Raw genomic sequence first — 129,896 nt, forward strand, 5'->3', positions numbered from 1 at the left:
TTGCTGCATATTAAGTTTTCTCCTTTCATCAATTAACTTCAGTATATCTTTTGTTAGCCAAGGGTTTTTACTACGCCTTGTATTTTTACCTATTTGATGCTCTAGTGTCTTCACTATATCATCGTTTAAAGCTACCCATTCCTTTCCCCTGGTTTAGTCAACCGTTGCCTAACGCTCCCTCTGAAACTCTCTACCTTTGGTTCTTTCAGTTTATCCAGGTCCCATCTCCTTAATTTCCTAGATTTTTCCAACTGCTTTAGTTTTAATCTACAGTTCATAACCAATACATTGTTGCCAAAGGCCACAACTGACTCCTGTGAATGTCTTACAATTTAAAATCTGGTTCCTAAATCTCTGTCCAGCCATTATACGGGGTGGTCCATTGATCGTGACCGGGCCAAATATCTCACGAAATAAGCGTCAAACGAAAAAACTACAAGGAACGAAATGTGTCTAGCTTGAAGGGGGAAACCAGATGGCGCTATGTTGGCCCGCTAGATGGCGCTACCATAGGTCAAACGGATATCAACTGCATTTTTTAAAATAGGAACCTCCATTTTTATTATATATTCGTGTAGTACGTAAAGAAATATGAATGTTTTAGTTGAACCACTTTTTTCGCTTTGTGACAGATGGCGCTGTAATAGTCACAAACATATGGCTCACACTTTTAGACGAACAGTTGGTAACAGGTAGGTTTTTTAAATTAAAATACAGAACGTAGGTATGTTTGAACATTTTATTTCAGTTGTTCCAATGCGATACATGTACCTTTGTGAATTCATCGTTTCTGAGAACGCATGCTGTTACAGCATGATTACCTGTTAATACCACATTAATGCAATAAATGCTCAAAATGATGTCCGTCAACCTCAATGCTTTTGGCCGTACGTGTAACGACATTCCTCTCATCATCAAGAAGTTCGCCTTCCGTAATGTTCGCACATGCTTTGACAATGCGCTGACTCATGTTGTCAGGCGTTGCCGGTGGATCACGATAGCAAATACCCTTCAACTTTCACCACAGAAAGAAATCCGGGGACGTCAGATCCGGTGAACGTGCGGGCCATGGTATGGTGCTTTGACGACCAGTCCACCTCTCATGAAATATACTATTCAATACCGCTCCAACCGCGCGCGAGCTATGTGCCGGACATCCATCATGCTGGAAGTACATCGAGATTCCGTCATGCAGTGAAACATCAAGTAGTACCATCGGTAGAACATTACGTAGGAAATCAGCATACATTGCACCATTTAGATTTCCATCGATAAAATGGGGGCCAATTATCCTTCCTCCCATAATGCCGCCATACATTAACCCGCCAAGGTCGCTGATGTTCCACTTGTCACAACCATCGCGGATTTTCCGTTGCCCAATAGTGCATATTATGCCGGTTTACGTTACCACTGTTGGTGCATGACGCTTCGTCGCTAGATAGAACGCGTGCAAAGAATCTGTCATCGTCCCGTAATTTCTCTTGTGTCCAATGGCAGAACTGTACACGACGTTCAAAGTCGTCGCCATGCAATTCCTGGTTCCTAGAAATATGGTAGTGGTGCAATCGATGTTGATGTAGCATTCTCAACACCGACGTTTTTGAGATTCGCGATTCTCGTGCAATTTGTCTGCTACTGATGTGCGGATTAGCCGCGACAGCAGCTAAAACATGTACTTGGGTATCGTCATTTGTTGCAGGTCGTGGTTGACGTTTCACATGTGGCTGAACACTTCCTGTTTCCTTAAATAACGTAACTATCCGGCGAACGGTCCGAACACTTGGATGATGTCGTCCGGGATACGGAGCAGCATACATAGCACACGCCCGTTGGGCATTTTGATCACAATAGCCATACATCAACACGATATCGACCTTTTCCGCAATTGGTAAACGGCCCATTTTAACATGGGTAATGTATCACGAAGCAAATGTCGTCCGCACTGGAGGAATGTTACGTGATACCAGGTACTTATACGTTTGTGACTATTACAGCGCCATCTATCACAAAGCAACAAAAGTGGTCCAACAAAAACATTTATATTTCTTTACGTACTACACGAATATGTAATAAAAAAATGGGGGTTCCTATCCAAAAAAAAAACGCACTTGATATCCGTTTGACCTATGGCAGCGCCAACTAGCGGGCCAACCATAGCGCCATCTGGTTTCCCCCTTCAAGCTAGACGAGTCTCGTTCTTTGTAGTTTTTTCGGTTGATGCTTATTTCGCGAGATATGTGGCCCGGTCACTATCAATGGACCACCATGTATAATCAATCTGAACCCTACTGCCGGCCGAAGTGGCCGTGCGGTTAAAGGCGCTGCAGTCTGGAACCGCCAGACCGCTACGGTCGCAGGTTCGAATCCTGCCTCGGGCATGGATGTTTGTGATGTCCTTAGGTTAGTTAGGTTTAACTATTTCTAAGTTCTAGGGGACTAATGACCTCAGCAGTTGAGTCCCATAGTGCTCAGAGCCATTTGAACCATTTGAACCCTACTGGTGTCTCCAGGTCTCTTCCACGTATACAAACCTCTTTCATAATTCTTAAACCAATTGTTAGCGAAGCTTAAATTATGCCCTCCTGGCCGGCCATCCTGCTGTTACCGCTTCTATACTGACAACACGATATTTTTGTATTGGCGCATCCGCTTCTCGTGATGTCTGAGCAGCATCAGGTTGTCTGCAGATGACGCTGTCGTTTGTCGCCTAGTAAAGTCATCAGACGATCAAAACAAATTGCAAAACGATTTAGATAAGATATGTGTATGGTGTGGAAATTGGCATGTGACCCTAAATAATGAAAAGTGGCCGGCCGGGGTGGCCGAGCGGTTCTAGGCGCTACAGTCTGGAACCGCGCGACCGCTACGGTCGCAGGTTCGAATCCTGCCTCGGGCATGGATGTGTGTGATGTCCTTAGGTTAGTTAGGTTTAAGTAGTTCTAAGTTCTAGGGGACTGATGACCTTAGAAGTTAAGTCCCATAGCGCTCAGAGCCATTTGAACCAATGAAAAATGTGTGATCATCCACATGAATGCTAAAAGGAACCCGTTAAACTTCGCTTACGCGATAAATCAGTCAAGCCTAAAGGCCGTAAATTCAACTAAGTACCTAGGAATTATAATTACAAATAACTTAAATTGGAAAGAATGCATAGAAAATGTTGTGGGGTAGGCAAACCAAAGACTGCGTTTTTGGCAGAACACTTGTAATAGATCTACTGAAGAGACGGCTGTCCGTTCTCTTTTGGAGTACTGTTGCGCGGTCTGGGATCCTTACCATGTAGTATCAACGGAGTACCTCGAGAAAGTTCAAAGAAGAGCACCATGTTTCGTATTATCGCGAACTAGGGGAGGGAGGGTCACTGACATGATACAGGATTTGGAGTGGACATTATTAAAAGAAAGGCGTTTTTAGTTGTGGCGGAATCTTGTTAGGAAATTTCAATCACCTGCTTTTTCCTCGGAATGCGAAAATATTTTGTTAACGCTGGCCTACGTAGGGAAAAACTATCATCATAATAAAATAAGGGACTTCAGAGCTCGCACAGAAATATATAGATGTTCGATTTTTCCGCGCGCTGTTCGAGATTGGAATAATAGAGAATTATTTTGATGGCGGTTCGATGAACCCTCTGCGATAACTTAAGTGTAATTTGCAGAGTATCCATGTAGGTAGTGTACATGTTGAACAGCAGAAGAAGAAGACTGCGTTCTTGCCTTATCCCCTTTCTAATCGAAGCACCTACACTTTGCTCTTCCACGCTTATTGTTCCTTTTGGTCTTGTCGATATTCTATATTACTTGTCTTTATCAGTAGGTATACAATTATAATAAGCTGCCAAGCAATTGTGAAGATGATTATGACTGAAGTTTAAAGGGAGAGAGTATCTGGGTGGAGCAGTATCTCAACTGACATTGGTAGGAAAGAAAACTGGATATGACATTAATGAAAAATACAAAACGGTATGGTATTTTCAAGAAGCGATTTACAAATACTTGTAAACATACATCGGAAAGGTTGGTAGATTATTTGTATCTTTTTCTTTGACTTGGGACGCAGTTTATTACATCGTTAACAGTTCCAAATGAAATCACGACCTCCAGCACAAAACATAGTATTTATCTGAGTTTAGTAAGCAACGATAAACATAATCAAAACACGTGATCACAGAATACCTGAACAGTTACGAGGCACTCACTCGGATACTCCGACTCCCGGTGTCCGGAAAATTATGATCAGAAGGAGCATTTACCTGCTGCCGATTCGCTTTCTTTTACGTAATGAATCAACAATAAAGAAGAAAAGGAAAAGAAGAATCGTACTAGTAATGGCATACGAATTGTGAACCTGTGCTCAATCCTGGAAACAGTGAAGAAGTGACAGTTCAGTCCTTTCCTGTTTTTGTCCGTGAGCACCTGCTACTTTGAGGGCGCACGCAAACTGGTGAGCATCATACACCATTTTTAATAACCGATGTCCCTTTGATCATAGATGACTGATGCAGACACTACATAAAACAGCTTAGAGAGTTTTATAGAAGATGCTGTTAGCTTATACTGTTGTATCACGTCTTTTAGAAATATTTCATACGGCGTCAGTAATGTGACACCACGTAACTCACGGTTATATTTACTTAACACCCTTGAAAAAAATCAGTTTCCAGCCTGAGTGAATGTAACTTTTTGGGCTTCATACAGTCATTACAGAGGGAAAACGTCATATTTCTGAAAGTGTTTCAGATATTTTATAGCAGCGATACGCGAGGACTGCTGTTGCCAGTATCGCCTCGAGAGTGTGTAGCTCCTTAAGAAAGCAAACAGTAACAGGTGGCAGAAATGTAGTGAATGCGTAAATGCTAATGGCAAACTTATTCTGCAGATAATATTTGCTGAGGAATCGACAGGTTTTGCACAATGGAACCAACAACAATTCAAATGTTTGTATGAGGGCGGCTGAAGAACCTAATACTTTTGTTGAAAGAAATACTGAGTGTCCTATCTCAGTTAATAAGTAAGGTAGGCCTTACTGACAGCCAACATGCAGATCCAGTTACAGTGGATGTCTTTAGTGCATTTAGTAGGATACATACCGTAATCGTTATTAACACTCATAAATAAGTCAGATAAATGTAAAGTACTTGTTGACAGTGGTGGTAAGTTGACTACAAGTAGGATAAATAGAGCCATTAACTCATTTTATTCAATCCGAGCAGACTCACCTTGAGGCAAACATTTGATTCAATATTTCAAATTGCCGTTATTGGATACAAAATTGCGTAAGGCACTTATATCCGATGGTTTTGAAAATTCGTTCCTAAGCAGCACAAATTATGAAGTGTTTAAACAGCTTCTGGAAACGGCTGCTGACTAATAGTTTCTAAAAAGAAGTACTTGTGGTAAAGACGTGAATGATATCACTTCAAAACATGTGACTTTTCGGTAAATATGTTTCACAGTTTCTCTAAAACGGGGAACAAACACTGTGTAAACTATAGTAGACGGGAGTTACTCACATTTTCAAAATACATGTAGATTTTTAAGTAATGGTGTGACTCCTTCTAACGTTTACCTTACTGGGTGTAGTTTTTTCTGTACCGTGTAACACAAAAGCTGCATTTTTGACATTGGATCAAGCTCTAAATCTGTATATTTCACAAAACCATGAAAATGAAGCACGAAGGTAAGTTGTGTTTAAAGTAACACCGTTGAAGAGTAATTATAGCTCTATTCTCCCTTCTTAGTTGCTCTACATCGCAATGTAATCTGTGTGAAATGCTCAATACACGACAGGTCATACGTTAGCATCGCAATTTCACACTGGAAGAAACGACTAGAATTACCACCGCTGTCGCGCCCGTGACTACACATAGCACTCAGGTTGGGACGTCACTACATCTACATCTACATCCATACTCCGCAAGCCACCTGACGGTGTGTGGTGGATGGTACTTTGAGTACTTCTATCGGTTCTCCCTTCTATTCCAGTCTTGTATTGTTGCAGGCCCGCTCTCACAGAGGCCTCGGGTAAACTCGCCAAATCCCTTACTGCTATTCGAGAGGAATATACAGTGTTCCAATACCGGCTGTCACTCTGTCCTTCTCTCTCGTCAACATAAATAACTGAAATATGACACTGTGTTCTTCACGTACTCACCTCACCCATCGAAACGATGCAGGAATGTATCGGAAACGAAGCCCATTTGAATCAGTTTTTCGAGGCAGTACACCAATAGAAAAGTAAAGGCAACAAGCAAAAGACAGTTTGTCAGAATAAAACCAGTAAAGGCAGTAACAAGGCGAATGCGTCGCCCGGGAAATTTACTCCAGCTGCACGTACTCACCACTAGGCTGCTGGAGTCGACCAGGTCTCCGGTAGAATGGTGACGACTAGGCCTCTGATGAGGCCGACCAGCAACTTCGCAGTCAGAATTACTTGTCGTTTACGTACGTATCTCCGAATCAATCTGATACGAAGGCGTCAAGGTCAGTTTTTGTATTCTTATCAAACACTCTTCTACGGTTATCACGAATACCTCTCACATCAAGCACTCTCCATATGAAAAGATATTCAAATTATTATCTAGCTCTAACGCTGCGCTATTTTGTGCAAGTGTGTTAACAATGGTTACAGATTTCGCTGAAGCCTAACAAATTGCACCATGATATTGAAAAGTCAGCGGATTTCAGCGTTGTGGAAACAGTCCTTATGACGAAACTTCCTGGCAGATTAAAACTGTGTGCCCGACCGAGACTCGAACTCGGGACCTTTGCCTTTCGCGGGCAAGTGCTCTACCATCTGAGCTACCGAAGCACGACTCACGCCCGGTCTCACAGCTTTACTTCTGCCAGTATCTCGTCTCCTACCTTCCAAACTTTACAGAAGCTCTCCTGCGAACCTGCATATCAGCGCACACTCCGCTGCAGAGTGAAAATCTCATTCTAGTCCCTATGACAATTAGGTACACATTATGTAGGCTGTTGAATTTATTGACATCAGTTTATGTGAAAAAAGGGGCTGCAGGCTTGGGATTCTAAATTATCCGTAGTGACGAATTAGTTTCCTACTCCACATTACTGATGTAAGCTAATCCCGCAGGTACACAATGTAGACCATAGCAGTACTGTTTGTTTGCCTCTTCACCTCCATACTCTGCAATGAATTCCAAGTGAGATTGCGTTGATGGTTACGACACAGTGCGGGATTAGCCGAGCGGTCTGCAGGCGCTGTAGTCATGGACTGTGCGGCTGATCCCGGCGGAGGTTCGAATCCTCCCTCGGGCATGGATGTGCGTGTTTGTCCTTAGGATAATTTAGGTTAAGTAGTGTGTAAGCTTAGGGACTGATGACCTTAGTAGTTAAGCCCCATAAGATTTCACACACATTTGAACATTTTTTGGTTACGACACAGGACTCGCATTCGCGGGATTGGGTTTCACGTAACGTTCCGGTAAAGAGATTTAGAGTTTCGTTGGTTTCCCTAAATCGCTTAAGACGAGTGCCGGGATGCTTCCTTTGAGAAGGACAAGACCTATTTCTTTCCACATCCTTGTAATAACGGACCTCGAGCTCCGCCCTTAAAGAGCTCATCGTCGAAGGGGCATTAAATGTTAATGTTCCTTTCTTTGATGTTTCCTTACTTCTTTACAATGGTTTGGACAGGCAATTAACCCAGGCTCTTGTCTTTGTGGGCAATGCACCTACCGACAGAGCCTCTCTCCGAATGCTAGTTTAAAAAATCGTGGAATACCCACTACTCCCTTTCGAGTTTCAACATTTTGTTGATGCAGGAGCAGCAATCTTTTTAATATTTCATGAAGCCCTTAATAACGAATCCGTCACAGATGCAGTTCGTATGTTTGTGCGACTAGTTTCGAACTAACTGGTTCAGTCTCAAACCTGGCATACCAAAGCTGCACTGAAAGTGCCTGATCTTAAAAACGAACATCAAAATGGCAATGCGTGCTTTGTAAAGAAAGTGTTCGCAGATGACTGTCGCAATCAACATGCGCCTCCGTAGCAAGTCAGAATCTATGTTCCCGTATTTGGTGTTTCCTTACGTAAGTTTGATTCGGACTCGCAAAGTAGGCACATGTTGATTGTCACAGTCAGCTGCGAACACTTTACAAACCATGTATTGCCATTTTGACGTCTGTTATTAAGATAAGGCGCTTTCAGTACAGCCTCAGCAGGCCAGGCTTCAGAATGAACCAGTTAGTTCGAAACTAGTCTGTGGTATCGATAGCTACGATGCCACGGCGTAGGTGCAAGTTCATAGGTTGGCACTACGACACCGACACCGACGACAGCACCCTCTAGCAGGCGCTGTCCAGATCTACGAGTTCCACTCCAGATTCTACCCATTTGATCAAGAGCAGACGGCCGGGACACTTCGCTTCAACTTCAGAGGGTGTTGGCTTGCTATTGAGACTTTGCACTATTTGCGACGGGTCTAAGGCTTTGCTCATCATTGCAAAGTTATGTAACCATTTATTAACTTGTTTTTGCCTACAGTAAACATCTATAATTCACACTGCAGTACCGAGAGATTTTCACGTTTTCCTGCTCCTACTCTCTTTCTTCATTCGGCCAACCTTTCAGTTTTCAGAAGCAGACCCACGCGCCGCCTTCCATACGGGATACAAAATAGTCACCAAACATATGTACTGCAACTGTGACAGATTTCCAACATCCCCCAGGCTGTGGCTAAGCCATGTCTCCGCAATATCCTTTCTTCCAGGAGTTTGGTTCTGCGTGGTTCGCAGAAGAGCTTCTGTGAAGTTTGGATGTTAGGAGACGAGGTATTGGTAGAATTGAAGCTGTGAGGGCGGGTGGTGAGTCGTGCTTGTGTAGCTCAGATGGTAGAGCACTTGCCCGCGAAAGGCAAAGGTCCCGAGTTCGAGTCTCGGCCCGGCACACAGTTTTAATCTCCCAGGAAGTTGCCTATGACAGATTTGTTAATAAAAGCCTCATGAAACGTACTACTCCAAAAATAGGAAGCAGCCTCTGTTACAAGTGTGTTGTTAGTACTGATGCGTTTCACGCGGTTAGCGCATCTTTTGATTATCTTGAACAGCGGAGGCCGGATTAGTCACATTAAAAAGCCGTTGATATGATGCTGTTAAAGTGGAAGCCGCAGTCATCAAATACGGAAGCAGGAAAGCCAAACTGTGGCAATATGAGGTGCGAAAGTAGGTTAGCAGTCATAGCCATGTATCACAGTGGTAAAAAAAATACTGCTGTAGACAACGTATACGCTGAATCCACTGGTCGGACCGTGGACTGATGCGAGAACGAGTACAAAGATCGTCGGCTTGAACTAGTATGGAGGATGAAAACGGCGGGGTCCTTTTGAAAGCAGCATTCCAGGTGTCTGCCTTAGTACACTGACGGAAGTAGGAAAATCTTACACCATGAAGGACCAATCCGATATCTATCAAACATTGTGAAGATGTTTATAATACAGCGGGTTCTAAATGGTTGGCCTCTCGTTCCATTCGAATCTAAACACCCCACCTATAGGGTGACAATTATTGAACTACATGAAAAAAACGTAAACTAGTTACAAACTGCGGCTTGTATATACTTAAGTTTTCAGCTCATCGATGGTTTTGGGGTTATTGGTTCATATGTCTCTGAGCACTATAGGACTTAACTTCTGAGGTCACCAGTCCCCTAGAACTTAGAAATACTTAAACCTAACTAACCTAAGGACATCACACACAGCCATGCCCGAGGCAGGATTCGAACCTGCGACCGTAGCGGTCTCGCGATTCCAGACTGCAGCGCCTAGAACCGCTCGGCCACCCCAGCCGGCTTTGGGGTTATTGCTGTACACCTTGTCTTTAATATAGCCACACAAAAAGGAGTCGTATGTGTTCAGATCCGGAGAATAAGGCGGCCGATCGCGGTACAGGCCTCTGGGTACCCCAGAGCAAGAATGAGGTCCCCAAAGTGTTCCTTCAGGGCATGAAACACTCTCGTGCTCCGATGGCGTCGAGCTTCGTCCGGCATGAACCACATCTTGTCGAAATCAGTGTCACTTTGGATAACGGGTACGAAAAACCTTCGCGTACCATTCGCTTTCACCGTGCCGTCAAGGAATATCGCCCCGATTATTCCGTGACTGGACTTTGTCAACTACACAGTCACCCGTTGAGGGTGAAGCGGCTTCTCGATCGAGCAGTGCGGATTCTCAGTCCCGCAAATGCGCCGATTTTGCTTATTGACGAGCCCATTTAAATGAAAGCTGGCTTCGTCGCTAAACCAGATTCAACGTCCTAACGCAAACCGTTCAGAAGTTATGGCGGCTTTATTTCTTATAAATCAATAAATGTTGCCCTGTAAATAGAGTATGAAATGAAACAAACTGTCTGAAATGTTAAACTTTTCTCATTTGAAGAAGCATCATCAGTTACGAGTGACGGCTACATCTCTCTAGCTTTGCTTCTTTTGCCAAAACACAGTATAATTTGCACAAACTCACCTTGCAACAGCTATAACAGCAGAATCCTGAAAGAGACGTCTTATTACTCAAGCAATTGGCCACAAGACAGGACAGTAACTTACAGAAAACTCACTGTGTCCGTTGACAGTACCCCAACAGAAGAATTTCAAATTGTTCCTATAGAAAAATTCTCTTTTCACTAGCTGTCGAAGACTCTTAAGAAATTGCCCAGTAATGGTTTGAAAAATAAAATAAAATGTATAGCTACTGCTATATCATTGTAGATAACAAAGTTCTGTATGTTAAACAAATGCGTATGATCATTTGCCAAAACCTCGTTTCGGTATCCCAAACGGTTTACGAGGTATGAGGGGTATTATGAATATTTCATTCTCGCGCAGATGCAACCGGAAGCGAACGCCCTTCATAAAATCCATTATCTCGAGATTGAAGGCTGATGTCGATTTCTTCCTAAGTTTAAAGAAAGTTTCAGTGTTAGCAATATTTCATACACTAGACACCAGACACCACCTTTGTTTACCAAATATGACAATTTACATGTGATGTGTTTTGACGGAGAAAGGAGCCTGTGACCACTGGAGACCGTGCCACAAGTTACGCCAAAATCGTACACATTACATACATGCGTCATACGAAGAGTCGTAAATCCGTATGATGATGAAGATTTAAACCGTCGAAACGCGTTGTGGATATACATAGTCGCCGCAAATCCTAACCTAAAATGTTCGCACTTAAAAAAGTAGAAAAAAAGAGACTGTTACAGTATAGTACATAAGGCAACTGAAAGGAAGACACTATGAGACGAACAGAAATTACGCTGACGTCACCGTGATTTATCATGGTTCCGTGGACATTACAAGAGGAGGGACATGGCTCTTACTACGATATGTGATTACCAATGACAACAATGCTTGCTCTGCAACGTGTTCCCACGCTGGTCACAAGTTTGGTGAGGTGTTCTTGTACCAGGGCGTTCCATCCCTCCACGAACGCGAATGACATGTGGACGAATTGCAGTACGTCTCCCCAAGGCATGCACATGCGGTCGATGGAATCTATGTCGCCGCAAAGGACAACTCAGTCCATTCGCCGAATATCCTCTCGTTCTCGGAGCTCCTCCAAGTGCGCTATTCAGTGTAATCGCACATTGGCATCCATAAAAGTGAAGTCAGGGCCGAATGCACTCTTGAAAACACGCATGAAGGGAAGAAGTACAGTGCCACAGTAATGTTGACCGGCGAGTGTGCCGTATTCAAATATTTGTAGGTCAGTACGCCTAAGCAATATTACGCCTCTCCACGTCATAGCAGCTGGACCACCAAAACGATCATGCTCGACAATGTTCCTGGGTGCATTACGTGTTCCCACTTCTCGCCATTTCAGGGTACGTCCAGAGTTATTACCGAGCCTGAGTCTGCTCTCATCCGAGAGGAGCACGTGACCCTGCTCCTGGTAGATTTAGTCCCTATGCTCTTGATACCATCGCAAACAGAGCCGCAGACGTGCAGGTATCAACGGAACACAACGGAATGGTCGCCGAGCAAAGAGACCACCCCCCTGCAGTCACCGTGCCCTGCAATCCTGGTTTCAATTGCAACCAGTGTTTGTCGTGGGTCTCTTCTTGGCTGTTGGACAATGTAGAAGCCATCTGCTGCTTTAGTTGACCGTGGTCGACTGAGTCCTCTCCTTCGGGCAGCAGTACTCGTGGTTTGGAACGCTCCCCAAGAGCCTGAAACAGTGCTGGGAGCAGTACCAAACTCCAGGGCTACACTCGTAACACTTCGTCCTTCTTCCAGTTTCCCTATGATTCTTTCCCGTGTGAAGTCGTCCAGATGTTTTCTCCGGATCGTGTTGTAAAGAATAACAGCACCGCATTGCACCATTACCGCTCGTTGACTGACACACTACCTTTTCTCGTTCTTTTAGGTGTTGTTGTGTCAGACCCATTTGATGCTACAGTCACGCTGACACTACACCCTGTGGCTTCCAGTCTCCTGTGAACGACTATGGGAGCTCTGGCAACATGGTACCGAACTTTCATTCATTTCTACCACGTTTTTTAATGTATTATGTTACTTTATCTACACTCATGCTTATAAATTAAGGATAATTGCAGAATGTGGTGCCACACAACGTGGCACTTCCTAAACTGGTGCTAATAGCATAGTCACATGGGGAACACACACGACATAGATCTGTATGTCCACGGTATTGGTGATAAGTTGAGAAAACCGTCCAGAAACACATGTGCTACAAAACGCTACTGTTTCCTGCACATGTACCCCGACATCAATATGGGATATGATCGCCATGCACAGTACACAGGCCGCACAACGCATTGGCATACTCTGGATCAGGTGGTGGAGCAGCTCCTGGGGTATAGCCTCCCATTCTTGCACCAGTGCCTGTCGGGACTCCTGAAGTGTCGTAGGGGTTTGAAGACGTGCAGCGATGCGTCGACCGAGAGCATCCCAGACGTGCTCGATAGGGTTTAGGTCTGGAGAACAGGCAGGCCACTCCATTCGCCTGATATCTTCTGTTTCAAGATACTCCTCCACGATGGCAGCTCGGTGGGGTCGTGCGTTATCATAGATCAGGAGGAAGGTGGGACCCACTGCACCCCTGAAAAGGCGGACATATTGGAGCAAAACGACGTCCCCATACACCTGACCTGTTACAGTTCCACTGTCAAAGACATGCAGGAGTGTACGTGCACCAATCATAAACCCAACCCACACCATCAAACCACTACCTCCATTCAGGACATTAAGGGGTTGGTATCTGGTTTCTGGTTCACGCCAGATGAAAACCCGGCGAGAATCGCTGTTCAGACTATACCGAGACTCGTCTGTGAACATAACCTGGGACCACTGTTCCAATGACCATGTACTCTGTTCTTGACACCAGGCTTTACGGGCTCTTCTGTGACGAGGGGTCAGTGGAATGCACCTTGCAGGTCTCTGGGCGAATAAACCATGTCTGTTCAGTCCTCTGTAGACTGTGTGTCTGGAGACAGCTGTTCCAGTGGCTGCGGTAACGTCCCGAGCAAGGCTACCTGCAGTACTCAGTGGCCGTCTACGGGCACTGATGGTGAGATATCGGTATTCTTGTGGTGTTGTACACTGTGGACATCCCGTACTGTAGCGCCTGGACACGTTTCCTGTCTCCTGGAATCGTTGCCATAATCTTGAGATCACACTTTGTGGCAGACGGAGGGCCCGTGCTGCGACCTGCTGTGTTTGATCAGCCTCCAGTCGCCCTAGTATTCTACCCCTCATAACGTCACTAATATGTGTTCTTTGAGCCATTTTCAACACAGTCACGATTAGCACGTCTGGAAACGCCTGCACACTTACTCGCTGCACCGTACTCTGACATGCCTCAACACACCTCTGCGAATGTGGACTGCTGCCAGCGCCACCGTGCGACGATCGCAGGTCAAATGCACCGCGTGGTCATACCCCGAGGTGATTTAAACCCGCAAACCGACCACCAGAGCGTTGTTTCACCATGTGTCAGCGTTATGTATGAGCATGAGTGTATTTCGACCTTCAGAACTGAAGAGCAGTGTACTTCTGAGAGCAAACGAGCGATACGTCGCTTGACGCAAATGCCGGGATGGTTTCTTTGAAACTTGCTATATTCTGATCTTTACATTTTTTTCTCTCAATTAATACTATATTCCGGGATATTATGCCGTGGTCAAATGGATTTCACAGTAAAACCCATCGTTTCGTCCCCATGCGGAGAGGGAATTTTCGAGAGGGATCGTAGCTTCTTGCAGCGTCCGATTCACACCCTTGCTCGTGCTGTCTGCAGCTAAATTCCGTTTAGCGTGATACCGCTCAATGGCGTGACGTCACCGTTCTTTAAACACCCGTGTGCAGTTGCCCGTTTCAGTTGCTGTCACCCGCAGCTGCTATTGCCCAGTGCTGGAAGATTGGTACACATCTTCTTCTGCGCCGGGATCCAAATGTTATTCAATTCAACGCCCGCCTCTTTCCTAACGAAGGAGCCAGGATGTGAATTGGACACTCAAAGAAGCTACGATCTTTCTTGGAAATGTCTTTACCTGACAGGGACGAGACGTTGAATTTTAATGCTAAATTCATCCGACCATGGCATTATAGCCGGGAATATTTTAATAATTATTGCATTTCCTGCCGTGGAAGTTTATATTTTACATTTTTTTGCTCTTACGAGCTATGTTTATCAGAACCTTAAGAACGTCAATGAATTTTAAGTCTACAAATGGATTCTTGTCTGCCAGAAAAACGTGTCGGATTTGGTATCCTTTGCATTACCTTGAAAGTACACACGGAACAAGTTTTTTAATTCTACCACCGTACCATGCTAAGACCAATAAAACTGTAAACGTTATCTGCTATATCGAAATATGTAACTGTTTCTTGATTAGTCTCTTAGCCCCTGCAGCGCCTTTAAGGACTAAGTTTAAATTGTGATTTGATTCCTCTTTGTCTACACCACTCATGACGGTTGCCCCTCATTGCTTTGGACGAAACTCTGACTCACATCCAGTCCTATTCATTCTACAGATTCAATTAGATTAGCGCCTGCTGCTTCGAAAGCATAGACTGTGTGGTCTACACAGATTTTTTCCGTTTTCCTTTAATCGAATTTATATGTTGTTATGCCCATTGATCTTGTGTAAATCCGCTTACTATAAAAGAATTAGTGATTATTTACACGGCTGCCAGGCTCTGTGTAATTAAAGTGTGCCGGCACGGAAGCTCGGCGCGTTCGGTCAGAGGATTAGCCGTCCTCTGCGATAAAAAAACTGAGTTAATGTATTAACAAAGAACTTCAACAAGTGTTATAGGACTTCCGCCCCGAACAAAGACAACGATCAGTTACGAACAAAATTAGATAAGCACAGTCACCATGGTGTAGTGGTTGTGATACTAGACTGTTGTATAGAGGGTCGTAAAAAAAAGTAGCTGAGTGGTCAGCACGACAGAATGTCAATCCTAAGGGCCCGGGTTCGATTCCCGATTGGGTCGGAGATTTTCTCCGCTTAGGGACTGGGTGTTGTGTTGTCCTAATCATCATTTCATCCCCATCGACGCGCAAGTCGTCGAAGTGGTGTCAAATCGAAAGACTTGCACCAGGCGAACGGTCTACCCGACGGGAGGCCCTAGTCACACGACACTTATTTATTTAGTGGTTCTATAGTTATTAGTTTCAGTCTTGCGATCGATACTGAACTCTCTCATCTCAAACGGGACATTCCTTTACATGGAATCCCATTTAAATGTAGTACCTATTTTGTCATCAGTCAAGTGTAGCTTACAGAATAATTACAATAAAAACAATTTTTATTGACATATATTAGGCCTGCTGAAAAATTAATCTATTAAAGATCTGTTTCTTTTTCTATGCAATTGTGACAAAGCTGATTTGTCTTGGTGACTGTTAAATAGCTTTCATCTACACTCCTGGAAATTGAAATAACAACACCGTGAATTCATTGTCCCAGGAAGGGGAAACTTTATTGACACATTCCTGGGGTCAGATACATCACATGATCACACTGACAGAACCACAAGCACATAGACACAGGCAACAGAGCATGCACAATGTCGGCACTAGTACAGTGTATATCCACCTTTCGCAGCAATGCAGGCTGCTATTCTCCCATGGAGACGATCGTAGAGATGCTGGATGTAGTCCTGTGGAACGGCTTGCCATGCCATTTCCACCTGGCGCCTCAGTTGGACCAGCGTTCGTGCTGGACGTGCAGACCGCGTGAGACGACGCTTCATCCAGTCCCAAACATGCTCAATGGGGGACAGATCCGGAGATCTTGCTGGCCAGGGTAGTTGACTTACACCTTCTAGAGCACGTTGGGTGGCACGGGATACATGCGGACGTGCATTGTCCTGTTGGAACAGCAAGTTCCCTTGCCGGTCTAGGAATGGTAGAACGATGGGTTCGATGACGGTTTGGATGTACCGTGCACTATTCAGTGTCCCCTCGACGATCACCAGTGGTGTACGGCCAGTGTAGGAGATCGCTCCCCACACCATGATGCCGGGTGTTGGCCCTGTGTGCCTCGGTCGTATGCAGTCCTGATTGTGGCGCTCACCTGCACGGCGCCAAACACGCATACGACCATCATTGGCACCAAGGCAGAAGCGACTCTCATCGCTGAAGACGACACGTCTCCATTCGTCCCTCCATTCACGCCTGTCGCGACACCACTGGTGGCGGGCTGCACGATGTTGGGGCGTGAGCGGAAGACGGCCTGACGGTGTGCGGGACCGTAGCCCAGCTTCATGGAGACGGTTGCGAATGGTCCTCGCCGATACCCCAGGAGCAATAGTGTCCCTAATTTGCTGGGAAGTGACGGTGCGGTCCCCTACGGCACTGCGTAGGATCCTACGGTCTTGGCGTGCATCCGTGCGTCGCTGCGGTCCGGTCCCAGGTCGACGGGCACGTGCACCTTCCGCCGACCACTGGCGACAACATCGATGTACTGTGGAGACCTCACGCCCCACGTGTTGAGCAATTCGGCGGTACGTCCACCCGGCCTCCCGCATGCCCATTATACGCCCTCGCTCAAAGTCCGTCAACTGCACATACGGTTCACGTCCACGCTGTCGCGGCATGCTACCAGTGTTAAAGACTGCGATGGAGCTCCGTATGCCACGGCAAACTGGCTGACACTGACGGCGGCGGTGCACAAATGCTGCGCAGCTACCGCCATTCGACGGCCAACACCGCGGTTCCTGGTGTGTCCTCTGTGCCGTGCGTGTGATCATTGCTTGTACAGCCCTCTCGCAGTGTCCGGAGCAAGTATGGTGGGTCTGACACACCGGTGTCAATGTGTTCTTTTTTCCATTTCCAGGAGTGTATTTAGTATACTAATTGCAACACTTTCTGAACTGTTCACGCTAGTTAAGGCCATAGAAGCACGGTCTTTTCCGAATGTACTTCTGACCAAAAAGAGAGTATGCTTTCATAATGAAATTATATCATAAAACTTTTCATCCCTCATTTCACCCCCGTGCCTATTGAGTTCCCAAAATCAATGGAACACGGAATTTTTATCTCTATTTTCATAAATGCAGCTTTAAAATGCTTCAGCAGTTCTTTAAGAACGATTTATTTTTAAAAAACATCTACCCACTATTTCATCCCCATAGGTTTTGAATTTTTTTTAATTTCTGACCGACAAACCAAATGCCAAATTCCGTACTTCAAAACTGCCTGAATAGCGACGTATTTTAAAAAAATCGTTCACCCCCTGTTTGACTCTCTCATGGGCGGTATTTCGAAAAATCTCTTCATAAGCGATGCCTACAGCATAAAATGAACACCCTCGCCAAATTTCGAGTTTCTGTCCTCAGCGGTTTGGGCTGGGCGACGATGAGTCTTTGAATCAGTCACGACGTTTCCTGTTACATATAAAAATGAACTCTTGTTCGTGCCCTAAAACAGAGTGACCATTGATCTGCGTAAAGAAAGTATTCGAATGTCTTTACGTCCAGAACAGTGTTACATTATTTTAACGTATCGAAAGACTTCTCTTGACTTACCGATTTTACTACGTTTTCCACTTATCCTTCTAATTTTAATTTTTTGTTGTGTTTTTCCTATCTTGTTTTTAATTTTGAAGGCACTTTATCCTCGCAGGCATTGTCTTCGTCATCCTTGTTATTGCTACTGGATAGTTTTCAGCATTGCTCCCTGATAATTTCCCTCGTAGTCTCTTGGAGCAAACAAAAACATCGCGGCGTGACGCAGCTCTCAACAATGCAGGGCTCTCTGCGCGAGGCCAGCGCCGTTGCCCGGCAATTGTTTGAGACGAGACGGCTGAGAGCGTTATGAATGAATCCGCCCCGGCCAGCAAAATCTTAAGGAAGCCGTGAAATGCAGTAAGAGCACGGAGCAGCGATATCAGCCAGAAGTAGTCACCAATAGACATCTGAGTTTCTGCTATCCGTGGCACCCAAATCACAGGAGTCAAACCGTTTGCACCTTTCTACGAACGCTTCTCACAGGTATGTATAATCATTAAATATGGAGATCTTCGACACTACAGGTGTATTGAGGGTAATTTTATTTTGCCAACCAGTCATCCAGATCGTTTATCAATGTTTGTCTGGCGCAGTTTGTGTTGGTGGAGAATAAATTTTATCTCTTGCAACTTCAGTAAAATCGGAATACTCCAAATTATACGAGGGTTGGAACTTTAATAGTGACAACAATTTATTTACAGCTCGTACAAAATAGATACGTGTTTCAAAGTCTTACTGACCTTCACAGTAGTCACCAGCAACGTCCATAACCCTTTGCCAGCGATGTGGAAGTCGTAGGATACTCTTACCAGTTCCAGTTGTGACGACAGTTCGAGCGGTGCGGTGTATTGTCCGACGAATTTGCAGCAGTTCTCTGGCGCATGAGACGATACGTGGACGTTGGCGTCATTTGGACCACAGCTGCAACACGGCGAACGGAAACCCGAGGCCGCTGTTGGATCACCTGCTGCACTAGCTGCGCGTTGCCCTCTGTGGTTGCCGTACGCGGTCGCCCTACCTTTCCAGCACGTTCATCCGTCACGTTCCCAGTCCGTTGAAATTTTTCAAACAGATCCTTTATTGTATCGCTTTTCGGTCCTTTGGTTACGTTAAACCTCCGTTGAAAACTTCGTCTTGTTGCAACAACACTGTGTTCTAGGCGGTGGAATTCCAACACCAGAAAAATCCTCTGTTCTAAGGAATAAACCATGTTGTCTACAGCACACTTGCACGTTGTGAACAGCACACGCTTACAACAGAAAGACGACGTACAGAATGGCGCACCCACAAACTGCGTTGTCTTCTATATCTTTCACATCACTTGCAGCGCCATCTGTTGTTGAAAATTGTAACTACTGTAATTTCGAAAGTTTGTCCGCCTGAAAATGTACTGTTGTCCCAAGCATATTGCAACAAACGGTGTATTTCTATCGCTGCTCGTTTAGTTTTTATTGCCATTTCAAATATACCGGTCATTTTTGAAACACCCTGTATTTTCCTCCTGAATCATAGGTGTCTTATACATGAAATGAAATGCGATTTGAAATTGTTATTTCTGTTTACTTATGATTAAATAAGATGCGTTAGCTTCCGTCTTTGTACAGCGTCCAAAATTCAAGTGCGTCTTACACTCGAAATTAATGTAAAAATGTCCAGTGTTTTATTTAAAATTCCCACCAGTCTTAAAAATGGCCTTAAATTCGATACCGTGGGAAGCGTGTCATTGTCTGGCAACCTTGGATTCAACTGGCAGCATCAGTGCACCGATGCGACGAACATGAGTTGTGGGGATTCACAAGCTTGCTAACACTGTCTCCCTCCCACCCCCTCACCGCAAACGCAGAAACCTTTCTAGCCTGTGATCATTGCAGTCTACGGTGCAAGAAAACTTAAACCGAAAGTGATTTGTATTATTGGTAACAGGACGATATTTTTTACTTTAGCTGGTTTCGTAATGGGAACCAAATCCAAAATAGCTCAGAAAATGTCACAAGAGTATGAAGAAAAGATATTATCTTCCCATCGCTTTATTATTCAACGAAGCCAAATAGCGAATATCGACGAAATTCGTCTGACATTTTATGTGCCGAGTAACAGAACTGTTGCCATGTTCAAAAAAAAAAAATGTTCAAATGTGTGTGAAACCTTACGGGACTTAACTGCAAAGGTCATCAGTCCCTAAGCTTACACACTACTTAACCAAAATTATCCTAAGAACAAACACACACACACCCATGCCCGAGGGAGGATTCGAACCTCCGCCGGGATCAGCCGCACAGACCATGACTGCAGCGCCCTAGACCGCTAGGCTAATCCCGCGCGGTTGTTGCCATGAAAGGTGTTAAAGCTGTAACTATAAAAACAAGTGGACATGAAAAAATGCACTGCACTGTAGTCCTTTTATGTTGTGCTGACTCTACTAAACTTAATGCAATTTTCAAGCGCAAAACAGAGTCAGAACATTCTGAAATACCTCTAGGTGCTGTTGGTCACGTGTATGACATGGGTTGGATGTACGAGGTTAGTATGAAATGATGGATTAACGGAAAGTGGGTGAGAAGGAAAGGTCCTTTATTGAAGAAGAGTTCTCTTCTTTTGCTAGATCAGTTTAGTAGTCATCTGAAAAATTCTGTGCAAGACAAATTGAGACAGGGAAATACAGAGCTTGCTGTTATTCCGGGAGGACTTACTTCACAATTGCCAGCTCGATAAATAAACCATTTAAAGTGAACGTGAGAGAGGAATGGAACGAACGGATGATGGATGAAAGCCAACATGAATTCACACAGAAGGGAGCCTTAAAAGAACCAACAATCAAACAATAGTGTCAGTGGATAAAACAGTTATGGTCTAGAGTGAGAGGAGACATTATTGTTAAATCTTTCAAGAAGTGCGGCACAAGTAACGCTCTCGATGGCAGTGAAGACCATCATATACAGGATGATTCACGAAGATTTGCAAATATTTTAATATGTTATTCTACAAGTCAAAATAAAGAAAAAGTTCATATAAACGTAGGTCTGCATATGTTTAGTTACCGAGTTACGCCTAATTAAAGATCTTGCCTGAAATTTAGCAACTTCGCTAATACGAAGCCATAGCAAAACTGTACGAGGTTAAAGTAAAGCACGATTTCCATTTATATTGTTGTTATTGATCTGGAGAATCTAATAAAACATGTTCCAGATGTGAATCTGCAGTAGTTTTCCATAACATTATGAATGCAATAGACGAAATTAAGAATGACACTGTTAAACTGAAACGAGCAATAAAATCTGTTCATACACGTGCAGCTAAATGCACTGAACTCGGAGGAGAGATTTTTGAACATTTATTGTGAATGTATTCTGAAATTGTATGTATACTGCGCAACTTCCTTGACACTGAGCTTCTTTTTTGGAGTTTAAAATGAATTCACCTGTGCTATGATATTAATAAAAGCAGCTTATTTGACACATTCATACTGTTTCAGGCCGGCCGTTGTGGACGAGAAGTTCTAGGCGCTTCAGTCTGGAACCGCGCGACCGCTACGGTCACAGGTTCGAATCCTGCCTCTGGCATGGATGTGTGTGATATCGTTAGGTTAGTTAGGTTTGAGTAGTTCTAAGTTCTAGGGGACTGATGACCTCAGATGTTAAGTCCCATAGTGCTGAGAGCCATTTGAACCATTACAGTTTCAGTCAACGTTATTAACATCATTTTTCCAAAATTAAATTCTCTACAACTTCTTTTGAAAACTTAGTGCAATTGTATGGAATTTAAAAAACAGATTGGGCTGAGTAGTTAGTAAACTAAAAATTTAGGAAATTACTGCTTTGCTTCTCTGCATGTTCTGTAAAACTTCTGCACATACACGTCTGGGACATATTTTGTTAGATTCATCAGATCAATAACAACAAAATAAATGGAAATCTTGCTTTACTTTAACCTCGTACAGTTTTGTGATGGCTTCATATTGAAGTTGCTAAATTTCAGGCAAAATCTTCAATTAGCCGTAACTCGGTAACTAATCATTTGCGGACCTATAGTTATGTGAACTTTTTCTTTAGTTTTACTTGTAGACTAGCGTATTAAAATATTTGCATATCTTCGTGAATCACCCTGTATACGATGAGAACGACAATGACGACGAAGAGGAAGATGATGATGAAGAAAAAGAAATTTCAGAAGGCGATTCTCAGGGATTTTACACGACAGTTCGGTTTTATAAACGAAGAATTTTTCTGGCTTTGCAATCTAATAATAAAAACGGTAAAAATGTTATTTAAAAAAAAGTTTAAGAATTAAGGTACGTCTTATAGTCCGTAGATTCTCATAGTCCGTAAGATACCATTTCTTTGCTTTCTCGCCTTCCTAGTACTGAACCGATAGAGGTCTCTGCATTTCTAGCTGCTGGTACATTTACTCTTCTCGCTGCCAACTTTGGCGATCAAATGATAATATGCGCAGTAGGCCTGACACTATAGTCGTCGTTGTTTTATGCCTTCTTTTATTTCGCTGACAATTAATTTGTAGCGGTGAGTGTCGTTCGTACGTGACATCTTACGCCTTTGTGTACCCCCTGCTGATACAACAAGTATTATTCGTTCAGTCCGGGAAGACTCTCGGAGCAGTGGCTGACGAAATCGATTGTTTCCATAGAAGTCTAGAGACTGTATGACTGCTCACTAATAATCACTTGAAGAGTGGAAATGGAAAACGTTCTAAGTGCCAAAACTGAAACTCATCAGAAGAATGAAAAAACAATATATCTCTGTACATAACTGATTCGTATCCAACAATTTGAGAAGGTATTCTGATACCACAGAATTATGCTGCTCACTCCATCACCGCAAAACGTAATGAGGCAAATTATAAAATAAATACTTTGTTAAGAACGTTATAAATGTCATTTCAGGAAACTGACTTGTACTAAGTGTCAATAAGAATGTTTTCAAAAGCTGATTCTTGCAGAGGAGAAATCGGCAACCAGCCACTTTCAATAATGCTGTTTATTTGCATAAATAGCGCCGTTACCAGTTAAGAAACGACATGTTTGTCTTCATACTGCTGTTCACGTTTATGTAACATTTGTCATTGTTTGCATTAGGTGTTAAATGTTCCTTGTCCATCAACAAATGTGAATTTTGTTATGGAGACTAATATTTAAACATGGGAAAAGGTAAGTGAAGGAAAAGTGGTAGGAGAACGTGGAATGGGGGAAAAGAACAAAACGCCGCGCCATTACCTGGTACAATTATGCACAGAGCACAATTAGCCCCCGCTAACAGTGTTTTAAGAATCACGAAAGAAGGTTGCGTACGTGGAAAACTCCTGCAAACACCAAAAGGTTACAGATAGTTTATATGATGGTAATACTAAGATTCAGAAACCGGGTTTTTAAACTTCAAAAAACATTTCCTGAAATGGATGTAGTCTCCGACCAATATTTATTGGTCGTGAAATGTAGACTAAAGCTTGAGAATTTTCAAACAGGTGCGAAGTTATGGAGATTTTACTTGAATGATTTTAAATAACGACGGACTGTTGAGAGTTTAAAAGAGGGTGTTAGGCAACATGGCCGAGCGGTTCTGGGCGCTTCAGTCTGGAACCGCGCGACCGCTACGGTCGCAGGTTCGAATCCTGCCTCGGGCATGGATGTGTGTGATGTCGTTAGGTTAGTTAGGTTTGAGTAGTTCTAAGTTCCAGGGGACTGATGACCTCAGATGTTAAGTCCCATAGTGCTTAGAGCCATTTGAACCATTTTTATTAGCCAACAACTTTGAAATAAGGAATAGGAATGAAATCGGTGAGGAGCTTTGAGAAATGAGCTACTGAAGGGATCGGGACGAACATTAGACAAATAGACGAAGGCTAGTAGAAATCCTTGTGTAACACACGAGATGTAAAAGTTTATTTAGTAAAAGAGAAAACACACAAATGCAGCAAACGAGGCAGGGAAAAGGCAATATATACGATTAAAAAATAAGATTCATAGAAAGTGTAAAATGGCGAAGCAGGAATGACTGAATGAGAACTGCAAGACTGCAGATGGTTGCATGACTATGGGAATTTATTAGTGTTACGAATGTCGCCAACGTCTTGTGATTCTAAAACGAGTTGTTATATTCTATAGAGTCTATATTTCTCTCAATGTGACACGCTATATAACGTTAAACATCTACAGCTTAATTCTAGTCTTAGTAATAAATAAATGCGGAAATTAAAGAATCCTAGAAAAGTGAACTAGAAAAAAAGCTGTGGTGTATATACATCGGCTGCAGAAAAATTAAACGAACCTCAGAAGCCGGGTGGCTGTGCGGTTCTAGGCGCTTCAGTCTGGAACCCCGTGACCGCTACGGTCGCAGGGTCGAATCCTGCCTCGGGCATGGATGTGTGTGATGTCCTTAGCTTAGTTAGGTTGAAGTAGTTCTAAGTTCTAGCGGACTGATGACTACAGATGTTAAGTCCCATAGTGGTCAGAATCATTTGAACCATTTTTTGAACCTCAGGAGAAAAAGTAAGTAGCTTTATGAAATCAAGTGCTCAGATGGGACCACACTACGAAGCAACGAAGGCAAGGCTGAAGGATGAAGATATATAGAAGGGGTTTGGTTTTATGAAGGTGAGAAATTTGAAGACAGTGTTATGGAAAGGGGATGAACTGAGGTCGCAATAACAATTTGAGAAAGCAGTGAAAGGCCGAGGCAAAACAAGAAACCTCTAGTAGACGATATTCCTTGAGAATTATTAATATACCCGGGAGAAACAAGAATGATAAAACTGTTCCATCCAGTATGCGTGGTGTACGAGATACTCCCGAACCACGCTGCTGCTGCGGTCGCAGGTTCGAATCCTGCCTCGGGCATGTCCTTAGGTTAGTTAGATTCAAGTAGTTCTAAGTCTATGGGACTGGTGACCTAAGACGTTAAGTGCCATAGTGCTTAGAGCCATTTGAACAATTTTTGAACCCAGTTCTCCCAGGGATTTTTCCGTGGTGTCAGGACTAGAACTAGGTGAAGACAGCCTCGTGATGTCAATCGAGAAGCTACTTGACCGAGTAACATCGGCTCCAGGTCACGAAAACAGACAACGGCGAGCTATTACGTGTTGTGACGTCATTGGCAGAGGATAACACGGCAGTCGGTAGGCACCAATGCATCCGCCAGGGCGTGTGAGCGGAGATTACGAGTTTAAAGATTTCATGAAGTGTGTAGTAAGCATAATACGCGAGAATGCATGGTCTGACAGATGTGAGTACCTCCCAGCCATGCTTGTAAAACATTAAAACGAATTATGTACAAAAGAATGGAGCGATTTATTGAAGCCGAACTGAGGGAAGATAAATTTGACTACCTGAGAAATGTATGAACACACAAGGCAGGGGTGTCGCCTTGGATACAATATCGCCTGTAACAATGTGTGACTCGTGGGTGATATAACGCGATTCGTGTGGCTATACTCTTCTTGCTTCCGTATGGGCTGTGATTGGTGTCTGCACTGTATACTTGTACGACAGGAAACAGAACTTCAAAAGAAATAGGAAATGCGTGAAATGATTGGAAATATATACCATGCTTTAAACAGAAAATATGCATTAACGAAACAGTAATTTTTTTTAAATACCTCAGTCTTCTTTTATACAAACCTTTTCCCAATTTAGTTTATCCCAGGTAACAATATCATTGCTCTGTACAATGTCATATCTCAAAATGATGAGAAGTCAGGACAAGCTGTTCACTGTGTTATTTTAGAAGTATAATGTTTACTTTCACCAACATTCGTAATCTAAGTCTTTTACTTTTAGAAGTAGTATATCTGAATTTGTTTGTGAAAGATAATAGACTCCGTTTAATTTGAGTTTGAACTGTATCAGAAGAATAATGTGACAACAGTAAATGGAAGAATGCGTTTTTTTTTTTTTTTTACTGTGCAGTCTACTAGTCACCTGAATAAAACAAACTGATCTTTTTGTATTTTAAAAAAAAATTATGGACATTGGTATATTTTGGACACTTTCAATCAGCATCTTCCTTCCGAAGACATCATTTGCGAAGAAATTATCAAATGCAGCTGAAACTTTTCAGAAACAAAGGTATTAAAATTAAATTTATTTTATTTAGGTACAGATACTTTCCATATTACTACGTTAGCTCGAATCATATACTAACGTTAACAAGCAGCGAGCACACTTATTGTGTAAACTTTACACCGTTGGTACCAAGGACAGATGGTTCGATACCGGTTCTGATCCACTTTAAAAAAATAAGTGTTTGTCTCTCATCTTTCATTCTTTCTCCGTGTTCCACCCTTCGAGACTAGCATCAAAAACTGATTTTAATTCTTGATTGCACATCTCACGTTTATCTAAAGGATTGTTTCTTTCAAAATGGTAAGACATCCTTCACAGTGGTTGTTAAAATCGTAAACAATGGCGACTGATTGGTAGCGCATTAGGTGATAAATTGGTTCCTTCCCCTTATTTTTTGTCTTCTTGTTTTATATTGTGTTGCCACTTCCGTTGTTTCTTGATCTGCGCCGTATGAAAACATGTCATACGACACTGTACTCATATTAACAGGGTTTTATTATTGCTTTCAGAAAACAACCTTTCTCTCGCAACAAGAGCATCTTCTGTAAACATTTCAACGCAGCGAACGTATTTTTGACTTTTTGTTTTACAATCGAACGATTATAGAATGACAGCACTAGTAAAAAACACAACACAGCTGTCTTCTCGACTTTCTGCTCTGGTATAAGAACAATAAACGGCGTTTAGTCTGTAAGAGAGGTGCAATCAGAGGACGAAAGTCTACACATCACGATAAGACATACCGCTGATCTGTTGTCTGAAGGCCAAGGCTGCCAATGCTTGACACATTCACGCACTGTTGGTATTTATCTAATCGCAACTTATCATGGATTCACTGGACATTGCACAGCCTGTCTTAGTCTAGTAGGCTACGGGGCTACATGTGGCTCCCCACCTAGACCTCTACCTCTTGATATCAGAGTCAAAGAAGACATTTACCTATTTCTTTTTATTTTCAGTCACAACCATGTACACACAACTGAAGGAGTCGCGCACTGATTCTTGCTGTTCAGACAAATGATGGCTTTTAGAGATTTATTGACGATACACGTGTTACACGGATATAGAATATGTTGTCTTCTCGTAAACGTTTCTGTTAGGACAGTTAATCTTCACTCTTCACACAGATCTCTTCTTCGCTCGAAGGTGAATCCCAGTTGCGGGCATGAGCACTATGGTTAGTGGATCGAATTCAATTGGAATTTTAGTCTCATCGCATTTCTGGAATTCAATCTTTGACATCAGATGAGCGAGGCCGATTTTAGACTGCAGGAGGCCCAGTCTCATGCCTGTGAACAGAAAATCGAACATATTGTGTTTCATTATTTTAACGTTTATTCGTAGTATGGCAATAACATTGTTTTACATTAAGACTGCTATAGTACGTATAATACGATGGTGAAGACGTTCGTGTTAGCAGCGCAAAACTTTCCCATGCAAGCATGCTTTCAGAGGACACATATTCATAAGAAACCTCGACCGCAGATAAAAAAAGTGTAAAGGAATCACTACACAAGGAAACTAAATTACATAATTTTGTGTGATCTGAGGCTGAGAAACACAATAACAGAATTTCGTTTACAAGACGACCATTGTGTTCCGTAAGGCGGCATACGTAGTTCATGTGGAGCTATGATGTTTGCCGGTGGTTCCCTCCAAGCAAGTGCAGGAATTTTCGAGCATTTACAGCTATTTCACCACTTTCATTGCCACGATCACTCGGTTCATTATCTTATTCATCACTACTATTCTCACAATAATCGCTGCCCTTACTCTAATTGGGCCGGCCGCTGTGACCGAGCGGTTCTAGGCGCTTCAGTCCGGAATCGCTCTGCTGCTACGGTCGCAGGTTCGAATCCTGCCTCGGGCATGGATGTGTGTGATGTCCTTAGGTTAGTTAGGTTTACGTAGCTATAAGTCTAGGAGACTGATGACCTCAAGTGTTAAGTCACATAGTGCTTAGAGCCATTTGAACCAACTGTAATTGAAAACATAATAAATATCATCACATATTTTCAGTGGGGGTTTGCTCGTAAACTCCATACGATAGTGCTCCTGGCATTGAATGAACTGCGGCTCCACACTCAGTAACGTGGGAGGGGGATGATGTTTTGGTTCGTGGGGCTCTCAATTGTGCAGTCATCAGCGCCCGTACAAAGTCCCAGTTGTTACACAATCCAATTTGTTTCACAGTCCAGTCTATCCACTGTTAAAAATGATGTTGATGATAATGAAATGATGAGGACAACACAAACACCCAGTCCCCGGGCAGAGAATATCCCGAACCCGGCCAGGAATCGAACCTGGGACCCCGTGATCCAGAGGCAGCAACCTTTTTTTTTTTTGTTTGGTCGTTGCGGAAGTCACATGACATCCGTTAAAGTTCGTTTGTTGATCCTTCCACTCAGTCTTTTATTACAGAGGCCAACCAGCTCTCTGACCGAACACGCTGAGCTACCGAGCTGCGGACGTAACGTGGGGGAACAACCGCCTGCTAAATTGCGATAGTGGCATTAGCTACTGTCAGCGGGAGTTTCGAGACTACTAAAGAACTCACGTCAATGGTAACAACCTATGACGCAAAACAGAGAGAAATGTATTGTCGTGTGTCCCTTGGATCTGTTTCTCGTGCAACAAGCAAAGTACACTCGCAGATCTAAATGTACCATCTACAGGCTGTTACAAAAAGGTACGGCCAAACTTTCAGGAAACATTCCTCACACACAAATAAAGAAAAGACGTTATGTGGACATGTGTCCGGAAACGCTTAATTTCCATGTTAGAGCTCATTTTAGTTTCGTCAGTATGTGAAAATTTACAATTTGATCATCAGAATCGATTCTGATGATCAAATTGTAAATTTTCACAATCAACATGTGTGGGGTGACGAGAATCCGCACGAAATTGTGCAATCACGTCATAAACACAGATTTTCTGTGAACGTTTGGGCAGGCATTGTTAGTGATGTCTTGACTGGGCCCTATGTTCTTCCACCTACTCTCAATTGAGCACGTTATCATGATTTCATACGGGATACTCTACCTGTGCTGCTAGAACATGTGCCTTTACAAGTACGACACAACATGCGGTTCATGCACGATGGAGCTCCTGCACATTTCAGTCGAAGTGTTCGTACGCTTCTCAACAACAGATTCGGTGACCGATGCATTGGTAGAGGCGGACCAATTCCATGGGCTCCACGCTCTCCTGACCTCAACCCTCTTGACTTTCATTTATGGGGGCATTTGAAAGCTCTTGTCTACGCAACTCCGGTACCAAATGTAGAGACTCTTCGTGCTCGTATTGTGTGCTGTGATACAATACGCTATTCTCCAGGGCTGCATCAGCGCATCAGGGATTCCATGCGACGGAGGGTGGATGCATGTATCCTCGCTAACGGAGAACATTTTGAACATTTCCTGTAACAGAGTGTTTGAAGTCATGCTGGTACGTTCTGTTGCTGTGTGTTTCCATTCCATGATTAATGTGATTTGAAGAGAAGTAATAAAATGAGCTCTATCATGGAAAGTAAGCGTTCCCGGACACATGTCCACATAACATCTTTTCTTTATTTGTGTGTGAGGAATGTTTCCTGAAAGTTTGGTCGTACCTTTTTGTAACACCCTGTATAGATCATTTCACTTATCATCTTTCATTCGTTATAATGACATGTCGTGAGTATCTGCACTAGTTTGTAACACTGTATAAAAATATTTATAGCTGAAAACCGTTGTACCAGAATTTCTTGGGCGTTTTATACAGAAATTAGTGCTTGGTGCCTGTTAACGTATATTGAACTGATAGACCATTTAATCTTCTTTTTGATATGCGCTGATGTAAGAGATAAAATCTACAACCCTGTAACTAAACATATTTGTTGGTTACAACATTCTACATGTACCATTACCATGAGCTCGAAATTATAATCTCTTTAATAGCAACTATAAAATATAGCAATTCTAGCGCTGACAAACGTATGTGAAATGGACAAAGTATAAAATTTACATAAGGGTAATGCATAAATAGACAGGCTAGGGAGCTACGTACCTGTTTTTCGTCAGTCAAGGACCAAAGACGAACTTTCACGAACTGTTGTATTCAAACAATCCTCATTCACTTAAATTAAAAGTTTAAAATAGTGGGATACGAGCCACGTTTGCATCACGCAACACGGCCAGGTTAATTACACAACGTGTCTCGGAGAGCTGAAACACGACTCAAATATTATGGCAGGCACAAATGTTGTTTCACAAGTAAGACAAACGAGGCGAGAAGACTCTTTACTTCCAAATACTGATGGTAGCAGCAGAAATGCTACTCTCGAGAAACAATGAAAAAGTTGCTGCTGGGGATTCCTCTGAAAAGGTTATGGTTAGGAGCGACAAGATTTGGGGACAACACGAGGCAGTGCGAGTTCAGTACGGTACAAGAACAACAAACCAGAAATCAACAAGCTTCAGTGTTACCGGTAACCAACATCATGTGCAGAAGTTGACATCTCACAAGCCACTCTGTGCACTGTAGACGTCGTGAAGCTGTAGGCACGTATACTGTAAAGATCCGAGTTTCATGGCATCTGTTGCATCTTCATGTATCACTATACATTCAGTGATACCTATGCGAACGATGTTCGACAAAAAATGGTCAGACCAGCCACATAAAGCGGAGGGAATTCTGCTCAGATGTTCCTCCTTTGTTCTTCTGTTAGGCGGTGAGAAACCTCTCGACTGGTGCTGCCAGGTGTTTGATTGTGATCCGTCGATCACTTGGAATGAGAGTGTCCACACGTTCCAACATTGGAGGAGTCACAGCTGTGTGCGGTCGGCTGGCACGTTAGAGATAGGACAGGTCTGCGTGACCTTATTGCGACGATGACAGACGCCTCGCTGAAAGATTCACCGTGAATATTATTCACTCCCAGGCCTCCACAGATATTCTGAAAGCACCTACGGATGTCTGCTATGCTCTGATTTTCCGCCAAAAGAAACTCCACGACGGCACTTTGAAGGCCACATATAGCACTGTCACCTATCGAAACTTCATGAAACTACAGGGAATGAAGCGGGAATATTCTCCATGTCCCACAACAGATCCCGCAATTTTTCAACCGAAATTGCCCGAAAAAAATATGTTGCATCACTTATTGAGCGCTCCTCGTAGGTAAACATACGACATGCCCATTGTAGTCTATGTACCATGTACAATCTTGACGACCTCGCTGAATGATGTATCTTTCACACACACATTGAGCTAATATTGTATAATTTGAAATGGAGATTTTTAATACTACGTACACACAGATCTATCTCCCCTCCCCCTCCCCACAAACACACACACAAATTCTGTAAGTCCCTCCAGATCCTTGAGCGCCATGCACTCCACCTCGCCTTCCATATGTGCCACCCATCCCCCACGCAGATCCTCTACAATCTGATTCCTTTCCTCCATCTCCTCCTATTTCTCGAAGATATCTGCGTACTCTACATCTCCTGCCATCTTGATCCCCCTCATCCCCTGGTTGCTCCTCTTCACTCCTACCCCCGCCCTCTGCCTCGCCTTCACCATTGTGTCCCCCCTACCCTCCATCTCTACACCCTTCATCTCCTTTCCCAAGGTGGCTTCCATCGACTCCCTCTCCTGGATGATGTCCTCTCTCCCTCCATTTATCCCTCCTATCAGCTCTGATCCTCACCTCTGCATCCCTTCCTCTGTTCTTTTCCCAGGCTCCCTCTGCCCCCCCCCCCCCCTTCCATACTGTTTTTTCCCCACCTAACCTCTCTCTGCCTCCCTTCTCTCCCCCGAGTCCTTTTGCATTCCCCTCCTCTTCCTTTCCCCACTCCCTCTCGTGTCTGCCCTGCCCCCTCCCCCCCTCTTATGAGTCCTCTCCCTCCGTCAATTGCCCCCCCCCCCCTCACCACATTTTTCCTCTCCACCCCCTTTTTTCCCCTCATCTGTCCAGGTCCCCCACCCATCTGCCCTTGGCTGTGGTGTGTCGTCTTTGTGCCGACTTTTTAGTGCAATGTTTCCAGTGAGTGTTAAGTGTTGTGCGTCTTTTCCAAAGTATTGCTAACGGAAATCATACTGTCACTGGGTGTGATTTTTATATCTCTTGCGAACAGAAACCAGATGGTTGCTGTGTTTTTTTAATTGTCTGTCTACTATTTTACCTGTCTGCTTCCTGTGTATTTTATTAGCATCGCCAACCCTTTGTTTTATGTTTTCACTTTCCACAATTTTCCGCCGTTTTACAATTTAAGTCACCATTTCATCGCCTGCTTTTATTGTTCTTCTTCTTATGTTTTAAAAATTCTGTAGGTTGAAGAGCGGTGTACTAAGCTGCTGCCAGCCCACCCCCTTAGGAGGGAATCGAAAATCAATGGGGAAAAAAACAGACCTATATCTGTAATCGTTTGTTCATTCTTCGTTATTATTTTGTGAATTATCCCACTTGCTGTTAATGTATGTGTTGTGTCAAGCTGTAAATTTGTAAATATTGTCTAAATTGTAATTATAATATTATCTGAAAATATTATTCTGTACATACTGTAATGTGATGGCCCAGTTGGAAATATATTTTATCTATGTAAATTGTTGTCAAGATTGGGGAAATATCATTGCTGAAACAAAAGAATAGGGGTTGCCGTGTTGGAAGGAAGACGTGTGAGTGTTGGAGACGAGCTTCGTGGAAATTTTAATTTGATTGTGAGAAAATTTGGTAACGAATTTGAGCTTGGACTGTGATTAGTTTCGAAGGTAGTTTCTCAGGGATCTTTTGGTTGTACTTGGCTAACTAAGTGAAGACGGAGTGGAGGCTGTGGAATGCTAATGTCCTAGCAGGCATAAGGGTTACTGCTGTATTGAATCTGAAGATTATTGAAAGATTACGCTATTATTTGCTCTGTGTGTGTGTGTGTGGGGGGGGGGGGGGGGGGGTTAACAAGTATGAATTACTGATAAACGTGTATAAATTAGATGACGAATTGTATCTAAATATTGTTTATTCTTCAGGGCCCTATTAAGATAAGATATTTTAAACAACACACGTTTGTGTGCACGGCAAAGTGAAGTTTAAACTGAAGGAAGCTGACCGACTGTATAAGCCATACACACATTTTACGTGTTCCGTCTGTGTATGTGTGTGTGTGTGTGTGTGTGCCTGTCTACATGTGTTTGTGTGTGTATGTGTGTGTACGTGTTTCTATATGCAATAAAAAAGCTGTGCGTATTCAGAAAAAATAAACTTGGAATGGGCGTATACTGTTGATTGCATTAATAGTGTTCTGCTCTAAGTGGCCTTGAAACTTGAGTCATAGCATCGGCCCGTGATTGCTGAGCCTTCCAGCACGTCGCAAACTGTCGAACAGTGGGCACTCAGTGCAGAACTTCATCACGCTGAATTTTAATTTCCTATTTACTGATATAGAACTTTGACGGTACGCTGTTACCAAGATCGTCCGCTTTGTCTAGGAGTAGTGAAAGTTGCAGATTGTGTTACAGTACAGCTTGGCTACGTCCTGCGAAGGCATGTTTTCCTTGACATCTCTCTCGTCTTTTTGATGAAACTCAGTGGTGACAGTGCTGTTATTGGGAACGTTCTGAGTAACTACTGAAGCTGAATCAGACTCAAAGCCAGTAAAAGGATGAAAAGATTTTTACTTTTGAGAAAGAACATGGTAGAAGTGCAGTACCGTCTGGGCGGTTATTTTGTCTACTTATTCATCTGAATGAAATCTTTACTTATATGTTATTTTACAACTGTGACATGTTATTCGAATATCTGATTATGTGGTCATGATTTATAGAGAGCGTAAGCATTTGTGAGTACAGGCTCCGCTTACGTCTGACAAGTGGGAAGTGAAACTAGATTTTTTGTAGAACGTGTGTTTAGTGCAGGACGACGTTGCTTCTAACAATCATATACTGTTCTGCACGATTTATTTTATACAACAACAGGCTAATATGAGAAGGCCTTACTTCAATTGTCATAACAAACTACATAGGTTCGTTCGGAGACGAGACAAAATATCACTGCTTTAGAACATCTTGGCTTCGAGCAGATATTCTAGTTCCTGAAGCCGAAGGTGTGCAGCCAAGAATACTAACTTATTCTGTGTCTTTGGACCTCTTGTTTCCAGATACGATACGTTCGTCAGTCACATTATTTTACTATCGAATGTGTCCGCCCCGATAGCTGAGTGGTCAGCGTGACGGATTGCTGTCCTACATGCCCGGGTTCGATTCCCGGCTGGGTCGGTGATTTTCTCCGCTCAGGGACTTGGTGTTGTCTTCATCATCATTGCATCCCCATCCGGCGCGCGGGTCGCCCAATGTGGCGTCGAATGTAAAAAGACCTGCACCGAGGCGGCCGGACCCGCCCCCCAAAGGGCCTCCCGGCCATTGACGCCAAACGCTTATTTCCACTATCGAATGTGCAACCCAAAAAATTGCACAGAATTTCTGATAGATTTTAAAGCTTCACAATTGCAGCTAAATCAGCTAATTTTACTCTGGGAAAAATCTTAAACTAAACTTCTGCGGTTTTTCCGGCGATTTTGACAAAACATGCAAAGGAGATGGAGGGCATTAAGACTTACCTACGCAATTGCGTGGCCCCTCACCGAACGGCAGGTACACGTAGGGGTGCCTCTTGGCCTTCTCCTCCTCTGAGAAGCGCTCGGGGTCAAACCGCTCCGGGTCAGGGAAGTACCTGGGGTCGTGGTGCAGCGCGTAGTTGGGAACGATGACCGCCATGTCGTTGTCAATCACCACCTTGCTACCCGGGATCTGGTACGGGCGGGTGGTCTTCCTTGGTAGGAACGCCACCGGCGGATACTTCCTCAAGGTTTCTGTAACAAAAAGAACCAATGACGTTGAGAAACTAGCTGGCTGGTTCATTCTGAATATACGAGTAGAGGGAAGCAGTAAATGTACTTCTGCAGAGTGCCACAGTCTTGAAGGAATACACTCCGCCATGATTGTTAAAAATTTCGTGTTCCACAATTGGCCAATTTTTGTTGAAATATCTTTCTCAAGTGCCAACTGCAGTCAGATTTCCTAAAAATCTGACGTGTTTTAGGAAATCCAGCCTCCTTATTACAAACACTAAATCTATATACCAATAATAAAACAGTAAAGTCTGTCTGTTTGAACACGCTGATCTCCAAAACTACTAGACGAATTTTCATAGGGTTTTCAAAGGCAACATCATTGTAGCCTGGGGCAACGTATAGGCTTCATTTCATCAAAATCAGAATACGAAAAAAGACTCTTGATCTAAAGTTTTATCTCAAACCGTCGTGTTTGTCTGTTACTCTAATTGAAAACGCCAATCTCCAAAACTGAACACGCTAATCAAGATAACTAATTTTCGTGGAGCGTACCTTGGGGACATGTAGAGCGTTTCTTTATCAAAATAGGATCACAATAACAAAGGAGGACGTGATCTAAAGTTTTAGAAGTCTACTCGCCTTAGTACTTCGGATGTTTGCCTTACTTGTCAGTGACAAGTATTTTCGAAAGTTTATGTCAGTGACAGAATGAAGCACCGCAGTTTCATCTTACCAAAGACAAACTAATGCTGAATTTACTTGGCTAGGATATAATGATTTACTGATTTCGCTTTCTGTATTAAAAACTTAACGAAACTGCTTTGCTCTTTTTGATATGCTCCATTCATATTTGACTTCTTGCCTAGTAAAAACGAATTTATTGACAAAGTGATCCTATAATAGTTCCGTTTTTACCAGTTGAGGCACGGAAACTTAAAAAGCGACGCTGTGCGAAGGTCGTTCTTTAACTTCCGGAGCGAAGCACGGGTCTATAATCAGCACAGCGTGTAGCTAAGAAACCTAATATAATTAACATTTTGAAGGATCTTAAAATCTATGATCCCTGCGGAAGGGCCCTGAAAATATTTTAAGTGAAAAAACTGATTCTTTTTCATTTATTGTGATTCCATTCCATACGGACGATGGGGTGGACTGTCAGCATTGCAGTTAACCCTCTCTGAACACAAAGGATAGGTAACATAAACGCAAGACGAAAAACAACGAATTAATAGGTGGGTTATTTATAAAAGATGAACTAATGAGGGTTTCACATAAAACAAGCTTGATTTACTTCGTCTTTTAAAATCAAAACAGGAAAACTAAAAGGTAAAATTAAAACAATATAAAGTGCGTTTAAAACATGCTGTAGAAGTAAGGCACCCCAGCTGATGTGTAGTATCGATAGAGAAGGAAAAGACGGAACGGATTTGTCAGGGGCGTCTTTGGGTATAATACCAAGGAGGGAAGGGGGGGGCGAATGAAGGGGGGGGGGAGATGGGGAGGACGCGGAAGGAAGGTAGATTAGAATTTAAAGTCCCGTCGACAGCACGGTCATTAGGGACAGGAGGGAGAGAAAATGTCGCTAGGGGGAAAGGGGCAGCGGAAACCTGATGACGTGGGAATGGGTGGATGCAATTGTAGTTGGCAGGGTGGCTAAGGGAATATCAATATTGGAGAGGGGAACAGCATAATTTTCTTTGGAAGAGGATATGGAGAGTGGGGAGATACAGGGTTGGTGGAATGTGGATAGGCTCAGCAAGGTACTAGGAATGGAAACTGTAGGGGAGACAATAGGATTATTGGAAGCCAGTTTGCGGCGCTGCAGATTGTTATGTGGTGCTCATTGTGAGTGAGGAGAGTTGGGAAATACATGAGATGGTAAAGTATACAAGATGGGGAAGGTAAATGGATCTAAAAAGCGAGGTAGAGTGCTCGGCGCTCAAGGACTTGAACGGACTGGAGTGGATATCCATGCGACGGTTGCGTAGGAGGGTATGGGTCGGATCAATGCCTGGCACGTGTGGAGGTTAGTGGAGGGATGTAATCCCCAAGTTCGGCTAGTTAGTAGGTTTACTATTTTTAGTCTATTGGAGGCTTTTTGTCAGTGGGATTTCCATGTCAGTTGCCGTTCGAGGATTAGTTCAAGATACTTTAGTGCAATAGTTAATTGAATAAGACTGTTATAAATCATAAGACAGAAGTCTTGGAGGTGGCATCTACGGGTGGTTCATCCATTAATTATGGCTTGGGTAAGAAACTGATGTTTCCCATAGGAGGTATTACTCATATTTTAAGCGGGCAGGATTAAAAGCTTACTTTCTAAGGTAATGTATCAGGCGACATGCAAGTAATTTCAAGTTCTATTTTTAAATCAGGCTGTGTTCACGTAACATTACGTTTTGATCATAATGGTTTTCATTTAATCGTCTACACATTTTTTGCCGCCTACGTATCTCACCTTAGAAAGCTAATTAAATTCACGCCGTAGCGATTTATCTGTCTGCCCTTTGTGCTTAGAACGTGTAACCTCGATGGACATTATCTCTGCAAGGACCAAAGTCTCTCCTATACGTGTATAAGAATGTGTATGTCGGTGTTTGTTGGAGTTTACCCTGCGCAGTCAGTGTCTATGCTAGTTTTCTGTTTTAGCTGTTCCTGTAATCTGAGCAAGTTTAATTCTGAAACTTACGTCAAACTTCTTTTCTGCTTAAATTGTTCTCCGTGTGGAATGTGTGTCCGTAGTTTCACAAGGTGATGTATACAGGGGCATGAGTTCTTATGTACACGACGAAAGTGTCAGAAATAATATTATCATATGATGACTGAGAGTGTTTACTCTTTTCTGTCTTTCGCCCTTTTATATTTGTGTGTTCTTCCACGTTCACAAATTGTAAGTAAAAAGATATTTTGTGTCTGATTGTAGTTTCCACTTTGTAACGGTATTTCCATTAAAATTGGTCAGTCGCAAAAAATAACATTTTTGACAGTCAAGGCGAAATATACTCCTTCAAGAGACAAAAAAGACAGGAAATAACGAAGGTTTTAATGCGATTATCAAATATACTTTAAAAATGCTGTAATATTGCTCAAAAATATTCACTGGTTTTTTGTGAATTTATTTATTGTTTCTTGTCATGACGCGTTTCCACGCTACGCCATCATCTGGTGACCTGATAAATAAGAAAATTTTCTTTCTACATACAGTAGATGTTACAACAGTCTTATAATGGTCATTACAATAAACAACAGTAAACAGTAATGGTACCCCTTCACTTGTTTATCGTCGGGCATTTGCTGCTCTATGTGCACAAATGACGGACGCCACATTTATTTACACCGACGGCTCGAAAACATCGTTAGGTGTAGGGGGTGCCTATATTGTTGGCGACACCCCAAATCACTTTCGGCTTCCCGACCAGTGTTCGGTTTATACTGCGGAGCTTTACGCTGTTCTCCAGGCTGTCCACTACATCCGCCGCCATCAGCGGATACAGTACGTTATCTGCTCAGATTCTCTCAGCTGTCTCCTCAGTCTCCAAGCTCTTTATCCTGTGTACCCTCTGGTCCACCTGATTCAGGACTGTCTGCGCTTGCTCCACCAGGGGGGCGTCTCGGTGGCGTTCCTCTGGCTCCCGGGACACGTTGGTATCTGTGGAAATGAGGCGGCCGATATTGAAGCCAAGGCTGCAGTCTCTCTTCCTCGGCCAGCTATTCAATCGATTCCCTTCGCCGATCTACGGAGCATTCTATGTCGACGTGTTGTTCATTTATGGCACACGCATTGGTCGACACTTACCCATAATAAATTGCGGGACATGAAAGCTCTTCCTTGTGCTTGGACCTCTTCCTCCCGAACGCGTCGTCGGGAGGAGGTAATTTTAACTAGACTCCGGATAGGGCACTGTCTTTTTAGCCATCAACATCTTTTAAGCGGCGATCCTCCCCCACTCTGTCCCCACTGCTCTCAGCTGTGGACGGTAAGACACCTTTTAATTGAGTGCCCCTATTTTAATCCGTTACGCTCCCGTCTACAGCTATCGCCTGATATATCGTCGATTTTAGCAGATGACACGCGCTCAGCCGACCGCGTTCTCAAGTTTATTAGTGCCAGTGAAATGACGTCAGTCATCTGAAGCTTTTTTTGGGGACAACCAACCCCTTTCTGTAGTGGATATTTAAGCCTTCCTTCTGCTTTTAGTTTCTCCAATTTTATGACTTTCGTTCCCATTGCTGCTGGTTTTCAATTTCGGTTTTTTACTGTTTCCTAAGTCACGGACCGGGCGCTAATGACCATAGCAGTTTTGCGCCCTAAAACCAAAACCAAAAACCAAAAGTAATAAAATACGAACCTCCGGTACATACCATAGAGTACATATGTACATCACGACTCTGACGTACCAGTCGTGTATCGTCAATTGATGATTAAGCTTCATCGTTTAAAAGCTAAATGCCAACAAGAAACTTAACAGACATAAGGCTAGAACTATAGTGTCAAACCGAACCCTCTGTCCTGCAGAAGAAACATGACGCACTCTAGAGGTTCGTTGGAGTACCAATATACGTACCGAGTGCACAACTTTGCGTGGCTTACGTGAAAGGTACTGGCCAAGTAAACGACTTAACATTCACCTAAAACCCTTGACATCACGCAGTGGTCCACAATCCGGATCACTGACAATTTTTACAAGGAATTAACCGAACAACATTACAGAATAAAATTGTCTGTATTCATTACAAATAATCGTAAGAGAGTCCGCCCCTGGTAGCTGAGTGGTGGTTAGCTACCTCAAATGGCTCTGAGCACTATGGGACTTAACATGTGAGGTCAGCAGTCCCCTAGAACTTAGAACTACTTAAACCTAACTAACCTAAGGACATCACACACATCCATGCCCGAGGCAGGATTCGAACCTGCGACCGTAGCGGTCGCGCGGTTCCAGACTGAAGCGCCTAGAACCGCTCGGCCACACTGGCCGGCGGTTAGCTACCCCCTGTAGTAAAAAAAAGAAAAAAAAAACTTGTGTGAACTGATCAGCGAACAACCTGAACGGGTGTCATGAGATGTCCGATGTCCGCCCCGAACATATACAACGAACAAAATAGAACATTATGAGATAAGCCGGCACAGTAACTCAGCACTGAGTAAAGGAATCAACGATCAGCCTGAATGGATGTCTTGTGACGTCCGCCCAGACCGAACGCAACGAACAATACCGAACAAAATGAAAGAAAAAAAAAGTGGTCAGCGCGACGGAATGTCATACCTAACGGCCCGGGTTCGATTCCCAGCTGGGTCGGAGATTTTCTCCGCTCAGAGACTGAGTGTTGTGTTGTCCTTAATATCATGATTTCGTCCCCATCGACACGCAAGTCGCCGAAGTGGCGTCAACTCGAAGGACTTGCACCAGACAAACGGTCTACACGACGGGAGGCCCTAGCCACACGGTATTTCCATTTCCATCGTAAAAGAAAAAGTTGCGGAAATCGATTACAAAATCGCACACACCTTAGGCGATAACTTGTTTGTCTAATTTACAGATATGTATTTTAAGAGGACGCCACGTCTTCTTCTGCAGCGCAGACGATTCGGTTTGACACTACAGTTCTAGCCTTATGCCTGTTACGATACGATTTGCATGTCGGAAGGAATATTGCATCGTAATTCGGAATAACGTAGGCACTGCAATATCATATTTATCCACCGACACCGGGGAGACGACTTTCAAGTAATGTCTCCCCTGTATGGGAATGTAAACGAATACATTTCTGACAATTAACAATCTAGCAGAATAGACCTTTAAAGTATATTGGACAGGTGTGAAAACACCAAACATCACTGTACTGTTATGTTTTCCGTTTGGAACGCAGTGTACAAAGATATGATCCCGTCTTCAGCAGGAAAACATCTGCAGTTTATTTAGCTAACAAGGGGAGGCCGCCAATTGTGAAATTCAGATTCGATTCATACTGCGCATAATAAAAGCTCATGGCCAGAGGTGTAATGTGGCAAAGCACCAATATGCACTTCTCAGCCGTTGTCGAGATAATCGACAGTTAAAAGAAACCGTTGCGGTGAAATACTCTCTACGATTAATAAATTTCTACAGTGTCGTGGCGCAGTGGTAAGCGCTCGGGTTCGTAATACGAAGGTCGCCGGATCGAATCTCGCGCCATGCAACTTTCTTTATTATTAGTTTTTTATATACTATTAATAAATTGCTTATGCATGTTGGTGAAGGCGGATCGCTCTCCAATTGTACCGCCTCCATTTTTCCGTTTGTTTAACAGGGTGTACCAAAGCTCTCCCGTCCGCACTGATTTTCGACGATGTTATAAGTTGCGCTAGGGACCGCATCTACCTTCTTTCGAAGTTAGCAGGCAACTACGCTGTTATGCGGCGGCTCGTTTCGGCCCATTCAACATCTGTCCTTCAAGTGTAACGAGCGAGTAACGGAGTTTATATTTCATACCTGCCACAGCAAATTTGTGTTCGTGGGGTTTCCATTCTAATTCGAACGTTTGACTTACGCTATACGTATTCGTTTCCGAATATCGTTTCTACGTCTTCCGTTAACTATACGTGGTTAAAATTATGAAGACAATTAACAACATTTGTGAAATACAACTTTGTTCGCGGAAAACATAATGATGTTCGAAGTCGCCAGTTTTTCCACGACAAACGATTTTCAACTTACTATATGTATAACTGTTCCAACTGATTGCCGGGAATTATATATATATATATATATATATATATATATATAATTCCCGGCAATATATATATATATAATTCCCGGCAATCAGTTGGAACAGTTATACATATATATATAAATATATATATATATAGACATATACTTTGCCCCCCCCCGAGAGACAGATATATATATATATATATATATATATTTGTGTGTGTGTGTGTGTGTGTGTGTGTGTGTGTGTGTGTGTGTATACACACATTTGAATTACAAAAAACAAATACTAAAAAAAAAAAGTTGCATGGCGCGAGATTCGATCCGGTGACCTTCGGATTACGAACCCGAGCGCTTACCGCTGCGCCACGACACTGTAGAAAATTATTAATCGTAGAGTGTATTTCACGGCAACGGTTTATTTTAAGTGTCGATTTTCTCGACAACGGCTGATAAGTGCATCTTGGTGCTTTGCCACATTACACCTCTGGCCATGAGCTTTTATTATGTGCAGTATGAATCGAATCTGAATTTCACAATTGGCGGCCTCCCCTTGTAAGTGCCGCTGTATGCTCCATCACGAATCACTCAAGGAGACACAATTGTGCACCTCGGCAGATGAGTAGACGGCATACCACAACAACAATTGTCCTACTGCTTTGATTTAGCTCTTATATATGGTTTAGAGGCCAACGGCCTTGCCCCAGTAGTAATACCGGTTCCCGTCAGATCACCGAAGTTAAACGCTGTCGGGCTGGTGTAGTACTTGGATGGATGGACCATCCGTTCTGCCGAGCGCTGTTGGCAAGCGGGTTGCACTCAGCCCTTGTGAGGCAAACTGAGGAGCTGCTTGATTGAGAAGAAGCTGCTCCGGTCTCGGAAATTGACATAAGGCCGGGAGAACGGTGTGCTGACCACATGGCGCTCCATATGCGCAACCAGTGACGCCTATGGTCTGAGGATGACACGGCGGCCGGTCGCTACCGTTGGGCCTTCATGGCCTGTTCGGGAGGAATTTAGTGTTATGTATCGTTTAGATGTATCATCGAAGACCTACCTATATTTATATCTATATACATACTTCGCAAACCACCTTACGGTGCATGGCGGAGGGTATCCTGTACCACTACTAATCATTTCGTTACCTGTTCCACTGCAAACGGAGAGAGGGTAAAACGACCGTGGCCACCGTACGAGCTCAGCTTTCTCTTATCTCACCTTTGCACTCCTTACGAGAGATATACAGTGCGTCCATAATTAAAGTTCCAGTTTCAAAACGCTGCAGGAAGAGAACCATTGCTCAGAATGACGTCAATTTTAAATACCATATTATAGACGCTGGCAGAAACATCTTGAGAAAAAATAACGAAAATTTTACCAATAGATGGCGGTGTAAGCGTCAGAATATGCACACCAACAGTCGCGTCCGCAGCTCGTGGTATAGTGGCTAGCGTTGCTGTCTCTGGATCACAGGGCCCCGGGTTCGATTCCCGGCCGGGTTGGGGATTTCTCTGCCCGGCGACTGGGTGTTTGTGTTGTGCTCATCATTTCATCATCATTATCATCATCATCATCATCATCATTCGTGACCGTAGCTAATTTGGATTGTGAAAAAATTGGGCCCTTTGTACGGACGCTGATGACCGCGCAGTTGAGCGCCCCACAAACCAAATATCATCATCATCATCACCAACAAATGCGCGGCACACGGCTGTTCCTCAGTTTGCGTCCGGGGTGCCTAACATGACTGTCACCATGAAGGGTCGGGCACTGCAGACAAAGCTATTTTACACAAACGGTGACCGTGGTCCAGCAGCTCTGCAGAAAGTCGCGGATCTCAAGGGTATGAAAAAAAGGATTGGTTCAAACTGCTAAGGGGCTGAAGAAATTGATTACAAAATTCGAAAAGACAGGTTGTTTTGGAGTGCAATGTGGCAGAGGGAGGAAAGCAGTTGATCCGACGTCTGTCGAAGAAGAAGCCACAGCGTTGCAGGAGTCGAGCGATGCCGTGTAAAGCTGCAGTGCACGGGGAATTTTCCGAGCACTGGACGTGCCTGCCAGCACAATGCATAAAATCTTACGATACATCCTGCATTTCTATCCATACCAAATCATCAATGTTCAAGAGTTGCATCCTGCTTGCATGCCAGCAGAACTAGCGTTCACTCTGGAATTTCTTCCTTGTATAGAAGTGGGCAATGAATGGCCAAGGTACATTTTGTGGACAGACAAAGCCCATTTCCATCTCCATCGACATGTCAATACGCTGAAATGCAGAATATGGGCAACGGAAAATCTGCATGCTCATTAACCGCTACCACATCATTCTGCATAGGTGACTCTGTGCTGCACGTTGACGGCATCGTTTATCGTCGGGCCGTATTCTTTCGAGCAGATGAGTCGTGCGAGTCCTGTTAGCTGTACCATCACTGGAAAATATTATGAAAGTCTTTTGTGCACTAACCCTGCAACAACGTGAATGTGTGGGTAGGATCATCTTAATGCAAGACGGCGCTCCTTCACACATTGTACACCCAGTGAAACGGCTGCTGCAGGGGCATTGGGAAATTCTGTAATTATCAGCAATCATTTCCCTACAGTCTGGCCGTTCAGGTCTTAATCCGTCTGACTTGTAACTGTGGGGTATCTGGAAGGTATTGTGTTGAGTGATCCAATTACATACTTAGCTGAATTAAAGGCACGCATTGCGCAACGCATTCTGAACTTGATCCGCGAGATATTCCGATCTGTCGTGAAACATTCTTCTTCTCGATTTCAACTTGACACCATCTTCTGTGGGCCTTTGTCCCACTTCAACGCGGGGTCGGCCTAGTTACTATGGATTTGGCGATGTTAGTGTCAGGGGGTGGCCAGATGCCCTTCCAACCGCCACCCCGTGCCCCCCAGGACGGAATAAGTGTACCCAGGCTGTCTGTCTCTACTGTAAGCCATGAAATAATGCGAACATTTTCTAATGCCTGCGAGTCGTATAACTGAGGCGGGACGTGGGGACCAGCCCAGTATTCACCTAGTGAGGTGTGGAAAACCGCCTAAAAACCACATCTCGTCGTTAATCAGCTATGCGGATTCGATCTGGGGCCGACGCGCCTACCCGAGTCCAGGAAGCAGTGCATTAGTGCCCTCGGCTAAGCCGGCGGGTGGACAACATATTGAACATGTCTAGCGAAAATTAGAAAGCAATATTATTCTGCTTTTCATGGGGTTTTGGTTTAGGCACAATTAAAATCCTATTTTTCCCATCTGATTGGGTACGACCCTGCCGTGGTTGACGGTAGCAGTGCCGCAACTGTCGACTGCCGAACTTGGGCATTCATGCCCATTAAATAGTACGGATGACGTAATGTGCAACTCAAACGATAATCGTCATATTCCCCCTGTTTCAATAATATGCTGTTCAAATTTGACGTCATTCTGAGCAGTGATTCTCTTTCTATAGCGTTTTGAAACTGAAACTTTAATTACGGACATTCTGTATGTAAGCGACAGTGGGATTGTTCTGCTTCCGTAGCAAATTCCGGGGGCAAATACCAGTTCTCTAAACTTTCTTAATAATATTTCGCGAAAGAACGACATTTTCCGTCCAGAGGTTCCCATTTGCGGTTACGGAGCGTGTCCGTAATATTCGCCTGTTGATCGGATCTACCACTAACAAATCTAGCGGGACACCTCTAGATTTCATCTGTCTCTTGCTGTAATTGAGCCAGAGGGGATCCAAAAACACTCTAGGAGTACTCAAGAATGGGTAGCAATAGTGTCCTCCACACGGTTTCCTTCGTATATGAACTAAACTTTACCAGAATTCTCTCTATAAACCGAAGTCAATAATTCGGCTTCCCTGCACCCCACCTTAGGTTTCCTGTCACTTTGCAGTATTACGCCTAGATATTTAAACGACACGACTATGTAAAGCTGCAAAACAAAACAGACAAACATTGCAGATTGCTTCTCACCCTATCCGTTAGGTCGTTTATGTGTATAGAGAACAACACTAATACTGTATTCGAACACTACACGATTGTTTTTCCCACTCATACGCATTAACTTACATTTTTACACATTTAGAGCAAGTAGTTATTTCTCACACCAGAAATTCTAAGTCATCGTGCATCCTACTACAGTTACTTAGTGATGACACTTTCTCGCACACTGCAGTGGCTTGGTCATCCTCCTTTCGGCGCTGCTGCCGGAAGGAGGTTATTTTAACTCGGCTGCGTATTGGGCACTGCCTTTTTAGCCATCGTTATTTGATAAGTGGCTCTTCCACCACTTTGTTCACATGGCACCCAAGTTTTAACTGGCCGCCACTCCCTGATGGAATGCCCATTTTTTAACCGTTTACGTTCCCGCTTAGGTTTGTCGTCTGATTTATCGGCCGTTTAAGCAAAAGACGCGCAGGCTTTCCACCGCATTTTACCTTTTATCCGTCAAAGCAACGTGGTGAAGACCATTTAATTTTTATTTTTGGACCTGCGTTTCTGTATGGTATCTTTTTTAGTCCTTTTCCCACGCTTGTTCTAGCTGTCTTCTGTCAATTGGGAATGGTGCCATAATACGATAAACTTGCTGATACGAAAAAGCGTATGCGGCCTGAAGATGGCAAAATGAATAGCCGAAACTGGTAGCGTTCGAAATAAAATAATCTGAAGTGTACGGCTGCTGATAAAGTTGTTGAATTGAGAAGTACGTACCAGCCGATATCCCCTGGCCGTAACGGACCGACAGAGACCATGACCCTGATCCCGGACTATCACTGCTTCGTCCTCTGATTACGTTGTCATTGGACATAAGTTCTGGAGGAACTTTTACTTGAAATCCCAAATTCTAGACCGTTTAAGTCGGCTACCGTAACAAGAGCCACTACTTTTCCTTTACGAGGCAATGTACTGCATAAAGAAACAATGCGGGATGTACATTGTACAGTCACATTAAAGTAACCGTCCGCCCCCGGTAGGTGAGTGGTCAGCGCGACAGAACGTCAATCTTAAGGGCCCGGGTTCGATTCCCGGCTGTGTCAGAGATTTTCTCTGCTCAGGGGTTGTGTGTTGTGTTGTCCCAGTCATCATCATTTCATCCCCATCGACACGCAAGTCGCCGAAGTGGCGTCAAATCGAAAGAATTGCACCCGGCGAACGGTCTACCCAACGGGAGGCCCTAGTCGCACGACATTTACGTTAAAGTGACCACCGGTCGAAAGCCTGGATAACCGTCTTCAGCAAAGCAGACCTCTGCGAGACGTACAGGAACACAGTCAGTGAGATTCTGGGAGAACCGACAGGAATATGGAGCCACGTCGACTGCGCTAGGTTTCTCCATTGCCGCGCGGGATTACCCGAGCGGTCTAGGGCGCTGCAGTCATAGACTGTGCGGCTGGTCCCGGCGGAGGTTCGACTCCTCCCTCGGGCATGGGTGTGTGTTTGTCCTTAGGATAATTTAGGTTAAGTAGTGTGTAAGCTTAGGGACTGATGACCTTAGCAGTCAAGTCCCATAAGATTTCACACACCTTTGAATATTTTTGTTTCTCGATTGAGCGTCCATGGTGAGTACTGTCCCATCGAGGTGGTCCCACAGATACTCGGTAGGGCTTAAATCTTGGGAGTTTGGTGGCCAAGGGAATATGGTAAAGTCATCCTGCCGCTCTTCGAACCACGCTCGCACAATGGGAGCTGAGTGACACGTTGCATTGTCCTGCTGGTAGATGACATCGTGGCGAGGAAAAACAAACTGCGTGTAGCGGTGGACATCGTTCTCAAGGATAGATGTATACTTGTGTTGATCCACTGTGCCATCCAGAAAGATGAGATCATCCAGAGAATACTGCAAAAACATTCCCCAGACCATTATGCTCCCACCCGGCTGCAAGGTGGTTGCTTTCAGACGTTTCACGCTGTACGAGTCAACGCCCATCTGTCCAATGGAGCAGAAAGCCTGATTCCTCTGAAAAGGCCACCTGTTGCCACTGACTGGACGTCCAGTTGCGGTACTGGAGTGGAAATTGCAGCCTTCGTTGCCGTGAAGAGAAGTCAGTATGGGTGCATGAACCAGGTGCCTTCCGTGGAGGCCCATATGCAGGAATGTTCGCTGAATGGTCGTTGAGATGATACTGTTGGTAGCCTTTTGGTTCATCTGCGTGGTTAGTTGCGCAACAGCTGCACGTGTATTCGCCGTACACATCCCTGCAGCCGTCGTTGGCCCTTGCCATCTAAGGTCCGTGGTCCACCACAGTCGCCACGGAGCTGGTTTCGGATAGCGCCATTTTGTCATTCACTGTGTACTTTAAGCACGGCGGTACGCGAACTGTTTACAAACTCAGCCGTTTCAGAAGTGTTTCCATCTTTGGCCTGATCATGCCCGTTTGGAACGTTAGCTAAATCGCTCCTTTTCTGCATTACGACAACCACTTCACTATTTCCCGCTTTCCCCCGACGTGCCTCATGTACTCTCTACTGCTAGTGCTCCCAGCTGCCACCTGTGAGTGGTCATCGCGCATTGGAGTCTAACACAGGTGGTGATCGCATTAATGCGACTGGGCCGTGCAAGAGGTGTACGGACCACAAGCAAAGAGGAAATTTGCAATTTCCTGCAGCAGAAATGATACGATGATGTCCAAACATCGCCCTCCCTGACACAAAAGCGACACTGAGAGTGCAGCACCTGTATCCTCCTGGGAAAATGACACATTTCATGATGGGCCATAGTTCTTACGCCACCTACTGGCACCAAACTGGGAGAAGACAAACTTCCCAATGAATGACCGATTCTAGATAATATTTCCAAGGCAGATTCAAGAAAGTCTTCGGTATCACGACAACTCGTCGCGCATCCTTCGTTCGACGCACTAAGACAGTCTGCGGTTGGTACCCAAAAATTCGCAGCATAGATGGCTGAAGTGAACAACCCCAGCAAGTGGACTGCTGAGAGAGTACACTCGGCGAATATAACAGTAACATCATCAGAGCGGAAGCACAGTCTCACACCGCTGATCGGGCCAGGACCAGGATGATGCGGGCCAGCATGCAGAAACAGGGATGGTCGCGGGAGTTCTCTCTACAAATGGGGAGACAACAGCAGGGACCAGACTCAATCTATTGGAAGAATCGTAAGGAAATGTAATTCATCCACATAATGAGTGTCCTACAAAACACTTTTTTCAGCCGATTCTTGAGTAATGCTCATCAATCTGGGACCCTTGGCGAATAATAGAAGAGAGAGACAAAATCCGAAACAGAGCGGAGCTTTTTGTCGTGGGATCGTGTAGTCGGTGCGAGAGCATTACGGGGAGGCTCAACAAACTCCAGGGGCAGAAGCACTGCATCATGGCGACATTCACTACTGTAATTCCCAGAGAGTACATTCTGAGAACAGACAGGCATCATTTTACTTCCTTTCACAGACATCTCGTGAAATAACAACAACTAGAAAATCCGAGGAATTGAACCTTATACGGAGGATCACCAACAATCATTTCTCCCACACGCCATTCGTGAATGGAGCAGGGAAGAGTGTAAGTGATAGTGCTACCAGAAGTACTCTCCACCACACACCATCAGGTGGCCTGCAGAATCCAGCCGCAAATCTTGTCTGAAACTGGGTGAGCTCGTATTTTGTTCACTAAACGACAGTGCGGAATTGTATCGAATGTCCCCTGAACTCAGGCAACATGGCATCAACATGGGCGCCCATCTCCAGCGCCGTTGAGAGCAAGCTGAGTTTCGTAAGATCTCTCTTTGCAACATCCATGTTTATTTTTATAAAGGAGGCAACGGTGATGCTCCTTCGACACACAGGAGTCTTCCATGCAACTGGGGAACCAGGAGAGAACATCAGAGGCAGATTTCACTACAACCCTCTCCGCAGACCCCAAGGAATCGGTATGGTGTGCCTACGGATCGATGAAGCGGCTTGTGGAATCTGGAATGCACAAAACTGTGGTTATTACTGTTGTATGTATGTTAACCGGGGACCTGGAAACGACAGAGAGGCTCCGTCCCCGCCGCAGCCGCAGTGGTCCACCACCCCATGACGACCACCGCAGTCCACTTCACCCCTCCGCCGCCCCACACGGAACCCAGGGTTACTGTGCGGTTCGGCCCCCGGTGGAACCCCCCAGCGAACGTCTCACACCAGACGAGTGTAACCCCTATGTTTACGTGGCAGAGTAATGGTGGTGTACGCGTACGTGGAGAACTTGTTTGCGCAGCAATCGCCGACATAGTGTAGCTGACGTGGAATAAGGGGAACCAGCCTGCATTCGCCGAGGCAGATGGAAAACCGCCTAAAAACCATCCACAGACTAGCCGGCTCACCGGACCTCGACAGGAGTCCGTCGGGCGGATTCGTGCCGGGGACCAGGCGCTCCTTCCCGCTCCGGAAAGCCGGGTGTTAGACCGCTCGGCTAATCGGGCAGGCTATTACTGTTTATAATGTAATTTTCCTAGGCGCGTACGGTATATACTGACGATCTTTGCAACGTGTATAAAAGTACAGTAAGATGGGGAAGATGAGTGCGAAAGGACTGTCTTGCAATGGTGCGCGAAGTATGCTGGGTCCTGCGTCATTAACTGCTAAGGTTGCAGCACTCACCTGAGATGACCTTGTCGAGGTAGGGCATCCCCATGACGGCGTCGTACGTGAAGCGGCCGCCCGTCCTCAACAGGGTTTCGTCCACCTCCTGGTGGAGCCGCCGCTGCACCTCCGGATTGAGGGCCAGCTCGTACAGCGCGTAGCTCATCGTCGTCGACGACGTCTCGAAGCCCGCCGAGAAGAATAGCACGGCCTGAGATGCCAACTCGCTCTGCGACAGCTCTGCAAAGGAAAAGGCGAGTATTTAGTGTGAGGTACGGTACCACAGACTAGTCAGGAAGAAATAATGTTCAAAGAAGCGGGATACTGAAGAGGAGTGAAGCGATGCGCCTGAAGTTTTCTGAGGCTATAGATACTGAGATAGTGAATTGCTCAGTAGGCGGTTCAGTTGAAGAGAAATGGATATCTCTAAAGATAGCAATCTCAGAAGTTGGAAAGAAAAATATACGTATAAGGAAGGTAACTGCGAAGAAATCATGGGTAACGAAAGAAATGCTTCAGTTGATCGACGAAAGAAGGAAGTACAAAAATGTACAGGGAAATTTAGGAATACTGAAATACAAATCATATAGGAATGAAATAAATACGAAGTGCAGGGAAAATAAGGAGAAATGAGTGCACGAAAAATGTGAATGAATCGAAAAAGAAATGATTGTCGGAAGGACTGACTCAGTATACAGGAAAGTCAAAACACTCTTCGGTGAAATTAAAAGCAAGGGCGGTAAGATTAAGAGTGCATGAAATTCCATTGTTAACTGCAGAGGTGAGAGCAGATGAGTGGAAAGGGTACACTGAAGGGGGAGAGCTTGTCTCATGACATGATGGAGGAAGAAACAGGACTCGACATGGAAAAGATAGGTCCAGTATTAAAATCAGAATTTAAAAGAGCTTAGGATAACTTAAGATCAAGTAAGGCAGACGAGATAGATAACATTCTGTCGAAATTTCGAAAGTCATTGGAGGAAGTGGAATTTCTGGCCAAGAGAAGTCTACTAGTTTCAAACATAGGCCTCAATTTGAGGAACTAACGTGTGAGAATGTACGTCTGGAGTACAGCATTGTTTGGTTCTGAAACATGGACTGTGGGAAAACCGGAACAGAAAAGAACGAAGCATTTGAGATGTAGTGCTACAGACAAATCTTGGAAATTAGGTCGACTGATAAGATAAGGAATGAGGAGGATATCCGTAGAACAGTTGGAGAACATGAAAGAAAGTCAAGGTAGTGAGATCCATCGGCGTTAGCAAAGCACCTTAACAATGAGCACCCTCGATAGAAAGCATCAGAGACAGCTTTAATATATTGCAGTTACAAGAAAATGGTCGGCTGTTGCCAAATTTAGAGGAACGATGAATATTTTGCGCTTTCAGAGACTAACAGAAACAAGTATCAAAAAAATGGTTCAAATGCCTCTGAGCTCTATGGGACTTAACTTCTGAGGTCATCAGTCCCCTAGAACTTAGAACTACTTAAATCTAACTAACCTAAGGACATCACACACATCGATTCCCGAGGCAGGATTCGAACCTGCGACCGTAGCGGTCGCGCGGTTCCAGACTGTAGCGCCTAGAACCGCTCGGCCACCCCGGCCGGCAGAAGTATCAGGTGGTTATTTCTGTGCCCACTTTAGCTATGTTCTTGTGAAAAGCAGACAGCAACCTAATATCCTTAGTATTTATCAAGTTTCGTTTTGACTACGTGTTTCCAGTTTGTAATATATAATGTATGTAGGGAGCACATTTTCAAACGTGGATTAAACGTTAGTCATAAGAATTCGATTGGTTGCCATGGGTCGCGTATGCGGGTCATTCTGTCAGTGAATACTAAGTACTGTTAAATCTTAGTAGATGCATCAGTTACAGCACATGTCTAAGATTGTTTTTAGTTTTGCTTTGAGATGTACACAGACATCCGCATGTCCTTTATTCGACAGCTGTATCGTTGGTGACACTAATATACGTCTGTACGTAAAAAGGAATTACACTCTTTGAAACAAGAAACTAAAATAACATCTATCTGACTATTCTTTTTAATAAACTGCACAGTTTCATAATGTGTAAGAGAGCACCTCTACATGTACCATGATTACTCTGCAATTCAGACTTAAGTGTTTGGCAGAGGGTTCATAAAACCACCTTTAGACCATTTCTCAACTGTTCCACTCACCAATTAAACATTTTCGTGAGCGGTCTGATTTCTTTTATTTTATTACAGTGATCCATTACTCCTTATGAAGGCGGAAGTTAAAAAAATAATTTAGTATTTGGAGGAGAAAGTTGGTTACTTCGCCGCTGCGGGAAACTATTTTGGTTTAGTGGTGACCAACCCAACTCGCTTACCACACATGTGCGACTCTCTCCTCTACTTCGTGACAATACAAAACGAGCTTCCGTTTTTTGAGCTTATTCGATGTCCTCTGTCAATCCCATCTGCTAGGAATCCCATATCGCGCATCAAAGTGCAGGCAGTCTCCTTTTTTTGCATCTCCTAAGTTTTCTGCCACTAAAATACAATATTTGGTTCGCGTGCTCCACAATATTTTCTGCGTGATGATTCCAATTTAAGTTAGTCCTGATCGTAGTTCCTGGGTATTTAGTTGATTCGACAATGTTTAAATTTTCTATGTTTTATTGTGTAACTGAAATTCAACGGAATTTTTTTAGTATTCATGTCGAGGACTTCAAACATTTTATTGTTTAGGGTCAGTACCACATCTCGTGTAAATAATTTTGAAATTCATTTGATCCTCTTGTCACTTTACTAAACGATAAAAGACAGAATGATCTGCAGAGGATAAACCACTGTACTAAAAAAAGTACCTTAGACAGTCAGCAAAATGTCAGCATGTTGTCATAATTTTCTCTTAGAAAGTGTAAAGTAGTTGTTGAAATGGATTCGTTCCACATTGTAACAAGAATTCGCATATGAGCCATGGAATATGCTAATAACTGAATCTCAACACCTTTTGGCCACGCGGGGTAGCCGCGCGGTCTCAGGCATCTTGTCACGGTCCGTGAGGCTTCCCCCGTCGGAGGTTCGAGTCCTCCCTCGGGCATGGGTGTGTGTGTCGTCCTTAGCATAAGTTAGTTTAAGTTAGATTACGTAGGGTGTAAGCTTAGGGACCGATGACCTCAGCAGTTTAGCCCCATAAGACGTTACCTAAAATTCCCAAATTTCAACACTTCTTGTAAATACTCCGACCGTCCGATCACCTAACCTCCCACAATGCTTTGACGAACAAGCACGGGATTGAGGGTGCTTTGTTTAACCCATACATCGTACGACTTCTATGAAGTTCATCTCGCACGTCATCGAGTGAGACGTAAGATCCTTGTAGTAGCATCCCGAGACTTCAAGTGGCGACTGCGCGGTCATGTAGCAATAGGGGATCCAGACACTTTCGCTATCCTGTGGTTTCCGCGACACAAAGTGATGGGCAAGGATAATTCAGTCTACTGCAAACGTTTCTGATTCAGTTGCTCATGTGTCTCTGATCATGAAATAATTCCGGTAGATATCGCACAGGTGTCATCCATTCCAGTGACTGATCACCCTTCTCGTAGTCACAGAAATTGTACCGTGTCACCGACATTAATGCACTATATTATTCTTCTCTATGTTGAGGGTCGGCTGTCTGCCTACCGAGCGAGGTGGCGCAGTGGTTAGCACACTGGACTCGCATTCGGGGGACGACGGTTCAATCCCGTCTCCAGCCATCCTGATTTAGGTTTTCCGTGATTTCCCTAAATCGTTTCAGACAAATGCCGGGATGGTTCCTTTGAAAGGGCACGGCCGATTTCCTTCCTCGTCCTTCCCTAACCCGAGCTTGCGGTCCGTCTCTAATGACCTTGTTGTCGACGGGACGTTAAACACTAACAACCACCACCACTTGTCTGCCTTTGTGTCTTCTTGCATTTCATATCTGGTTGACTTCCACGTATACGAATGCATCTCCTGCAGACGTCCCCAGAGAGTTACGCTCGGTTTCTGCAGGTCATCTATATGTGTTGTGGAACAGTGACAGTGCTACGATACTTATGTAACGACGGACGCCACCTACCTTCTGGCGACGCCTATCCAGCATAGATGTCGTACTGAATCAGTTTTCAAATTCATTCTTAAACTAGTCTCATAACTGTTCCGATATTCTGTAATCACCCCTTTTGTTTGTACTTATATGGATATGGTGACCTGCAGCAGTCTAGAACGAAATTAGAATTATATACTAATACCTTCAGCTGCTGACGGGCGTTGATATATATCAACGGGGACAGGTGAAAATGTGTGCCCCGAGCGGGACTCGAACCCGGGATATCCTGCTTACACGGCAGACGGTCTATCCATTTTTTATTTTTTTTTCATTTTGTTCGGTATTGTTCGTTGCGTTTGGTCTGGCCAGACGTCACAAGACATTCGTTCAAGTTGATCGTTGATTCCTTTACTCTGTTTTTTATTACAGACGGCGAGCAGCCCTCTGAGCGAACACGCTGAGCTACCGTGCTGGCATCCATCTGAACCACCGAGGGCACAGAGGATAGTGCGACTGCAGGGACTATCTCGCGCACGCCTCCCGCGAGACCCACATTCTCACCTTATATGTCCACACACTACATTCGTCGTGTCCCTACCCAACACACTCATTACTCGTGGAAGACATGCTTACCAAGTCCCGTAAGAGTTCGGGTAATATGTGTGCATCCGCACAGAAGAAGAAGTCATGGCTGGTATTGCCAGAACTATATACTTATGTGGATATGGTGTCTGTTCTTTCGAACACATGTTACCCATATTACACATATTACCAGAACTGTTACGGGAATTGGTAACAATGTCTTCCACTACTAATGAGTGTGTTTGGTAGGAGGGACACTACGAAAGTAGTGTGTGGACATTTAATGTGAGAACGTGGGTCTCGCAGTAGGCGTGCGCGAAAGAGTCCCTGCAGTCACACTATCCTCTCTGCCCTCGGTGGCTCAAGTGGATAGAGCGTTTACCATGTAAGCAGGACATCCCGGGTTCGAGTCCCGGTCGGGGCACACATCTTCACCTGTCCACGTTGATATGTATCAACGCCCGTCAGCAGCTGAAGGTATTAATATATAATTCTAATTTCATATTGTTTGTGTTTCTCGCCACTGACTGTGACTCGGTCGTATACTACGTTTTGCGATGTCGGGTTTGAATCCATTTATAGCAACGAGGGAGCAGTTAAATGAAAACTGCACAGCCGCCCCAACGAGACCGTGGCATGGTTCCATTCGAAGGCAATCATCACACGCGTTGTTATGAGATTTGTCCCAGAATGAAAGCATTCCATGGTCCTGTTGCGGCGGCTGTTCGGTTTTCATATGACTGCCCCTTACATTTAACGCAGTAATAAAATGTGTGTCAAGCCAACGAAATGATACAAATAATCAACAAGCCATTTTTATGTTGGTTTTCCAAATATTTGTTTATCGCTTCTGGCAAATACCACTTTTCTTAATTATTGACAAGAGATTTGAGGTCGATTCCCTATTCCTGGATTTCCGGAAGGCTTTTGACACTGTACCAAACAAGCGGCTCGTAGTGAAATTGCGTGCTTATGGAATATCGTCTCAGTTATGTGACTGCATTTGTGATTTCCTCTCAGAGAGGTCACAGTTCGTAGTAATTGATGGAAAGTCATAGAGTAAAACAGAAGTGATTTCAGGCGCTCCCCAAGGTAGTGATATAGGCCCTTTGCTGTTCCTTATCTATATAAACGATTTGGGAGACAATCTGAACAGCCGTCTACATCTACATCTACATCTATACTCCGCGAGCCACCTTACGGTGTGTGGCGGAGGGTACTTATTGTACCACTATCTGATCCCCCCTTCCCTGTTCCATTCACGAATTGTGCGTGGGAAGAACGACTGCTTGTAAGTCTCCGTATTTGCTCTAATTTCTCGGATCTTTTCGTTGTGATCATTACGCGAGATATATGTGGGCGGTAGTAATATGTTGCCCATCTCTTCCCGGAATGTGCTCTCTCGTAATTTCGATAATAAACCTCTCCGTATTGCGTAACGCCTTTCTTGAAGTGTCCGCCACTGGAGCTTGTTCAGCATCTCCGTAACGCTCTCGCGCTGACTAAATGTCCCCATGACGAATCGCGCTGCTTTTCGCTGGATCATGTCTATCTCTTCTATTAATCCAACCTGGTAAGGGTCCCATACTGATGAGCAATACTCAAGAATCGGACGAACAAGCGTTTTGTAAGCTACTTCTTTCGTCGATGAGTCACATTTTCTTAGAATTCTTCTTATGAATCTCAACCTGGCGCCTGCTTTTCCCACTATTTGTTTTATGTGATCATTCCACTTCAGATCGCTCCGGATAGTAACTCCTAAGTATTTTACGGTCGTTACCGCTTCCAATGATTTACCATCTATGGCATAATCGTACTGGAATGGATTTCTGCCCCTATGTATGCGCATTATATTACATTTATCTACGTTTAGGGAAAGCTGCCAGCTGTCGCACCATGCATTAATCCTCTGCAGGTCCTCCTGGAGTACGTACGAGTCTTCTGATGTTGCTACTTTCTTGTAGACAACCGTGTCATCTGCAAATAGCCTCACGGAGCTACCGATGTTGTCAACTAAGTCATTTATGTATATTGTAAACAATAAAGGTCCTATCACGCTTCCCTGCGGTACTCCCGAAATTACCTCTACATCTGCAGATTTTGAACCGTTAAGAATGACATGTTGTGTTCTTTCTTCTAGGAAACCGTCTTCGGTTGTTTGCAGATGACGCTGTCGTTTATCGACAAATAAAGTCATCACAATATCAAAACAAACTGCAAACGATTTAGAAAAGATATCTGAATGGTGCGAAAAGTGACAGTTGACCCCAAATAACTAAAAGTGTGGAGTCATCCACATGAATGCTAAAAGGAACTCGTTAAACTTCGGTTACACGATAAATCTAAAGGCTGTAAATTCAACTAAATACGTAGGTACTACAATTACGAAAAACTTAAATTGGAAAGACCACATAGAAATTGTTGTGGGGAAAGCTAACCAAAGGCTGTGTTTTATTGGCAGGAAACTTAGAAAATGTAACAGACTTACTAAGGAGACTGCCTACAGTACGCTTGTCCGTCCTCTTTTAGAATACTGCTGCGCGGTGTGGGATCCTTACCAGATAGGGCTGACGGAGTACATCGAAAAAGTTCAAAGAAAGGCAGCATGTTTTGTTTTATCGCGAAATATAGTAGATAGTGTCACACAAATGATACAGGATTTGGGCTGGACATCATTAAACGAAAGGCGTTTTTCGTTGCGACGGAATCTTCTCACGACATTCCAATCAATAACTTTCTCCTCCGAATGCGAAAATATTTTGTTGACACTGACGTACATAGGGAGGAACCATCACCACGATAAAATAAGGGAAATCAGAGCTCGTATGGAAAGATATGGGTGTTCATTCTTTCCGCGCACTATACGAAATTGGAATAATAGAGAATTGTGAAGATGGTTCGATGAACCCTCTGCCAGGCACTTAAATGTGATTTGCAGAGTATCCATGTAGATGTAGATCTAGATGTAGATTAAATCACATCCAGTTTCGTTTCCTACCCTGTCCAATTGAAGTACTGCTCCATCTTTAATACCCTTTCTTAAACATCAGTCGTGATCTCTCACATCGTGCCAATTTCTTAACGGCTCTTACAAACTTATTCCGTCTTTCTGTAACTGTGCTCGATATAAAGAAAGAAAAGTAACATTCAATATCGACCAGTACAAAGAGGGAACAATAAGAACAGAAGTGTAAGAAATAAGTGTTGCGAGCACTGAGGGCGTCAAACAGGACCCAGTCTTTCTCCTATATTGCTCAACATGAACACTACCTGATCAAGAGTGTAGCCGGCCGAGGTGGCCGAGCGGTTCTAGGCGCTTCAGTCTGGAACCGCGCGACCGCTACTGTCGCAGGTTCGAATCCTGTCTCGGGCATGGATGTGTGTGATGTCCTTAGGTTAGTAAGGTGTAAGTAGTTCTAAGTTCTAGGGGACTGATGATCTCAGAAGTTAAGTCCTATAGTGCTCAGCGCCATTTTTGATCAAGAGTGTCCGGACACTCCTGTGTAATGGGGAACTGACCACTAGATGTCACGAGAGGCACACCGGCCAATATAAAACATGGCGGGTAGCATTATGTTGTCAGTAGAGACGCAGATTGGGTTGGTGAGGAGAGGTCACTGTGTTCGAACGTGGAGCAGTCACTGGGTGTTACCCGAGTAATGAACCTACTAACCCTTCTAACACTGCGCAAGTCGATTGTTGGTGGTGTCTCTGAAGTGAAAATGCGAAGAAAGAACCATAGCTAAAAATGAATGAACAACAATCTCGACCGCAATAAAACATTTATTTGGAACGGTTAACAGTTTAGGACAAAACGCGACCATCTTCAGACCGTTTATGCCATGATGGAAAGTGACGGCGATGAATGGTCTGAAGATGGTCACACTCGGACCGAAACCGATAACCGCTGTAAATAAATATTTTATTCCGGTCGAGACAGTTTTTAATCCATTTTAAAGTACTTTTGGTCAGACAGCTGTTTCTCCGCGAGAAATGTTCTCAAAATTACATAACCACACCTAAACAAATACAAGGCAGCCGTCGAACATTCCGGAGGGCCATTATAAATAAACCTCATGAAAGTAGCAGAAGAAACCACTCGTGAGTTCGAAAGTTAAAAAGAATAGGGCACAGTGGTAGAGCAGCTCCTTGTATCCCACATACACTATTGGCCATTAAAATCGCTACACCACGAAGATGACGCGCTACAGACGCGAAATTTAACCGACAGGAAGAAGATGCTGTGATATGCAAATTATTAGTTTTTCAGAGCATTCACACAAGGTTGGCACCGGTGGCGCCACATACAACGTACCGACATCAGGAAAGTTTCCAACCGATTTCTCATACACAAACAGCAGATGACTGGCATTGCCTGGTGAAACGTTGTTGTGATGCCTCGTGTGAGGAGGAGAAGTGGGTACCATCACGTTTCAGACTTTGATAAAGGTCGGATTGTAGCCTATCGCGATTGCGGTTTATCTTATCGCCACAATGGTGCTCGCATTGGTCGAGATCCAATGACTGTTAGCAGAATATGGAATCGGTGGGTTCAGGAGGGTAATACGGAACGCCGTGCTGGATCATCTCACTAGCAGTCGAGATGACAGGCATCTTGTCCGCATGGCTGTAATGGATCGTGCAGCCACGTCTCGATCCCTGAGTCAACAGATGGGGACGTTTGCAAGACAACAACCATCTGCACGAACAGTTCAACGACGTTTGCAGCAGCATAGACTATCAGCTCGGAGACCATGGCTGCGGTTACCCTTGACGCTTCATCACAGACAGGAGCCCATGCGATGGTGTACTCGACGACGAACCAGGGTGCACGAATGGCAAAACGTCAGATGAATCCAGGTTCTGTTTACAGCATCATGATGGTCTCATCCGTGTTTGGCGACATCGCGCTGAACGCACATTGGAAGCACGTATTCGGCATCGCCATACTGACGTATCACCCGGCGTGATGATATGAGGTGCCATTGGTTACACGTCTCGGTCACCTCTTGTTCGCTTGACGGTACTTTGAACAGTGGACGTTACATTTCAGATGAGTTAAGACCCGTGGCTGTACCCTTCATTCAAGCCCTGCGAAACCCTACATTCAGCAGGATAATGCAAGACCGCATGTTGCGGATCCTGTACGGGCCTTTCTGGATACAGAAAATGTTCGACTGCTGCCAGGGCCAGCACATTCTTCAGATCTCTCACAAATTGAAAACATCTGGTCAATGGTGGCCGAGCAACTGGCTCGTCACAATACGCCAGTCACTACTCTTGATGAACTGTGGTATCGTGTTGAAGCTGCATGGACAGCTGTACCTGTACACCCCATCCAAGCTCTGTTTGACTCAATGCCCAGGCGTATCAAGGCCGTTATTACGCCCAGTCGTGGTTTTTCTGGGTGCTGATTTCTCAGGATCTATGCACCCAAACTGCGTGAAAATGTAATCACATGTTAGTTCTAGTATAAGATATTTGTCCAATGAATACCCGTTTATCATCTGCATTTCTTCTTGGTGTAGCAATTGTAATGGCCAGTAGTGTATGTCTGCAGTCAACACTGAGGAATGTTTCATTTGGTGTAAGGAGGGATGCCACTGGACAGTGGATGATTGAAATCGAGTGATTTGGAATGATAAATCACGCTGTGCCCTGTGGCAGTCCGATGGAAAGCTTAGGGTTTGGTGAAAGGCCGAAGAATGTTACCTGCCATCATGTGTAGTGCCAAAAACGAAGCACGGAGGAGGTGGTTATATGGTATCGAGTTGTTTTTCGTAGTTGCAGTGCGATCGCAATATTGTGCTTAAGGAAAGGGTTAAGGTAAAAGGATGTGAACACACTTTACAGAATTGTGTACTGCCTGTAAAAGAGGAAGGGTTTGGAGACGATGCTAGTTTGTATCAGGATGACGATGGACCTTCTCATAAAGCAGCATCTCTGAGGCAATGCTTCGTGGGTAATAACATTTCTCAAATGGAATAGTCTTCCCATGGTCCCCATCGAAACTCAGTGGAACATCTTTGGGATGAATTAGAATGTCGACTTCGCTCCAGACCCCAGCATCCAACATTACTACTTTGTCTGATTTCGGCTGCCAGTCATCCACAGACATTCAGACACCTCAATGAAAGTGTTCCCAGAAGAGTTCAAGCCGTCGTAAACGGCAGTTGGATACACCCCATATTAATGTCTTCTTCTGATAGGCGTCCAGATGGTTTTTATTTGATAGTATATGTCCATTAAATAAAAGAAAAGTTCATAAGTGAGATTTTTATTTGAGGTGAACGGGTGTCGACGATAAGACTCACTAATGACATTATTGTCATCTGTGGAAGCGCGGGAACATTATAGGACTAGCTGAATAGGATAAACAGCTACCGAAGACAGACTGTGGACTGAAAGAAAGACGAAACTGTGGGGGAGAAGGTAGTGAACCATGTGGAGGAATTATGCAGTCTTGGAAGCAAAATAATGCTTGACAGAAGATGAAAATGGATATTAGAAGGGGACTATCGCAGACGAGGAGACCATTCCTCGCTATAAAATGAATACCCGTATCAAACATAGGCCTTAACTTGAGAATTAAATACCTAAGCGTGTTCGTCTGGGGTGCAGCATTGTATGGAAATGAATCATGAACTGTGGAGAAATCTGAAAAGAAGAGAATCGATGCGTTTTAGATGTGGAGTTACAATTGGATGTTGAAAATTAAGTAGTCTGATAAGATAAAAAAGCAGGTTCTCCGCAAAATCGACTGGGAAAGTAATGTATAGAAAACATGTACTAGAAGAGAGAATAGGGCGATAGGACATGTGTCAGGACATCAGAGAATAGTTTCCATGGTGCTAGAGGAAGTGTAGGAGAAACGCAGATTAGAATACAGAGAATAAGTAATTGAAGAAATGGTGTGCAGGTGTACATTGAGATGAAGAGACTGAGACAAGAGAGAAAACGGTAGTGAGTTGAGCCGGCCGCTGTGGTCGAGCGGTTCTAGGCGCTTCAGTGCGGCGCCGCGCGGCTCCTACGGTCGCAGTTTCGAATCCTGCCTCGGGGATGGATGTGTGTGATGTCCTTAGGTTAGTTAGGTTTAAGTAGTTCTAAGTTCTAGGGGACTGATGAACTCAGATGTTAAGTCCCATAGTGCTTAGAGCCATCTGAACCATTTCTAATGGGTTGCGACAAAACACTCGGAAGATTGATGACAGAATAATAAAAAAAAAATAGTGAATGTCCTTCTAGGACGTAGAAAAGAATGTGCACACACAACTGCCCAGGTAAGGAGTCAATACAAATAAGAGTATTACACTGTCCAGTATTACACTGTCCAGTATTACACATTGTGTGACGGCATGCCTAAAGCCTGAATAACCACCGCTAGAAGAGGTTCAGGAAGAGCGTCAGTGAGGTTCTGAAAGATACCGACAAGGATGTGGAGCCATGCCGACTTCGTTCCGTGTCCAGCAGCGCTGTGTTTTTCGGTTGAGGATCCGCGAACAGCCCGATCGAGATGATCCAACAGTTTCTGGATTGGGTTTAAATCTGGGGAGTTTAGTGGACTAAGGGAGTATGGCGAACTCATCCTGGTGCTCTTTGCGTCATGCACGTACACTGTATGCTGAGGAAAAACAAATTTATTATAGGGGTGGACATGGTCTCCAAGGGTAGATACTTTCTTGCGTTCACCCATTGTGCCTTCCTGAATGACGAGGGAACCCGGGGATGCAACGATGTTCCCCAGACCATAAAGCTCCCTCCTGTTTACAGGATGTTTGCTTTCGCGCTGTACATGCCAACAACCATCCGCCTGATGCAACATACTACGTGGTTCATCAGAAAAGCCCACCTGTCGTCACTCAGTGGATGTCCAGTTGCAGCGTTCTTGTACAAATTTCAGCCTTCGTAGCCGATGGACAGCAGTCAGCATGGGTGCATGAACCAGGTTCCTACTGCAGGGGCCTATATGCAGCAACGTTCGTAGAGGAGACCCTGTTGGTAGACCCTTGGTTCATCTGGGCGGTCAGATGTTCAACAGTTGCACGTCTGTTCGTCCGTACACATCTCTGCAGCCGTCGTTCACCCTTGCCATCTATATCCCGTCGTACACAACAGTTGCCTCGGCGGCGGTTTTGGATAGTGTGTTTTCCGCGTCCCTCTGACATACTTGTATACCCTCCTCTGCTAGTGCTGCCGCCTGCAGCCTGTTTGTGGATACTGACGTTGTCGTGTAACATAGCCAGTGGTCATTTTAGTGTCACTGGACCGTATGGTTGCGTGATCCCCATTTGCGATTATTTCGATCCAGTTTTTTGTAATACGTGTTTATTGAAAGAGATTCAGATATGATTTATAAGTTAACAATAAAATACATATTTCATCATTATTGTTGTGGTGTATGTCGTTCACTTACTCCAGTTACTGTCGTTGTCGTCATGGGCCTTCGCACTACCAGATTTCTCGTCATCCATGAAGCCTCTGTTCTTGAGCTGTATCAGCAGGTGCATGAAGTCATTGCGCTCCACGTTGTTACTCTCCCGGTAGTTCACTGTATCCCTCACCATATCCTCGAAGTACTTGAGAACTTCCTTTCTGCCTACAATCGCCCTGAAAGATGAGGTAGACAGCAAACAACGAAATTAGTAACGTTGTGATAAAAGTTAATGGAATTTTGATAAAGTTGTGAAGAATGGAAGACACTAACGCCATTTGTAGCTATAAAATAGTAGCAAAGTTTTCACTTTTGATTCTATGCACTGCAATGGGGTGGTTCTAGATGAAAGGTGGATCGTGACAAATAAATAAAAACACCTACAGCCGACCTTATGATTTTATTTTATTTTGTCGCTACCAGTTTCAACGCTTCAGTGCCTGAAGATGACGTACTCAATTGTTGAAAGGACGGCTGTAGGTGTTTTTATTTGTTTGTCACGATAGTAAATGGCCGTCGCCCCAGAGACCTCCTGCTAAAGGGATGGACATACAAAAGCTTTCCTTGGAAAGTCCCCCAGTGCTAACAGTACAACTGCATAAAACACTTGGGTGCACATTCAATGAAACGGATATTATTATTCCCATAGTGCAAACATGATGCATCCACGTGGATACTAAGACATAGTATTGTTGTCCTTTTGAAGGGAAACAGACTTAATCGTAAATGTATGATCTATTCTTAACAGTTTCTGAGATACAGCTGGTTAAAACTGCCATGTACATGATTTACGCTAGTGATGTTAAAGACACTAATGTACTTCGTTAATAGTTTCTTTTTAGCCATCGTGAGGAAATGCGACATCAGTCTACAGTGTGCTATGTTGCTAATCGATCCTGATAAATTGGAGATGGTCCGTGCATCTGGCTTTTATAAGAATGCGCAGTTTAAGGGCCGCAGTAGCAAGGAACTCAATTTTGGCCAACTGCACGTACACTGATTATTATTATTATTATTATTATTATTATATTATTTAAATCTTAAACAAATACCTGTGACCTGTATTCGTGATCAGCTGCCGTTCTGTTTGCCTGATAAGCTATTCTATTCTAATACTCATAGAAACTGCAAAACTGCAACTGAAACTTTATTCCGTAGAAGCAGAAGAGACCATTTATGTAGTGAAATACATTGCCTAGTTTCAAGATAAAAGTAGTGTTATTTTTTAAAAATTGGGAATTGTAATTGTGAAATTATATTTTTTAAAGTACCACGGAGAAAAACGTCGACGGAGATACTCTTAACTGCTCAGTGTTATTTAACCAACAGTAAATTGGAAAGACCGATTTAACCAAAGTATTTATCAACACCATTCTCTAAATTAATGGACCAATTCATACATGAGAAATCAATTAAATGAAATTCGTAAGTTTTATGTATCAAGATTAAACGATATAATAGCGGTCACTAGCATGTTTTGTTCACTGCGGGCTACTTCATAGCATATCTCCAGTGTATGGAATTTCACGTTGATTTTTCGTCAGTGTAGATGTGGTCCACGCTGATGAACCACCTTACTGCAAAATGATAACGGGCGGATTTCCTAAGGTCGAAGTGGCCCTTGGAAGCTTGTCAACGGACTGCGGGGTTTACTCAAGGTTCTGTTTTTCGTCCACGGTTGGAGACACAGGGTGCTATAAAGGAATGCCTGAGGATGCAAACTCACTTTTATCTCTCAAAAGACTTGAGAAAGAGGTTTCCGTTAATAACAAAACACAGCGACTAAGACGAAACTGCGTTTGGGCAGTTTATTCGTTCATCACCATTTCTAGCCTCCAGGAACGTTTACACGAAGAGAGGGTTTAACTTTTGCGCTTCTTCAGAAAAAAAAGGTTTAAAACACGGAGCTCGTATTCAGAAGGAATTCCCGTGTGACAGTAAAACGTACAACCCATAAATTTGAAGGCTGTATCAGAATCATGTATACCAGAGGAAGCAAAGCTGTTACTCTGATTCAATAACACTGATTAGTTCCATGATTAGTGAGAGTAAATCTGCACAAATAGTATGGATAAGCCACAAGAACATGTCAAACTGATTCTCTCTCGCCGAAAAACATCAAAACACCCACAAAAATTTGTCACATGTCAACGCAGAGGAAATATGTGGCAGTGTTACATTTGTTACATCTTCCACGAGACTTATCTTCTAAAAATTTTTAAATACTGTTGGAGTACCGCAATATTATATAATCACCAAATAATATGTTACGTTCTGTGTTCCAATTTATGTTATCTTTTCTTTGATAATTATGTGAAAAATGGGTTTTTGGAAACACCCCATGAATTTTTTTAATACACACCTTGAATATCGAGTAGCGTAGTTTCCTGGGACGTTTAAGGCGAGAACATGAAATGTTATTGAATATAGACGGATAGAAGTTACATAGATCGGAAGACATCTAGATTGACTGTGTGTCGGCTCCGGGATTCCTGTTTGGATACCGTGAGGCTTGCATGAAAATTTGGTTAAATTTCCACATTTAACTTACGACCTAGGATTTCCATTCAAAGGACTATGAACAACTACAATCAACTACAATTATTCAGAATCTTGTGACAAAAGTCGAAAGAAAAAGGTACTGTCATGAAAAAAAATCTGACGGGGATTGCGAACAGCTGTTAAATATTTTATAAAATGCATGATAGAAATTATGCCCCTAGTTATCACTACCAGTTTCCGTTAATAACGGTCATAACTGTATAAAAGTTCTTATATTATTTATGTGTCATGTCATACCTACATAGCAGTGGTATTAATAGAGTCCCAACAGAACTGCAGGATATTAAAAGAACTAACAGGCATCGGTACTCAAGGGGTAGTGAATCAGACGTGAAAGCCGCATCTGACACACCACCTCTTGAGCACCGATACCTGTTTGTTCTTTTAATATCCTGCAGTTCTGTTGGGGCTGTATTAATAATAAAGGACATACAGACAGATGTGTGCCACGCCATTTTGTAAAAAAAAAAAAAAAAAATTATTAGCTTCTCCGTTAATAAAGACATGTCCATGTACATAAACAGACATATAAGATTATCTATGAGCTAAATATTTTTGTTTCAGAGATCCCGATTCAACGCTTTCCAAATTGTACAACGATTTGACAGAGAGAGGATATTTCACAATTTCGTAGTGACGCACACACGAATCCGCTTATGCGGACATGATACCTTTCGCTGATATCAGTGAAAATTTAAGAATCTGAAGTTTCATAGAGAGCTCCAAGATTTTTTTCCTGCCTGTTATTAATATTTACGATCCCTTTCAAATATAGTAACAGTTCTCATCAGCTTCAAATAGTTCTGCATCGACATAGAACAGAAAGCTCTGTTGTTGTAATTCAGGGTTACCCACAAGTACCTCCACGGTTTCAGAAGGCGACTGTGCGAAAACTCCTTCAAAGCAAACACCAGACACATACCTGCGGATAGAACACCCCTCCAAGTTCATATTCGTAATTTTTGCCATGGCGATGTTGTACTAGGGAGCAAGCATGTCAGAGTACGTAGTTAAATCATCTACTCCATATTTTGGTTTCGAGCTCTCACCTGCAGACAGGCAACCCAATGAAAAGATTTCTGGAAGCAGCACGCACTCGCGCCTTCCCAAGGAATTTGTATCAACGTCTCCAATGAATATCATGCACGTATTGACGCTTGCCGTGTCACAAGCGGTGCCCATACTGAGCACCTGCAATGTGCGTTATAAACTGGAGAGATACTCTATCCACTGCTAAGTGTCAATTTCCAATATATCCTCTAATTTTCACGCTGTCGTCTTCTGAAACCCCAGAGTACTTATGAATAACGCTCTATATCGACAGAAAATGGACTGATGTGGAGAAAATACATAGAATTGTATGTTTATGAGCGACATGACGTAAACACTAAGGGATATATTCCGGGCAAAATGGCCGAACACAAACTAAAGTTAAAAAATGATGAAATTCCTCCAGCTGTATTATGGTGTTGGTTTTATTGGCAACTACTAGTATTAGACACATACGGTTGCTGTCAACAAGTATGGGCCTGAAGACGATCTTGTAACAACATCAAAACTAGTTGCCAATAAAACCAACACTTTAATACAGCTGGAGGAATTTCGTCATTTTTAACATATATTGTACTAGCATTGGTTGGTAGGACAAGTTTTGAGGCATCAAGGGATCACAAATTTAGCATTGGAGGGCAGCGTGGAGGGCAAAAATCGTAGAGGGAGACCAAGAGATGAATACACTAAGCAGATTCAGAAGGATGTAGGTTGCAGTAGGTACTGGGAGATGAAGAAGCTTGCACAGGATAGAGTAGCATGGAGAGCTGCATCAAACCAGTCTCAGGACTGAAGACCACAACAACAACAATTGTACTAGCTGACGTCCCAAGTCGTCCGTTTCAGTTATGGATATACGAAGAACAAACTAAAGTGGATCATTGTTTTACATTTTGTAGACGTCTTCAGATAGCAACGGCTTTCAGAGTGCCTTGCAATAACGCTGCTTTTACTCACCTGAAGAGTTTCGCAGTAGGTGGATGGACAGCAAGTAACAGCTGTTCCACCCTGTCCGATGTGTAGAACTCGAACAGTTTGCGGCCCCACACCCGAAACTCAGCGTCCGGATCGCGCTGGCAGTTGCACTTGACGCCAAAGGCGACGCTCCCGATGACATCTATCGTGAACCTAGCCGAAACGTCGCGAATCTCTACAACTTTCTCGCTCCTCGCTGCGTCGTCCAGGACTTCCACCATCTCACGGCCGCATCTGTCTATCGTCTGCAAGCGGCAAATGTACAACCATATGAAGCTCTACATTTCATGACGTGGTGAATGACATATGTACAAAGACGTCCAAAAGTAAATTTACAGTCGAATGACAGTTCCAACGTACAATCATATCAAGCTCTCCTTTTTATTTTCGGGGTAAATGACATGTGCAAAAATGTTCAGGAATAAATTTGGCTTCGAGTGACAGGTTCGAGAGGAACAAACTATAGGAACAGGTCAAAGCCAGAATATTTAGTACGCTAATGAGCAACTCAGTTACATGTAGGTATTGTTTTGGAGAAAGGATGCTCCTGCCACAAACGCGATTGGAATAGTTCCGGATCACGTAACCAGGACGTCAACAAATGTTTTGGCCATCGGTGTGTCAGCGGAGCACAGAATAAGTTAGATAGTTGACAATGGACAGGTTGCGAATACCCGTTGTGTGGGACACTGTATCTCCGGGGTCATTTTAAGCACTAGGCTTTAAATGTGTCACTGTGATAAGTGTATCTTGCATACTTTGATTCCGGGAAAACTCACGCTGTCAGAGGCAATCACGGTGGCCGACAAAGTCTTGAAGAGGTATTCTGGTATGGAGGATGTTTATACGGTACGAAGCGAACACATGTTAGTGTGCCATTGTCCCTCAACAGCGAATTTTGTAGGGTTTTACTGTTGTATCGTGCTCATCCGTCTTTTCGCCCACAACATCTGCATATAATGGAGGGCGCAGTCGCTCTCTAATTGTATCAAAATAATTTAAGAAACTTGAGCATCAGTTGTGTTGTAGGACTGATAATTAAACAATAGAACAGCTCATTACAAGAATATGTCTTCCCTGAGGTGTATAACAGAGAAGGGGCGCGTTGAAGAAAAGACGATAGCTAAGTGCTTAACGTCCCGTTAACAACGAGGGCATTAGAGAAAGAGCTTTAGCTCATAGTGGGGCGGAATAGTTGCAGCGACCACTGTTACGGCCACTAAGGTGCAACACACTCTCTATTAAACAGAAAATATGGATAAACTGTAATCAGCATGAAACACAACAAAAGTGCCTAATAGTTTTTTCGCGTAATTTATTCTTCAACCATAATGTAGCTATGATGTAATTTCTGTCAAAGGTATCTTTTATTATTTCATTGTTGTTGTTGTTGTGGTCTTCAGTCCTGAGACTGGTTTGATGCAGCTCTCCATGCTACTCTATCCTGTGCAACCTGCTTCGTCTCCCAGTAACTACTGCAACCTAAATCCTGCTTAGTGTATTCATCTCTTGGTCTCCCTCTACGATTTTTACCCTCCACGCTGCCCTCCAACACTAAATTGGTGATCCCTTGATGCCTTAGAACATGTCCTACTAGTCAAGTTCTGCCACAAATTTCTCTTCTCCCCAATCCTATTCAATACCTCCTCATTAGTTACGTGATCTACCCACCTTATCTTCAGCATTCTTCGGTAGCACCACATTTCAAAAGCTTCTATTCTCTTCTTGTCCAAACTGGTTATCGTCCATGTTTCACTTCCATACATGGTTACACTCCATACAAATACTTTCAGAAACGACTTCCTGACATTTAAATCTATACTCGACGTTAACAAATTTCTCTTCTTCAGAAACGCTTTCCTTGCCATTGCCAGTCTACATTTTATATCCTCTCTACTTCGACCATCATCAGTTATTTTGCTCCCCAAATAGCAAAACTCCTTTACTACTTTAAGTGCCTCATTTCCTAATCTAATTCCCTCAGCATCATCCGACTTTATTCGACTACATTCCATTATCCTCGTTTTACTTTTGTTGATGTTCATCTTCTATCCTCCTTTCAAGACACTGTCCATTCCGTTCAACTGCTCTTCCAAGTCCTTTGCTGTCTCTGACAGAATTACAATGTCATCGGCGAACCTCAATGTTTTTATTTCTTCTCCATGGATTTTAATACCAACTCCGAATTTTTCTTTTGTTTCCTTCACTGCTTGCTCAATATACAGATTGAATAACATCGGGGAGAGGCTACAACCCTGTCTCACACCATTCCCAACCACTGCTTCCCTTTCATGTCCTTCGACTCTTATAACTGCCATCTGGTTTCTGTACAAGTTGTAAATAGCCTTTCGCTCCCTGTATTTTACCCCTGCCACCTTCAGAATTTGAAAGAGAGTATTCCAGTCAACATTGTCAAAAGCTTTCTCTAAGTCTACAAATGCTAGAAACGTAGGTTTGCCTTTCCTTAATCTAGCTTCTAAGATAAGTCGTAGGGTCAATATTGCCTCACGTGTTCCTATATTTCTATGGAATCCAAACTGATCTTCCCCAAGGTCGGCTTCTACTAGTTTTTCCATTCGTCTGTAAAGAATTCGTGTTAGTATTTTGCAGCCGTGACTTATTTAACTGATAGTTCGGTAATTTTCACATCTGTCAACACCTGCTTTCTTTGGGATTGAAATTATTATATTCTTCTAGAAGCCTGAGGGTATTTCGCCTGTCTCATATATCTTGCTCGCCAGATGGTAGAGTTTTGTCAGGACTGGCTCTCCCAAGGCTGTCAGTAGTTCTAATGGAATGTTGTCTTCTCCCAGAGCCTTGCTTCGACTCAGGTCTCTCAGTGCCCTGTCAAACTCTTCACGCAGTATCATATCTCCCATTTCATCTTCATCTACATCCTCTTCCATTTCCATAATATTGTCCTCAAGTACATCGCCATTGTATAGACCCTCTATATACTCCTTCCACCTTTCTGCTTTCCCTTCTTTGCTTAGAACTGGGTTTCCATCTGAGCTCTTGATATTCTTACAAGTGGTTCTCTTTTCTCCAAAGGCCTCTTTAATTTTCCTGTAGGCAGTATCTATCTTACCCCTGGTGAGACAAACCTCTACATCCTTACATTTGTCCTCTAGCCATCCCTGCTTAGCCATTTTGCACCTTCCTGTCGATCTCATTTTTGAGACGTTTTATTCCCTTTTGCCTGCTTCATTTACTCCATTTTTATATTTTCTCCTTTGATCAATTAAGTTCAATATTTCTTCTGTTACCCAAGGATTTCTAGTAGCCCTTGTCGTTTTACCTACTTGATCCTCTGCTGCCTTCACTACATCATCCCTCAAAGCTACCCATTCTTCTTCTACTGTATTTCTTTCCCACATTCCTGTCAATTGTTCCCTTATGCTCCCCTTGAAACTCTGTACAACCTCTGGTTCTTTCAGTTTATCCAGGTCCCATCTCCTTAAATTCCCACCTTTTTGCAGTTTCTTCAGTTTTAATCTACAGTTCATAACCAATAGATTGTGGTCAGAGTCCACATCTGCCCCTGGAAACGTCTTACAATTTAAAACCTGGTTCCTAAATCTGTCTTACCATTATATAATCTATCTGAAACCTGTCAGTATCTCCAGGCTTCTTCCATGTATACAACCTTCTTTTATGATTCTTGAACCAAGTGATAGCTATCATTAAGTTGTGCTCTGTGCAAAATTCTACCAGACGGCTTCCTCTTTCATTTCTTACCCCCAATCCATATTCACCTACTACGTTTCCTTCTCTTCCTTTTCCTACTACCGAATTCCAGTCACCCATGACTATTAAATTTTCGTCTCCCTTCACTATCTGAATAATTTCTTTTATTTCATCATACATTGCTTCAATTTCTTCGTCATCTGCAGAGCTAGTTGGCATATAAACTTGTACTACTGTGGTAGGCGTGGGCTTCGTGTCTATCTTGGCCACAATAATGCGTTCACTATGCTGTTTGTAGTAGCTTACCCGCACTCCTGTTTTTTATTCATTATTAAACCTACCCCTGCATTCCCCCGTTTTGATTTTGTATTTATAACCCTGTATTCGCCTGAGCAAAAGTCTTGTTCCTCCTGCCACCTAACTTCACTAATTCCCACTATATCTAACTTTAACCTATCCATTCCCCTTTTTAAATTTTCTAACCTACCTGCCCGATTAAGGGATCTGACATTCCACGCTCCGATCCGTAGAACGCCAGTTTTCTTTCTTTTGATAACGACGTCCTCCTGAGTAGCCCTGCCCGGAGATCCGAATGGGGGACTATTTTACCTCCGGAATATTTTACCCAAGAGGACGCCATCATCATTTAACCATACAGTAAAGCTGCATGCCCTCGGGAAAAATTACGGCTGTAGTTTCCCCTTGCTTTCAGCCGTTCGCAGTACCAGCACAGCAAGGCCGTTTTGGTTAGTGTTACAAGGCCAGATCAGTCAATCATCCAGACTGTTGCCCCTGCAACTACTGAAAAGGCTGCTGCCCCTCTTCAGGAACCACACGTTTGTCTGACCTCTCAACAGATACCCCTCCGTTGTGGTTGCACCTACGGTACGGCTATCTGTATCGCTGAGGCACGCAAGCCTCCCCACCAACGGCAAGGTCCATGGTTCATGGGGAGGGGGGGGGGGGGGGAGGGGGTTATTTCATTAACGTTGTCATATAGTTAAATGTCAAAGAATTATCTCCAACGAACTGATTAAAAAAGAGTATTGTAATTAAGATGTAGCAGAAACGCTGGCCTGGTCAGGAAAGTTTGCGACTAAACAGAGCCAAAGAACACGTTTGAAGTGAGGAGTAGTGTCGCTGGGCGCGTTATGCGCGGAGTCGGTCAGAAGTAGTCGGCGGTGAGAGATGCTAGCGACTTGCGGTCAAGTGCAGACGTGGTGCGCCGGAATGTAAGGAATAAACTGCAAGATTTTAATACACACATCAAAAAAAGTTTTGCATCACCTCGGTTCCGAGAGTTCCGGAACCTGTACAGAAAATTGGAATAGAGATCAACACAAACGTCATTTCCGCCCATTTTATTTCTCATGAAAACCACACATTGCACGTTGAACCACCATACAGCGAGACGTTCAGAGGTGGTTGTCTAGATTGCTGTACATACCGGTACCTCTAATACCCAGTGGCACGTCCTCTTGCATTGATGCATGCCTGTATCCGTCGTGGCATGCTGTCCACAAGTTCATAAAGGCACTGTTGGTCCAGATTGTCCCACTGCTCAACGTTGATTCGGCATAGATTCCTCAGAGTGGTTGGTGGCTCACGTCGTCCATAAACAGCCCTTTTCAGTCTATCCCAGGCATGTTTGATAGGGTTCATGTCTGGATAACATGCTGGCCACTCTAGTCGAGCGATGTCGTTATCCTGAAAGAAGTCAGTCGCAAGATGTGCACGATAGGGGTGCGAATTGTCGTCCATGAAGACGAATGCTTCGCCAATATGCTGCCGATATGGTTGCACTATTGGTCGGAGGATGGCACTCACGTATCGTGTAAGGCGTTCAGCCTGACCGGGTTACCTCCAAACACGTCTCCGACGATTGTCTGGTTGAAGGCATATGCGACACTCATCGGTGACGAGAACGTGATGCTAATCCTGAGCCGTCCACTCAGCATGTTGTTGGGCCCATCTGTACTGCGCTGCATGGTGTCATGGTTACAAAGATGGACCTTGCCGTGGACGTCGGGAGTGAAGCTGCGCATCATGCAGCCTATTGCGCACAGTTTGAGCCGTAACACGACGTCCTGTGGCTGCACGAAAAGCATTATTCAACATGGTGGCGTTGCTGTCAGTGTTCGTCCGAGCCGTAATCCGTAGGTAGCGGTCATCCACTGCAGCAGTAGTCCTTGGGCGGCCTGAGCGAGGCATGTCATCGACAGTGCCTGTCTCTCTGTATCTCCTTCATGTCCGAACAACATCACTTTCGTTCACTCCGAGACGCCTGGACATTTTCCTTGTTGAAAGCCCTTCCTGGCACAAAGTAACAATTTCGGACGCGATCGAACCGCAGTATTGACCGTCTAGGCATGGATGAACTACAGACAACACGAGCCGTATACCTTCCTCCTGGTGGAATGACTGGAACTGATCGGCTGTAGGACCCGCTCCGTCTAATAGGCGCTGCTCATGAGTGGTTGCTTACATCTTTGGGCGGGTTTAGTGACATCTCTGAACAGTCAAAGGGACTGTGTCTGTGATACAATATCCACAGTCAACGTCTATCTTCTGGAGTTCTGGGAACTGGGGTGATGCAATTTTTTTTTTATCTTTGTATATAGCTAGGCATAAAAATGGTTCAAATGGCTCTGAGCACTATGGCACTTAACATCCGAGGTCATCAGTCCTCTACAACTTAGAACTACTTAAACCTACTAACCTAAGGACATCCATGTCCGAGGCAGGATTCGAACCTGCGACCGTAGCGGTCGCGCCATTCCAGACTGTAGTGCCTAGAACCGCTCGGCCACTCCGGCCGGCAGCCAGGCATATTCTATGATTTTAAATGGGAATGGTAGATGGTCATCAGGAGGAATTAATACTGAAGAAGAGTTCTGTGGCCTCAAACTTGTTACATTGAGCGACGATAAAGGGAGGCCATACATTGTCGACTAATAATGCCTTAAATTGTGTAGCACCAACACATCAAAGTCAGATCCGACCACATTCATCTTTAGATTGTTCAAGGCCAGCCAGCCTAGTAGATTTTCTTAACTCAATAACAAAGTGTTTAGTGCAGAAACTGCTATAGTATAAATGAACTTTACGTCAATCATTTACTTAACAGAGTCCTATCTTATCACTAATATTGATGTAAGAATACCAGTAGTGAAAGAATAGTAAAATACTGAAAGTAAGAAGCTTATTTATTTCGATAAATAAGATAAAGAAGTGCTATTTACAAAACGGAGAACTTCCTAGAACTGTCATTTAACGTCAGTAAACTTTGTTGCTTGGTAGAATAGCTAGTTAAAGAATAATGACCAACAGTAAAAGAGTAAAAGCATAATTTAAATGAATATTGACGAAACATTAATTGGGAATAATACATTTCATGTTTTTGTCTGCACTGCAAACTCTGTTCACATTTGCAAATTACGCAACAGTGTAATGTCAAATTACTTATTCTTCGCTATATGAAACATTACGAACTTTGCAGAAATAACTTGCCATAATAGAAAACAAGTATTTATGAACATCTGGACTTCTGAAATCAGTAACAGCATTACAGTGCGTAGCGCATAGCTACCCATTAAGCGAACTGTTTTGCAATCAATTAACTTTTACCTGCTTGTGTTCAGTGCAAATTATTCTGCTGGTTTTCTGATTAACTTTAATTCATGGTATTAACTGTCTTTTTACATCTGAGCTCGAGTCAATGCTTTGGCTTCCGTTCTCATAACAGATTCAGTTTATATACTCCAAATTTCACTATTTTCTATTTTTACCCTTTTTGTTAACATTTCGTTCGATCGTTATCGGTAAAAGTAGTCACACGATAGCTGTTTGGTTGTAGCTGTAGCTCCACTTATTCGGATTTTCATTATCCTTCGTAACAGATACCTTTCCAAACAACAAGGAATATTAGGTGCAAGAATCATTTTAAAAAAATCCTAATTAACTGGAAGTAACTTGACAGTTCATAATTCCAATCCATGCCGGGTCGTCGTAAATTGTGCAACACACCAAGAGAATAGTCCCAATAGTCGAGGATGAAGCAGATCTGTCAATAATCATTAGTATAGCAATTTAAAACATTGTCCAATAAAAAATCAAGTAAACAGGCAGGTAACGAAAGAATTGCCTAAGTGTCGTACAGACTTTAGCACAAGACGATTAGAAGTGTCTTTCAGCCACCAGGCCGCCAGGTTTCTGTCTCCTACTGCACGTCAGCGGCAAGGTCCTTGTGACGGTACGCTTGCGAATCTTAGCAGCCGCCGGACACTGCAAGGTCATCTCACAAAGATACTGGCATTGGTCTGGCTCTGAAGTAGCAAGGTTCTGCATGAGACACTAGCAGAGTACGAGCTATACAATTATTTCCACACCTTAAGACCAGAGAAAACAGGACTGGAAATTCGGTACACAGTGAATCCAGACCACCGAATAGTACAACTGCTGATACCATGTTAATCTCATCTACTGTTTGAAAACCGAAAAATGAAATACCGAGCATATCAAAAATGTTTTGTACCTGACGTGATGGCACTACTAAGAATGCAAGTGGATGGCTCGCTTTTCATATATCGCCGTTACTGTGCGTTTATCGCGCAGAAGCATACATTGCTTGCAGTAGGCTTGTGACCCTTGCGATGTCTGCTGAAGACACGAAGAACCAATATGAGCATAGCTTTTCTCATTTCTACACACATCAAAAAAAGTTTTGCACCTGGTCAGTTCCGAGAGTTCCGGAACCCGTACAAAAAATTGGAATAGAGATCAACATAAACATCATTTCCGCCTTTTTGTTGCTCATGAAAACCACACATTGCATGTTGTACCAACATACAGCGAGACGTTCAGAGGTGGTGGTCTAGATTGCTGTACATACCGGTACCTCTAATACCCAGTGGCACGTCCTCTTGCATTGATGCATGTCTGTATTCGTCGTGGCATACTATACAAAATTTCGTGAAGACACTGTTGGTCCAGATTGTCCTACTCCTCAGCGGTGATTCGGCGTAGATCCCTCACAGTGGTTGGTGGCTCACGTCGTCCATAAACAGCCCTTTCCAATCTATCCCAGGCATGTTCGATAGGGTTCATGTCTGGAGAACATGCTGGACACTCTAGTCGAGCGATGTCGTTATCCTGAAAGAAGTCAGTCGCAAACTGTGCACGATGGGGGCGCGAATTGTCATTCATGAAGACGAATGTCTCGCCAATATGCTGCCGTTATGGTTGCACTGTCGGTCGGAGGATGGAATTCACGTATCGTACAGCCGTTACGGCGCCTTCCATGACCACCAGCGGCGTACGTCGGCTCCACATGATGCCACCCCAAAATGGCAGGGAACCTCCACCTTACTGCACTCGCTGGACAGTGTGTCCAAGGCATTCAGCCTGACCGGGTTTCCTCCAAACACGTCTCCGACGATTGTCTGGTTGAAGGCATAAGCGACACTCGTTGGTGAAGAGAAAATGATGCCAATCCTGAGCGGTCCATTCGACGTGTTGTTGGGCCCATCTGTACCGCGCTGCATGGTGTCGTGGTTACAAAGATGCATCTCGTCATGAACGTCGGGAGTGAGGTTGAGCATCATGCAGCCTATTGCACACAGTTTGCGTTGTAACGCGACGTCATGTGGCTGCACAAAAAGCATTATTCAACTTGGAGGTGTTGCTGTCAGGGTTCCTCCGAGCCATAGTCCATAGGTAGCGGTCATCCACTATAGTAGTAGCCCTTGAGCGGCTCGAGCCCGGCATGTCATCGACAGTTCCTTTCTCTCTTTATCTCCTCCATTTCCGAACAACATCGATTTGTGTTGCAACTGCGACCAGGACGGTGGCGGGGTAGCACTGACGGAAGGCGCGGCGGGACCCGCGGAGAGGCCCGCAAACAACACAACGGAAAAGGACGGACACGACCACCGTAGCACAGACCGAATACGACAAGACCGAACAACAGAGTCACAAGGAAACAAACTCGTACACGAACCAGGAAGAAAGCAGTCTAGCGCAAGCGAGGTGTAAACCGACGTTAGCGAGATTAGACTGACTGGCTGAGCTTTTTTTTTTCTTTATTGATTTTCAATTCCCCCCAAAGGGCGCGGGCTGGCAGCAGCTTAGTACGCTGCTCTACAGCCTACAGCCTTTTTTTAAAAAAAAGGAAGAAGAAAGAAACAAGGAAAAACAGGCGACTAAATGGTGACTTAAAAATGCGGAAAGTTAAAACAGAAAGCAAAAGGGGTTAGCAATGTTGATAAAATACACAGGAATCAGACAAGTAACATAGTAGACACACAATTAAAAAATATGGCGACAGTCTGGTTTCTGTTCGCAAGAGATAAAAAAAATCACACCCAGCGACAGTACGATGGCTGTTCGCTACACTTCCCAAAAGACACAACACGGAACACTCACTGGAAAAACACACACTGTAAAACACTGCACAAATATGGCACCCCCGAGCCAAAGGCAGATTTGGGGGGGGGGGGGGGGACCTGGAGGAGTGGGTTAGTTGGTTGGTTGGTTGGTTGGTTTGGGGGAAGAGACCAAACAGCGAGGTCATCGGTCTCATCGGGTTAGGGAAGGACGGAGAAGGAAGTCGGCCGTGCCCTTTCAAAGGAACCATCCCGGCATTTGCCTGGAGTGATTTAGGGAAATCACGGAAAACCTAAATCAGGATGGCTGGATGCGGGATTGAACCGTCGTCCTCCCGAATGCAAGGAGGAGTGGGAAAAACAAGGAGGGAGGAGTGGAAAAAAACGAAAAGGTGGGGGGGGGACGACCAAGGAGGGAGAGGACTCATAAAGGGGGGGAGGGGAGTGGCTGAGCGAGTGGCCGGTGCTTAAGTACGCTATCGGGGGCGCCGCTATTGGCCGCTGGGACCACGTGTTCCATTGTGGCGGCCCCACACTAAAAGCGGGCCAGGAGGCGCGCGCCGCCACAGCTTACGGTGCAGCGACCTCTATGGGTCTTCGACGTCCATGACGTCTGGCGCGGATTCAAATTCCGCGGCGCGCGGTACCAGAATTTGTTTCACTCCGAGACGCCTGGACACTTTTCTCGTAGAAAGCCCTTCGTGACACAAAGTAACAATGCGGACGCGATCCAACTGCGGTATTGACCATCTAAGCATGGTTGAACTACAGACAACACGAGCTGTATACCTCCTTCCTGGTGGAATGACTGGACTGATCGGCTGTGGGTCGCCCTCCATCTAATAGGCGCTGCTCATTCATGGTTGTTTACATCTTTGGGTGGGATTAGTGACATCTCTGAACAGTCAAAGGGACTGTGTCTTTGATACAATATCCACAGTCAATGTCTAACTTCAGGAGTCCTGTTAACCGGGGTGATACAAAACGTTTTTTTTTATATGTGTAGTAGAAGCTAGTGAACCGCTATCTCCAAGATATTTCATTAACAGGTTGTCGATCATTAGTGAGAGAGAAATCTTTTGCAGCCGCTGTGTGAAGGGGTTCAACTGTGGCTATAACATGTTTACACTGCTGTGGCGTTGTTAGTGCGACGTGGTGTGGCTTTTGGAAGCTTCCATCACATGTCATTGCTTGCTGCACTATATAAAGTGCATTTTTCTGTGCGGTAACTGAATGTATGTATGTTTAGCAAAACAATCTGGGAATTCCAGATATCGCTTCCTGCTGTTTCTACAGCGAGATTTGATGTTAGAGGGACTACGTGAGGATTGTCTATCAAATGCTGTTGGTTTGTTGTTTGGGCTTTATCCCTAGAAATATGTCAGGCTTTGAATGCGGAGAAGGACGATGAAGGTCAATACTCGATCTGATCTCGCTTACTGTGGTGTGAATGGGAATTTCATTTTATGAAACAACCTCACTTCATCAAAATTTTGCTGTGCTGCATACGACAGCTCAAAATAGTGCTATGTTGCATCGATATCTCATACGTTCTTGCTATTGTTAATAGTGTTGTTAATTTCAGTTCCTCTGTACAAAAATATCTTTATCAGGTGCTTGAGTAATTATTACATGACACACTAAATATTTAGCATAGGACTGTTAATACATTTATGCGTCAGCTCTGTGCCTATACCGTTTATAACTGGTGCAACTTCCTGTCAATTCTGCTCGTAACACTTAGAGAGCAAATTATTGATTTTAGACAAACCTAAACACTCACGTTTATCGTGAGAACGTAATTTTTGTTGAAGACACAATGTTCGGAGGTTAAAAAGAGCAGAAAATAATTCTGTTCAGCAACATCGATTATGCTGCTCGCCTAGAAGTGGAACTGTAAACGTCTGTAGTATGAGTCCCAGTCTTCATCTTTAGGATGAACAGGCGCGATTGGCGGTGGTGGACCCTGTCCAGGATTGATGAGCTACTGTAACATAAACTGCTGCTGTGCCACAGTCCAAGTCCATCGGAATGAGGAATTGACATGTATGGATTCAGGTGATCGGCCAGCCGAGCTGGCCGAGCGGTTCTAGGCGCTTCAGTTCGGAACTGCGCGACTGCTACGATCGCAGGTTCGAATCCTGCCTCGGGCATGGATGTGTGTGATGTCCTTAGGTTAGTTCTAGGGGCTGATGACCTCCGAAGTTAAGTCCCATAGTGCTCAGAAATGGTTCAAATGGCTCTGAGCACTATGGGACTCAACTGCTGTGGTCATAAGTCCCCTAGAACTTAGAACTACTTAAACCTAACTAACCTAAGGACAGCACACAACACCCAGCCATCACGAGGCAGAGAAAATCCCTGACCCCGCCGGGAATCGAACCCGGGAACCCGGGCGTGGGAAGCGAGAACGCTACCGCACGACCACGAGATGCGGGCTAGTGCTCAGAGCCATTTGAACCCATTTTTGATTCAAGTGATCAGACAGGATGCTTACGTACGTGTATCGTGTCTAGACGTATCAGGGGTCACATATCACTCCATCTGCACACGCCCCACACCATTATAGAGCCTCCACCAGCTTGAACAGTCCCCTGCTGACATGGGGTCTCCATGGATTCATGAGGTTGTCTCCATACCCGCACACGTCCATCCGCTCTATACAATTTGAAGCGAGACTCCTCCGACCAGGCAACACGTTTCCAGTCATCAACAGTCCAATGTCGTGTTGATGGGCCGAGCCGTGGCGTAAAGCTTTGTGCCTTGAGTCATCAAGGGTACACGAGTGAATCTTCGGCTCCGAAAGCCCATATCGATGATGTTTCCTTGAATGGTTCACACGCTGACACTTGTTGATGGTCCAGCACGGAAATCTGCAGCAATTTGTAGAAGGATCGCACTTCTGACTCGTTGAACGATTCTCTTCAGTCGTCGTTGGTGCTGTTCTTGGGGGCGTCAGCAATGTCGGGGATTTGATGTTTTACCAGATTCCTGATATTCACGGTACACTTGTGAAATGGTCGTACGGGAAGATCCCCACTTCATCACTACCTCGGAGATGCTGTGTCCCATCGTTCGTGCGCCGACTGTAACACCACGTTCAAGCTCACTTAATCTTGATAACTTAGTCGTATCTGCACCGCAAAGTAGACTAACTTGTCAGCATAGACAATCCGTTTTGCGTGCACGCATCCACACTTTTGTAAGTGTCCTCGTGCCTGAAAAAATCTGAACCTATGAGTCTTTCTCTATCGTTGAGCGAAGCAGACGCATTTTAAGTAACGTGGAATATTTATCAATGATACTGACGAAACAAATGAAAACTAGTGAGTTCAAAAACGAAGCCTCGGGTAAATTATTTACTGTTTGATAGGACACATATCGATGCATTACAAAATCGTCAGTTTTGTAACGGTAGGGAGGAGGGGAGGTAAAATCGTAGAGGGAGATGAAGGATTGAATACCGTAAGCAGTTTCAAATGCACGTAGACTACAATAGCAGAATAGAAAAGAAGAGGGTTGTGCGGGATAGATTAGCGTGGAGAGCAGCATCAAACCAGTCTTTGAACTGAAGATCATATCAACAAGTGTGGCCAGCAGTTCCCTTAATAACTTAATTACAGCGTCTCTACAACTAACTCCCAGCACATAATAAAGATAGAAAGCTGGCGTTTGCAGAGAGCTGAAGTTATTCGTTTTACATTGAACCTTAACGCCTTCTTTCTCGAGGGAGGCACAGAGCTTTGTCTTCAGCTGTCTGTAGCCGCCGTATGGTTTGTCAAGCTCAGGTGACTAAGTTCAAATACAATTTCTTTATTTGATTACGTCATATACCAACAAACACTGAGTGATATTTATAAAGATACGATCACATTCATTGGGACTGCAGGCCCACGATGTCCTTGGAGAAGGGTTGAATCGTCCGGGGGTGGCAGCAGTGTCAAAGATTGCACTGCCAACAGTCGTTTTCGACCGCGAAATGTGTGGGAATCAACGCCCGATGGGTTGTGGTGGTTTTATTGACGCCCTTCATGGCACCCCCTGAGGCGTTTTCGTGTCGATTATGAACGGTGGTCTGAAATGTTTCCCTCGGCCACCCGCAAGAAAACTGCGTGATTTCAACTCTGGGCGTCGCTGTTCTGGTCATCATCACAAAAGGGTCATCATGTGGGTCGGAGTCGATGTGACCACCTTTCTATCGTGTGAGACGTCCATAGACACACTGTGCAGAATTATGGCGAAATATGGTACCCACGTGGCATCATTAACTCCCTTTACACCTCAGATCAACTTTCGAATGGCTCTAAGCACTATGGGACTTAACATCTGTGATCATCAGTCCCCTAGAAGTTAGAACTACTTAAACCTAACTAACCTAAGGACACCACACACATACATGCCCGACACAGGATTCGAACCTCCGACCGTAGCAGCAGCGCGGTTCCGGACTGAAGCGCCTAGAACTTTCGAGCTCTGGTATTTTTCTCATGTATCGAGACCTTGATGTTTGAAACGTCGCCGACTCCGAAGGTGACGTTGCCTGGTTCCACGCAAAACCCTTGCAGAGAAAGGTTGTACGCACCTTTGAGCCGAATTTCAAACTTCCGTGTTGCAATAGCAGATAATTAAGAGGTTTCGAAAAACTGACCCTTTAATTATGTTGCACAGTGTATTTTGCGTTTCTTTGTAATGACTACACTTGAAGCAACCAAAATCATTTCTTCTGAATGAAACATTTTGGAAGTGAGTAATTCTACAGTTTACTGTCAGGCGGCAGTTCAGCTACCGTGAGACTTGAATTCTGTGCTCTGAATCCTCATCTGTACTACTACAAAATACGATGGTAATCCCAAAAGTAAGATCTCCTATTTTTTTATATGTACAGAACTCTGCTTATGTGGCAGTTGGTCACACTATTATGAAGAGTGCTTCACGCGCTGTGTGTAAACATGCGCACGCTACGCTGAGGAGCTGTCGGCTTGGCAGCCGTTGAGAATGGAGTTCCCGTTGGATGTTACAGCCAAGTGCGAATTGCGCGCAGTTATTCGGTTTTTGAACGCAAAGGGCACTGCGCCGATTGAAATCCATCGCCAATTGACGAAAGTGTATGGTGATTCGTGCATGGATGTCAAAAATGTTCGTAAGTGGCGTAGAGAGTTTGCAGCTGGTCGGACCGAAATTCACGACGAACAAAGGAGCGGGAGACCGTCAGTTTCTGAGAAGACAGTGTTCAAGGTTGAGCAAAGCATGCGTGAAAATCGGCGGATCACCCTGGATGATCTCTGCACGTTGGTCCCCGAGGTTTCCCGAAGCACCGCTCACAGAATTTTAACGGAAACATTGAACTACCGGAAGGTGTGCGCAAGATGGGTGCCACGCATGCTGACTGAGGACCACATGCGGCAACGTGTTGATGCTTCCCGCGCATTTCTTCACCGCCTAGCAGCCGAACAGGACTACTTTCTGGACTCAATTTTCACGGGTGACGAAACCTGGGCATACCACTTTACACCTGAGACCAAGCAACAATGACGCCAGTTCATAACTTTATGAACAGCATGGCGGCGAGCTGGCATGACATGGGCGTACAAGAACTTCCACAGCCTCTACAAAAATGCATCGACAGAAATGGTGATTATATCGAAAAATAGCTAAATGTTCAAGCTGTAAACCTCTACCGTATCTTCCTTCGCCGTCGGCGTTGTCGTGGTTACCGTGAGACACCGTTATACCAAGAGGAAAGGCGCGTCGATCTTAGAGCATGAGATATGATGACCTTAAGCCATTGACAACACACAACGGTCACGGTAGCACCTGAGTCCAGAATAGCTGCAGTAGTTAAGATCTACGAACTATCCCCTGTTGACCAGGTCCCCAAAACTTAACTCGTAACGAGATCCCTTCAAAGCAAATTGTCATAACGATCGTCTATAAAGGCTTCGTACAACGAGAATAAATGTTACGGTTTATGGAATAATAACAGATACGACCAAACTGTCTTGTCTCTTCTGCTTTATTTAACATAACTTCGTTCACAGTTTCATTTCGCATTCACCACTCATTCACCGAAACCCTTTGATGAACAGTTTTGGTTGCTTAACACCAACAGTCAATGATAATATACAGCTTTTCTCCTTTTTATAAATTGAAGCCCGCTCTCCGTGATATAATAAAAAAAAAACGGTCTCAATACCGCGTCCCTCATGAGATGCGAGTAGACTTATCCCGGAATTGACCGCCCTGTAGGTGTACTCAGTTTAATGACCACACTTCGCTGTCCGCTATTTCGCGTAACTGAATGTCCATTTGTTAGTCTGATTATACACTGTAGCTATTTAAAATTCGCCCCTATATTTTTCACAACGCACAATTAGCACTTCGTTACTTGTTTTCCTTTTTTCTTTTTTCTTAGAGTAAACAAAAAAAAAGACGCCGTATCATCGGCTTAGTCGATATAAAGCAAAACACCTTAATATGCCCAATTCTACCTCTTCTTATAGGATCGGCTACCTTACTCATTAATTTATTACATATTATTTCCAATAACGCTAAACAGGTATCGCCGTTATATTTTAATTGTATTCGAAAGCATGTTACTGCTATTATGACCGACCAAATCGTAACAAATCGCGCGGCGTGCATTTTTAACGATAACTTTGCGCTATTCAAGTTCCGTTACAGCTGTCTTGACTCGTAATGTTACAAGCCGATGTAAACCATTGTAGAAATAAACAGGTCTATGTACTTATAAAAAAATAGGAGACCTTACTTTTGGGATTACCCTCGTATATACGTCATATCTTAGCAAACATGGACAGTTAAGGAAATTTACCTCGCGAAGAAACAAAATTTAACCTCACTTTACACAGAACTGATAAAAGTTGATATCATTCCAGAAAATGTATCGCTACATTTTACTGTCGTTCTATAGTCTCTAATTGCTGTTAGACGTCACCATGTTTTAAAAATATTACTTCTGCTCACCTCGAACATCATTTTTAACTTCCCCGAGGTGAACGCCGGGGTGAGCTTGGAGCGCAGCCTCTTCCACTTGCTGCCGTTGAGAAACAGCAGGTGTTGGTTGAGCGGCTCGCTGTCATCGAACGGTATGCACCTGTCCTGGATGGCGTCGAAGTCCTTGACCAGAACGTCGCGAATTAGATCCGGGTCGAACACCAGGAAGGCTGGTGCGTAGAGTGCGTAAATCCCGAGGAAGCGCTCATCTATGGCAAGACAAAGCTGTGCAGAACCACTTTTCTGCGGAAAAGCACCGTGGAAACAGAAACAACAACAAAAGCGCGAGAAACAATAACTGAAATAGAGAAGATTACAGAAACGGAAGCAGTTTAGAACGTCCATACGCACCTCGATGTCGCTTGTAGATTTCGTGTAGCTTAAGTTCAATCCTCATCTTTCCGAACAAAGCGTCTTTTCCTAGGCTTCCGTAAGGGAAAACTGTTTCCGCCTGTGGAACGCCTTTTTTCGTCCAGTAGGAATACCAGGAGAGGAAGTATAGGTAAACTGCTGCGGCCAGCACTAGAACGACGCCCGTCGCCGCACCCCACCAAGACTCCAGCACAATCGCCATGACGCTCATGGTGGTGCTAGCGGGGACCAGCAGATCTCCTGTTACCTTGCTGACGACGGCCTGGAATGGAAGATGTCGGAGTGGACACAAGAAGTTTATAGTAACGGCACTACTGCAACATTTACTAACAGCTGTTGGCTACATAACTTTCAGGATGTTATGCATTAAATGATCATTCTAATGGACAACAGTTGCTTCATGAAAGATGACGCAGTTGTTGTGACTCAGTAATCCTCCATAGGATGATTTCACCTTAGCTGTTAAAACATATTTTTTTTGTTTTGTCTCTGGACCGTTATCGATCTAGCATTCTTTTATCACAGTAAGCATGTAGAAGAAAGAACTATAAATAGCGTGAAGTCGTTATAAATCTAAAATCGGCGCCTTTTTTTTAGAAACTGCAACCTGTATCGCCCAACCCAGTCCTAAGAAAGCGTAGCAAAGTCTGCTCCCACTGATCCTAAATTGACCGTCCTCAACCGCCATATCGAAGCACCACTCCATCCAAACGATTCCTTACGTCCCGCACCCACAACAGAACTGTGATCCTTTTCGTAATCCAAGTTCTCAAAACTATCCATCCCTTTCAACGAACCTGTATTCTCCAACAAATAACACTGGCTACTCATTCCGTATTTCATCTTGTGAGGGGCACACTTGGACGTGGAACCAGATTTTGTAATATAATTAATGAAAAATGACCTGAAACGATTGTCATATGTAGAAGAGACTGTATTTTTGACACCACTGAATCAAATATGTTGGCTGAGTGGCAAAATCGATTCTAAGTAGGGGTGCGCTGAGCGGAGTAGCAGTCGCCGTTGCACCCTTGTATAGGTAGGATGTAATGCTTAAAGATAGTGGCTAGCTGTGAGAATTTAGTTGCTGGTCTATGGACGCAGCATAATACGGTTTTTATAAATTGAAGTGATGAATGGCGTTGGTTGTGCTCACACAAGAGTCCGTAAATGTCAGGTCGTAGTTATTTCTATAAAAGTGTGAAGTATGTATCATTAATTTGTAAGGCTATAAGAACATCAAGAATTGAAGTAATATTGATCGCTAACAATGTGACCATTGTCCATGGCAATTAGAGAAGAGCAATGAATTGATACTGTAACTCAAAGATAAAGCAACTGGAAGAAATTTGTAAGGTAATAAAATTTTGTATATTTAGTTTTAAGTATGCAGCAATACAATGTGGATTTCGCTAATTTTTACAGTGCTGACCCTTGAGTGTATGAACCAAGTATTTTCCATCAGATTTAATGTATAGATTGATTAGGTATACCTGATATATAATATTTTGTGTGCTTAGTAACCCTGATACAAAAATGTTAAATTTTGGAATTTATTTTGTCAAACTATGTCAGACTTTTTGTCATCCAAGTGTTTTTAATTGCGACAGTAAGTAAGAATTGTAGAACAGTTGAGAAGTTCACTGATTTTGATGTTAATGTAAAATGTTTCATATCAAATTTTGTGAAGGAGAAACTTTATTTTGAATACAATTTCCAAACTGAAGCATTTGCTCTTAGGATATCCCCTTATCAGTACCTCATCCTTTTCCATGTCGTGTTTATTTGAACCCAATGAATATTTTTTTTAAGAAATCGTTTTTCAATCAGAGTCAGAAAAATATTAATGTGCCAGAACCAGAAAAATGTTGATGTTTGTAACAGCTTCAATGCGGCCAGCATTGCACAGTGCTGGCCCAATATCCAGTATTTTCACTCAACGTTTGCAGGGTTATTCGTTTATCAACCAATCTACTGACATTATTTGTATGGAGCTATTTTAAGGCTGGCATTGCACTTAGCTATGCCAAGATTGAATATTTTCTATGCCTACTGTGGAGAGAACAGAACACCGAGATTACATCCGTTGCGACTCTATAACTAATGCAAATTTATTTCATTGTTTATTTTCACAGGGAATTATATCAGGGTATTTTACAGGGCCATAGAACTGGGTGCTCGTGAGACTGGATAAATTTCAGGATTAATTTCAATATGAAAACTGCGTATTGATATTGCGGATTAAGTCATTTGCTCAACAACACATCACACATTAAATATACATGACACAAACATTACGCATTACATATTCATTGGCAAACAAAAAAATGGTTCAAATGGCTCTGAGCATTATGCAGCTTAACTGCTGAGGTCATCAGTCGCCTAGAACTTAGAACTAATTAAAACTAACCTAAGGACATCACACACATCCATTCCCGAGGCAGGATTCGAACCTGCGACCGTAGCGGTCACGCGGTTCCAAACTGAAGCGCTAGAACCGTAAGGCCACACCGGCCGGCCATTGACAAACAAAACCTTTTTTTTTAAAAGAATATTATACTTGGCGACAGCTCTGCCAGTCGTTCGCTCTGTGAAATCCTTGATATTTAAAATAGGTTCTGTTCTTTCAACCACTCTGTAGTTATAACAGTCTTTTTCGCAACGCAATTTACTAACTTGTACAAAAGTTCTTCCACAGTTCATCAGCATTCTTATGCTCCGCTTTGTTTTCCACTGATGTGATTGTTCAATATTTTTTGTCTTTGGCTTTGTACTCGGCGTCTGTTGAGATGCCGCGCAAAAGTGTTAAGCTTACGGCGCTATTGAAACAATTAGAGATACCGAAATAGACGATTTTCCGATTATTGACAACAATGTTCAGAATGATAGTAACCACTCTGCGGGGAGCACAAGAAGAAGGAAACCTGAATTCCGTTTCTCAAAATAATGTATAGTTTACCGACAATTTGATTTCACATAGTTTATCATCTGCTCTGACTGTCGATTCCGGCATAGCGGACGACGCTGAGGTAAATGTTTCTAGCCTGCAGGTGTCAGAACACGATTCTTTACCGAATCCGGCCAATAAACTTCCCAATTCTTGTACAGTGAGTCAGAACACCAATAGTATGTCAGGGGCAAAGCAGTGGAAAGTACTCAATCTGTTTGTAAAAAGTCCGTCACATTCCATTAGCAGTAATTATGCAGATATTGCAACAAACGAGACGTCCATGGTTGTAGATGATGTCTCCGCACCACGAAACACAACACAGGTGACACCAGATACATCAGTTGAAAAGAATACGGAAGCGATGCTTCAAATTCTCATGCAAATGATGGTTAAACAGAATAACAAAAATGATGACCAATTTCCCATCATACGAGAAGAATAATGTTCCGTGATACAAGAAATACGAGATAAACAAGTTGATACCACCACTCAGTTCAATGAACAATTTTGCAGCATACGTGACGAGCTTCAATCGTACACAGAAACGACTGAACTGACAACCGTTAAGGCCAGTGAAAAACAACTTTCCGATAAAATTGAAGCCATAGCCAGGCAATGCGCAGACACTACCAAACCGTTGAGAGATGAAATTAATGTAGTGAAGAAACCTATAAAAAGCTTACATACGAAATCCAATCAGTTAATGAAAGGTAGATCAACAAGACACTCGATTAGACGCACGTCTTAAAGTTCACACTGAGACCTCAGAAAAACGATACAAAGTCTTCCTCCGTAAACACACAGTTTTTACGCACAGTTTTTACAGTCATTAGCATTACAAAGACAGGAAGTAGAACAGCAGTTGATCAATAGTCGTATAACCCACGTAGACGCTAGTATAAATTCTGTTGCAGACGTTGCCACGTCGCAAATGTCACATCCTATTAAGAAACCCATCGACAACACAGAGCAAAATTTTACAAGAAATTAAGCAAGACCTATATTAAGCGACATGAAATCGTCAGTTTTTCCTCTGACGCTACCGTCAGCGACAGCAGTTTGGTAATTTAGGAAAATATTAATGAACACATTGTGCCTACCAAATCTGCTAACAAAACTAAGTTTCCCACGTCAGAAATTTCATTGCTATTCCCCACCGATCGATTTGCAGACCAGATTCATACAGCCAAATCAATCCTCAACAAATAACTTTTATTTTCCTCTGATTAATGATGCGAACAATCAAACATCAGACGCCACATTCAGTCTCGACACAGAACAGAGTTTGTTTCCTTCCGTGACGCATATCAAAAATGTTGGGTTGTCACTGCGTCACAACGCAAAATTCTTTGAAAACCGAGACAATTTCCCTTATATTGAATCATTTAACTGTGCAATTCATGCTGCGCAAAAGCAAACTACGTATACCCCTCAGGGCCCACCGATATACTTAGCAGCCCATTCTGAGAAGTAAACTTTTTCTAACAACACTTCTGTTCGATCTACTATTGCTAAGGATTCCTGTGAAACCACGCAAAATACCAACATTCCGTTTATCTCTTTCAAAGCAGCTACGTATAAACATGACAACCTACAGTCAGAACCCAAAATTAACAGCTACAAGAAGACGATGTCCTTTACTACAGAAAATAAAACACAGCAAAGTCGTGGAAGTCAGGTTCAGAACTTCAGCACAGTTGCAGATGTTATTTTGAGTAAACAGAGTTTTATTATCGACGCTAAACCAGCCCAATATGATGTCACAGCCCGTATGAATGGTGGTCACAACAGTTCGAATTAATTTCAACAGCCCACTTCTAATTCTGACGAACAGCATATTCACTCTGATTACATTAGAGAACTACAATTGACAGTAGCTTTCATAAAAAATATCATCTTCTGGCACAGCTGACCTTACACTGCCAAGCAATATTTGTGATGTTTCAGATAAAATTTGTGAAACTGCTCAGAGTAATACACTCAGCACCAGTACAGAAAAGCCTAAGCCACGAAAGTAACGCCGTAGAAAGCATATTCAGAAGACCAGTATATTTGCAGATGTCATTTTAAGTGAACAGGATTATTTTATCTACGATCAGTCAGTTCCATCTAACGATACAGCCCGTCAGGATAATGCCAAAAACAGTTCTAAATTATTTTCGCATCAGATTACGGAAGGGGAAAAAATATTTTATATTCAATTCGCCGTTTATTTAATACAAGCAAACACGCAGGTTTTGATTTACCGACCCAGCACAGTTATCCTATACAAACTGAAAACAGTTCTGATAAAGCGAAGATTTCTCAAATGTTACAAATTAATCAAGGTCAATGGCAACGGATAGCACAGCCTATTGAGATTATAGGAGACTACAGACAGACAAAGTGTGATATCTGCAACAGCTAAGTGGCACGCCGTCCTTGAAACCAGCAGCGATGCGGTCAACAATACCGTCGGGCCGCACAGCTGCACGACACAGCTTACTTCAAAGCAATGTAGCGCTACGCCGACCAAAACAAAACTCTCCTCCACATATATCAGGCCCACTGACGTCAAATCTGTTTCCTTTTACTCGCAATGCCCATCTGATTTAAAAGCTTCGCACAGATCCTACGAAACTAATCGCAAAGTCATCAGCAGCAAATCAGTTAACAACAAAATAATCAGGTTTCAATACTGTCAAGCATATTTATTTGAAAACATCGATGTCCAAAAATAATCACATCTACATTCATATGAAAAAATTTATGCCAAGCGAAACACAGAGCTGGATTAGTTATGTTGCGCGATGTAAATATAAGGAGATTCTGTCATCACACAAATTACTTTTTATACGATTTTGCTTTCCCGGACTGCGACGTTACACGGTTCTTTCACTGATACACTGAATTTGTCTATTTTCTTTATAACTCTTTTGTAGCTATGCAACACCCGAATGATATGTACTGAATTTCAATTTGCGTAGTATAGCAATAATGAGAATTACAGAAATACCAATAAGGTAAGTTTTAGCGCCAAGAATAGGCTGCGATTATGAACGCAGCTATACGCACGCTTATGTAAGTAGCAAGAATTTCAGAAGAAAATTTTACAGCATTTATTCTACGAAATTTCTATGTAACCAGCTACTTCATTTACACTACTGGTATGCACCAATTTTGATGACATAAATTATTTCTTCAGTTCGATGTCTTGCATTCTGAAGATAGCACACTACTGCTATTTACACATATGTTTTCAACATATTTCACCTTTGTTTAAAAATTTTTTTGCTACTTTTCAGGAACTATGATATTTGGCATTAGTCTTGCAGAAGATTTTATTTGCATTACCAGCAATTTATGCAAATTATGCTTATTTTGGTTCTACATGCGGGTTCACATATCTATAAAACACACCAGACTTTTACTTGACACACTTCCTATGTTCATATAAATTCTATTGTCACCTTGTTTTCACGATTCCTTGATTATTCAGCGTTTTATTAGGCGGCGTCGTGCCCGGTGGGGAGAATCTTGCAGGTCGGTTCTCTCACCGCAAGTTTAGGCTTTGCACATTTTTCTGTTTTCTTACGGGTGTACATGACAACAACAACTGGAAGAGACAACATTTATTTTGACGTGTGTCCAGCCCCAGTGGGTCACATCCCTTGGGTGGTCTGACCACTGCAAACGGTAATTCAAACATTTCTTCGTAATAAGAAGTTGTGTCCTTTTGTATACAGCCTCTATACAACTTATATTCATTTATTTCCTACGTTATTTTGTCGTTGCTGATACCATGTAATGTGCTATTTTTTTATGATGCTATTCTACTCCACTTTGGCATTATTGCACACAGTACAATAACAAAGTGAAATTATGTATATTTAGTTTTAAGTATGCAGCAACGCAATGTGGATTTCGCAAATTTTTGGTGCTGAACCTTTAATGTAGGAACGAAGTATTCTCCATCAGATTTAATGTATAGGTTGATTTGGTATACCCGATTTGTAATATTTTGTGTGCTTTGTAATCCTGATACAGAGAAGTTAAATTTTGGAATTTATTTAGTCAAATGATGTCAGACTTTTTGTCATGTAACAATCCAAGTGTTTTTAATTGCGACAGTAAGTGATAATTGTAGAACAGTTGAGAAGTTCACTGATATTGAAGTTCATGTAAAATGTTTCATATCAGATGTTGTGAAGAAGAAACTTTTATTTTGAATACAATTTCCAACTGAAGCATTTGGTCTTAGGATATCCCCTTATCAGTACCTCATTCTCTTCCATGTCGTGTTTATTTGAACCCAATGAATATCTTTTTAAAGAAGCTATTTTTCAATCAGAGTCAGAGCAATATTAATGTGCCAGAATCAGAAAAGTGTTAATGTTTGTAACAGCTTCAATGCGGCCAGCATCGCACAGCGCTGGCTCAATATCCAGTATTTCCACTGAACATTTGCAAGGTTATTCATTTACCAACGGATCTACTAATATTATTTGTATGAAGCTATTTTACGGTCGGCATTGCAATTCACTGTGCCAAGACTGTATATTTTATATGCCTACTGATGAAAAGCGCAGAATACACATTACATCCGTTGCGACTCTAGAACTAAGGCAAATTTATTTCATTGTTTATTTGCACAGGGAATTTTATCAGTTTATTATACAGGGCCGTAGAACTACGTGCTCACAAAACTGGGTAAATTTTAGAGGCATTGATTTCATTATGAGAACTGGGTATTGGTTTTGCGGATTAAGTCATATGCTCAACAACACGTCACACAGTAAATTTGTATGACACAAACATTACGCAGTACATATTCATCGGCAAACAAAAACACAAAACCTTTTTTAAAGAACGCTACAATCATAATGGCACAGCCACATACTCCTACAACCCCTCGCACATCACTTTCGCTCGTCTAGACATCCTTTTGTAATGCCAGTCCCATCCCAGGTGGCACAGCGTCACTACCCTCTAGCATTCACTCCCCACCATAAGCATGGCCAGTGCCTACTCATCCTATTTTATTACCCCAACCCTCGCAATACATATCATGATGAGCCTAAACAATATGACCACCTGCTTAATAGCTTCTTTGCCCGTGTTTAGAACGAAATACATCACTAATTCCGTGTATCAGTGAGCCGACAGTTTGTAGGTAGGTTTGTGAAACTATGTGGAATGAGATGTCAACGCACAGATCATGTAATACACGTAAATAACTGGCCATTGATTTATGTACGCGGTTATGACGTCCTATAGCGACGCAGATGGGTCCCATAGTACTTGCATCCGGCGAATTTGGTCGCTGTACATCAGCATGAGTTCACTATAATGCTTCTCAAACTACTGTAGCACGTTTGTTGTTATTTTGTTGTTGTTATTGTTGTTGTTACAGCATCTGGAGGGTTCTCAACATCACGGTCATCAGCGCCCGTACGATGACTGTGTGAGGCGAATGGTGCTGTAGTACACAAAATGAGGGTAACCTAAAACACAACATAAGACCACATACACTCCCTTGTACTTGTACTCATTTTTACATGAACACACGCAACTCCTCTGAACGGCACAATGGAGCAAGCGAGTCAAGGCTATGACTCCGAGACATGGACAATTATGCTGTTAAAAGATGACATCGCCTTCGGGGAAGACTTCACGTATGAAGGGTTGCGGGTGGTTTGCAACTGTCAGCGTGTCTTCGATTACTGCCACAGGTTCCATGCAAACGTAGGAGAATGTCTCACATAGCATAATACTGCTCCCACCAACCTGAGTCCGCGGCGCGCTGCACGTTTCGAGCCGCCGTTCACCTCGATTACGGCGTTTGTGGAGGCGGCCATCGACCTAGTTTAGTAAAAATGTGATTTACCGGAAGATCTGACGCATTTCCAGCGATCAACAGTCGAATCCCGATGGTCCCGTGCCCACTGCAATCGTAATTGGCGATGTCGTTGGGTGAACGTAGCGGTGGTCTGCTGCGGAGCTCCATGTTCAACAATGTACGAAGTATAGTGTTCTCCAAAACACTTGTGCTTGCACCAGCATTGTGCTCTTTCAGCAGCGATGCCACAGATCACCATCAATCCCACATTACAGATCAAACAAGCCTCGGAAACGCGCATTACGAGAAGAGTCGTGGACATCCAACCATTTAGTTCATAGTGGTAGTTTCTCTGTACTTTTACCAGTTTCCATGCATGCTCACAACAGCAGCACAGGAACGTACGACTAGCTTCGCCATTTTCGAAATACTCGTTCACAAGCTCTGCGCAATAGTAATCTGCTCTTTGTCAAGTCGCTTATCTCAATGGATTTCTCCATTTGCAACCTGTATCTTCGTTCCGATGATTCCCCATCCGTGTCTGCTCCGCTTACATACTTTTGTTTCCGTATCACATGCCCGCAAAGCCACCAGATGGCATCCGACGTCGCGGTGGGCAGTGGTCGTAATGTTTCGGCTGTTCAGTGTACATGTTGTTGTTGTTGTTGTGGTGGTGGTGGTCTTTAGTCCTGAGACTGGTTTGATGCAGCTCTCCATGCTACCCTATCCTGTGCAAGCTTCTTCATCTCCCAGTACCTACTGCAACCTACATCCTTCTGAATCTGCTTAGTGTATTAATCTCTTGGTCTCCCTCTACGATTTTTACCCTCCACGCTGCCCACCAATACTGTACCTAATAAATGCAAAATTCACTTCTCCAATCCACTCTCTCATTTATTTGCTCAGACATACACAAATTCCTTTTACAGTCATTTACTTCCATTCCATCCGGTCTTTCCTATCTGGGGCTGGTCTTGTAGCCACAGAAGACGACCTCTGGTCGAATTACAGCAGCTCCTACATCAACACAGTCAGCTGCACAACAGTCACAACATTATTGTTCCCGCAGATATCCGTCACCAAATCTAAACAGTTCGACTCCGTTGAGCAAATTCAGCCAATGCTTTTGCATTTTTATATTTAACTAAGTAATTTTTAATACCTGTACAGCTGAAGCGCATATGCACTATCGGATAAAAAGTATCTGGGCGCCAAATAGTGGACATTAATGTGTGGTGTGTGCACACTTCGCCTTTATGACAGCTTGAACTCTGTTGGGTCACTTTCGATGTCTGAATGTCTGTGGAGGAATGGTCGCATATTCTTCCTTAATAGCCAAAAACAGAGAAGGTAATGATTATTATTTACTTATTTAATTATCTGCTCTTCACATTGTTGCCTGGAAAGCTGAAGTCTGGAAAGCTAACATAGTCCATACAATCACATTTTTATGTATAGTAATAAATGTATGTGTTAGTTATTTGTTTCTAGTACCTATAAATATTTTAAACAACTGTAATTATACAAAAATGCTACTTACTACTACCAATTATTCTTTACCACTGTAAGGCTACATTTATCCAGCTATTATCGATACTTAAGTAGTACAGATTCTGTTCTGTTCATTTCTTAGGATGTATCTAAAGTGTTCGAATTTGTTTCCACTGCTGGAGCCCCCCTCATAATGCCCCGGTCAACAGCATTGGCTGCCGGATTCCTTGGGCTTAGGGCAGCGTCAGCTACGTTCCCGTGCCCCACTGCCACGCCTTAGAATTCAGAGTCCCGTATTCACTTGCATCAACGCAGTGTAGATTTAATGAGTTTCCTTTAATTTACGTCTATGGTCACAATCTTTTCTGTTTAACAGATTACCGGTTTCGGTCTCATAAAAACAAAGTCCTAATGCACTGCGGCCATAGTGGCATTGCCAAATGTTAAATGCGGAATCAGCACCAGCATCCTCAAGTACATACACAAATACAATGTACACAAATACAATGTATTTGACGATGCTGGTGCTGATTCCGCATTTAACATTTGACAATGCCACTATGGCCGCAGTGCATTAGGACTTTGTTTTTATGAGACCGAAACCGGTAATCTGTTAAACAGAAAAGATTGTGACCATAGACGTAAATTAATGGAAACTTGTTACATATACGGGTCACTGTGTTTTTTCGCGACGATGTCGCAGCTTGTGAAAGCAATGTAGATTCTTCAGTGGTCGCCGACTTCAGTTCTCTTCTCTCCATCTGTCTAGTCTAGCCGGAATGGCAGCGTACAGCCGTGCGATTGAGTACCATGTGAAGTCTTCCTTGGCTTTCCTGGATACTGCGGGGCGCAGTACCGTCCAAGATGCGCCAGGTTGACTCGTTCCTCAGTGCTGGTCTGGGGATCCAGCGTTCTTAATGCCTGACGACCTGACGACCATTACCGGCTGCGTCTTCTCAGAGCGCACAATTCCGCAATGCTGGCTCTGGAGTGCCCACATTGTTGCAGGCACAACTATCATTAGTTTGCCTTTTTAAATTTTTATACAGGTACGTAGTGTACGGGCCATGACCAGTCTGGTAATGTATCAGTCCACTCGATGGCTGAGGAAATCACATGTTCAGTCTCTCCCGCATGTTAGGGAGAAGTTCGTACGTCCTCCTTCCCCTGCCTAACGGGTCCCATTCATTTTGCCACAGTCGCAATATACTATCTTGTATTAACATTTCTGTACTAATCGCAGTTCAAAGTATCCTTCGTACTTTTATCTGATTGCCGTTCTTTAACGAATAAAGTGCTCCCCTTTTCCTAATTTCCAAATCCAGTGGCATATTCGTAGAGTTACTAACAGTGCATAGTTTGGGGTACTGCAGTAGGCGCCCGTTAATCTTTGTAGCGCTCCTCCTTTAACTTTTCTGACTAATGAGGCTGACTTCACATCCTGAAATCTGTGAGCCCAAATCCTCGCGTCATATCCTACGACTGATGCTATTTACAGATTGGCGGTATGCTCTGATTATGTACAAGGGAAGTCGAAATCGTCCATTTCCGATGGCTACAGTTCTGTTCATTGTGTTAGTGCCTTTTCTGCCTGCCTCCTCTGTCATGTGCAAAGTTACGACGTTCGTCCACGAGACCCCCTAGATATCTCGTCACTGCGCTTCTTCTAGTAGCTGCATCGTTTAATTATTTTATCTAAGGATTTCTTGCTAGGTTCCACTTCAGCAAGAGATACACTATGTGATCAAAAGTATCCGGACACCTGGCTGAAAATGACATACAAGTTCGTGGCACCCTCCATTGGTAATGCTGGAATTCAATATGGTCTTGACCCACCCTTAGCCTTGCTGACAGCTTCCACTCTCGCAGACATACGTTCAATCAGATACTGGAAGGTTTCTTGGAGAATGGCAGCCCATTCCTCACGCAGTGCTGCAGTGAGGAGAGGTATCGATGTCGGTCGGTGAGGCATGGCACGTAGTCGGCGTTACAAAACATCCCAAAGGTGTTCTATAGAATTCAGGTCAGGACTCTGTGAAGGCCACTTTATTACAGGGATGTTATTCTCGTGCAACCACTCCGCCACAGACCGTGCATTATGAACAGGTGCTCGATCGTGTTGAGAGATGCGATCGCCATCCCCGAAATGCTCTTCAACAGTGGGAAGCAAGACGGTGCTTAAAACATCAATGTAGGCCTGTGCTGTGATAGTGCCACGCAAAACAACATGGCGTGCAAGCCCCCTCCATGAAAAACACGACCACACCATAACACCACACCCTCCGAATTTTACTGTTGGCACTACACACGCTGGCAGATGACGTTCACCCGGCATTCGCCATACCCTCACCCAGCCATCGGATCGCCACATTGTGTACCGTGATTCGTCACTCCATACAACGTTTCTTCACTGTTCAGTCTTCCACTGTTTACGCTCCTTACACCATGCGAGGCGTCGTTTAGTTTTTAATGCGTGATGTGTGGCTATGACCAGCTGCTCGACCATGAAATCCAAATTTTCTCACCTCCCGCCTAACTGTCATAGTACTTGCAGTGGATCCTGAACCAGTCTGGAATTCCTGTGTGACGCTCTGGATAGATGCCTGCCTCTTACACATTACGACCCTCTTCAACTGTCGGCAGTCTCTGTCAGTCAACAGACGAGGTCGGACTGTACGCTTTTGCGCTGTACGTGCCCCTTCACATTTCCACTTCACTATCACAACGGAAACAGTGGACGTAGGGATGTTTATGAGTATGGAAGTCACGCGTGCAGACATATCACACAAGTGACACCCAATCACTTGACCATGTTCGAAGCCTGTGAGTTCTGCGGAGCACCCCCTTCTGCTCTCTCACGATGTCTAATGACTACTGAGGTCACTGATATGGAGCACCTGGCAGCAGGTGGCAGCACAATGCACCTAATATGAAAAACGTTTGGTTTTGGAGGTGTCCGGATACTTTTGACCACATAGTGTATATGGTTGTGTGAGATGCCAGTGACAACTTGACACATCTGCACCATCCTTCAAGCTCGTGGAGTGCCGCATTATATTTATCTCCTATCATTCTTCTGGAGTCCCCGCTTACAACGAACAGCGCGTCAGCCATTACAGAGGTAGTGATGGTGGACGGTGAGGTCTGAAACGAAATCGACGTTCTAGCTCACCTCAAAGATGTTCCATTGGGATCAGGTCAGAACTTTGTGCAAGCCAAATCATCTCAGCAATGTTTTTGTCCCAAACGATTGTCTGTCGGACGCTGCTTTATGACAGGCTACATTGTCGTGCTGTACAATCAATCATCGTCTCCGAACTCTTCCTCTACTGTACACAGTACACAGTGCTGTAAAGCGTGTTCATAACCGTCCGCACTTAACGTTTCCGTAAGCACAATATAAGGGGAACACACCCTACCAACGGAAAACAGACCCAGACCATAACACCGCCTTCTCCGTACTTAACTGTCAGCACTACAAATGATGGCAGGTAACGTTCTTCAGGCATTTGTCAAACCCAAACCCTCATCGTATTCCCACGAGCTATAGCATAATTCATCGCTCCAAATCACGTATTCCTAGTCATTCTCTGTCCACTGCCGTCGCTCTTTACACCACCTTAAGCTTCGCTTAGCTTTATCTAGAAAAATGTGTGGCTCGACTACTGTACCATATTCTTTTTAACTCCCTACTCACAGTTGTGCTAGCTAGACTACTGGCTGGAGAAACACAAGAATGGATAGGGAATGAAGCTGCATGTGAATCCACACCACATTGGCACATACGGCGAGTGCAGTGGCGCTTAGCGCACAACAGGCGGTTTAACAGTACCACATATTCGGCAGTTCAGTGTATTCACTGCAGTGTGTGGTGCCTGCAGCCTGTAGTGCCTCGCCACTCCATAGTATTTTACTCGGTCACATGTCATCAACTTCGATCAGTGTCAGAAACCGATGAGCATAGAACGTTGGTGCGGACCATAAGGTTCCAGTTACTGCACCGTCTGGATCTTGAACGGGTACCAGTGTAAAATAGACCGCAAAACTTCCCCTACTGTTGACCGTGAGATGGACAACTTTTGTGAAACTGCACAAGAAGTGGTACTACTCGTGGCACATGTTGGATGGTCAGTTACAGCAACAGCAACTTCGTCAGTAACTTCCACCGGGATAGAACGCCTCTTCCAGATGCGACACCAAGCTCACTCGTGTTTTCGAATATCATTATCGTCTTCTTTGAACTTTTTAATGACATTGGGGCTCTCCTCAGACCTTTCACTCGTCGATACTCTATCAATGCAGCACTAATTGTGTTGCCGTTCACATGAAACAGTGCACGGACTCTGTTCTCGACAACCATACTGTTCGCTCGCATTATTGCTTGTCAAATGAGAGCGTGGGTATCATGTCATACGAATAGTGTACGAGTCAGATTTTCACCTGGTGGTCAGAAATGGAACTATATCATACCGTCATACGAATAGAGTACATAACCAGAATGGTTTAAATGGTTCTGAGCACTATGGGACTTAACATCTGAGGTCATCAGTCCTCTAGAACTTAAAACTACTTAAACCTAACTAAGGACATCACACACATCCATGCCCGGGGCAGGATTCGAACCTGCACCCATAGCGGTCGCGCGGTTCCAGACTAGCGCCCAGAAACGCTTGGCTACTCCGACGGCACAGAACCAGATTTTCACCTGGTTATCAGAAATGGAACTAATTTGTTCTCCAGCGAATTTCGGTTCCGCGTTAATGCATCAGCATATTAACCAAGTTTCGCTGCCATACGATGATTGCAGCCTGCATTGGACCTCCGTGAGAGCTGCACTTTATATACGTCCGGTACGAAAATGACAATCGCCGCGAGGGTAACTTGTGCCTAAATTAATTTATCTGAAGTGTTTATAGTTTTGTTCCCCCTTCTCAGTTGCTTTACATCGCAATATAATATGCATGAAATGCTCAATATATGACGGTTCATACTTAAGAACCATAATTTCATATTGGAAATGGTAACTAGAAGTGTCACCACAGATGCGCCCGTACCTGCGCATAGCACTCAGGCTGTGACGTCACTAGACGCAGCTGCAGGCTTGCTTTCAAATAGGTCTCAGTTAAACTAGCCAAACCCCTCACTGCTACTCGAGAGGAATATACCTTGTTCCAGTACCGGGTATGACTCTGCCCTTCTCTTTCCTCAACAGAAGTATATGTATGTCACATTTAAGTATATGACACCGAGCTCTTCACGTACTCGTCTCAACCGCCAAAACGATACAAATACGTACCGGAAAGGGTGTCCATTTATATCAATTTTTCGCTTTAGTTCAGCAAAAAAAAGTAAAGACAATGGATTCAAGGCGGTGTGTCAGAATCAAACTAGTAGTGCGACGGAGAAGAGGAATGTGTCGCCCAGGAAAGGTATTCCAGCAGCATGTACTAAAAAATGGCTCTGAGCACTATGCGACTTAACTTCTGAGGTCATCAGTCGCCTAGAACTTAGAACTAATTAAACCTAACTAACCTAAGGACATCACACACATCCATGCCCAAGGCAGGATTCGAACCTGCGACCGAAGCGGTCACACGGTTCCAGACTGAAGCGCCTTTAACCGCACGGCCACACCGGCCGGCTAGCATGTACTCACCACTGGATTGGCGACGACCAGGCCTCAGACGGGACCGCTCAGCAACTTCGCGGGCAGAATCACTTGTGTTTTACGTGCGTATCGCCGAATCTATCTGATATGAAAACGTCAGTTTCAGTTTTTGTGTTCTTATCAATCACGGTTCTACAGGTATCACGAATTACTCTCACATCAAGGACTTCCCACACGAGAAGACATTCAAAAGCTTATCTAACTCCAAAGGTGCGCTACTGTCGTGCACGTGTGTTCATTTCGGTTATAGATATCGTTCAAACCTAACATAGTGTACCACGACATTGAAAAGTCAGCAGACCACTCAAGTAAGGTTTTTGAAAAGAGTAACTGTAAGTTGTCGAATTTAGGATCGATATGCAGTCCGTCGAAAACGCCGGTTCTCTAAACTTTCGACAGCCGAAATCACGATAGTGAAATAAATAGATAATAAACACTTAAAGTCTCATCGTGGCAATGATTCCTTTCAAAAAGTATATTTTGTGAAGTACGGTACCGGTGGAGACGGCTAAGTAGGGCGCGTCTGCCGGCTATGCAACGGTAACTGAATATCCACACGGGTGACCCTAAGTGCAAGAAAGTTATGGGCTGATTTCATCAGACTATGTGAGGGAGAAGCCAAGAACAACTGATTCAGCACTTCAGTTAGACACTAGAGCAGCCAGACCGCTAACAGGCTCAGAAATCGAGGGCAGATTCGGTCACCATTGTGGGTGGGGATTACTTCTTCGCCTGCTATAAAACATCGACCCTTCTCAAGGCCATTTCATCTGCATTACGGATACCGATAGAAGACAGCTCTGTTCGGTTGCAGGATGTTCTGGTGAAATCAACAAGTGTCTACATGCTCTCGCCAACTTTCAGTCAACTGCTGCAACTCCACAGCCATCTGGCAGTGAAGGGGTCTTCTGATCTGCAAGCCGCAATTCTGCCGGACACAACGGTGACTGACTGAGGATGGGGACCGGGCCGATCGTCCTTGGATGAAGAGTTGCTCTGCCCGTCTGCAAGCTGTTCGACTTACAAGGAACACCTTGAGTGCGATGTCACCAAAGGCCAATGATGTTTACGGTATTTGATGTCCCACATATTGTCTACCACGCAATAACGGTATCGGCAGGTAATAGCAACAGGGGCAGGTATCCAACTGTGAACACAACATGAGGCTATGGAGCATTGTTGAAACGCTTAGTCGACGAGTAACTCAACAGTGCTACAGTGCTGGTGATGCTGATGCAAAACAGAGCACTGGAACGATAAATAAAGCCAACATTGTATTAACTCTACTACAACAGTTGTCGAAGTTGACATTTGGTCAGAAAGGAACCCAAGAAGTGGCTGGTGAAATATTAGGATTTCTGCAAGACAGTCAGTGGAATGTGTGGTGTCGTATACGTTCGACTGTGCGGGCAATGGACATGAGAAGTACAATGATAACGATACGTGCTTAACAAGTGAAAATTATATTAAAACAGCAGCACGTAATTCATCATCCTTGTCGCACAGGAAGCCGCATATTCCGTCTCCAGTAAAGGACAAACGTTGTCCAAGGGTCTGGTTCGAAACGTAATTCCTTGCGTGAAAGATCATACGGAGCGTAGCAAAAGAACAATTATGAACAGATTTCAGCAGCAATGTGAAGGTGTAGTGCATAAGAAAAACTGCAGATATTCGAGTGAGGACAAGGCGCACTTGTTACAAAAACTGGTGTTTGTGCGTTTCAAGGATGCTCGATACGATTTGCAGGAAGTGCATGATAGTGACCTACTGCGTTACGTGCATCAAATTACGAGCGACATAGACTATACTGATTCAAGAGAAGCAGTGGACGGTTGCATAACTTCAAACAGTTCTACAAAACTGGGAGACGTAAGATAACGAAATTTCAAGCAAAGCGTCAACTTGACGAAGCACAGCAAACTGCGGAATCCGCCAAAAAACTTGTAGGTGAGGTAAATAAACGTATCCCATCGTTGAGTAAGGAATTTGTTTTCAACTCCGACCGATCTGGATTTGGAAAGGAAATGCATATGAAAGGAACAGGAAATTAGAGACACCAAGAAAGATGTATCAAGATCAACTAACATCAATGGCTTAACACATTCGTATACCATAATGGCTCTGAGCACTATGCAACTTAACTTCTGAGGTCATCAGTCGCCTAGAACTTAGAACTAATTAAACCTAACTAACCTAAGGACATCACACACATCCACGCCCGAGGCAGGATTCGAACCTGCGACCGTAGCGGTCGCTTGGTTCCAGACTGTAGCGCCTAGAACCGCACGGCCACTCCGACCGGCCGTATACCATAATGCCCACTGTTAATCTGGATGAGAAATTGGCAGTAAAGTTACTTATTGTGTTGCGAGAAGTTGGAGTTGCTCTGCTACTTACGATTTTTTTCTCGTGGCGGAAGAGAACATTTACGTCACAGCAGCAAGAGAGGGAAAATGAAAATACGAGAACTACAACTATGGTATGTGCACTGTGAAGTGTTGGCAGAAGAGCCAACACTGTGTTGCTAGAGGAGGCCGAAATGCACGCGTTTAATTACACGCTGACTGGCGCGAGGTCTGGAACAGTTAAGAGAATTAATAGTAGCAAATAAAGTACGTAGTTGACATAATACTTAACTTTAATCCACAATTGGTGTACATCGCTCTTGACGGTACATGTTATAAACTCAATATCAAATGCTATGGCGCCTTGCTAGGTCGTAGCAAATGACGTAGCTGAAGGCTATGCTAACTATCGTCTCGGCAAATGAGAGCGTAGTTGTCAGTGATCCATCTCTGGCTAAGTCGGCTGTACAACTGGGCGAGTGCTAGTAAGCCTCTCTAGACCTGCCGTGTGGTGGCGCTCGGTCTGCAATCACTGACAGTGGCGACACGCGGGTCCGACGTATACTAACGGTCCGCGGCCGATTTAAAGGCTACCACCTAGCAAGTGTGGTGTCTGGCGGTGACACCACACACTGCCTTTGTCTACTAGCTGGTCAAAATAACTTGATTTTCCTTGATTACTAGTCTGCGTATAAAATCATACTCCTTTCACGCAAACTGTCCCTCTTGAAAAGTGTGATATGACAATTGCAACCACCCAGAACCACTGGTCAAATTCAGCCTCTGGAAGTTGTTTTCTCCGTGCCTATAAAGCATACTATAGCACTATGTGCAGCAACGCCTTAAAGGATAGCCAGTTTCACGATAAGCCCCACGACAGACTGTTTCGCATTCGTTTTCGTGCAATCACATTCCATCAGTTCTCATCATCCCGTTCCACCAATATGATTCCACAGGTTGTTTCCGGAAGCGCGTGCAAAAATGTAACAGGACATAGAGAACGCTCCACTGAACAAATTGAGGTAGGGAATCTGTGGTCCGAGAACGCAGCTTAAGGAGATATGGAATTGAACTTGCCTACAGCTTACTCTATCATTACTGTTTTCCAGAATATTTAGAATTAACATCCGTACAGGTTTACACGTGTTGTGCTGTTTATTTACATGTACATTCTTTATTTCCTGCAAAGAAACAAGGAGACCAGCCTGATTGCTAAGCATTCATGATGCAGGCTTTGTTTACGTTACTTGTCCATAAGGCGGCCCGAGCGGTGTAAGGCGCTGCAGTCATGGACTGTGCGGCTGGTCCCAGAGGAGGTTCGAGTCCTCCCTCGGGCATGGGTGTGTGTGTTTGTCCTTAGGATAATTTACGTTAAGTAGTGTGTAAGCTTATGGACTAATGACCTTAGCAGTTAAGTCCCATAAAATTTCACACACATTTGAAGGTGGCTCTGTTGTATCGTATTTACATTGTCCCGAGACAGAACGTGCTATGAATCAATGACAGGTCCATTCATTACTCAGTTCTATTCAGAGAAATACAGTGCAATCCTATGGAGCAGTACTGGTACAGTTTGGCAGAACTCACTGACATGCACCTTGTGTGTGGGGAAGTACGTTGCAATGCTCTCACTCCTGAAAGAGAACGATTTCCTAACAGTCACAATCCGTCACGACGTTCATTTCTATGGATTGACGAATGCGGGAGATTGGTTCATTGGAAAGAAGAAACGAGGGACCTGGCAACATGAAGAACACTCGCACACCCGATTTTGAAGAGCAAGTGCTGGAACTTGTCGCAGTGGACCCAGTACAAGTACTCGTCGTTTTGCACGTGAAATGGGCGCTGCACATAAGATTGTGTGGCGAGTACTCCACGAACAACAATTACATTACACCCATATCATCCACAACGAGTCCATGCAATGCTTGTGACTGACTTTGCACGAAGGGTCGCATTCTGTCCGTGATTGCCCCAATAATGGATTGATCGACCAGATTTCCTCAAAATTGTGCTGTTTACTGACGAGGCCTCATTTGGTCGTAATGGTATTTCGAACAGCAAGAATAGCCATATGTGTGATGAGGGAAAACCTCACGCTGTAGTAGAGTCACAAGATCAAGTACGTTTTACTGTGAATATCTGGGCTACCATCATAGTTGACAATTTCATTGGTCCATATCTTCTACTAGGCCGCCTGAAAGGCCACCCATACTTGAGGTTTCTTGCAAAGAGCTGTGCCTGAGTTGTTGGAGAACGTACCCTTGGATGTTCGTGAGAGGATGTGGATACAACACGACGGTGCATCGCCTCACTTCAGTGTGGATGCCCGCAGTCACCTCAATACTGTATTTCCTGGTCTCCGGATTGGAGGGGTAGGTCCTATTCCATGGCCCGAGAGGTCACCTCACCTGAATCTCCTTGATTCCTTGATTGTCTCCTATGCGGATATGTAAACTCATTTGTGTATGAGCCCGCAGTGGATACGGAGATGGAATTAGTTGCCAGAATTGTATCTGCCTCTGATGTGATTCGAAACACACCAGGGATATTTGTCAAGGTGCGTCAGTATCTTCTTCGCCGATGTCATGCCTGCATTGATGTTGATCGACATCAGTTTCAGCACGTTTTGTAAGAGACAATGGTACGTTCATTGTGTCAGTGATGGTATTTGCAGTTAACTGTATCTAATGTAAATAACAAAGTACACAGTAACGTGATTTTATTCCTATTACCCCCATAAGCTGGCTTTTCCGACCCCAGTTTCCCTACCTCAAATTGTTCAGTGTAGCATCCTGTATGATGTCTTAAATTTTTGCTCGCTCTTACGGAAACAGCGTGTATACGCATCCTTAAATGTGGATACCTAGCTGAATGTTGTGCGGAGTTTGTGACTCCCTAGGAGCCCGCCTTCGATCTTTATGGTGTGAACCTTTGTGATCACTGTGGCACGCAATGTTTCATTCAGTGTTCATGGAGCACGGTTTGGTCTGTTCTGAACATTTTTTTGAATGTCGGCGATGTCCATCGGCGTGTAATACATACATCCCATAGGAGGCTGATCTCTGCACTCCCGCCGGCCGAAGTGGCCGTGCGGTTAAAGGCGCTGCAGTCTGGAACCGCAAGACCGCTACGGTCGCAGGTTCGAATCCTGCCTCGGGCATGGATGTTTGTGATGTCCTTAGGTTAGTTAGGTTTAACTAGTTCTAAATGCTAGGGGACTAATGACCTCAGCAGTTGAGTCCCATAGTGCTCAGAGCCATTTGAACCATCTGCACTCCCGGAGACTCACTTTCTGTCGTCCTGGTGCACAGGGTGAGTCATTAGCAGCTGTAGTGTCATAATTATCAACACGATGCTTTTAAATGAACCTCACTAAAGACTGAACCTGCGACCTCGCACTCAAGACGTTCTTTGTTAGACGCTGAGCACCTTTGTCACCGCTTTTTGGGCAGTACAAGTACCGGCTTAGCGGCTGCATACTGGCACCGTCACTCAGGTGCTTCCTGTTGCTGCCGGGACTTCCGCCTAAGCGACATCTCGGCAACCGATAACAGGGCATGCAGATATCTGGGGCCAAGCCTAAGTGTAGCTTCACTCATCGAGAGTGTTGAGGCTGTGACGGACGTCCACAGCCACGATAAATCATTGTTAATTGAATTATGTTTCGTTAGCGACCTCAAATGGTGCAAATGGCTCTGAGCACTATGGGACTTAACTTCTGAGGTCATCAGTCCCCTACAACTTGTAACTTCTTAAACCTAAATAACCTAAGGACATCACGCACACCAATGCCCGAGGCAGGATTCGAACCTGCTACCGTAGCGGTCGCGCGGTTAAAGACTGTAGCGCCTAGAACCGCTCGGCCAACACGGTCGGCTAGCAAGCTCACGCTCTAAAGCACCATTCACCCCCATTCTCCGTTCGACCTCTTGATAATATCGCGACCTGTCTCGGGTCGCAACACACAAACGAGGAAACTCATTTCTCAATATTGTTCCGTAAAAAATAAATAAATAAATAAATAAATAAATAAAAAATAAAAAAATAAAAACAAAATACTTCCTCCAGCGACTTCCATTTGAGTTCACGTTGCTTTACTGTAATACTTGCGTGTTGACATATCTACACTACTGGACAATAAAATTGCTACACGAAGAAGAAATGCAGATGATAAACGGGTATTCATTGGACAAATATAATATACTAGAACTGACATGTGATTACATTTTCACGCAATTTGAATGAATAGATCCTGAGAAATCAGTACCCAGAACATCCACCTCTGGCCGTAATAATGGCCTTGATACGCCTGGGCATTGAGTCAAACAGAGCTTGGATGGCGTGTACAGGTACAGCTCCCCATGCAGCTTCAACACATTACCACAGTTCATCAAGAGTAGTGACTGGCGTATTGTGACAAGCCACTTACTTGGGCATCATTGACAAGACGTTTTCAGTTGGTGAGAGATCTGGAGAATGTGCTGGCAAGGACACCAGTCAACCATTTTCTGTATCCAGAAAGGCCCGTACAGGACCTGCAATATGCGGTCGTGCATTATCCTGCTGAAATGTACGGTTTCGCAGGGATCGAATGAAGGATAGAGCCACGGGTCGTAATACATCTGAAATGTGACGTCCACTGTTCAAAGTACCGTCAATGCGAACAAGAGGTGACCCAGACGTGCAACCAATGGCACTCCATACCATCACGTCGGGTGTCGCCAGTATGGCCAGTATGGCGATGACGAATACACGCTTCCAATGTGCGTTCACCGCGATGTCGCCAAACACGGATGCGACCATCATGATGCTGTAAACAGAACCTCGATTCATCCGAAAAAATGACGTTTTGCCATCCGTGCACCCAGGTTCGTCGTTGACTACACCATCGCAGGCGCTCCTGTCTGTGATGCAGCGTCAAGGGTAACCGCAGCCATGGTCTCCGAGCTGACAGTCCATGCTGCTGCAAACGTCGTCCAACTATTCCTGCAGATGGTTGTTCTCTTGCAAACGTCCGCATCTGTTGACTCAGGGATCGAGACACGGCTGCACGATCCGTTACAGCCATGCGGATAAGGTGCCTGTCATCTCGACTGCTAGTGATACGAGGCCATTGGGATTCAGCACGGCGTTCCGTATTACCCTCCTGAAGCCACCGATTCCATATTCTGCTAACAGTCATTGGATCTCAACCAGCGCGGGCAGCAACGCCGCGATACGATAAACCGCAATCGCGATAGGCTACAATCCGACCTTTATCAAAGTCGGAAACGTGATGGTACGCATTTCTTCTCCTTACACGAGGCATCACAACAGCGTTTCACCAGGCAACGCCGGTCAACTGCTGTTGGTGTGTGAGAAATCGGTTGGAAAGTCTCCTCATGTCAGCACGTTGTAGGTGTCGCCACCGGCGCCAACCTTGTGTGAATGCTCTGAAAAGCTAATCATTTGCATATCACAGCATCTTCTTCCTGTCGGTTAAATTTCGCGTGTGCAGCACGTCACCTTCGTGGTGTAGCAATTTTAATGGCCAGTAGAGTACATGCTTTATTGGTTCACGAATATTGCTGGTTGGAGGCTGGTTTGAAAATAAGCGAATCACCATCATCACTGAAAAAATCTAACAAAGTGCTGAAAGACTAAGTCAAAACAAGGCTCGTGGAGCAGACGATACTTTGGAAAATCAACGATGAAAAAACTGTTCCACCTAGGTATACGACATATACTGAGGGGCAGAAGTCATGGGATAGCGTTATGGACGTATGCAGATGGCGGCAGTGTCACGTACACAAGGTAAATAGGGCATTACTTTGGCAGAGCTGTCATTTTCACTCACGTGATTCATGTGAGAAAGTTTCCCAAGTGATTAAGGCCGAACAACGGGAATCAACAGACTTTGAACATGAAATGGTAATTGAAGCTAGACGCTTGCGACGTTCCATTTTGGAAAACGTTAGGGTATTCAATATTCCGAGATCCACAACGTCAAGAGTGTGCCGAAAATACCACATTTCAGGCATTACCTCTCACCACTCACAATGCAGTGACCCATGGCGTTCACTTGACGACCGAGAGCCCCGACGTTCGCGTAGAGACAAGTAACAGTGTGTTAATAAATCAGTGTGGGACGTACGACGAACGTCTAAATTTGGTGTTGATGGACTACGGCAGCAGTGTGCCCTTGCTAAAAGCGCGACATCACCAGCATCGCCTCCCCCCGCTCGTGACCATATCGCTTGGGCCCTAGACGACTCGAAAACGAGTAGCCTGGTCAGATGAGTTCTGATTTCACTTAGTAAGACCTGATGGTAGGGTTCGAGTAGCGCAGACCTCACAAAGCGATGGACCCAAGTTGTCAACAAGTCACTGTGCAAGCTGATCGTGGCCCCATAATGCTGTGGCCTATGTTCACATGAAATGGACTCGGTCCTCTGGATGTCCCGCTACTTGAAGACCATTTGCAGCCATTCAAGAACTTCATCTTCCCAAACAATGATGGAATTTCCATGGATGGCAATGAGCCGTGTCACCGGGACACAATTTTTCGCGATTGGTTTGAAGAACATTCTGAATAACTCGAGTGAATGATCTGGCTACCCATAGAACATCTGTGAGACATAATTGAGAGAGCAGTTCGTGCACAAAATCCTGCAGCGAAAACACTTTCGCAATTATGGACGGCTATAGAGGCAGTTGAAGAAGGGATCGGTTAGTAGGGCATATTCTGAGGCATCAAGGGATCACCAATTTGGTATTGGAGGGCAGCGTGGAGAGTAAAAATCATAGAGGGAGACCAAGAGATGAATACACTAAACAGATTCAGAAGGATGTAGGTTGCAGTAGGTACTGGGAGATGAAGAAGCTTGCACAGTATAGAGTAGCATGGTGAGCTGCATCAAACCAGTCTCTGGACTGAAGACCACAACAACAACAGCATAGAGGCAGCATGGCTCAATATTTCTGCAGCGGACTTCCAACGACTTTTTTAGTCCATACCACATCGAGTTACTGGATTATACCAGGGAAAAGGAGGTTCTACGCGATATTAGCAGGTATCTCATGACTTTCGTCATCTCTGTGTAAATGACACTCGTTAAACAGCCAAAGACTTCAACAAGACTGTAATAACAACACCAAATTGCGAGAAGGTTCAAATGGTTCCAATGGCTCTGAGCACTATGGGACTCAACTGCTGAGGTCATTAGTCCCCTGGAACTTAGAACTACTTAAACCTAACTAACCTAAGTACATCACACACATCCATGCCCGAGGCAGGATTCGAACCTGCGACCGTAGCGGTCTCGCGGTTCCAGACTGCAGCACCAGAACCGCGCGGCCACTTCGGCCGGCTTTGCGAGAAGGCAGGTACTGATAGGTGTCAGTATTTCCAAACCATGCTTGAGAAATACTAAATACGAATTATGTGGAGCCGAACTGGGAGAAGGTGAAACCAACTTCCTGAGAATTATATAAACCTACGAGGCAATAATGACTTGATGACTTACCTTACAGCCGGCCGGGGTGGCCGAGCGGTTCTACGAGCTACAGTCTGGAACCGCGCGACCGCTACCGTCGCAAGTTCGAATCCTGCCTCGGGCATGGATGTGTGTGATGTCCTTAGGTTAGTTAGGTTTAAGTAGATCTAAGTTCCAGGGGACTGATGACCTCAGAAGTTAAGTCCCATACTGCTCAGAACGATTTGAAGCACTTTACCTTACAAGATAGTCTGAATAAAAACGAACGGACAGATTTAAAGGTAATTTCAAGAGCACCCCAACAAAGAGTGAAAAGATTTAAAGCCCCACAAGACTTAGCAGATGATGCAGTTGCCTGTAAGAAGGTAGCAACGCCAGAGCAGTGTGTCGATTTTGCAGAAGGACCTGCAGAGGACTGATCAATAGTGCATGGACTGGCAGTTGACTCTGAACGTAAATACGAGGTATGTCCACAAAGTAAGTTCAGTTTGGTTATATAAAACAAACTTGTACAGGTACAGGAAAAATATTGATTGTACAAAAATCTAAAACTGTTAAACTACTTTTCTACATAGCTTCCGAAATTTTGTAGGCACTTGTCATAGCGTGGCACAAGTTTTTGTATGCCACCTTCATATGCGGTTGCCGCCTGTGTATTCAACCATGTGGTAACATGTTCTTTCAGCTCGTCATCATCGTTGAAGTGTTGACCACCAAGGACAGATTTTAGGTGTAAGAAGAGATGAAAGTCGCTAGAAGCGAGGTCCAGGCTGTACGGAGGATGATCGAACGCGTCTCGTCAGTAACCACAAAATGACTCTGAGTACTATGGGACTTAACATCTGTGGTCATCAGTCCCCTAGAACTTAGAACTACTTAAACCTAACTAACCTAAGGACACCACACACATCCATGCCCGAGGCAGGATTCGAACCTGCGACTCAGTAACCACAGACGGGCGTCCACTTCGTTCTTCATCATGCACTTGATCACGTCCTTTATTGAACAGTCTGACCCATCTTCTAATCATTGAATCACTCATAGTATTTTGTCCGTAAACCTTGCAGATTTTCCGATGAATTTCCTTTGGTTTAACTTTGTTTGCATTTAGAAAACGAATCACACATCTGATTTCACACGCGGTGGAATTTTCAATTACGGCTGACATTATAAAGAAGCGCTACAAAGCACACGTCGGCAGCAGCGGTCTGAAAATGGTGTACATGTCTTCTTCTTGAGTCAGAGTAACTGCCGCGAATGCTCGGAACTGCGATCGTAGCGCTGCCGCGGACAGAAGTACAAACGGAACTTACTTTGTGGACGACCCTCGTAAATGTAAAATAATATACGGACATTGGAGAAAAATCCACTGCTGTAGAACAGCTGCTGGATGCAGTATCCACGGTAAAAGATCTAGGAGTTACCATCCGGAGCGAGCTGAAGTTGAATGACCACATAAAACAAACAGTAGGAAAAACAGATGCCAGAATGAGATTCATAGGAAGAATCTTTAAGAAATGTAGGTCATCCACGAAATAAATGGCTTGCAAAACACCTGTATCACCGATTCCTGAGGACTGTTCACTATTCTGTACAAAATGATGGAACGATTGGTTAAAGCCGAAATGGGAGAGGATGAATGTAGCTTCCAGCGAAATGTGGTTGCTACCTTACCAGGTAGGATTAATAGAAGATATAGGGAGGATCCAACGAAGAGCAGAACGTTTCGTTATTGGATTATTTAGTTGGAGCACGAACGTTACAAAGATGCTCAACAAACTCCAGTGGCAGACTATGCAAGAGAAGCACTACTGCCGGCCGTTGTAGCCGAGCGGTTCTAGACGCTTCACTCCGGAACCGCTCTGCTGCTACGGCCGCAGGTTCGAATCCTGCCTCGGGCATGGATGTGTGTGATGTCCTTAGGTTAGTTAGGTTTAAGTAGTTCTAAGTCTAGGGGACTGATTACCTTAGATGGTAAGTCCCATAGTGCTTAGAGCCATTTGAACCATTTTTTTCTTTGAAGAGCTACTACTGAAATTCCCAGAGAATACGTTCCGGAAAGAGTCGGTCAACATATTACTTCCTCCCACATATGTTTTGCGAAACGGCCCCAACGAGAAAATTTGAGAAATTAAAGCTAATACAGCGGTTTACCGACAATCATTCATCCCGTGCGCGAATGGAACAGGAAATGGGGGAGAGGTACCCTCCGCCACACACCGTCAGGTGACTTGCGGGGTATCGATGTAGATGTAGATGTTTATAGCATTCGTTGGTTCGGAGAAAGCTTTTGATAATGTTGTATGGAAGTAAGTGAGAGAACAAGAGAGGACATGAAATATAGACTGGCAATAGCAAGAAAAGCTTTTCACGAAATGGGAAATTTGCTAACAACGACAACAAGCAGCATAGGCAAGCTGATGAAACCATTAAAATTGAACACAAAATTCATAAAATGTTGAGGAAGCAGACACTAGCACTCCCGGTTCAAAAAAGAACGTGCAAATGTCGACAGCCCAAAGGTTAGTAGAAATTCGTACGTCAGTAAAACGATCGACGCACGAAGCATACAACTGCCACTGTCAAATATTAGAAAAAGATTGCTGAGAACCCAAAAAAATTTGGTCCTAGTAAAATCACTAAGTGAAGGCTTCTACCTAGTCACTCGTTGACCAGTCTAATGTGGCAAAAGAAGACAGCTAAAGGAAAGTTGAAGTATTAAATTTCGCACTTAAGAACTCATTCACACAGGAAGAGCGTACAAACATACGGTCGTTTGACCGTCCCACAGACTCTCTTACGGAGAGGATAGTAATTGCCACCCTTGGTGTAGCGAAGCATCTCAAGAGCTGAAAACAAATAATTCTCAAATTCTGGAATCTCATATCGGTTTCACAGTGATTACTCTAAGGCTAGATTACATTTATCACGAATCTTTTGCCCAGCGCAAAGTCCCAAGCGACTGGAAAAGAACGTAGGCGACTTCCTTATTAAGAAGGATAAAAGAACAGACCCGCTAAATTATAGACTAATGTCCTTGACATCGGTTTGCTGCAGAGTCCTTGATCGTGTTGCCAGTTCAGTTTCGTGATACGGAAAAGCTCATGTTCACGAATCAGTATGGACTCAGAAAGCTTCGCTCGTGCGAATGTCAGCTTGCCCTTTTCCCGCACGGTATCCTGCGAACCATGGATGAAGGGTATAACCTCCCTCTCACTTATCGATCTTAATGACAGTGAAAAATTAAACCGCGTGTACCTAATGGAAATTTGGGAAAAGCAATCGTCACCGAAGTTAATCTGTCGGTAAAGAGGGAGGAAAGGGTTACATGTAAATGAAAGGAAAAATGCAAATGAAATTGGTGGAAATTAATTTTGAAAAAGGGCTAAAGTTAATAAAGAAAGTAAATGTGCGGTCGTTACGTTAACAATTAATTGGCGTTAATTAGATATTTGAGATTTGGAGAAAATTACGGTCGCCAGTCCTATGGACAACTACTATAATAACTGAAAATGAAAGATTAATGAACATATGATTAGCACTAAAAGCGTGGCAACTGAAGGTTGACACGTGTTGTGTGAAAATTGAATGTTTGTCAGAAGTAATAAATTTCGTTACACTCTGATTTAATTTAGCAAAAGAATTAATAAAACCGGAAAATTGAAAGTTAATTTAGTGACTGAAATTAATAGTGAACTTTGTTTCTGAAGCACTACGAAATTCAATAAAATAAGGTTAGTCTTGGGCTACCTCAACAATCATTTCAAAAGCTACTTGAATCTACGCAATTTAGAAATAAGAGATTTAACTTTGAACTTGAATTAAATGATTCTGAACAATTAACAATAGTAAAATTTAGTACGTACTAAGATGAGCTGCAGTCACAGGTAAGCTAAAATATGGTAACAAAGCTCGCATTCTTAATTTGTGCTTGCGTAATCTAAATATTGTAGCCAGCTATGAATACTTTAACTGAACTTTGAAATTAAAGAAGTGAAATGGAATGATATTACTTTAATACTGGCGTTTGAATTTCAACGACGCTCGGGTTCATTTCGGAAAAGGAAGGGACCCTGCTTGGTAATGCAATTGGGACAATGAGCAACAAAGCTTCATGCTGCGTTACTGTAATTTAGTGAGAAAAATTTAACAGTTTGAAAAGCTGAGGTCTGCCATACAGTTCTAAAACTTTACGTGCTTCCAGTCTTCCTTGTTGGTTGATTGAAGGTTTGAAGTTGTCGATCGAGGAGGTGGCGACAGTCACTCATTGCCGGCCGTCGCTGTTGCAGAAGCTGGATGTTGGCGCGCCTTCTTCTCGACACGGTCACCAGGCGAAACGGACTCTTGATGTGCCCCAGCTAATGCTTCCCGTCCGCGACACCGTGTCAGAAACCATCATAGCAAGTCGAGCGCAATTACGTGCTGCCAAACCCCGAAAGCGCGGCAACTCGCGGGAGCGTCACACAACACACCTGCTCCACCGCCCTACTCCAGCCAGACTCCCCCTGGCCGCGCTCCATGCGGCAGAGTTAACACTACCAAAGATCCTAAACACTTTGGTACTTCACACTACCTATCGATGTAATCGTTCGATAACATTGTTTTCCCTAGGCCAGACTCAGCGTAAAAATACAAATAATATTTACACAACAAACCAATTATACATCGACATAAATGCATATATATATATATATATATATATATATATATATATATATATATATATAAAACAAATACAATATATAAAGACACCGAAATGTCATATCTTCAGGTTATAAAATAAGGAAAAAAAGTTTATAGTACAATAGATGGAAAAAGGAGGATATGCATTTCCGGCGTTACAAGGGCAACAGGGAAACTCCATATTTAATTTCCGGAAAGCATTTGACACGGTGCCACACTGCATACTGTTAACGAGGATACGGAATGGGTTCCCAGAAATGTAACTCGAAGACTTTTTTATGTAATAGAGCTCAGTATGTTATCCTCGACGGCGAATGTTCATCACAGACAAGGGTTCGTCAGGTGTGCCCGGGGTATTGTGGCATGATCACTCTTGTTCTCTATCTATATATACTGTATGAAAGGCAGTGTCCTGAGTGACTGACTGACTCAACATCGCCCAGCCCAGAACGCTACGGACAGAAACTTGAAATTTGGCGAAGATGTGGACCTTATACTATAGGCTTCGTTTAAGAAGCGATTTTTCGATATTCCAACCCTAAGGGGGTGAAACAGGGGATGGAATTGTTTTGGAAAACGTCGCTACTAAAGCAGTTTTGAAGCTAGACCTACGAAAATTGGTATTTCGTTTCTCGGTCAGAAATAAAGAAATACGTGTTTCAGCATTTTTAGAAATTTTGCCCTATGGGGGGTGAACTACTGGGTGAAAGCTTTTATTGAAAACATATGATTATTAAAGAACTACTAAAATATTTTTAAAGCTACATCTCTCAACAATGTTATTTGACTTCTCAGCTACAAATAAAAAAATAGGTGTTTCACTGTTTTTTGGAAATTAAACCCCTAACCGAGTGAAATAGCGGATGAGATTTTTGTGAAAATCTTTTATTATGAACGTATTTTTAAATTTAAATCTATGAAAATTTAAGTTTGACTTCTCAGTTAGAAATAAGAAAATACGTGTTTCAGTGTTTCTGGAAATTCAACCCCTAAGGGTGCACAATAGGAGATCAAAAATTTTATGAAAATATTTCGTTGCATTAAAAAATTTTAAAGCTAAACTTCTGAAAACTGGTATTTCACTTCTAGGTTAGATATAAACAAACGTTTGTTAGGGGATGAAAATTGCTACGGAAATACACTACTGGCCTTTCAAATTGATACACCACGAAGATGACGTGCTACAGACGCTAAATTTAACCGACACGAAGATGCTGTGATATGCAAATGATTAGCTTTTCAGAGCATTCACACAAGGTTAGCGCCGGTGGCGACTCCTACAACATGATGGTTCAAATGGCTCTGAGCACTATGGGACTCAACTGCTGTGGTCATAAGTCCCCTAGAACTCAGAACTACTTAAACCTAACTAACCTAAGGACATCACACACATCCATGCCCGAGGCAGGATTCGAACCTGCGACCGTAGCGGTCGTGCGGTTCCAGACTGTAGCGCCTTTAACCGCTCGGCCACTTCGGCCGGCTACAACATGACATGAGGAAAGTTTCCAACCGATTTCTCATACACAAACAGCAGTTGACCGGCGTTGCCTGGTGAAACGGTGTTGTGATGTCTCATATAGCGAGGAGAAATGCGTACCATCACGTTTCCGACTTTGATAAAGGTCGGATTGTAGCCTATCGCGATTGCGGTTTATCGTATCGCGCCATTGCTGCTCGCCTTGGTTGAGATCCAATGACTGTTAGCAGAATATGGAATCGGTGGCTTCAGGAGGGTAATACGGAACCCCGTACTGGATCCCAACGGCCTCGTATCACTAACAGTCGAGATGACAGGCATCTTGTCCGCATGGCTGTAACGGATCGTGCAGCCTCGTCTCGATCCCTGAGTCAACAGATGGGGACCTTTGCAAGACAACAACCATCTGCACGAACAGTTCGACGACGTATGCAGCAGCATGGACTATCATCTCGAAGACCATGGCTGCGGTTACCCTTGACGTTGCATCACAGACAGGAGCGCCTGCGAAGGTGTACTCAACGACGAACCTGGGCGCACGAATGGCAAAACGTCATTTTTTCGGATGAATCCAAGTTCTGTTTATAGCATCGTGATGGTCGCATCCGTGTTTGGCGACATCGTGGTGAACGCACATTGGAAGCGTGTATTCGTCATCGCCATACTGGCGTATCACCCGACGTGATGGTATGGGGTGCCAGTGGTTACACGTCTCAGTCACCTCTTGTTCGCATTGTGGACTATACATTTCAGATGTGTTACGACCCGTGGCTCTACCCTTCATTCGATCCCTTCGAAACCCTACATTTCAGCAGGATAATGCACGACCGCATGTTACAGGTCCTGTACGGGCCTTTCTGGATACAGAAAACGTTCGACTGCTGCCCTGGCCAGCGCATTCTCCAGATCTCTCACCAATTGAAAACGTCTGGTCAATTGTGCCCGAGCAACTGGCTCGTCACAATACGCAATACTCTTGATGAACTGTGGTATCGTGTTGAAGCTACATGGGCAGCTGTACCTGTACACGCCATCCAAGCTCTGTTTGACTCAATGCCCAGGCGTATCAAGGCCGTTATTACGGCCAGAGGTGGTTGTTTTGGTTACTGATTTCTTGGGATCTATGCACCCAAATTGTGTGAAAATGTAATCACATGTCAGTTCTAGTATAATATATTTGTCCAATGAATACCAGTTTATCACCTGCATTTATTCTTGGTGTAGCAATTTTAATGGCCGGTAGTGTATCTCCACAAGAAAGCAAAAGCCATCGCTTTTTCGTCAAAGTACATTCGGAAGAAAACCTTACTTACATGGCGTTAATTAACACGAAATCCTTAGGTGTTGCAATATGTGAACAACACAAAAATTCAATTAAATAAAAGGAAAGATCTCTGCAGGCCAGACAGTATACGCGAGCGAAGCAGCGGGCGCTAATCTAGTATACATAAATGATCTGACAGACGAGTTATGCGGCTGTTTGCTGATCACCGTGTGGAGTACGGGTAGATGTCGTCGTTCAGTGACTGCATAGAAATAATTTCGTGTGGCTCAACGGCCTGGGGCAAGTCTTTCAATTGGACGCCGCTGCAGTGACTTGCGTGTCCCTAACGATCCCAGTTATCCATACGAGGAAAGAGAACCTGCAGTTTAATATGGAATTTGAAGCACGTCTCTTTTCTGGCGACTCCTCACGTCGTTGAGAGGTGAAGAGCGACTGTATGAGGATGTACAAAATTTCTAGTTGGTGTAATGAACGGCGGCTTGCTCTAATTGTAGAAAAATGTTATCTTAATGCAGATGAGCAGGAAAAACAATACTTTAATGTTTGGATACAGCATTAACAACTTGCCGCTTGACACAGTCGGCTAAATACCTAGGTGTAAAGTGGCAAAGCGATATGAAGTGGAACGAGCACGTAAGAACGGCAATAGTGGAGGCGAACAGTCGACTTCGGTTTGTTTCGAGCGTGTCAGGGAAGTGCAGTTCATCTATGAAGGAGACTGCGTACAGAACACTATTGCGACCCATTCTTGACTACTGCTCGAGCGTTTCGTATCCCCACCAGGTCATATTAAAGGAACTTTTCGTGACCAAAGCCTCTACTGTTGAATCAAGTAGCTCCTCAACTGGCCTCACGAGGGCTGAATGTAACTCGCGTGCCAACAAGGCTCGGCAGATCAGACGGCCCCCATCCAAGTGGTAGCCAAGCCCAACACCGCTTAACTTCAGTGATCTGACCGGAACCGGTGTTACCACTGCGGTAATGCCGAAGTGTTTTTCTAGTGGGCACAAATCTACTTGATAATGTTAACTTTTTCAGTCTGCATCATATCTGACGTAAACCCACATACTGTTCATGAATCTGTCGACCAGCAACGTATCTCTTTCTGTGTGCGGTTATGGGTAGAAAGTGATCGTCGCACTGAGCCACACATTCATAGACGAGAGTAGCTTCGTTTTTGGTGGCGGAATCTTCTGGGATTCCTCGAGGATGTTCCCCTCCCGAGTAGCTGAGGAATGCGGTACAAGTATGATGGGGCTCCGACATATTTTGTCGCCGATATAAGGTGACATCTAACCATCCAATATGGTCCAAAACGGACAGGTCGACCACAACCTGTACGTTCGCCACCTAGATCACCTGACTTCAATCCTCTGGTCTTCTCAAAAATCTATAGAACTCCCGTAAATCAGTAGATTTCACAGCCTTGTCGAGCTTTGACAGATGAGTCAGTTGTGTCTGAAAGCAGAGACGAGAGGAGTGTTTCATCCAAATGGAAGGACGACAAAAAGGAACCTCATACAACAGATGAAAGAACCGGCATTTAAAGCTGACGGCCGAACGATTCTACTGCCGCCAACATACATTGAGCGTAAGGACCACGAAAATGAGATACGAGACATTAGCGCTCATATGAGAGCATATTGACAGTCGTTTTTTCCCTCGCTCTATTTGCGATTGGAACAGGATAGGAAATGACATGTAGTGGTACAGGGTACCCTCCGCCACGCACCGTACGGTGGCTTGCAGAGTATCTATGCAGATGTCGATACCAGTGAACAGAAAACTGTAACATTTAACGAACCGACGCAAAGTTCTATTTTCTGTGATGTAGGTCGTGAGCGAAATGTAAGCTCAATTGTATGAGAACTTAATCGAAAAGTTCACGTTTCAAATTTATTTCATGTAAAGAGGAGAATATTTCCTACTTAAGTCAGTGTGTGCTCGAAACCACACATTCACAGATATCTCTCAAACAGGTTCTTTTTTTACTTACTTGAACGGTTTTGCCTCTTTCGATTGCGTCAGTTGTCGCAATTAATTGTGACACAACCCGAACACACTACTATTCGTTATCAGGGACAAATACAATCGTTGATTTTACACATGAAATTTTACGCCGACCGTTTCTTTTGTAACCTAATCTTATATTTGCAACTTTCGATCTTTGTACTTTTCTACCTACTCTTTATGCATCACAAAACGTTATCGTGAGGGGATCATTTGATTTATTCGATCTGTGTATCATATAAACGATCTAGGTTTGTCTGATACATTAGAGGGACCGTTATCTAAACACATCAAAGATAATTACAGAAATGCGACCTTCATTCTAATTTTTTGCACGCAAAAAATATCTAATCTTTATTACTGGCGAGATAATCTGCCTTACTTGTTTCGATGTAGGTTAATTATTCACAGCGCACTGAATTTCGACTTGGTGATCTCTGAAAAAAATTAAAAGCCTCAGGAAATAATTTTGTTAGCTAATGTGATAGTTAAATACGTGATCTGTGAGTTTCGTCAACAGCTAGAGAGGTACCGGAAAAGATTGTGACTTACCTCAAAACGAATTTGAACAAGTTTTGTTCTCTCCTAGGACGTATTTAGGATTATTGATCCATTTTGCTGTGTCTCATTACAAGAAAATAACCTAGGTAACGACTGACAACGAGTAATTAAGAACAATAATGAACAAATGTTGTAGAATAATCATTAACCGTTGGCCTTCGTTGTACTTTAGTTTGAACAAGGTAACTTACTTGATGACACCAACGCCCATGTCAGATTATAAATCCGTAAATAACTTTAGAAGACAGAAGTGGGTGTTAAGCTAGCATCGAAATCTATTCGTAAAATGTAAGTGGATGCTGGCTAGAATTGTCCTGTCTGATAGTAAGGCAGTCATCGACCCGACGGTTGGTTTGAACATTACAGTGTTTTGCTATACGTGATCCTGTTGGAAGGCACATGCCCCCTTGTTCTCCGCACATAGTGTAGCACAAAGATATCCGGTATCTACGGACTTCTTTCGACAGTAAATTAACGCAAAAATAATCGTTGCAGTGATTATAGATCCACCTATTAGCAGTCCCTTCAACTTCTATCTGTAAGTCATATTTGACTTTAAAATACAACAAAAAATCGGTATTTTGTGTAGCCTAGTCAGTCAAACTGTTTCTTATTAGATCAGTAGTAAACTGTGTGTGTCACTTATGTAAAAACTTTGCCAAACGTGCTGGTTTAAATCGAGTTGTCAGGTAGCTGCTATCAATTGCGCCATTGTGAGATTCGTCCAAGCAAATATGTACAAGACACCGAACAGTACAGTATTTATTAATGCAGTATTTCATTAATGAAACTCAAAGCGTTTACTTAAAATCTACAAACTGTTTCGCACTGCAGTGCACAAAGCAGCACTTTGAGTCCGTGCCCGAAAGGCACATTGCACAATTATGAAAAGTGTTTCCTTGTCTCTGTAAATTAGCGATTAATGTGTACGAAGGAGCATATCTCTGCGGTTTTAGAATGTATGTGCTGATATGACTGAATGAGTGCGTTTAATTTTTCTCTTTTTGAGTTGTACGAAAACTGATCGGCATGTTAAGATACGACAGCATTGAGGTAGAGCGCCGCGCGGAGGTGTCGCGAGGTTAGAGGGGCCACGTCACGGACAGAGGTTCGAGTCCTCCCTAGCGCATATATATATATATATATATATATATATATATATATATATATATATATATATATATATGGTGTTACAAAAAGGTATGGCCAAACTTTCAGGAATCATTCCTCCAACACAAAGAAAGAAAATATGTTATGTGGACATGTGTCCGGAAACTCTTACTTCCCATGTTAGAGCTCATTTTATTACTTCTCTTTAAAACACATTAATCATGGAATGGAAACACACAGCAACAGAACGTACCAGCGTGACTTCAAACACTTTGTTACAGGAAATGTTCAAAATGTCCTCCGTTAGCGAGGATACATGCATCCACCCTCCGTCGCATGGAATCCCTGATGCGCTGATGCAGCCCTGGAGAATGGCGTATTGTATCGCAGCCGTCCACAATACGAGCACGAAGAGTCTCTACATTTGGTACCGGGGTTGCGTAGACAAGAGCTTTCAAATGCCCCCATAAATGAAAGTCAAGAGGGTTGAAGTCAGGAGAGCGTGGAGGCCATGGAATTGGTCCTCCTCCACCAATCCATCGGTCACCGAATCTGTTGTTGAGAAGCGTACGAACACTTCGACTGAAATGTGCAGGAGCTCCATCGTGCATGAACCACATGTTGTGTCGTACTTGTAAAGGCACATGTTCTAGCAGCACAGGTAGAGTATCCCGTATGAAATCATGATAACGCGCTCCATTGAGCGTACGTGGAAGAACATGGGGCCCAATCAAGACATCACCAACAATGCCTGACCAAACAATGAGTCGCATGTCAACACAAGCACCGAAGTCAACATTACCTTCCTTCAATTGCGCCAACTGGCGGTGAATCGAGGAAGTACAGTACATACTGACGAAACTAAAATGAGCTCTAACATGGAAATTAAGCGTTTCCGGACACATGTCCACATAACATCTTTTCTTTATTTGTGTGTGAGGAATGTTTCCCGAAAGTTTGGCCGTACCTTTTTGTAACTGTGTGTGTGTGTGTGTAAGTTGCTTAAGTTAGGTTAAGTTAGTTTAAATAGTGTGTAAGTCTAGGGGCCGATGACCTTAGCAGTTTGGTCCCATAGGAATTCACACACATTTGAACATTTGCGGAAGAGCGTCATAATTGCATTGCTCTGTTATCTTGTATGTTCTTATGTTGTTTCTTCACTGTTACAGTGAATCCTGAATGTGTTTATTCGGTTTCAAGTGCAGTTTTGAATGGGGTAATGTGTGTCTACATTATGAAAAATTATGTTGTGAAATTACTGTCGTGCTGCATGATATTGATTCATTTTTGCCACCTTTTCACAGTTAATTTTATTTGGAGAGTACTGTACACATTTGCTAGGAGGAAAGTTTTGCTTTTCTCACTAAGAAGATGTTCTCCTGGTGTGGCTTCTGGGTCTTCTTCGTCGGAAGGAGGCAATCAGTGTATCTCGTTAGGAATGGCGAAAGTCCCCTGGGAGATGGGCAGTTTCCGCAGAGGTAAGCTTGCGAGCTGCTTCGTGCCTCTGCTGGCAGAAGCGGCGCCTCATAGTCCTGAGTGGAAGATACGGTGCTGCCACTGCCATCCCCAAGGAGTAACTGAGAATGACGTTTGTGTCTGTTCTGTTTGGACATCAAAGAACAAGACATCAAAACGCCGCCCGACCAGCGTACTGCTTTCGCTCCAAAATTTGCTGTACCCAGTCGAGTTCAGTTGGCCGACCACTGTGTTCGTCCTGAAGAAGCCGACCAATCGATGAAACACTGCTCCATCCCGGCACCAACCTCCATCATTTGTTAAGGTGCGTTTTATATGCCGTAAGTTGGAGGTTTCTGCAGCATCTCCCAATTTTTTTCATTAAATAAGCGACATTCTCTTCCATCACATTGGCAACAGCAATAAGTCGTCCCCTACATGTAGTATTTTTGAAAGTTAGGTGGCTGAGGGCCGTAAAATAAGATTCTGTGCGTTTCTCCTTTGAGCCACTCTGCTGTGCTGAATAGATAGCCACTAGCTGTGAGGGTCACTCGTCTTGGGCCGCTGTTTGGTGCTGATGGGCACATGGGTTGCTGATTTTGGAGACATGTAAACGTGGCAATGGTGGTAGCATGAGCTACGTTGTGAGCATCTCGTTACTTGCTTACTTGGCCACGCAACTCTTGCTTAATTTGGTTAGAGTTTCTGGCGTCTTGTATCCTTAACTTTGATTTCGCGAACTGCCCTTAAGAGCAGAACTTGTTGCGCTTTCTCCATAGAGTTCTCCACACATTTTAGTGGCGCCCTATGTGTTACAGTCATTTTGTAATTTGATTTCAGTTTTAGAGAACTTTATTCTCTGTTAATTCTAACTGTAAATTCTGTCAGCCATTAGAGCAAATAAATATCTGTTACTCTCAGTTTTGACGTAGATTCCAAGATCCTTTACATTGTCCTACTACTTTTCCATGGTGAGGCGACCCACTAACAATAAATATGTAACCTGGTGCGCATCTAACTTCGTTGTTCTCTCTGTGATGGCGTTATCGTAGTGCACAGTGGTCAAATTCAACCATCAGTTATAGTAATAATGCAGAGAGAAGAAGTTCCGGCCGCGGTGGCCGAGCGGTTCTAGGCGCTTCAGTCCGGAACCGCGCTGCTGCTACGGTCGCAGGTTCGAATCCTGCCTCGGATATGGATGTGTGTGATATCCTTAGGTTAGTTAGATTTAAGTAGTTCTAAGTTCCAGGTGACTGATGACCTCAGATGTTAAGTCCCATCCTGCTCACAGCCATTTAAACCATTTTTTGAGAAGAAGCAGCATTGAACACGCTCGTCTATTACGCTCGAAGATTTGTTTCATAATGAGCACTGCATTTACGCTCTTCGACTCGGACCAGAACTGGTATCCAGTTGCAAGATAACACTCTCCCAACAAACATCATGCCGGCCGTTGTGGCCGAGCGGTTCTAGGCGCTACAGTCTGGAACCGCGCGACCGCTATGGTCGCAGGTTCGAATCCTGCCTCGGGCTTGGATGTGTGTGATGTCCTTAGGTTAGTTAGGTTTAAGTAGTCCTGAGTTCTAGGGGACTGATGACCTCAGATGTTAAGTCTCATAATGCTCAGAGCCATTTTTGAACAAACATCATAGCAATCTTTACCGTGTCCAGTGCGATAGGCGAAGTATACGAATATTTTAATTATCCCAATAAGCTGAGAGATTGTTCATAACACGTGTCGTTCCTATGCTAATTAATTACACTAATGGAAATAGGAAATGCTACAACATGAACAAATTGACCGAACGCTACCAAACGGTGACTCCAATACTTCCATGGATTTTACGTGTGCTGATAAACATTTTGTCGTAATCAGAGCTTATTTTTACGAGGGCTAATCAGAAAGTCTTTGTCCCTATTTCTTAGCCAAATTACGTCTGTAAATGCAAAGCCATCATATCCATTTCCAGTGGGTGTCCTTTCTTGAACCGGCCAGGACTTATCCGCCGGTAGTTCTGCGACAAACCGCTGCTGTCAATGTTGAAGATGGAGGTTGTGCTTCACACGTCCACGGCGTAAGAGCAACCAAGTGTGATTCGTTTTTTATGGGCCGAGCAACGAACCCCCATCGAAATCCACAGAGAAATGCAACTCGTGCATGGGGAAAAATGTCTCGTTCTGATAAGTGTAAGCCGGTCGCAGCGGTCGAGCGGTTCTAGGCGCTTCAGTCCGGAACCGCGCTGCTCCTACGGTCGCAGGGTCGAATCCTGCCTCGGATATGGCTGTGTGTGATGTCCTTACGTTAGTTAGATTTAAGTAGTTCTAAGTCTAGGGGACCGATGACCTCAGATGTTAAGTCCCATAGTGCTTACCATTTGGACCATTGATAAGTGTAAGAAGAAGAAGAAGGAGGAGGAGGAGGAGGAGATGGAGGTGGAGGTGGAGGTGGTGGTGGTAGTGGTGGTGTGAGTTTGCAAAAGGCCATCAAGATTTCAATGACACTGAGGGTTGGGGAAGGCCGTTTTCGTTACAGACTAAGGACATTTCCTGCCTGGATGTAATGGTGAAAGCTCACTAACGAGTGCACGCCACTGACATTTCCCGCGAGCTTGGCATTTCGTATGGGTGTGACTACGACATCGCTGACGAACCGTTAGATTTCCGGAAGGTTTCACGTCGGTATGTGCCTAAGCAGTTGGATGACATAATGAAAGGCAAGCAGATGATTTGTTGACTGAATCATCTGCAACGGTATGCCGTAGAGGGTGACAGTCTCCAGAACCGCATTGTTACTGGCAATGAAACGCGGCTACTGCATTTCAGGCCGGAAACGAAGAAACAGAGCACAGTGTGGAAACGTCTGAGTTCGCCTGTGACAAAAAAATTCCTAACGGTGCCATATGTTGGGAAAGTGATGCTTAACCGTCTTCTGGGATCGCCGTGGACCGCTCCCGTTGAATTTCATGACAGTAGATGCAACTGCCAATGCCGACAGTTACTGTTCCACATTGTCACGTCTGTGGGCTACCTTAATGGAGAAGCGCCGAGACATTCCCGATGTGGATAACGTGGTTATCCCACACGACAATGCGAGGCCACATGTGGCAATCAGAACCGCCGACAAGCTCCGATCATTTCACTGGGAGATTCCGGGCCACCGACCATACAGTCCGAATCTCGTTCCTAGTGATTCCCAAGTTTTCGGCTCACTGAAGAAGTTACTGGCAGGACAGCGATTCACGAGCAACGATGTAGCCAAGACAGCAGTCCGACGGTGGTTCCACACATGGAAGAAGCCACATACATTTATTGCTGCAATGGGATAAATATCTGAAAAGGTGTGAGGACTATGTGGAAAAATAGCGTAAGACGTGTAGAAGAGTACATATGTTGGCACTTACCTGTATATACCTTATTTCGGCTAATAAAAAATAGGGGCAAAGGTATTCTGGTTCGTCCTCGTAGTACAGAAAAAATCCAGTCTTACAGATGAAGAATGGCGTGATTACGTGATTTTTACTGAACTTTAGCAGGTGGAGATCACAATATGGCATACCCAGAGGACGTCCAAGTGTTGTTTGTCGTCTTAGTTAGGGCTTTGAGAAACGTCGAATCTTTGATGTGACGGACATACACTACTGCCATTAAAATTGCTACACCACGAAGATGACGTGCTACAGACGCGAAATTTAACCGACACGAAGGAGATGCTGTGATATGCAAATGATTAGCTTTTCAGAGCATTCACACAAAGTTGGCGCCGGTGGCGACACCTACAACGTGCTGACACAAGGAAAGTTTCCAACCGATTTCTCATACACGAACAGCAGTGGACTGGCGTTGCCTGGTGAAACGTTGTTGTGATGCCTCGTTTAAGGAGGAGAAATGCGTACCATCACGTTTCCCACTTTGATAAAAGTCGGATTGTAGCCTATCGCGATTGTGGTTTATGGTATCGCGACATTGCTGCTCGCATTGGTCAAGATCCAATGACTGTTAGCAGAATACGGAATCGGTGGGTTCAGGAGGGTAATACGGAACGCCGTGCTGGATCCAAACGGCCTCGTATCACTAGCAGTCGAAATGACAGGCATCTTATCCGCATGGATGTAACGGATCGTGCAGCCACGTCTCGATCCCTGAGTCAACAGATGGGGACGATTGCAAGACAACAACCACCTGCACGAACAGTTCGACGACGTTTGCAGCAGCATGGACTATCAGCTGCGGTTACCCGTGACGCTGCATCACAGACAGGAGCGCCTGCAATGGTGTACTCAAGACGAACCTGGGAGCGCGAATGGCAAAACGTCATTTTTTCGGATAAATCCCGGTTCTGTTTACAGCATCATGATGGTCGCATCTGTGTTTGGCGACATCGCGGTGAACGCACATTGGAAGCGTGTATTCGTCATCGCCATACTGGCATATCACACGGCGTGATGGTATGGAGTGCCACTGGTTTCATGTCTCGGTCACCTCTTGTTCGTATTGACGGCACTTCGAACAGTGACGTTACATTTCAGATGTGTTACGACCCGTGGCTCTACCCTTCATTCGATCCCTGCGAAACCCTACATTTCAGCAGGATAATGCACGACCGCATATTGCAGGTCCTGTACGGGCCTTTCTGGATGCAGAAAACGTTCAACTGCTGCACTGGCCAGCACATTCTCCAGATCTCTCACCAATTGAAAACGTCTGGTCAATGGTGGCCGAGCAAGTGGCTCGTCACAATACGTCAGTCAGTACTCTTTATGAACTGTTGTATCGTGTTGAAGCTGCATGGGGAGCTGTACCTGTACACGCCATCCAAGCTCTGTTTGACACAAATTCCAGACGTATCAAGGCCGTTATTACGGCCAGAGGTGGTTGTTCTGGGTACTGATTTCTCAGGATCTATGCACCAAAATTGCGTGAAAATGTAATCACATGTCAGTTCTAGTATAATATATTTGTCCAATGAATACCCGATTATCATCTGCATTTCTTCTTGGTGTAGCAATTTTAATGGTCGGTAGTGTAGGAACATCATAGTGTCAGAACGCACAGACAGTTGGCTAAGCGGAATGACTGCAGGACAAATGGTGACGTAATGAACCCAGGGCGACAGTGTGGCGAGACCTGTAGACTGGGCTCTTTAAGAAGAGCCACACCACGAGAAGATCGCACAATTGTTCGATTGCTTCTGACGAATGGACGGATGACAACAGCTGAAATCAGGGAACAAGTTACAGGCAGAGTAGAGTCTCAACACGAACCATTTGGAACAGTCACAGAAAGCTGGGTTGAGATCTCGATTTGTAGAGTTGTCTTGCGTTGTTTGCGGCTTGTACCAAATTGCAGACAACAGAGGCGTGCGTGGTCTAAAACTAGTCAGCTGCAACATGGAGTGGCATTCTTTGGTGTTCAGCGATGTGTCTTGCTTCCTTCTATTGTCGGTCAGATCAACAACAACATGTTCATAAACAACATGGTGAAAGGCTATGGGGAACAGCAAGTTTTGAGATTGATACCTAATCCACTCCTGAAGTCACGGCGTGGGACATGACAGCAGGACTGATTTCGTAATTGTTGACGGGGATGCAAATGCTATTTAGTATGTGGCAAGAGTGTGATCACAGTTGTTATACCCTTCATGACTATCGAACAAAGCGGATATTCCAGAAAGGTTAAGAAAAACCCACTCTGCTGATCACAGCACAAACGCCTTGCGGAATGTACGGGCCATTGACTAATCTTAGATCTCCTCTTTTGTCACCCACGGGGCATGCTTTTGATGCAATGGGAAGACGCATACTTAAAAAATAGCCTCCAACCAGTAATCATCAAGAACTGACACAGCATATTAAGAAAAGGTGACGCCCAGAGGTTGGCTGCTTTAATGCCACAACCAATACATGATATTTATTGGACACCAGTTCGGAATTGAATGAAAGAATAATCATTTAATGCCCGTTACGTGATGAGCATCTGAATAAAGTTTTGATAAATACCGGAATGGTGTAACACTTTCATTTCCGTCAGTGTGTCAGACACACACTTTCATAGTGTTCGTTTCAGAGCTTAATGACCATAGATCGCAACTTGCCCGTCATAAGCTCTATTCGTTTTTGCCGTGATTATAAGCAAAGAGATAAGCTACCGTACAGAATATAAACTAAGGTGTAACCAATATGTCTTTCACATCCAGAAAGCATTTCCAAAGGTGAAGTCCGTGTTCCGGAAAAATCACAAGATCGGCAGGGACTGAATACTAGAATCATTTAGTTCATGACTGAC

General features: G+C 43.9%; 1 protein-coding gene across 1 annotated transcript; it reads right to left on the reverse strand.

Moving 5' to 3' along the window:
* Positions 1–27,195: 27,195 nt before the first annotated feature.
* Positions 27,196–85,482, reverse strand: LOC126484768 (probable cytochrome P450 6a13). The gene is made up of 7 exons (XM_050108365.1): positions 85,260–85,482; positions 84,879–85,117; positions 67,807–68,069; positions 63,220–63,413; positions 50,195–50,416; positions 34,671–34,922; positions 27,196–27,365 (listed from the first exon to the last, which is right to left on the reverse strand). Exons 1-7 carry the CDS (start codon positions 85,480–85,482, stop codon positions 27,196–27,198), a joined length of 1,563 nt encoding a protein of 520 aa, XP_049964322.1.
* Between the last annotated feature and the right edge of the window lie 44,414 nt (positions 85,483–129,896).

The sequence above is a fragment of the Schistocerca serialis genome, chromosome 6, assembly GCF_023864345.2.
Source record: "Schistocerca serialis cubense isolate TAMUIC-IGC-003099 chromosome 6, iqSchSeri2.2, whole genome shotgun sequence".
In the NCBI taxonomy this organism is placed as follows: Eukaryota; Metazoa; Arthropoda; class Insecta; order Orthoptera; family Acrididae; genus Schistocerca; species Schistocerca serialis.

Excerpts from the sequence above, each read along its gene's own strand:
- LOC126484768 (XM_050108365.1), bottom strand. The coding sequence starts at position 85,482 with ATGGCGATTGTGCTGGAGTCTTGGTGGGGTGCGGCGACGGGCGTCGTT. Across the intron at positions 85,118-85,259 it reads AATCTACAAGCGACATCGAG|ATGAGCGCTTCCTCGGGATT; the intron begins GTGCGTATGGAC and ends GTCTTGCCATAG. Across the intron at positions 63,414-67,806 it reads CCTACTGCGAAACTCTTCAG|GGCGATTGTAGGCAGAAAGG; the intron begins GTGAGTAAAAGC and ends CTCATCTTTCAG.